The following is a 121,896-nucleotide window of genomic DNA, read 5'->3' on the forward strand; positions in this document are numbered from 1 at the left end:
TTAAGGTAGGCATGGGAAGCTATTAGCAGTGGCTAGTAATAAGGTAGAATGGCTATAATAATACTCTACAATACAATTTGCCAGTACCGCCATTCTTACAGGCCAGAATTAAAATAAAACAGGAGTTAGCTGCACACAAGCCCTGATACTGGAGACAGCCCTGTGGTGACTAAGAAGCTGAGAGACGATGGGAGGAAGATATTAAAATCTTTGAATGAGCTGACCAAAGGGCAGGTCACACACCAGGCATGCTCCGTGAAGCAAAGAGCTCATGTTTACAATATATGAATTTCTAAGTTAGAGGATTTTTATATTGAATATTTTTTCGACTGTGGTTGAACATGGATAACTGAAACCATGGAGAGTGAAGCTGGCGTAAGGGCAGCCCTCTGTGGACAAGTCACTGAGCTCATTGGAACCACAGGCAAGGTTTTGTGCCCTCACAACCTACTATACAGACAAAACCCAAACCAAACCAAAATAAAATGCTACAGATATGTATGAAATGAGATACCATTTGAAGTGCTGGGTGGTGAAGCATTGAGTTTCGGCTACACTGCTTTGTGTTCCACACAGGTTGTGTGCTTCTAGCCCAGGAACTCTTTGGAGTCGTGAATGAAAGGCTTATTTTTGAAATACCTTGGCTACTCAATGACTGGGCACTCCTAAACCTTTCCCTGTTACCCCAGGCCCAATCTGGGAAATGGCCAGTGGCCACCCATCCAAATTCTCGCATGGCTGGTTGGCTTTCTTTCCTGCAGTTCCTGCATCCATCCTTCTTCCCTGATACTGGCAATGTCTCTTTTCTCTCTGGCATCCTAGCCCATGCAACTCTAAGGGTCCCACCCAATTTCCCTTTACCCAGCCATTGGCTGCTATCATCTTTATTGATTGATCAAAAACCAACTGGGGGCAAAGACCTTTAGCGTTTAAACATGCAGATTCCCTATTGAATCAAAGCATCAGAACCAATCTCCAACAAGGTGGTGAAAGAAGAAAGAAATGGAGGCAAGAAGACAACATGACCCCCACAGCTGAGTGGTGGGTGAGCAGGTGACTGCTGCAACCCTTTGTGAAGATGGCTGCCAGGGATATTAGTTTCACAGGCAGCACAATGTTCTGCTCACTTCAGACAAGGCCATCTGGCCAACAAAAGCCACGCACCAGGGAGCAATGGCTTCCTGCACACTCTGTGTCACATTCGTTATCTAGGTATGGGAGAGAAAGTTAGAAGACGACATCAGCGAGTCTGAATCTCTCCCTTTGTAGAGTTTGCAGGCTGAAGAGATTGTGTTAAGTAACAAAGCAGCCATTTCTCATCCTGGCCAGCTTCTAGTAAGTTCCCATAAACCCCCCTCAGAGAAATGGCTTAGGCATCTAGTGGAGAGACAGGATTTTCGTGGACTTGAGGAAGGAGAGCTGCTTAAGTATAGTCCATTAGTTTCTCTTTCTCCCGCCAGGTCAGGAGGGCTGACGTTGCAGAAAATTAAGCATATTCCTCAATGCTAATCATGTCCTCAAAATCATGAAAGCCATAGTCTTTATAGCATTAACATCTATAAAGGTCAAAAATCTTGAATGTCAGGGCTGGAGAGATGGCTCAGCAGTTAAGAACACTGACTGCTCTTCTAGGGGTCCTGAGTTCAATTCCCAGCAACCACTTAGTGGCTCACAACCATCTATAGTGGGATCCGATGCCCCCTTCTGGTGTGTCTGAAGACAGCTACAGTATACTCACATACAATAAATAAATTAATTAATTAATTAAAAAAAAACCCCAAACCTTTCAATTATACTCCTCTCTTACTTCTCACCTTCTTCCCTTCCTTCCATTAAAAAAGAGTATATGAAAGATAGAGAAACAGATTCTGCGGAAGAGGTCGCTACATTTTAAGTTCTATTCATCAAATTCCTGTCACGTTGTTCTGCTTCTGCCTCCTCACAGAATCATTCATGCCTTCAAAAGACGCCTTCCATCCCAGAATCCAAAGCCCTTAAAAGCTTAGCACACGGAGCCAGGTACTTGCCATTTTAAAAGGTTCTCCAGTGCTAAAATATGTGAACGAAGAACCTTATTTGGTCAAGGGTTTCATGCTGAGGAACATAGACTTCGGTGTTTACCAGTAAGTCTAACAGAAAGAACCAAGTTTTGCTTCATTTTGGCCAATGGATGGCACTTCCAAACTGCGGTAGTAATCGTTACCATACAGATGATCACGCTGGCCGCCCTCAGGAACCTACCAATCGCTTACGTCATGACCTGCTGCTGCCTGGTGCGACAGGTGTGTGCTGTGGATAAAAAGGACCCACCTGCCACCCCAGTTTTCTCTGTTCCCAGCATTCCCTCTATCTATTCCTGTGGGTGCCCCTCCCCGCTTTTCTCTCTCTGCTCCCTCTCTCTGCCCTCATGGCTCTGCTGTCTACTTGTCCACTTGTATGCCTCTACCCCTTTCCCAGGCCCTCATTCCTCCCCTACTCCTCAATAAGTCTCTTTTACACAAGGTCCTTTGTACAGTGTACTCAGGGGTATACCTTGGCATGGACTCGCCAAAGGTACCCTCTTCATCGCATTATATTTCATAACAGTAGTTCTGTGAGATGGGGGTCTATTTTGTTTTGAGCATAGTTTCAGAGCTGCCCCAGCTGTAGCACTGGCTTCTTCATCTTAAGCCAAAAGCTTTCCAGGGATCCCGCTGGAAATCCTTCAGGTCTCTCCACCCCGCGGAGGCCAAGCTCTTTCAACACTGCCTGCAGCAAGAAACTTTTGCCAGGTCTAGGGGAGTCTTGTCCTGTGTGTGTGCTGCTCAGTTCCCAGCCACAGACCCACCCCCTGGCACCAAGCACACTGCAGGTTCTTGTCCTTCTACGCCACCTCAATTTCTATGAATCTCTGCCTCACAATTTCTAGCTCTCTACAGAGCCAAAGTGTTAGTCTCTGCTTAGCTCAGAGGAGAAAGGCTGTGCTGAGGTTCCAGTCCGCTTGTTGGAGCTGTGAGTCTTCTGGACAAGCAGGGTAACCATGGAACTTACCAGATACAGCTTTTTCTTGGAAATCAAATCTCCTGTTGCTTGCTCTTCAGTGTCCGAAGACATCTGGCTTCTCTGTGTCATCCATCCTGTAGCTGTTTGAAGTAGGTGGCTGCATCGTGACCTGCCATGTGTGCCAGACAGCATGACCTGTGATGAGAAAAAGAGAATGAATTAAAACTCATCCAGAAATGATAGAGTTCCTAATCAACGTTAAAGGAGACATAAACATGTTCTATGCTTTTAGAAACTGGAGGAGAAATGTAACGTGTCAAACAGAGAAAAGAAACATGTAAAAGTAAGACTCAAAAATGAAAAAAAAATGGTAAGTTTTTAAAGGGTAAACTCAATGGATAAGACTAATGACAGTTTAGGCAATATATAAGATAAACCTGGTGAGCATGATGTCACTGCAGTAAAAATTATACAAAGTGAAACATACGAAGAAAATTTCCTGGAGAGAATTGAGGAAAAAGCATAGACATACACAGATCAGACCTTGGGTGTTGGAGAGTGACTGAAAACGATCTGGTTCCTGAAGCATTTTGTGTGACCAACAATTCCTGATACCAAAAAGTGAGGACCAGCATTACAGGGGGAAAATTGTATATTCATTACCCCATGAAACTAAATATCAAATACCTAATAAAATAGTAGAAAATTAAGTCCGGCACTGAGATTTAAAGAATATATATGTGTGGTTATTAATCACAATTGCTAACTTGACAGATAGAGTTACCTGGGAGACGGACCTCTGGGCATGTTGGTGGGGAATTACATTGATTAGGGTAATTTGGGTGGAAGGACTCACTTATGGTTGGTGGAGCCAGTCTCTGGGGCAGGGTCCTGGACTTCTCAAAAGACAAAAAACAAGCAAACAAACATCAACAAACAAAAAACCCAAGTGGGCTGACCACAAGCACCATCGCTCTCTGTTTCCTGGCTGTGGATACAGGCAGGAAGCTGCCTCAGCTCCTGCAGCCATGTTTCCTCTGCCCTGATGGAATGGATTGTACGCCAATAAACCCCTTCGTAAGGGTAAGTTATCACAGCAATGGGAAAGGTAACCAAGACAGTCGTACAAGACAGTATTCCCAAATGTAAGTCAACTTAACATTGAAAATCAGTCAACATACGCTATCTGGTTAGCAAAAGAAATCACATTATCATCTTAATAAAGACACAGAGAAAGCCTCTAACAAGCTGAGCACCCACTTACGGCAGGAAGATAAGACTTTAAGTCATTAAGAGAACTCCCACCCCGATATTGAGTATCACACAAAACCTGCATGGTTTGATTTCTCCTAAGCAATGATTTTTAAAGAATGCTTTCCAAGGCTGGAGAGATGGCTCCGTTTTTAAGGGCATTTGTTATTGTCACAAAGGACTAGGGTTCAGTTCCCAGCACCCACATAGTGGTTCAGAACCATCTAAAACCCAATTCCAGAGGGCTTGATGCTTTCCACTGGCTCCTGTGGACACTGATGCAGATGATGCATGTACGAACATTTTTTGAAGTTTCGTAAAAAATACTACTGGTAGTTTACAGGGATTACTTTGAACCCAGAGATCACGTTGAGATGTGTGACTGTACAATGCTAATCCTCCCAAACCATTAACAGGGGAGAGCTTTTTACTGTTAGATGTCATCTTACCTTTAAATTATAAAATGTTTTTCATTCATGGCTTTAGTTAGGTTTATTGTTAGGCTGTGTATGGGTGTATATATGTGTGTTACATATTCAAGTGTGTTATGTGTACATGTTTGTGTGTAAATTGTGTGCTATGTGTACATGAGTGTATGTATACATATGTTTATGTGTATATATATGTGTTATATATGTATGAGTGCTGTGTACACATGTATGTGTGTTCTGTATGAATGTGTAATGTGTATACATGTGTGCATGTATGTGTTGTATATATATGGGTGCTATGTATTCATGTGTTATATATGTATGTGTGTTCAGTATGTATGTGTGTTGTGTATATATGTGTTATATATGTATGGGTGCTATGAATTCATGTGTGTTGTACATGTATACATGTTCTATATATGTTGTATATGCATTGTATGCATGCGTGTCATATAGCATTGTGTTGTGCATGTATATATGTTCTATATAAGTTGTATATGCATCGCATGCATGCTATATAGCATGTGTGTTGTGTATTATATATGTATGTTTATTGTGCACGCATGTATGTTGCATTTGCATGTGTGTTGTGAATAAGATTATTCATTTTTTTCTCAGAAAGATCACTAGGTTAGAAAAAGCTACTTATTTTTGTGCCTTGATTTTGTTATCTTGCTACCTTTTTGTATTTATCTGTTCTGTGAGCACTTTTCTCAGGACAACCAACTAGTGTCTATTCACTTCAACAGGGAAGATGACAGACCAAAGAAACAATTCCACCTTAGGTTTTGCTTGGAGGATCAGTGACTTTGATTAGCATTATTTATAGAAGAATGAGTGAAGGGTTATTTACAGTATCATAGGCAACTTTCAAGTGGCTGTACCACTGAAGAAAACGTCTCTTGTCATTAATCATTAACTGTCTATGTATTGTCATAGAGGGGCAGGGCCTCATGAACCCCCTCCTCCTTAACTACCATTAATTGGCCACAACTCCTTGGAGATGGGAGGAACTCTACAATGAGATGTTGTATGACCCAGTCTCATGCAATTCTCCGGTCAGGAATCACAGTGCTGGGAGTTCAAGAGGGCAACAGCTAGGCCATGCCTGTAGGACTGCATGCACTGTAATCAGTTCTCACAGCATCTTGGTAGCATCTTTAGGGTTTTCTATATGGAGAAACTTATCAGTAACCAGGGGTAATTCAGTTTCTTCCTTTGTTGTTTATATGTCTTTCATCCTTTTCTCTTGTCTAATTGCTCTCGTTAAAACTTCTACCATTATTTTGAACATTGTGGTAAGAACATATTGACCTCCTCCATGGTTTTACAGAAAATGCTTTCAGTTGCTCCTTACTCAGTGTGATGTTGGCTGTAAGTTCATCACATTGCCTTCTACCGTGCCGAGGTTACTTCTGAGCGTAGCTTAACCAGAGCTTTTATCATGAAGGGATGGTGGCTTTTTTCAAGTGCCTTTTCTGCTTTAAGGGGGAAAAAGCAGACTATTTTTGGCATCTTAGAATATGCAGAGATTTCTTAGAAAAATATATTAAACAAAGATTTTTTTCAATTAGTAGATTCATTATGATCTTTAAAAACATGAAACATGCTGGGTGGTGGTGGTGGCACATGCCTTTAATCCCAGCGCTTGGGAGGCAGAGGCAGGTGGATCACTGAGTTAGAGACCAGCTACAGAACAAGTTTCAGGCTAGCCAAGGCTACACAGAGAAGCCCTGTCTTGAAAAATCAAAAACAACAAACAAACAAAAGCCTCAACAACAAAACAAAATAAAAACATGACATATAAGCCAGAGTTGGAAATGAAGTGTGTTTAGTAGGGTGCCTGCTGAGACCTTCTGTGTAGAACATAACGAATGAAACCCCAGTCCTTTAAAAAACCCAATGCTTTAATCGCTAAAAGGTGCATCCAGCATGTCCAGCAACCTAACGCTCAGAGAAATGGTCCCATGGAAATCTCAGTGTGCACGACAGGCAAGAAGGGTCAACAGAGTGTCATTTAACAGGCAGCAGGGGGCTGGGGAGATGGCTCAGCAGTTAAGAGCACTGACTGCTCTTCCAGAGGTCCTGAGTTCAATTCCCAGCAACCACATGGTGGCTCACAACCATCTGAATGGGATCTGTTGCACTCTTCTGGTGTGTCTGAAGGCAGTGACAGTGTACTCACATACATAAAATCAATAACAGGCAGCAGGGACAGTGAGGGCTGAAGGAAAATGCTGGTGGGGTTAATTGCCTATAGCAGACTTTAAGATGAGCATAAAACCAGCGAGGGGCTGTCTGTGTTTTATGATTATCTTGACAGTGATTCTAAACAGTCTCGGCAATAAGATGTTTTTGCCACAGAACCTGCACCCCCATCTCACCACTGATAATAGCGATTTCTTCATGCCACCATATCTAACATGAGTCTCGCCGCCTACACCCTAAACACATCCATTCACAAGAAGCTTCTGGAAATGGGGATTTCCAGATTTTCCTTCATATTTTGTTGATGGATCCACTACCATTGGATCCACTAAGACAGCTCATATTTTTACAAACTTAGAGACAACATCTGGATCGTATCTCCGTGCATAATTCGCAGGGTTTCCCAGGCTATTTCTCCAAGAGAGCAATCAATGTTGCTTCTTGAGTTTTTGTTGTTGTTGTTGTTGTTGGTAGGGTGTTTGTTTTTGTTTTTTTTGTTTTTATCTCTGGGGAAGATCTCAGACAGTAAAGGAGCTGGAAATGTACGCTTGGGAGAGGAGCATGCTGAGACCCAACTCCAGACTGAGACGGATGAGTGGTGAGCTGGTAGCCGCTATGATGGAGCGGCCTTGTGGGGCTCTCCTACCTCGCACGGAGCGAGCACGCGGCACACATTTGGTGTGTGGTTACACAGTACAGTGTGACCCCATGGTGAGGTGAAATGCAGGGGTGCCTTGCAGTCCTGTGGGCCCCCTGGGCACAGATGGATTCTTCCCAGAGCCAACAGAGCCCTAGGCTTACTTCTGACCCGTAAGTGCCTGTTTTTAGACCCTCAATCATGGAAAGGGCAAGTTCTCTGGGTTTCTTCAGGACGTCTGTGCTCAAGAGCGAGCGTGCAAATCCACCATCTTGTTCCCCTCCATGTGGGCAGGTGACAGTGGTTCCTACTGACTGCCTTCGGACGGAGCATGCTCAAACCAGTGTCTTCCCTTCTGGCTGCCCCCCCCCCAAACCCCCTTCACCCCTCCAGTCCTCTAACCCCCCAACCCCCCACTCCCCAGTCTTGGAGATCAGCTGAGAGGGGAGAAACAATGAACCGGGAGACGGGAGGGCTTCTGCCTCTCTCTTCCACCATCTTTGGGAGCCCCAGCTGTCACTTATTAAGCAGTTTTATCGGGAAGCATCTCCCTGAGGACCAGTGGAGCCACAAGACAGTGTAGATAATGAAGATCTATTACATAAGCAGAAAAAGCTCATTGGAGAACGCCTCCCTCGCTCTCCCTAGCTGAGCCCCTCTATTGCCACCCCTGCTTCCTTTTGATTAGCAAGGTGAGAGAGAGGATTCATCGAGGACCTGATTTTTGTCGAGAACCTGATTTTTCTCACTTGTGGTGGGAAAAAGGCATCGATCTAGGTCGAGGACGCCCTTTCCACCTGTGTCTATAGGCTGAGGATTGGCGTCCACTGGGGCACTGTTCACTGTCCCCTGGGCACAACTGGATTGATCACAGAGCCAACTTCTGACCCTTAAGTGCCTGTTTTCAGACCCTCAACCCAAGGGACGAGTGTTCTCTGGGTTTCATCATTTCCAGAAGCAGTGCTTTAGAAACGAGCTCTGGGAGCTTTCCAAGCCAGACGTAAAGAGAAATGGAGGGCAACGACAGGCCGCATTGCACCTGGATACTGACCAAATTTGTGCTGGATGAGGCCACCAGGGAGACAGTCACTGGGTCCCAGGTCTGTAGCATCCTGGTCATGACAGCCGCAATGGAGGCTTACTGTATGTAGCACAGCCGCTGATACCCCTCGCTGTGTGACCTGTGACCAAGTCTGGGTTGGCAGCATGACGGAACCACAGTGTCATGCCTGAACTAAAGACTCCCAACAACCCCAGACCCCCACCCCCAGTAGTTAGAACATAACCCTCAAAACTTCTTTAATAAGTGGCTTGCATTTTTTTTCTTCTACATTCTCCTGCCTTGCCTGAATGGCTGAGCAGCTCATCCAGGCTAACTAACCTAGATTTCTGCTACTCTTAAGAAAGAACTTTGGAAAATCTCCCCTCAGCATCACCCCCCTGTCATGTGTCTCTGTGCTCCCAGACTCCAGGAGACTTGCAAGGTGGCTACCGGAATTTGCTTTTCAGGGAAGGTAAAGACCACTACTGTGGGCTCTGGGCTCTTTGGTTTGGAAGAACAATGGCACGATGTGAACAGCAGCCTAAGTAAATGTTGGGAAGTGCCTTTCTCCCAGGCCACTTTCTCCGCCCGCCAGCCACTGCCTCTAGTTCAGAGGCAGAGATTAAACCAGCCACGCTGCTGCCGCTGGAAAAGAATTTGCATGCCAAGCCCCTGTGGCGTGCTGACCCCAGGATGCTCACAAATGAACAAGAGGTGGATTACATGGTGACAGGCACAGGCTCATGCAGGAGAATCAGGAGGACCTCAGCGGGTCGGGGGTGGGAGTAAGGGGTTGGGGGGGTAGGGGGAGCCTCTGAAGGAAACTGAGATACTGAGGTTGCCCCCCCCCGGGGGGGGGGAATTCCTCTTAATCCAGCATTTCTCTGCCTGAGGCTTTGTGATGTTTGGAACTGAACAGTCTTTGTTGAGGGGCTGCCCTGTGCAGTACAGCACGTGTAGCCTGCCTTCTGACTGCTAGATGTCAGAAGTACTCCTCAAGTACTCTCTTACATGAGATGTCCAAACGTTATTTCCAGAGGGAGACAAATACCTGTTTCATAGAAGAAATGTGAGCTTTGCCAGTGAGAAGCAAGGATAAGGATTAGGACTTCTCTCTCTCTCTCTCTCTCTCTCTCTTTCTTTCTTTCCTCCTTCCTCCCTCTCTCTCTCTCTCTCTCTTTCTTTCTTTCTTTCTTTCCTCCTTCCTTCCTCCCTCTCTCTCTCTCTCTCTTTCTTTCTTTCCTCCTTCCTCCCTCCCTCTCTCTCTCTCTCTCCTCTCTCTCTTTCTTTCTTTCTTTCCTCCTTCCTTCCTCCCTCCCTCCCCCCCCCTCTCTCTTTCTTTAAATCAGATTATAAAGTGTATAATTTAAGTTTAGTTAACATGGTGGTGTAAGCCAAGGTAAGTCTGCATGGCAGCTATATCCCATGCAGTCACAGAGAGAGAGAGAGAGAGAGAGAGAGAGAGAGAGAGAGAGAGAGAGAGAGAACCCTTGCCTGTTCTCTCCCAAGTTGTGACAGAGAGTCACAGTTCCTGTGTCCAGAGAGGTGAATTTAGAATTGTTTTAAATGGCAGGTAATAAAGAGCACAGGGAGTCCATGAGTTATAGCATGCCAAATACTTTTAAATGTAATGTGTGCTTTTCTCTTAAAAAAAAAAAAAGAAAGAAAAAGAAAGAAAGAGAAGAAAAGCAAATAATTTGAATTTTTCTGTCCTTTTCTATATATAATAGGTAGATTCTAGTAGTAAGACTAATCTATCCTTCCTTCCATCCTTCCTTCCTTCCTTCCTTCCTTCCTTCCTTCCTTCCTTCCTTCCTTCCTTTTTGAGACAGGACTTCACCATGTAGCCCTGGCTGTCCTGGATCTCACTATGTAGACCAGGCTGTCCTCAAACTCACAGGGATCCTCCTGTGCCTGCTTCCTGTATACTCAATGTACACACAGTCTACCTTTTCAGAGTAATGGTGAGATTTAATACTGGGTAAAAAAAAATGACCACTTTCAGAAAGAACTTGGTACTATGGTATTATGACAATCAGTTAAAGCCTTGGAGTGGGGGTTGGAGGAAGCCAGGTGTGGTAGCGCCTGCCTTTGATCCCAACCCTTGGGTGGCAGAGGCAGGTGGATCTCTGTAAGTTAGAGGCTATCCTGATCTACATCATGAGTTCCAGAACAACCTACAGGGCTACATAGTGAGCCCTTGTCTCAAAAAAAATGCAGATAATAAAGATAAAATAAATGTTGCCTTAGTTCACCCCTCATTGCAGTGTGCACTTGAGTATGAGTAACAATTTATCGTAACAATTTATAAAAGGCGAAGGTTGGCTTTGGCTGGCCGCTTTGGAGATTTTAGTCATAACTTGTGGTCCTATTGATTTGGACCAGGGTAACAGACCATGAGAGAAGATCCTCTTCCCACTCAGGGCCATGCCCTCTGTGACTTCAGACTTCTCCCTAGTCCCACTCTACCCGATTAAAGGTTCCCAGTAGTGCCACTGTGGAAAACAAGTCTTTAACTTGTAGGCCTTTGAGGAAACGCAAGATCCAAATTCCAGCTTGTGCTTTTACACAAAACTGAGTGGAGGGTGATCATTGGGAGTCCCTGTCAAGAAAACCAGGAAAAAATCCACACATTGGAAGAAAATATTTACAAAGGATAACTCTAGAGGGGGATGGTTACACCACACGGCACGTCTTATACAACATTCTGGAAAGGGCAAAGCTACAACAACAATAGGAAACTAGGATTTTTAAAAAATATTTTAAAGATTTATTTATTACGCTGTTTTCATTCACATCAGAAGAGAGCATTGAATCCCATTTCAGATGGCCATGAGTCACCATGTGGTTGCTGGGAATTGAACTCAGGACCTCTGGAAGAGCAGCCAGTACTCCAGCCCCAGGATTTTGTTTAAAAAGGTTTTATATATATGAGTACGCTGTCACTGTCTTCAGACACACCAAAAGAGGGCATCGGATCCCCATTACAGATGGTTGCGAGCCACCATGTGGTTGCTGGGAATTGAACTCAGGACCTCTGGAAGAATAGTCAGTGCTCTTAACCGTTGAGCCATCTCTCTAGCCTGGGAAATTAGGATTTTGAGGGTAAGAAAACTACTCTATACTACTGTGGTAGATCAGAGAGTTGTGGGGTTTCCACAGAGTCAACAAAACACGCGCTTCTAAACTCTGAGCTTAGCTACTAGTGAGGCATCAGTACAGTCCGTCCAGTCCAGCAACGAGACTGTATCAAGATAAGATGCTAAGGGAGACAGTGCAAGCTGGGATGAAGGGATGTGAGACGCTTCTGTGCAGTTTTCTCTTGATAGTCATAGGTTGGTTGTAGGGCACATAGTGAGACTAACACGAAAAGCCTGTGGACTGCCAAGCCCTTCTATTACATGATGTAGTCTTTAAATAATCATGGAGTTGGGGTTGGGGATTTAGCTCAGTGGTGGAGCGCTTGCCTAGCAAGCACAAGGCCCTGGGTTCGGTCCCCAGCTCTGAAAAAAAAAATAATCATGGAGTTATATCCTCCAGGATGCTGTAAGTCATCTCTGGATTCCTCGCAGCACCCAAGCGATGTGAGCGCTGTGCACAGTGTTGCTCTGCTGTATCGTTTAAGGAAACGTGTGCACGTGTACAGTTTTCTTTCAGCAGTCTTACATCTTCTCCTGTTAGAATCTGAAGATGCAGAGACCACAGATTCACAGGGCTGAATCTGTGCTTTCTGAAAGCCCAAGTTTTCTACTGACCTGAAACTACTTCAGAAAACAGACCCTATTAACCGAAGGGAAAAAAATATTGCAACAGACAAGTTCGGCAAGTGTATAGGAAGCCGCACGAGAGAAGTGACTCCATTTCTGTGTAGCAGAAATGAACGATCTGGAAACGTAGTCACCGTGGTTGGAATTCAAACGAGGAAGCTGTGGCCGCCAACCATGTAGGACCCGCGATGGTACAGATACCTGACACTCAGCCCTGCAGGAAGTGAAATAGAACCAGCCTGCTCTAACGTCATCCGTGACAGTCAGACTGCTCTAACAGTGTCAAGTCACTTCGCCAGAAAACCAGGCAGAGTGACTGTGTAGAACGAAAGGTCTCGACACATAATGCTTCAGTAATAACTACTGTCATTGTAACCTGTAATCAGGAACCACTGCCCTCCCGATGCCTTGATCTGTTTGTGATGGCTGCTGGGAAGCCCTGGCCCGAGAAGCCTCAGAGTGACCACTGCAAGCTTCCTCTCCCTGGGGCCTCAGCATCCTGGTCTGAAAAACCCAGGAACTGGATCTGGTACTAATGAATGGTTCTGCTAAACAGAGTGGCCTGCTCCCCAAAGAATCTTCCTGTGATAAATGACAAGTGTATCCGATGATTCTGTCTCCACACTAGAAAAGCAAATCATGCTAAAAGGCAGTAGAAAGGGCACCAGAAAAAAACAACCACCACCAACCCCCCCCCCAACCAACCAAACAAACAAATAAAAACCCCCAAACCCAATCTCTCGTTTTCACCATACCACAGCCGTATCACCCTGAACAAGCCTCCCCTCATCTCGGCTTCACGAAAAGGTCTTAGGATTCTTCTTGAAATTTGACAGCTTAAGACAAAAAATGATTTACTCTTTCAGCGTTTTGAGGAAGAGAGGACAGGGGGACAGGAACAGTATATAAACTTACAGGTTGATTCAACCTGTTTCAGCAGGCAGCTGTGGGGGTTGGGGCTAGGGACACTTGACCCCCATATGTCTCCAGAACAAAGTGGGAGGGAAGGGCTTCCTGCTGTCCTTTGTCATCCAGCAGGCCAAGCCTAGCTAATAGGAACTGTCACCTGGGCCTTTCCAGGTCAGAGACGAAGAACAGCAATTAACTCCTCTCAGAGGCCCATGGCCCCGAGCAGGCCCTGCTAGGCCAGGTAGCTAAATCATTAAAGACACAGGTCTTTTCAGTGATAAATTGTACAGGCGCATGAAACCCGCGGCTGGCTATTAATCTGGGCTAATCAGGTTGAAAGCTGGGTTGTTTTATTTAGTAATTAACGGGTTATGTGGAAAACATGATCCACAGCCTGGGGTTTGTCTATAGAGGACTGCCCGCAAGGAGAGAATGGAGAGCTACAGGGATTCTCTAGAGAGCCTCTCAGGCCTGTGCAATTACAGCCATTGGCAAGTGCTGAAAAATGACCCTGGGCCTCTATTGACACTCAGGGAAAAAACATTACTGCCAACGGCGCAGGCGGAGTCCTGAAGGCCGTAATTGCTGTCTCCCTTCCCTCGCTACAGTCACCTAAGTCAAACCCAAAATCTCAGGGATGTGCTCCGATATTGCACATCCTGCTCCCCATCCCTACAACTGTGGGAGTGGATAGCAGGTATGTATCAGCAGGTTAGTGGGAGAGTGGTACTGTTGACAGAGAAAGGAGTCCCAGGGCAGGTGAGTGAGGTTGGTGGGCTGGGAGAGTCAAATGGCACCATGTCGAGCACACGAGGATGACTATATCATTCGGATGATCAGAGCAAGATGACAGCCTGGGGCACGGGTGTACACATGTAAAGCTCTGGGCTAAGCAAGAGCTAAGGGCCTGTGCTCTGAACACAGAAAAAATGCAATGATGGTATATATGATTATAGATCCAGGACCATCTATGTTTAGAGGCTTCGCCAGGGGCTCTGAGGTGGCCAAGCTAGAGGTCATAGCCATGGACCGTCTAGGAAGGGTGTGCTAGCCTCCTGCCTCAGACTGTTCTCCCTTGCAAGCTATGCTGTGTTTAGACTCTCCTCTGCCACATTCTCTTATTTAAATCCCTTGTAGAAGGGGCTGGGCCTTTTGACCAGTTGAAGTATTCCCACTAGCGGAACATCTTGTCTCTAGTGGTAGAAACCTCTGACATTTCATAATCACACCAATGACGGCAAACAACTCAGGGACTCCTGAATGGCAGTGTTAGGCCTGAAGGGTCCCTGGAGGTGGCTTGTTGCTGGGTTAGATGGCTGATTTGGAGGCTAGAGAAACCTGGGGATCAAACCTCCTACTGTAAACGCTTAGCTGAATCAGTGTTTTGGGGGATGTGTGTGGAATCTAGTGGATTTTCTTGTGTTTTGTCTTTTTTTCCATCTGTGAGACGGAGATGCTAAGAAAACTTGGGATCAGCCTATACTGGTGGTGCACACCTTTAATCTCAGCTCTCCAGAGGCAGAGGCAGGCAGATCTCTGAGTTCAAGGCTAGCCTGGTCTACAGAGTGAGTTCTAGGACAACAAGGGCTACACCTATTTTAATGCCAGCTACCATGGGTTATAAACTAACCTCATTTAATCTCGTGAAGCATCCTCTTCTCCTTATGTTACACATTAGAAACAAAGGAAGGTTCAGCGAGTGTAGCAGAGTGTTCAGGGACACAAAGAGAAGCTGGAGAACAGTGTAAGACAGGCACTCTGGGTCTCTGGTACCCCCTGCACTGCCAATATCCAATGCTTCCAGTGAGGCCTAGGGTTATAAAGGGGCCCCACTCTGCCACCTTCTGTGAGGCCACCTGTAGCCCTTGTTTGGGGAGTAGTCTCATGATTTCAAGGGTAGCGCCCAGTAAATGGTAGCCAGCAGCACCGTGCTACCCTGAAGAAAGAGGAATTTCATTTCAAAGCTTTTCAGTAGAGGGATCTTCTGGAAGTTTATTTAGGTTTTGATTCTCCTGAGTGACTGAAGGCATTTTTGGCTTTGGAGGACTACCTTTCTCCTGTGGAGATCAGATGTACCAGGCCGGCTCCAGCTGGCCTTTTCTTCCTGAACAGACAAAACTAGGAAAAATGCCAATGGGGTAGCCAGTGCTGGCCCCGGAGAAGTAGGAAAGACTCTGGAGAGGGAAGTCTCTGTTGTGCTCGAAGCCAGACCCTGGATGTCAGCTGGGACGATGCTCTGAGAGTTGCTTCCTGCCCCTCCTATGCTAGCCATGCCCAGAGAGGACATTAACTTGGTTTCCTTCCATCAAGAGAAAGCTGTTATCTCTCAAAATCATACATCTTTTGTTGTCTGAGGAAGTGAACTCATAATGTCTGACTTGACAATGTAATACAAAGTAGGGATCCCATTAATCTGGAAAGGTAAGGGTAGCTGTTTGGAGATGTTCTATTCAGGGATGTGTGTGTGTGTGTGCGTGTGTGTGTGTGTGCGTGTGTGTGTGTGTGTGTTTGTGCGTGCGTGTTGTGGGTGTTGTATGTGTATTGTGTGTGTATGAGAGTTTATGTATGTGTAGTGTGTATATGCATGTGTTGTGGGTGTTGTGTGTATGAGTGTCCATATGTGTGTGGTGTGTGTTTTTGTGTGTGTGTGTTGTGGGTATGGGTGGTGTGTATGTATTATGCATGTGTGAGTATGCATGTGTGTGTGATGTTTGAGGGGTGAATGTGTATGTGGTGTGCAGGAGTGTGTGTGTGTGTGTGTGTGTGTGTGTGTGTGTGTGTATAAGATTTATTTACTTTGATGCATATGAGTATTTGCCTGCATGTCTGTATCTGTTCTATATGTGTGCCTGGTCTCCATGAAGTCGGGAAGAGGATGTCAGACTCCCCTGATACTAGAGTTAAAGATGACTGTGAGCCACCATGTGCACTGGGAACAGAACATGGGCCTCTGCATGAATGTCACATAGTCTTAACCAATGAGCCCGTTGAGTGGTTGTTGATTGAAAGCATCCAGAGCCTTCTTCCTGAGGTTGGAACCAGGCCTTTTCTCTTTTTCTCTGTAATAATGGGAATGATGATATCTACTTAGAGTTCCTCAATGCCATAGAGACAAAATGGAGTACCTTACCTCAGAGATTCTAGGGAGCTACAAACATCGGTTCCACATCCTAGAGCCAAGCTCTGTTTTCTGAGCTGAGAGAGCTTTTTGTTTTAGAGGTGGATCTAAAAACACACGAGCACACACACATGCGCGCGCGCGCGCACACACACACACACACACACATACACACACACACACACACACACACACACACACATACCACAGAAGCAGGTGCATACATCTGTTCAAGTTTGTTCAGCAAATGTGTCCATCCTCCTCTTCTCACTCCCCTCTTCCTCCCTCCTGTGTTTGTATTGGGTGCCAGGGAGGTCTCTCGTGGGGATACAGAGAAGACAGACAGACACACAGAAAATGATACCTGGCTTTGGGAGCACCATCATGTCCCTGTCCTGAGCATTCAGCCTCAGAGCTGATCACAGGACACACCGCCTCAAAAACAGAAAGCCAGCCTCCCCCATTCACAGAGAGGAGAGGTCACAGAGACCCAGCCACTGACCTGCGGGCCTCTCACTCACTGGTCTGATCAGTGCAGCTCCCAGGGGACCCCATTGTCTGCAGGGACAAGCCGGGGTTCATTTGGGAAACTGTCTCTGGGAATGGAAAGGGAGAGTCCAACCGTGGAGTTAGACTTTTGTGTTAATACAACTGTGTTTTTGTTTGGGGGTTTTTGTCTTTTTTCAAATAATGCTACACAGAGAACCCTAAGAAAGTCCCCAAGCTGAAACAGACAGGCACATCGTTTCTTTTTATTCTATCAGTTGGGGGTGGGGGGAGAATTAAAAAAAGAGAGAGAAGAAAGGAAAGCAAGGAGAAAGAAGCCCCTTGAGCCTCCTCCCCAGTCCTTCCCATCAGCCACGTGGTTTGCACAATTAAATCTCAATAGCTCCTTCCTGGGCTTTGTGAGGGCTGTGACTGCCCCATAAGGAGGGTCCCAGTGGCATGCAGAGGAACTTGGCTCTCCACAGCGGACTGGTGGGTCACATGGGCCCGTCCCGCATCAACTTCCGGCAGGCAGCACCTAACCACAGAGACTCCTTCCAGGTCTGAGCTGTTCCCAGCAGCAGGGAGCCTGGCAGGAAACGACTTGGGCTCCAGCCATGGAAAACCTGTCTGGCCCTAAAGAACGCAGAGGAAACTGACTGCCAGCTTCGCTTGCTTCTTATTTGTGGTTACAATGAGTTCATCGCGATCTCTAGGGTGGTTTGTAGCAGGAGCGGGGACTTCCTCTTCACTTCAATAGAAATCGTGCATATTTTAAAAAACTAGCATTTTCCATTGAAGAAATCCTAAATTTTCAAATCACCTCTTAATAAAAATGCCTCAGTGTTCTCCTGTACCAGAGTCTAATATGGTAAGTTCCAGGGACAGGATGTGAGATTGTCATTAGCTGCCACCTCGCATTTACTAGGATGGTGGCTGGCTAGGATACCTGGGAAGTCCCTAAAAGGTTTCTTCAACAGCCTACATTAGCAACATGGCTTGACCCAACTTTGGCTTTCAGCTGTGCGTGTGTGTCCTGTGCTGGCCAGGGGACTTGGGATGTGAGCACCAGCCCCTGAACCTGTGCTTGTTGGTCCACTTTATCTCTGTGAACACTGTCTTCCCCAGGTGAGCGTGAGGATGGCCTGTCTGTGGAGAACACTGTCTAAAACCACACATAGAAGAGCTAGGCGTGGTGGCACACACAAGCAACCCCAGGCTTTGGGAGGCTGAGGCAGGAAGATGATGAATTTGATGCCAGAGTAGGCTGTACAGGAAGGCTTTGTCTCTAAAAATAGATACAGAGCAGGGTGTGATGACATAGATCTTTCACCCAGCACTCTGGGAGGGAGAAGGAGGTCCGTGAGTTCTAGGTCAGCATGGTGAGTTCTAGGCTGGTGCAAACTACATGGTAAGAGCCTATCCACAAAAAAAAGTACATATAAATATAATGCTAGCAACTGTCACTTCCTAAGGCATTCCTGCCAATTTGGCAATTTACAGAGTAAAACACACACACACACACACACACACACACACACACACACACACACGTATGACCCATATATGCATATATACAAAACGATGGTCTGTCTTTCTGGAGTCATGGTTGGGGCACAGTCTGTGAGAAGAACAGGCAAAGTATCTTCTTCTTCTTCTTCTTCTTCTTCTTCTTCTTCTTCTTCTTCTTCTTCTTCTTCTTCTTCTTCTTCTCCTCCTCCTCCTCCTCCTCCTCCTCCTCCTCCTCCTCCTCCTCTTCCTCCTCCTTCTCCTTCTTCTTTTTATAGGATACATGCAGAAAAGCCTTGAATTTTTTTTTTTAGATTGATTTATTTCATGTATGTGAGTACACTGTCGCTGTCTTCAGACACACCAGAAGAGGGCATCAGATCCCATTACAGATGGTTGTGAGCCTCCATGTGGTTGCTGGGAATTGAACTCAGGACCTCTGGAAGAGCAGTCAGTGATCTTAACCGCTGAGCCATCTCTCTAGTCCCCCACCTCCAGCCCCACCCCACCCTCCTGCAAAGTGTCTTCTAAAAGAGAACGGAGCACATTGGAGTGTGGAATGGACAGCTGTACTAGAGGAAGTGATGTGTTTATATAAAGATAGAGTGGGGATATGTTCTATGGAGGTGTGGCAGCAGCGGCTGCCTCTGTGAGCCCATGCTGAGGCATCCCTTCCCCCTGAGGGACCAGCCACACAGTATAGAATAGTTTATTCAGGGCATGGGGGAGGGAAGTTAAGGTAGTAGGGGCAGAGAGAGAGAGAGGAGAGAGAGAGAGAGAGAGAGAGAGAGAGAGAGAGAGAAAGAGAGAGAGAGAGAGAGAGAGAGAGAGAGGCTGGCCATGAGGGGTGGGGGAAGGGACAAAGGGGGAAGAGATTAAGAGCAAGAGAGAACAAGAGAGTGAGGAGGGGGCGAGCATCCCTTCTTATAGTATCAGGTGTACCTGTGCCAGGTAACTGTGGGGCAGAACATACCTGGCTGTTGCTAGGTAACTGTGGGGTGGAGCTTAGACAGAAGCCTAACAGGAAGTATGTGCAGTCGGTTTGGATAGGAAAGTCAAGGCAGACTTCAGTGGCCGTCTGTGTGAGTGAGTAGATGGAACCTTTGGAGTCTTGAAGAAAGAATAGGGGTGCTGAGGGTTCTGCTGCACTCTGTTGGGTATAGGAGAGAGGCTGGGAGGGATGTAAAACGCACATTTTTAAGGCTGAGGCAGCCTGGACCCCCATCTCTTTGATAACACCAGGTGTGTCCTGGGTACTCAGAATGAAGTTTGTGGCTCCTGGCTGTCCACATCCCTGGGAAATATGCAGCTCCGGGATCCTGTGACTCTGCTTTGACATCTCTCAGCTACTGTGGGTCCAGTAAGAACCCCAAGATATAGGCGAGACCCTTGGGGTGTGGCACGTGCTATATTTGTTTGGACTAAAGGGTTGCAATGGGCCAGTGGCAGGAATTGAGGCCCAGACAAGCTCAGTGACTTTCTGGATCCTTCTTTTGAAAAAAGAAAAAAAGACTTATTTATAACTTATAAATTTATAAGTACACTGTAGCTGTCTTCAGACACACCAGAAGAGGGCATCGGATCTCATTACAGATGGTTGGGAGCCACCATGTGGTTGCTAGGATTTGAACTCAGGACCTCTGGAAGGGCAGTCAGTGCTTTTAACCACTGAGCCATCTCTCCGGTCCCCCAGATTCTTCTTGATATTTCGAGCTCCACACAAGCCCAACTGCGCAGACTCTCCTCCTGTCCCACGCAGCCCAAAGGCAATTTGATGCTATTTATTGAAGGCGTAGAGCCTCCACTGCTGTCTCTAAATCATGAAAACAACCCAGACCTCACTAGGAGAAATCTAGAAGGAGAAATCCTTTTCCTTCTCGAAGTCCCGGATGCTAGCCTTCCGCTCTTACAGACGTTTGTAGAGCTCAACCCACAGCCCAGGAGGGCTCATTTGTGAGCCAGACCTACCCCTGGAAACAGCTCTGCCACCTGCCACCAGAAAATGCGTACCAGATGCTAGCAAGCGGCCTTTACATTGAACACACCCGTACCGTGCCTACAGCCTTCCCCGTCTCTTTCCCAGCCACCACACCTCTGCTTCTTCCTGACCATCTTTCTCTGAGGGACTGGGGAGACTGGTAGTCACTCTAACACACTACTAAAGTTTCAGCTGCCCCAGCCTCACAGAGCAAGCCTTGTTCTGTCATGAAAGTTCTAGTCTAGTTTTGTTTCAGGACTGCCAGGACATCAGCAGAGCCCTTGTGGCCAAAGAAGCCTCCAGGGCAATAGGGCTGCACCCTCAACCCCTCCTGTGTTTGCTCTGAGCTCCAATCCCCAGCTGTTCTGCATTTGTAGATGTGGAAAGTTCCTTACAAGCCTAGGAGGAAGAGAGGCTCTAGTCCAAGCTTAGGCTGACACTCAGAAGGGACTGACTGCCCCCGTCCTTCCCTGGTGGGGTCAGCATCGGTCACAATAGATGGGACAAGATGAAGCCTAGCGGCTACTGAGCTGCCTTCTACATGTGGAAGCTGGAGTCTTCTACTTGATACAGTCAATGTTTGTTTCCTTTGGGATGCAGTGGAGGAAGGGAAGGTGGAGGAAGCCTGCCTTTGTTTCTCTTTGGGAGACATTCTGGTGTGGAATGACTGGATCGTGGAGAAGTATACATTTAGTAGTTTAAGAAATTCACCATTGGTGAAGCAAGCATCGTGTCACAAGCATTGTGTTTGTTGTGCTGCATGCATTAGATGTTGTGGCTTGTAAGAAATAATGTTCTTTCAGGGAGCTTAATATTCGCTGAAACTCGAGACTCTAAATGGTCCCCAACCAGGCAGGAGGAGGCAGGTAAAATCAGCTGGCGGCAGATACATTGTAATTCCCTGGACCAAGATACAGTTCGTATGTGTCTAAGTAGTGACACTGACCCAGCACAGTGAAGGTGACGTGGGTTGACCAGGAAGGTGGGATTTTCCACAGGACTAAGAGGGGTGGGGACGAAGTATATGACACTTATGGATTAAACACCTAGCTAACTGCTTTCCTCAGAACAGCTGGCTTTTACCTCAGAAAACAAAAGATCCAGTTTTTAAAACTTGGTTTTAAATCTCTTACAAAGATTCAGTAACACATAGTGTTTCCAGTTCAGGACAAAAGCAACCTGTGATGATAACATACTTACCACTTAAAATGTTTAAGTGTCTATCAAAATATGGCTTCCTGGTGGGCAAGGTGATACATAGCTTTAATCTCAGTACTCTGGGTAAAGGCAGGCGGATCTTTGTAGGTTTAAAGCCAGCCTGGTTCCTGTTAGAAACTTCGAGAATAGCCATAATTGCAGAGAGATATTTTCTGGAAAATAAACAAGTAAATAAATGCATAAACAAACAAATTAAAAAATAAAATCAACTAATATCTGGCTTATCGTTCTGAGCCTCACCCATGTTGTTGCGGGTATCCCTGGTCCAGTGTTAAAGACTGGCGCTCCAGTGTGAGGATAGAGACCACCAAGTGTTTCTGGCTTCTTCTCTTGGTATACGTTTGCGTTCTGCATAATTTGTGGATGCTTCAAGTGAATTTGCTCTGAGTACCGAGTATTAATCTCTGTACAGATGCCTGCCTTTGCTTCTCTTTGGGGAGACACTTAGGAAGGGAATGGCTGGATCACAGACAGTTACCCATTTCGTATTTTAAGAAGGCGACCATTGTTGTCCAAAATAGTTGCATTGTTTTTTCCTGTTAATCAGCAGTGCATGAAAAATCCCATTTCTCCACATTCCCGTGGACATGGGTCTGGTCAGCTCAATCGAAGCTGCCCTGAAGGAGAGTAGCTTGCCTTTGCAGGTGCTTACGCCCTACTGTGTGTTTTCTTCTTGGTGAAATGTTTATTCAGTTCCATCACTCATGGTGTAATGGGGTCACTTGACTTTGCATAAACAGTTTTAGCAATAACTGTCCGATATCCCAGATAGTGTCTTGAGATTTCATCTTCCAAGCAACTTTGTCCAATTCTATGTTTTAAATTTACCTTTATGGAGCTGGAGAGATGGCTCAGCAGTTAAGAGCACTGACTCCTCTTCCAGAGGTCCTGAGTTCAATTCCCGGCAACCACATGGTGGCTCACAACCCTCTGTAATGGGATCCGATGCCCTCTTCTGGTGTGTCTGAAGACAGCAGCAGTGTACTCACATAAAATAAATAAAATCTTTTTTTAAAAAAATTACCTTTATTTTGTGTGTGTAGATGTTTTGCTTATACATGTGTCTGTGCACTATTGGTATATGGTCCTAGTGGAGGCCAGAAGATGACATCAGATCACTGAAGTGATCTGGTGGTTATGAACCACCATATGGGTGCTGGGACCTGAACCTGTGTTTTCTGAAAGAGCAGCCAGTGCTCTTAACCTCTGAGCCATCTCTCTTGTCCCATATCCTTTTCTTTTAAATTTAGCCTCACTTAAGTTTTCTGGAGGCAGAGGCAGGCAGATCTCTGTGAGTTCAGGACAGCTTGGTCTACAGAGTGAGTTCCAAGACAGCCAGGGCTATTACTCAAAGAAACCCTATTGCGATTCACGATCCATGATGAAGTCTAATGTTTGGGTTAAAGACCTGTACCATAGGCCTGGAGAGATGGCTCAGCCGTAAGAGCACTGGCTGCTTTTCTAGAGGTCCTGAGTTCAATTTCCAGCAACCACATGGTGGCTCACAGCCATCTGTAATGAGATCCAATGCCTTCTTCTGGTGTGTACAGCCCCTGCAGTAGACTTCTTAAAAACGATTTTAAGTTGATAATAATAAATAATAATAATCCTATAATAGTGGTTATATAATTGTTTTATTATATTTATTATCATAAGTAATTATACTTATAATGACTTATATTTAGTATATATTTACATGACACCTATTATTAATTACTTAATATTTATCAATAATGTAACATATTTATATGGCAATTTATATGATAATAGAATAATAAAACAATAGTATAATGATTATAATACAATATTGATATATTTTAATTACATTTTTCATTGTTATTGTTAATGGGGGCGTGCATGTATCATAGCATGTATGTGGAGGTCAGAGGTCAAAGGTCAAATTTTGGGAGTTGATTCTAGCCATACACCTTGCTGAGGCAGGGTTGTTCTGGTTTCTGTCAGAGTACAGTTTACTCCAGGCTCGCTAGTCCACAGTCTCCCAGGAGATTCTCCTGTCTCTGCTTCCCATGTCACTGTAGGATCTGGAACTACTGAGAGACGACACTGTCTTTGGCTTCTTATGTGTAGTCTAGGGGTTGAGCATAACTGTCAGGCTTGCCTAGCAAAGGCCTTTACCTGCCGAGCCACCCTGCTGGCTTAAAGTGTAGTAGACTTTTAGTAACTGGGAGCGTAGGTGGAAAGTACAGGGGATTCTGGTGGGTTGCCCTGGTGTTGTTTGTGCTCTGATGTTAATTCTGCTTCCTCAAGTACATGATCCCAACAAGGGGTGGATCGTGTACTCAGGCGCTCTCCATTTTGACTAGTCAAATAAAGGCTGGAGCTTGTGATTGGGCAGTGGACGGGAAAGGTGAGGCTGGAGGTTCTGGAGAGTGGAGGGAGGGAAGGGGAGGTTGGAGGGAGAAGAGATGGAGCAGAACCACGTGGCCTGGGGAAGCCGCAAGGAGCTGGGGCTTCTCATAGCCGGGGAATAGGGTAGTGTAGTGGTAGATCTGCCCAGTCTAAGCGTACGGCTTATACAAACAATAGCCGAGTCGTGTGTTTTTGCACGGGCTCCCTGGGGTTGGAGATTTACTTCAACAGATGTGCGTGGTGATCTTTGCATCACTTTGGAATTGTATATTTAATCTAGAGAATGATCTTTGTATTTGTGGTGGTTTGGATAGGTTTAGCCCCATGACCTATGTTTGAATGCTTGGCCCACGGGGAGCGGAACTATTAGAAGGCGTGGCCTTGTTGGAGGAAGTGTGTCATCGTGGGGTGGGCATTGAGGTCTTCTATGCCTAAGCTCCGCCCAGTGTGGAATCAGATCGTCCTCCTGGCTGCCTGTCGAAGGCAGTCTCCTTCTGGCTGTCTTCCGATCAAGATGTAGAACTCTCAGCTCCTCCCAACCCCATGCCTGCCTGCACGCTGCCATGCTTCCCACCAGGATAATAATGGTCTGAATCTTTGAAACTGTAAGCCAGCCCCAATTCAATGTTAGCCTTTGTAAGAGTTCCCTTGGTCGTGGTGTCTCCTCACAGCAGTAAAACTCTAACCAGGACAGCATCTTTTTAAATGTGACCTATACTGCATAAAAATTCTTATATTCTCTTTTTCTTTTTCTTTTTTTTCTTTCTTTCTTTTTTTTTTTTTTTTTTTTTTTTTTGTGTGTGTGTGTGGAGCTGAGGACCGAACCCAGGGCCTTGGGCTTGCTAGGCAAGATATTCTCTTTTCTTAAAATCTCACAAGCCTAAACTCTAGCGGAGGCAAGAAACTTGCATTCCCACCCACTTCCACCATATGTCTGACTTGACCTGTTTGAGGCTGTCTTGTGTTGGGGAGAAAGGAGAGGGAGCTATGTGTATGTGTGCGTACATGTTCATGCATGTGTATGTGTGCGTATATGTTCATGCATGTGCACTTTAGTGTATGTGCGGTGTGCCTGTAAGGCCAGAGGTCAGCTCTAGGTGCTGTTTCTTAGGCACCGTCGGCCATCTTTTGAAACTGGGTTTATCACTGGTCTGTAGATTACCAAGGAGTCTAGGCTGGCTTTTCAACGAGCCCTAGAGATTCTCCTGTCTTCAAGCTCCTCAGGGTTGGGATTACAGGTGTCCCTCACAATACTTGGGTTCTGGGTGCCAAATTTACATCCCCACCGCGTCCTGCTTTTTCTGTTGCTGTGACAAACTGTAACCAAAACCAACTTGGAGGAAGAGAGGATTTATTTGGTTTACACTTTCATATCACAGTCTGTCATTGAAGGAAGCCAGGGCAGAAACTCAAGCAGGAACTTGGAGGTAGGAACTGAAGCAGTGACCATGGAGGGGCGCTGCTTACCGCCTGGCTCAGTTTACTTCCCCATCCTTTCTGGTGGCAGTTGGACAGAGCACCTTGGAGGCTCATTCACACGCAGCTACAACTCTTGGCATCTCCTTGTTTTAACCTGAGAGTGTTACCAAGGGCCAAATAGTTTTGTAAAACTCCTCTCTTGGCTGAACCATCACAAGTCCAGTAACTACAACAATATAGTTTCTAAAAGTAGCGCACCGTGTTTCTCTAGATTCTAGACTGCCTGGCTCTGGGGATGCCCAGTGAAGGCCTCCAGGAGAGACGTTTACCCAACATTCTTCAACTGACTCTTAGTTACCCCTGGCAATGGCCAATTGTGGGTCACAAAAGGAAACATTTTAGCTTCTTTCCCTATTGTCTCCTCCGCTGGTAAGAAGACCGCAGGTTCCAGATCTTACAGAGACCCCCTTCAGCAAGTTGCCCCCAAAAGAAAGGCCTGTGCCAACAGCAAGTTGATCATCCCCTCGTCTGCTGTCCTCCTCCTGGATACCTCGGTGGATCTCTCAGAGCACATGGTGTTGAGCACCATTTTAAATGCCAATGTGCCGTCTTCCTGTTATCTTTGCTGCGGTCTTCTCAGGCCACTGTGGGATCCCAGCTGCATACTTTTAGAACCTCTGGTTCAATAGGTTTCCACTGTTCTAATATTGTGACCCTTTAATACAGTTCCTCATGTCGTGGTCACCCTCAACCATAAAATTGTTTCCGTTGCTACTCCACAATTATAATTTTACTACCGTTATGAATCGAGATTAAATATGTGTTTTCCAATGGTTCATTGCTATTTCATAACCGTAATTTTGCTACTGTTATGAATCATAATGTAAATATCTGATATGCAGGATATCTGATATGTGATCCCCGTGAAAGGGTCATTTTTTTTCCCCCAACAGAGTTGCAACCCACAGGCTTAGAACCGCTGCTCTGGGGAGTAGGCCTGTAGTGTTGCTGGCTCCATGTTTTGGGAGAAAGTGAAGCAAGGGCCCCAGGGCAGAATAATTTATGCATTTTTCATGATTGAGAGGCTGAGGGTCACATGTGGAGGCCTGCAGTTGGGGAAAGCTTGGCTTTCCATCTCTCGTCAGCGGCTGTCTTGGCGTGCTGGTATTTGAGGACCAGCAGCAGCATGTATGCTCACAAGAAAGGGGTGGCACTTGCTGGAACCCAGGTGCTGGGTCTAGCGTGCAGAAAGCCTGAGGCGACTGCCCAGGGCCTCCAAGCGCAGAGCAAATGTCTCTCCAGAGCCACTGCACCTCTGAGCCGGCGCTTTAGCTAAGCCATAGCATTGGCAGCGCAGTTCGAATGCAGACCTGAAGTATGTACCGTGAAGACCAACGATCATAGAGATGGGGTGGCCGTTACCCTGGGATGAGATGAATTCTCCAGTAACCTGGAATATTAAGGGTGTGCAGGGGAGAATTAGATGAGATAGAAGATTCTGATGAGAGATACAGACGGATGGATGGATGGACGGATGGATGGATGGATGGACGGACAGACAGATAGATAATAAAGTATTCTTGGCAGGGAACGGTTATTTTTGTTCATTGACAAGAACCACAAAGTCCTTGGTTTATTGCTATGGTGCTGAGGAAGGAACATGGGCCTCATATGTGCCTGAAAAGTCCTGTACCTGCCACGGAGCCAATAAGTCCTTCAAGTTGTCTCCTAGGTTGGGTGTGGTGATGAGGTAGGCTTGCGTTAGATACTCTGCACAATGTTGAGCAGCTCCCTTCCCTTGCAGGCCCCACTTCCGCTTCCATACGCTGTAGGGAGGCCGAACTCCTGGTGTGCCTGCTTGTTCTGCACCCCTGTCCCTACCCCAGCATAGAAAAGGCTGTGGTTTAAAGAAGCCAGGAGCAGGCAATGGTGTCCAGAGGGACTTTCTTCTCGAATTCTGCCCACACAGACCCAGGACTGAACCTATCAGATTTCCTCCCACGGTGGTGATGCCTCAGATTTTCTGGGGATGGAGAGTAGTGTGGAGGGAAGAGGCAGACAGCGCAGGGTGGAAAAGCTGGCAGGCAGTTACCTTTCCAGCATGGCTCCTGAGCGGTGTCAACAGGAACTCAGACACAACCCTGTGTGACCAGACCCCTCTGCGTCTCCCAAGTTGAAAACAGGACAGAGGAGTCAGCCACTGTACACTGGCCCTGGTGTGTGTGGGGGGCGTCCAGGAAGACACCTTCCACCCTTTATCAGAGTGGGCCCTGTTGTCAGAGTTCAGAGGGGCCCTGCTCCCATTAGAGGCTGAGTTCAGTCTGCATCCACCTGGCTGTGCTGTCACCATGTTCTGCTGGACACCACGAGGGAATATATCCAAATCTTGGGGCTCAAAACAGAAACAACTTCTCTGGTGTTGTTTTTGAAAGAAGCCATCCTTGCTGGAGATAAAACGGGTGGACGAGTGGGACTGTGGGGTGCTGGAAATGCTCATGCCCTGGGTCTGGGGGGCTCAAAAGTCATAGCGTAGGGTAGTTTGCTATGGCTAATGGCTTGTGTATACTACACTTAAAAAAGAAAAACTTTTAATAAATGAACCAGAGAGAGGAAAAGATACACACGTCTTAGCCACTATTTAGCAGCCCCATGGGACATATTCCAACAGCCCCAGCTGTAACCATGGAGGGGACAATGTTTGAGGGTCGGCTGCTGGCATGTATTGGCAGAGCAAATACACGGGCTTCCTCACACACCATCCCTTTTATGTACACAGGGTGTTAGGCCAGCCTCTGTGAGCCGCACTTCACGGAAACAAAGACAACAGGGCTGCCAGCTCGTAGTTGTCAACAGCATGGCGGCCCTCGAGTCTTTGGCCCAATATTTGCGCAGCCAGAGAAGCCATGTCTACTTTGCAGTATTGACTTAGATTCATTACTCTCCTGAAAAAGCCCGCGTCCTGGGCCCTTGGAAACTCCAACTGCAACTACTTGGTTTTATAACTATTGTTATCTTGCCTGTGGCTGCCTAGGGGTCAGGGAGTTCCCTGTTGGTGCTGAAGGGTCCCTAGAGTCCTCAGTAGTGCAACCTGCAAGAACTGGGGGTGGGAGAAGTGAGAGTGGGTCGGTGAGGTGAGGGTGGGTCGGTGAGGTGAGGGTGGGTGGGGCTTTGTCTACATTCTTGAAGTTCCCAGGAAATTACCATCAAAGTCTTTCTTCGCACAATGATTTTTTTTTTGTTTTGTTTTGTTTTGTTTTTGTTTTCCCCGGAGCTGGGGATCAAACCCAGGGCCTTGTGTTTGCTAGGCAAGCGCTCTACCACTGAGCTAAATCCCCAACCCCCTTTTTTTTTTAATAAGAGAAATATGTTTTTTTTTTTTCATAACTGGCAGGCACGTTAGCCTTCTTTTTTTTTAATGTTGTCCCCCTTGTTTCCAAGTGAGACACTTAACCATTGACAAGTACAAGAGATTGCGTTCCACACACTCTGTTGTCAAGGGAAGTGACTGTGCCCCTTTGTGAGCTCCAGGGTCCCCAGACTCAGCCATGACCTGTGACCTCAACATCAGCTGGAGAAAGTGAGGGGCCAGCCCGCATCAGCTGGACGAATGAGGGCCTGACACACTGCTTTGGGACGCTATGCTTTGGTGAGGGGCCCCAGCTGCAGGTGCTGTGTCCCCAGGGCATCTTGGACGCCCAGTCAGGTGGCAAGGAACTACCACATGCTTGCTCTGAGAGTGTTTCTCTTCCCCTCTTTCATCAAAAGACCTTTGAGGACACTCCGTGCCCTGCCCTCTCTCTGCCTCCGGGGGCCCACACAGTCAGTAAGCCCTCCATAACCATTAATTTAGCCAATTTCCTGGGCCACACCATCCCCCAGGGACCCCACTTTGGTGGGCAGCACTGGAACAAGACTCCCCGCTGTTTCCGTTCCCTTTTAATTACACAGGGACAAGCTTCCTTGGGCTGACTTTGGGAGGCAAGCCCCCAGCGAGCCTGGCTGCCCTCCACCAAACAATGCACACATGTTCCGGAGAATTCCCTCCTTGCCTAATCCGGGCCGGGAAGAAAAGGGCTTTTCTTCTTTTCGTCAAAGGGGATCTTCGATGCTAAGATACCATTTTGTGTCTCAAGTCATGTCACGGGACTTCTGCCTCGGCCTCACTGCCTGCTCTTTAGAAATGAAAGACACAGTCCTTGATTCACCTCGAGACAAGTGCCCTCCCCTCCACCCCTGAAAATAAAAGGAGGCTGGGGGCAAGAGAGGCAAGGAACTTGCCCCACCCCCACTGTTCCTTTCGCGGCTTGGCAATCTCCGCTTTCTGGACTGTTTGCCCAAAGGATGAGTAGGGAGGGCTGAGCCTCACCTGCTGATCTCAAGGGTCATGAATATTCTTATAATCCCCGACGAAGAAGGATCTTTTATTAAAGGAGTCTGTCCAGGAGGCCGCGAGCACTGACACCTCTTCCACCCCACCGCTGCTGCCTTCTGGCCCCGACGTGGCTGGCTGGAGAATCAGGTTTTCACTAGGCCTTGCTATGTTGTTCTTCCGGTCACTAGTTCATGTTTCTGTTTCGTAGGCAAAATAAAGGAAACGAAAAGAAAGTCACCGATTTGCAAACTGCTGTTTACAGGGTGGCTTTGAGCTGGAGAGCAGACTTGACTAGTCTCTGGCGGATAAAAGCTCTCCCCAGATATACTCACATGCTACCTCCAGTGGTGAGCAGATACGAGGGAGATTTTGGAGTAGCAATGTGAAATCAAGCCAGGGGACGATTTAATACTAATACCGTATTTGCAACATATAACTATAAAATTCTATATGAATGCTGAACTGGAAAGTGGACTTCCGGAAGAGAACAACAGTCACTTGAAGAGAGGGACAGGAGATCTGCCTTAGACTCGGGTCTGAGGCATCTTTTTTTATCCCGAGGACTTCCCAACGAAACAGATCTAAACCTACTATGTTCTGCATTTAAAGTGTTATCCCAAACATCTCTGCACTAAAAACTCGCCTCTTGAATTATTCTTAAAAAGCTTGAATCCAGGGCTGGGGAGATGGCTCAGTGGTTAAGAGCACTGACTGCTCTTCCAGAGGTCCTGAGTTCAAATCCCAGCAACCACATGGTGGCTCACAACCACCTGTAGTGAGATCTGATGCCCTCTTCTGGTGTGTCTGAAGACAGCTACAGCTACGGTGTACTTATATGTAATATATAATAAACAAATCTTTAAAAAAACAAAGCTTGAATCTAGATTCTCGGCATATCCTTAAGAAAATATGTGGCAGCCCAAGTTTTCAGAATCTGCAACTGAAACCTCTGGACTGCTACACAGGGCACGGCCATCTGGAACTCACAGGGGCTCCAGTTGTTCACTCTTGAGCGAAGCCCCAAGACGTGTACTAGCGCTGTGCAGGTGCAACTAGTGGGGAGCCACAGAGCACAGCAGGTGGGGGGTGGGGCACCGCATCCGTACAGCCTGATTGGGCTGGCTCCTGGAAGCTGGGTGCTCAAAGGTCAGGCAGGTCCTTGGCTTGACCCAGGAGAAGCCTGGTCTTTGGTAATTGCATTCGGTGTGACTGAATGAACGAAACAGGAGGTGGGCAAGACTCCATCGATGTGTCTGGTGCCATTCTCGTTTGGTTTGAAGAAAAACTATTGATTGAGATCTACATAGTATCTACATCCTAGCCAGTGCTTTTGAACACCAACACTAGACATTCGGAAAGTTATGTATAACCTTACTTTTATTAAACAAACAACAATGACATACGCACACTACTCCTACCACTCCTATCCCCCTACCCACAAGAATTCTATTTTTATTTTTTTAACGAGATGAGAAAAGTCAACCTTCAAGAAGAATTTGGCAATTCATAGAGATGATGTAGCTATCTTGCAGGACCACAGTTTCCTCATTATAATCTTCTGGGGAAAATGGCACTAGACACCAGAAAGCCAGGCGGGGTGCATCAGACACCACTGCTGCAACAAAACGGCATGGCCACACATTTCAGGAGTTCATTTGCTGGGTACATATGAATCTCTAAAATCTTCTATAGTGCCCGCAGTCTGGTACACACATTCATTCAGAATGAACGTTTGTTTACTTATTACAGCAGCTACTGTATTTAGGAAAATCAGGAGTCCCTGACTGTCATAAGATACCACATATAAGACAGATACAGGTGATGAAGGGGGGCCCCTGAGATAGACTGAGACACAGTACAGGCCCGAATCCTAGACAAAAACCACGGGCAAATAAGGATATAGATGTAAAATTAAGGAAAAAGAAGCTGTGAATTTGAGAACAGGAAGGGATTGGGTGGGGGAGGGATGGGAGAAATCATATAATTATATTTTAATTTCAAAAAATAAAATAATCATTCCAGGGGAAACTCTAGCCAGCACAGTACATTGTGGTGAGTCTCCTTCCCGCCTGTCTCTTCTATACACTGCTACCTTCAATCCCTGTACCAAGAAACTTATTATACTTATGGAACCCTGAGGGTTTGCGGAGTTTTCTGCTGATATTTATCATATTAGTGATCTAAACTGAGAAGAGTTTACTTGCTAGTTTATAAAGTTCTATGTTAAATGATGCTTTTTTATCGAAACAAAGATAGTAAGAAGTACGTTGTTTTTCCAGTTTTGCAATGTTCTTTAGTCCTGGTAATGGGGAAGCAGATGCTCTACTTTTGCACTCTGTGGAAATGTGATGCTTTGGTGAAGCATATGAAGAGAACCTGGGTAAGTATATGAAGAGGACCTGGGTAAGTATATGGAGAGGACCTGGGTAAGTATATGGAGAGAACCTGGGTAAGTATATGGAGAGGACCTGGGTAAGTATATGGAGAGAACCTGGGTAAGTATATGGAGAGGACCTGGGTAAGTATATGGAGAGGACCTGGGTAAGTATATGGAGAGGACCTGGGTAAGTATATGGAGAGGACCTGGGTAAGTATATGAGGAGAACCTGGGTAAGTATATGAGGAGAACCTGGGTAAGTATATGAAGAGGACCTGAGTAAGTATATGGAGAGGACCTGGGTAAGTATATGAGGAGAACCTGGGTAAGTATATGAAGAGGACCTGGCCCTGAACAGTGATGCAATGAGAAAAGAGAAGACTCTTAGTAGACTTTTCAGATAATGGTGACTCTTGTAGACTATTCTACAGCACTTGAAAGTTGCTGGGCAGGACCTGGCACGGCTGCTAAGCTCGTCCTCATCCTCACCTTAGATCCCAGGGTCTGCCTCCCTCTGTGGAGATCTTGACTCAGGACTGACTTGGTCCCACCACAGGAGCTGTTAGGAAAGTGGTTCATGCTGGCCTTCTGTGGACACACTTCCTTCTACAATGTCCAGAGATCACAGAGCTCTTGCCACCAACCACATCATCAGAAATACACCAAGAAGATGTTGGGCTCACAGGATTTCCATGGGCAACAAATCCAAAAGGTCCTCTCCTTAGGAATGGCATTTTTGGGGAATGGGACCGAGTTCCAGACAGGGTTTCTTTGTGTAGCTCTGGCTGTCCTAGAACTCGCTCTGTGGACCAGGCTGGTCTGGATCTCAGAGATCTGCCCGTCTCTGCCTCCCAGGTACTGGCATTAAAGGTGTGAGCCACCCTGTCTGTCTTCCCTCACCCCTTGTCTTATTTTTTGAGATAGAATTTTTCTACTAGCCCTGGCTGTCCTGGAACTCCCTCTGAAGACCAGGCTGGCCTCAAACTCAGAGAGATCTGCCTGCGTCTGTCTTCCTAGTGTTGAGATTAAAGGTGTACGCCAACGCTGTCCCACATTTTTAAAAAATTATACTTTTTATTCATGTGCCTGTGTAAATCTGCCTGTTTATATACTGCAGTGTGGGAGCATCCTCTGAGGTTGGGGGAGGGTTTAGATCCCCTGGAGCTGGCTTTGCAGATAGCTGGTTTTGAGCTGCCTGACATGGTGTTGGGAACTCAAGTCCTTTGAAAGAGCAGCAAGTGCTCTTAGCTGCTGAGTCATCTTCTTTGCCCTTGAAGTGTTTTTTTTTTTTTTGTTTGTTTGTTTTAATTAAAAATTACATTTGTTTATTTACTTAACATACGTGGGCACAAGTGTACCACAGTGTATGTGTGGAGGCCCAAGGACAATCTTCTCTGGAAGCCAGTTCTCTCGCTCTCTGCCACGTGCGGCCTGGGGATTGAACTCGATGTCAGGCTTAGCTGCAGGTGCCTTATACCACTGGGCCATCTTGCCAACCCCGGACTTTACTTATTTTGTGAGAAACCGTGTGACCGAGTGTGAATCACCAGAGTGTGTCAGTCATTCATTTAAGCAAAGTGGTGTTCCTCAGAGAAAATTTTAGGTCACCTACCAAACAATTGACTAGGGAAACGCCCTCAAGGTTTCCATTCTATTTTGTGTGCAAAATGTTTCACGTGGCTTTCCCAATTTGTCCCCACGGCGGTTCTTCTCCTTTATAAAAGTTGTTCTTGCTGTGGCGGCTGCTGTAGGTCTGTGCTGTTGACTCGCTCCATTCTGAGGTACCAGTGTCCACCACTGCTGACGCTTCGACAGGAAGAGTAAATCAAACCTTGACATCACAGATTCGTGTTGATCTTGGGGCACTAAAAGGATCTGCAAGACCCTGTATCCACTGCTAGGTCACGAGAGACTCGGTATCCAAGGGGGCAGTGATCCCTGCACAGACTCTCCTATGCGAAATGAACTAAACTAAGAAACGAAGGCACAATTTTCTTCTTGAAATGTTTCCTATGCAGTGGATAGCCCACGGTGCACAGGACTAGAAATTCATGCTAGGCTACAGTTACAGCCATTTTAGGAGCTTAGTGTCAGGAAAGAACTGTTTGATTAAGGTTTAGCCATTTCATTTGATGCTTTCTTAGTAAAAGAATCATATCTACTCATTTCACACAATGGCTACCTTATCCACCCGGCTGGCACATCTTGAAGATTACCTGAGATGATAAGCCTGAGGGCCACCTGCCAGTTAAAGATGATTTCATTTATAAAAGGCGGTTTCACAGGAGACGGATCAAGGCTTCCGTGAGACCAGTTAGGACTCTGATTTTTATCAACAGAGAGATCAAGCTATACAGAATCAGATTTTAATGGCGCACCAGGCTGGGGGGTGGGCGGTGATAAAAATGAAGGTTAATGGAAGGAACAGATATGGATTCAAAAGATAGTGAGGCAAAATGTAGAAACAGGTGACCGGGTTTATGGAAGTGGCCAATTCATTTTCAGGTGTGAGGATTCAGTGACGTTTCAATAGTTCCTTTGCCTTATTTCTAGGTAACTGCATTCAGAGTATCCAGGGCAGAGAAAGTTAATGTTTGGTAAAGAAAAGAGCCCATCCGCCTGGGAGGAGCGGGGAGTAGAAGTCGCTAGCAGAACTAACTACACTGAATATTCGAGCACTCCCGAAAGTGGAGACCTAGCCCAATGCCAAGGCTGTTTGTATGGAGGGCAACCTCCTGCTTCTTGGCCATGAACTAAGAATGCTCGCACGCACGGCACCCGGTGCCTGCTCCCAGGGCTGACGGCACCTTTGGGCTGCTAATCCATGCCTCCTTAGAAATCTCCCTCAGTTTTAGGCGCTTTCACTCTTTTCTGAAATAGTCAGCTGAGCCAGGGCTCTCGTGATTTCTCCTTAAGAGGAGGAGGATTCGAATTCTCCAAGCCAGCTTCTGGGGTAGTGGAGGGGAGAAGATCATGAGGGACTGGGAGCCTAGTTCTTACCACTGGGCTCAGAACAGGGGTGCCAGTGAGTAGAGGAAGCCTCTTTTGCTCCAGTGGTTCCAGGGGCCAACTAAACCATAGGTCCATTCTACTGCCTTCTCAATTCCCGACCTCTCCATCTTCTGGAGATTTATTGCCAATGGTGGCTTCTTCCTTTCGTCCTATACTGGGCAAAGAAGTCTTGTCCATTAACTGCCCCCAGGTTCCTCCTCTGCTTGAGTTCCTGTCTTGATTTCAGTGGATGACAATGAGCAATGTGAAAGCATAAGCAAATAAAGGCTTTCGCCCCCAAGCGTCCGGAAGCATCCGGAAGCCATCTTTGGTAGTGATGTTTCTTCACAGCATTCATTGCCCTCACAAAGCAAATGTAAGATGTTCTCTGTTGGCTCATGCGCTCGAACTGCTGTGGCTGGTGTGGTTTGGGAAGATCACTGAATCTGTCAGAGCTGGGGCCTCATGGGGGAAGGGAGTCATCAGCCCTGAGTGTTGAGAGCTCACAGCTGAGCAGCTTCTCTATTCCCTACTTCCTGACCAAAGATGTCCTGTGACCAGACGCTTCACGCTCCTGCTGCCAGCTCTTTGCCATGATGGACTGTATCTGCTCAGACTCGAGGCAGAAGAAGCCCTTCCTCTCTGAAGCAGATTCTTGTCAGGGGTTTGGTCACAGTCATCAGTTCCTGCTCTCTCATTTCCGGTATGGGGGAGTGTCGGCGCCTGGGCCGCCAGTGTGTGAATATTGGGCATAGGTCTGCGGGATTGGAAGAAAACACGTACACGGGTCACCCGTTTTCAGCGAGTGCCACTAAGGCTTTACTGGATCTCCTTATATATCTGAAGCAAAAGCCATGGAAAAACAACAAGGCAGGTGAAAATCCCCAACCAGGAAAACAGGAAAAGTCTGTGTGGTGGAAAGTTCTGGCCCAATCAGGGGCATAAACAACTTCTTAACAACAAGCAGGAAGGCTCGTGGGGAGGAAGGGAGCCATGGAAAGTCCCGGCCCCAAATCAGGGGCTAAGAGCAGCTCCCAAGGGTGTAAACAATTTCTTGCTACAGCAGGCTAAAAGGCTCAGCGAGGAGGGAGGGAAACACCAAGGTAGGGCCCAACAGGGGAGGAAGGCTCTCCCAAGTGACATCTCCCAAGAGTCCCAGAACAGGGGCCCTTCACTTCATCTGTGGTCTGCTCTTGTTCTCCTGACACACAAGTCAGAACTCCGAATGTGCACGTGGTGTCGCCTCTCCCTGCTCAGCAGCGGTGTGAGTCCTTTTAGAACAAGGACGAAGGCTATTGTGAGTCCTGGTTCCATAGCTACTGCCATCGGGTTTAAGGGGGACACTGAAGAGGGCTGCCCTTTTGGATAAAGAGATTTATTAGTGGAGCTCTTAACCCCAGGCAAATTGACAGACAGCATGGAGGGGGCTCTGAGGAAGTGTCAGGCGCACGTGGCAGACTGGGGGTCACCCCTTAGAAGGTTCTACCACACAGTTGACAGGTGTCTGTCTCTCACTCCAGGGAATGGGGTGGTGGGTATATGTGTGCATCTTGCATTTGCAGGAGTGTGGCCTTGAGGGTGTGTGTGTGTGTGTGTGTGTGTGTGTGTGTGTGTGTGTGTGTGTGTAGCCTATTTCATTAATGTGTATCCATCACACAGGTAGTTCCTGTTAATTGAGAGTTTGTTAGCCTGAGGTCTGTGTGCAGGGTCAGCTATGCCAGCTGCAGAAAGGCATGGCCCACACAGCACCTACCTCACACACCTGCACTGCACACACAGACAACTGGCTTTATTCATGAGATGGCTTTGTGTAAGCAGTGCATCGAATCTAAAACGATTACGAAGATTTCTGATTGTCCCTTCTCATTGTAACTTTTTAAAATGTACTATCCTGTTGACATTCAGAATTTGTTAAAAAAAAAAAAAATGAACAAATCGTCGCGGCATATACCGACTGTCCCTGCTGAAGCTCACCAGTTTGCCTTTTGGAACATGGACACACTTGTCACCGAGAGCAACCTGAGTCTCTCATCCAATTAGGGTTTTCCCTTAACACCCGCCGACGTACGTGCTGGAAGTCGCGCCTGCAGCTTATTCCTTCGAGCATAAGCAATTAAAAGGGATGTGTGTGTGCTCACCCGAATGTGCGTGTGGAGGCCAAAGGTTGCTGATGGATGGGCGCAGGCTCCCTTCTACTGCTCTTGGCAGCAAGCATTTGGTAACTGAGCTGTCCCTTCAGTCCCTACTGCCTTAGATCTTGACACTGCCTTTCGCTGAACCTGGAGCTCGATGCCAAGGATCCCCTAGGCCCTACCCGTTCCCGCCCCTCCCGAGGTGCCAGGATAAGAAATGAGAGTGGCTGTGTCTGGCTTTCCCCAGGGTGTGGAAAATCTAAACTCACTTTGCACACCGACCCTCAGAATATACGTATTTTTTTGCTTTAAAATCGAATAGTCTGTGTCAGGAAAAGGCACTGACGCCTCAGGATAGAGCAGATGAGGACGCTCCAAGCACGTGCCTCGCCGTTTCTATACTTGCTCTTTCAGGGTTTTGCAGCCACACTCACAGGGGCTCTCACAGAGACCTGGCCGGCTAGCGAGCTGTGCACTTGGTACAACCCCAGTTGGAGACTGCTAGTATGACACTAATAATGCTTACCCTAAGAAGCTGTAAAAGTTAGCAGGGCAGGATATTTGAAGTATCTGGAACACAGAGGTAACTGAATGAAAAATCTCCCTCCAGAGCAGCTCCTAATAGAGCTGCGTCTCCAAGAATGGCTAGAAGCCACACTGAGAGAGCGGTAGGAGCACCCAAGTCCACAGACAGACTGCGGGAGTTAGAGGCCGCAGAGAGTGACTCAGGGGTGGGCGGCATGCTGTGTGTAGTAGATACTTCTGACGCACGTGTGTCCTGATCTCAAAGCATAGCTTCAAGCACTTGAAAACAAGGAGCCTTCACGGGACTCTTCCAACCCCCAGCTTCTCTTACAAGTTGCCTGCTTGGGGAGGCAATGGCCCGTGCCCTTGGACCTCAGTCTCCAAGAACCAGCACAGAATTCACTGTAATCGGGAGCTAGTCCAGCTGAGCAAACGGCTTCTTTGGGCATCGTTGCTGCAAAATATGAGCTATTGGGGCTCTAATGCTGTAGTTCGTCTTTAAGGCATAAAAAGAAAACCTGATGGTTTTTTAAAAAAAGAGTTCTTCCACTATACCACACCCTATGTATCCGCTTAGTAAGGGACTAGGACACACACACACACACACACACACACACACACACACACACACGACCATAGGCATCTGTATAAAGGCTAAGATGACTCAGGGGTAAAAAACTCCCCTGTGCAGACACACGAGGCAAGTCTGAAGCTTCCCGGGAGCAGATGTTGAACATGCCGATGTGTGCCATATCCATCTGCTCTAGAAAGTTCCCCATTTCCATATTCTCATCTTGCTTTTTTTTTTTTTTTTGGGAGGTTGAACATGCCACACCTCATCTGCGCAGGCTTTCTGCTTGGCTGGCCTCAGACAAAGTTACCATTAACTCCCCAACCTTCAAGAAAATGATTTGACACAAAGGATTCCAAAATGTCCTCCTCTCCCCCTACAAGCCCACAAACAAATAGTACAGGAATGAGGTCAGAAAGGAATCCCCACGCCTACCAGGCACTGAATTCATTTACCTACCTCAGTGCCCATTCAGAGAAAGGGGTGGGACAGGGAACAAGAACTGCTTGGAGGCCAAGCAGAGTTTGGGGGTCGCACTACATTACAAGATTTGACAGGCCTTTGCCAGCCTTCAGCTTCTTTGTATCTTTTACATAATGGGGCAACACAAACTGAGCAGCCGTGATCTGTGCTGCCGCCCTAGCTCGGAGCACCCTCTTTGCAAATGCTAATAGTACTGTAGCATCCTGTCACCCGCTCGAACAAAAAAAGGATGTTGATTTTCACATGAACCAGAACAGCCTCATTGTACACAAGTTTGTGACCAACTTGTACTATCTGTGCATCAAAAGCCCAGCCAATCACAGAGTACACAGCTGGTGAGCTGCGTCAAAGGGGGCGCCTATGGGGAGAACATCCCAGTCCCAAAGCCTCAGGCCACATGAATAAAAGTACACTCCATGGTCTTGATTCAGCTATGACCGTAGTAATTAGTATAATTAGCAAGAATGCAAATGTGTCAGGATGTTTGGAAAGAGGAAACGGGAGGCATAAAAGTGGGAGTGGCTTTGTGTTTATGAGGACAGCCTCTGAAAGTGTCTGAAAGATACTCCTGAGAGTCTTGGCAGGAAAAATTGCCATTTCCATATTAAGGCTTGAGAAACTCGACGTTTCTCAAAGCAAGAGAACTAAGGGGTTTATATGATTTCTGGAAATAATTTAGTTGAAAGTGTTCAGGCTTCTGTTAACACCTTTTCTTTCAAAAAAGTTAAGATTTTTAAGTAAGAAAAAGACAACTAAAATGAGTAATTTAAGGGAAGCTAAATTTGATACCATGGAAGAGAGAGAAAAAAATCGAAGACTTAAAAAACTGGGATAAAAATAAGTCTGCATCTTAAGAGGTTAACTCAGAAAGATCTGTGGAAGACAGACATGGAAATTCATCGGGGAAGGGAGACCATAGCACAGGAGGTCCAGGGCTGACAGGACCTCAGAACCTGAGTCCTGTCCACTGCAGTCACAGCACACCTCTGCAGAGAACTGGTCCTGCAGCACGGCCAGCTTCTCGGTGACTTCTCTGAGACATCTGTTTAGATGGCGAGCTTACCTTGCGATTTCTGTGTATTATGTACCAAGGAGCTTCCAACAGTGCACACACCCATTTCCTCAAAGCATTTTGTAGAGGAAAAGGGGTTTGGAATCAGACTGGCTTTCTGAGCTTTAGTTTGTCAGAGTCACAAACTGCTGCCCATCTATTATGGAACGGTTCTGCTAGGGATAAAGTTACAAAGCCCCAGGGCTCTTGGACTCTCTGCTCTGGGTTTGAGTATTCTCAATCCAGGTTCACAAGCACCATCCTTTGACTGGATGCCGCCCATGAGATGCTGCAGAAGAGTTCTAGATCGCTCTTACACTGCTCACGGCTAGTTTGCATGACCCTTTGCAGTGCTGAGCCTAGTTCAACCTTTGACAGGCCTTTTCTCCTAACACACGCCAGGTACCTCCTACTCTTGCGTTGTTCAGTGAGGTGGTGGGTTCACCATTGTCCCTGAGTTGTGCGTGTTGCTGAAGCATTAATATGGTGACTTCTGGCTTTTGCTGTCTATAAATAACGGGGGAAAATTATATGTATTTGGCATTCCAGGAGTCTGGTGGTAGGTTCATTACTGTCTGTGTGGACACTGTCACTTTACAAACATGTTCTTAACCAAAAGAGACCAGTAAGCCCTGCACTTTGGGCTGAGTAGGGCTCAGTGGTAAGTGTTGTTCTCCAGCACCATGGAGAAGGAAGAGGAGGAAAGAGGGAGAAAAAAAAAAAGGGAGAAGGGGTTGGGGGAGGAAGGGGTGGATGTGGGTTAGGGTAGGGGTGGGCTCAGAAAAGAAGAGTTCAAAATGGTTAGCAGATATCTGCACATGAAAGCCAGGGCATGCCACTGGAGAGGAAGGTGAGCGGCCCAGAGGTACAGCAGGAAGATGGAGTTAACATCCCTATCAAATCCCTTCACAAAACCTTGGGGGTCTCATGAGCATCTGGTAAGTGGCACAAGACAGAAATCCTGACTTCCGGACTGCCGCTCTCTGACTCAGTGCACACAGGGGTGAGCACCAGACCCATCACCAGTAGTGGGCAGAGGACCTGTCCCTGGGAGGCTGCTGCAGCAAATACTGGGTCTTTGGTGGGGTCTCTGGTCTTTCCTTCCATGTTTTCAATCTCAAATACGTGCACAGGAATCAGTTTACATCTGTCTTAGCTTATACTACTAATAAAAACAACAGCAACACTTCTTTACCACAAGGAGGTCTGGAAGAGCTGATTCAAACATAGTAAAGAATAGTTATCTCCTTGTCAGTGACTTGATTCCAAGAGATCTCTAACCCCGGTTCCTGGTTTCCCAGAGCAGTGCTCACTCATTGACGTCTTCTCAGGAGTCATGTACACTCTCACCCCTCCTGTTTCTTTTCAGACAGGCTGCCATGCAGCTCTGATTGGCTTTGGACTTTTTTGAGACAGGGTCTGACTATATAGCTCTGGCTATGTTGGAACTCATGTAGCCCAGGCTGGCCTCAAACCTATGGAGGACTACTGATCTCTGCCTCCTGAGTGCTGGAATTATAGCGAGAACCAACACACCTGGTCACATTTCCAAAATTTTCAAGGTGGTAGCTCAATTCTTCCACAGGACAACAATTTAATATGACTCATGAGGAAGGTTTTTCTTACCAGTAAGTTTGGGAAGTGTGCTCCTCAGGCTAAAGATAATCTAATTAAACAGTCTTTACAATGTTACTTCTTAGCCTCTACCAGTTTGTAGTTCCTGCCTTACCCTTCCAGTGTTCTGAAATGTCTACTCAGTAGTCTAGATAGTGTAGAACCTGTGCTCAACATGTTTGTCACAAGCTGAGTATGCAACTGTTGTAAAACTCAATGAACACCCCCAACCCCCACCGAGGGTTACCCTTAGCACACTGTAACAATGCTGATTCCTTACCTGAATATGCTAAAAGAAAACTGAATCTTAGTAACCAAGCTCTTCACTTTGGAAGTGTGACTGGGAACTTGAATCACAGAAAGGAGGAAGGCTTGAGGTAAAACAAAGGCTCTTATGCTCATTTGATCATGGATCTTTGAGGTAAAACAAAGGCTCTTACGCTCTTTGATCATGGATCTTTCTGCAGGGACTCTAAGGACTTCTGACCCTTCTGGTGTTGACTTCAGCCAGGCAAGTGAAGGTTGTAGGAGCGCTCAACACGCCGTAGTTACTTTAGAAGCAAGCACATCGGCAATCAAAAGCGGGAATGGGAGCTTTTAATCGGGACGGATAGAGTCGATCTTTAGTTTCCACCCGGACTGCTAGTTAGCACCCCTTAGCAGGTGTTGTGTGGGACTGAACATCTCGGCATCATGAATGGAAACAATGGCTACAGCAGCATGGTGTAGCTAAAAAACTGTGTTCTTTTTTATATTTTACTGAAGGAAATACCAAAGTGTTTTGAGAAAAATCAACACAGGAAAAAAAAAAAGCATCACCTGAACATGGATTACAGCAGTGAAATCTAAGCCTTCTTTTTTTTTTTTTTTTTCAGAGCTGGGGACGGAACCCAGGGCGCAAGCGCTCTAACACTGAGCTAAATCCCCAACCCAAAATCTAAGCCTTCTGAGAGAAGCCACTTTGAAAGCTTATTAGATCAAGGATTTTGGCTATATTATGGGGCCAAATCATGACCGTAAGTACGAAGGATTCTTTCTCCCTTATTAAAACACATAAAATGTAAAAGATACTCTCCAAAATAGAATTCTGATGTCACTTCAGTATCCTTTAATTACCCATCTACACAAATGACCTTAGATCAAGCACAGGCAGATATAAGTTATAGTAACATTTACATCGAGTGTAAGGTTTAAAAATAATACAAAGTCCATTCACAGTGCACAGTGGAGACATGGTTACGTTTGAAGTATTTAGATACCAAGTGGCCATGATCGCTTAGAAGGAAAGCACATTTTCAAGCACATTTCCATTTGCTACAGTGTGAGACAATCTACCACACAGCAGCGGAGAGGATGGAGATAACACCAGTACCATCATCTCACTGATCGGAAAGAAAAGATACGTTTACCAGATAAATACATCTGAAATAAATAAATACAAAATTAACTAGATAAGAAGTTTGCCTTCTGAGCCTACACTCTTTCTTCATTATTTTTGATTTTGAGACAGGGTGTCCCTGCATAGCTCGGGTTTGCCTTTAACTCCTGATTGTCCTGCTTCTGCTGCCAGAATCCTGCCTGTGACATTCCACACTTTACAGTTAGGGAGCCTCGCTCACTTTCACACTGTCCCTTTCCATTTGGTCACTGAGTAATCTGGGGAGCCCACTGACTATAGCCTGGGAAACGGAGGAAACGGCCGCTGAGGAGGGGAGACTACGAGGAAGGCAGACTGCACGCTGCACTCGTAGCTAACTGCAGCTTGCCGCGTGTGAGGCTTGCTTCCAGTGGTTCATGCTGTCAACACTAGGGATTTATAATTGACATTCTGACCAAGTCATTTTGCTTATGATCTTCTTAAAAATCCCTTAGTTCTCCAAATAAAATTTTGTATCAAAAAAGAAAAATTCACCCACTCCATTCTTTGCAAACGGTTTCCTGTCCAGTCAGAATTTAACTTGCCTAGACTGAGCACCTGAATGCAGACATGATACACAGGGTCTGCTGCTGGGACTCAACTTTATCCTTCCATAACTTCTGCATTTCATAAACACCCAGCTTTCAGCAGGTGGGGGCACAGTTAGCATGAGACCAGGTTACAAATAACCCATGGGGTGAAGAATGACAGGGGTTTTTGGTAATGTAGTTTTGGGTTGAAGTTTTAAATTTTGATCCCCTCAAAGAAATAAATTCTCTTCCATTAAAAAAAAGTATAGAGATTTGATGCCTAACATAAGACTTTTGCTTGGGAGAAACCTGCAGATTTCTCCTGCTGGCCTTAGCCAGGACCTCCACCCCAGTCAGGCTAGCACGGCTTAGAGCGGTGGTTCTCAACCTTCCTAATGTGTGACCCTTTGAGCCAGTTCCTTGTGTGGTGGTGACCCTGGCCATAACATTATTTTGTTGCTACTTCATAATTGCAATTCTGCTACTGTTACAAATCATAGTATCTGACATGCGGCCCTCCAAGTGCTCTTGGCCCACAGGTTGAGAAGCACCGGCTTAGGAGCATGTCCTAATGGTGTGTGAACCAGCGCAGGGTTCTCAGAGCTTCTGTTCACCATTGTTCCACACCTAAACAACTTGAGCACTCATCCTAGGGAATGAGGGACGCTGCTTGTAGCTCCGAGAATTATACCTAAGCGTCTTACTGATAATTTAAATAAAGTACTCATTGAATTCATGGTTTCTGAAACACTGTCAGATTTTGAGGGAGTCATAAACAAAAACAATCCCAAGGAATCTGGTTATAAATTAAGTGTAAATAAGAGCTGCAGCACTGGACGCTTCTAGCAGAACCAGAAAGCCTTGATGAAAGAGGGAGCAACTGAGAAACACTTTGCTTGCTTTAAATATAATATAAATATAATTTTATATAAAGCACACAAAAATACTATGAAGTTATTACAATAACTGAACTGCAATGGATTAAACAGAATTTTCAGCCATAAGAGGGGATGGGTGAACATTCTCCCACTGGTTAGAACCATTTTTATCTAAAATAGTGCTTGAGGGCTGTGTGTGGCCTCTCCCTGATGCCTAGTGCAGACATTTGATAGCGCACTACAGAAAATCCAACAACTGGTGACCTTTAGTCTTCTGCACTGTGTGTCATAATCCAATGGCTGTGTCAACAGGAGACCTAGTGTTCCAGAAAGTCTGACCAAGAGCACACAATGTTCAAAACAAACTAATTGCAAATGGATACAGAGTGTAAAAGCAGCAGTTAACTGTACGCTGCTGCGGCTGGCTTCCAGGGCGAGTGTCTAAGCTGGCAATGGACGGGGGATTTTTTTCACTGAATGTACACTGGCCTGTCCAACCCAAGCTAACCCACCTGAAGCATTCTGTTATAAACCAGCTTTCTTCAGGTGGTCAACACAAACTGAATTACGACAGCCAAAGCGTTCCTGGATACAGAACACCATAGACACGACAGCTTAGCAGTACCGTGGTCTTGTCATATACAAGTGACGCCTTTTAAAATAGTACCATTTTATTCCAAAGCAACTACCACTAAATGTCTGATAACACCCATAACGAGTCGCATTAGTGCCACCACAGATAAGGCCCGAGAGAGCCACCTCCTTATCTTTGAGGACTAAGCCTCAAGGCCAACTATGTTTTCCCAGTGTTTCCTGTCAGCACAAGCACACAGAAGGTAGATGCCATTTCCAGTGTTCTTCTGCTCACACGGCAGCTGCGGGTTAAGTGCCTGTACCACACATACATTACTTTTACCCTATGACTTTATTTTGCACTGAAAAGGGTAGAACAGGAGAAAAGGAGGCAGGACAAGACTCTGAAGTTTTCGTTCTTCAAATGTATGCAGAGGTGTTAACATGAGCAGGATTCTGTAGGAACAAACCCATTTGATAAATTTAGATTTGGCAAGACATGGATAGACTTTAGCAACTTTCTGACAGCGTAATTGTAAAATTAACACTTAATTGTTCAAATCTACTACATTTATTAAAATTATCTATATCAGCCATAAAATAGGAGCACAATTTTATCAAACATACTATGTAAATAAACATAAACTATAATTTCTTTTTACTCCCCAAATTGTTCTTATCATTTATGTGTGTCCGTGGCTGTGTGTGTCCACCTGTGCCGCAGTGTGGGTGTGAAAGCCAGAGGACAGCTAGCAGGAGTCAGCGCTTTGCTTCCACTTTGTGTGTCTTGGGGATTGAACTTAGGCTAGCAGGTTTGGTAGGAAGTTCCTTTACCTGCAGACCCATCTTTCCAATCCCAGAATCCATTTCTTTCTTTTCTTCTCTTTTTTTTCTTTCTTTGAGACAGGGTTTCTCTATGTAGGCCTGGCTGTCCTAGAATTTGCTATGGAGACCAGGCTGGCCTAGAGAAGTGCCTGTTTCTACTCTGGAGTGTAACACACACACACACACACACACACACACACTCTATAGACTTCTTTCTTTTTTTTTTTCTTTTTTCTTTTTTTCTTTCTTTTTTTTTTTTTTTTTCGGAGCTGGGAACCGAACCCAGGGCCTTGTGCTTGCTAGGCAAGCGCTCTACCACTGAGCTAAATCCCCAACCCCCATAGACTTCTTTCTTAAAGCATTAGAACGATTGCATAGAAAAGTCACACAGTTAGTTGGAGGCACTCTACATGTGCTGAAATTACAAAGGAGGAGCTATTCTTTAAGATACTAGGTAACTTTTACAACATGGTCAAACTAAAGCAAGACTGCCCTCTCCAGATTCACTCCACTAATTGATATTTGAGGTAGGAAATAGATCAACTGTCCAATTTAGACATGGTGTGAAAGTCTCTAGAGGCATAGATGCAAAGGGGGAGAGAAAGGCCTTAGGGACTTCAGACAGGTAGATTAGGAAAATTAGGATGGCTTCCTTTCTCAGGGCTTTCCAATATAGAGACATCACCACAGCCTACACCTCAGGATTGCCTTTGGAAGAAAACAAACAGACAGACAAACAATGGTATGTCCAGGAAGGGAGAACAACTCTAGACACTATACTGACTAGGCTACATTAGCGTCTTCAAACTACTCTGTAAGATACCAGCTGGTTTCAGACTTCCTCATCTAGCGTAAATATATTTGTATCTCTCTCTCTGACTTATTTTTAAAAATGACGTGTATGCACATGAGTCCAGTGCCTGAGGAAGAGACTGTGGTATCCCTTGGAGCTGGAGTTCAGGAAGGCGGGTGCTGCCTGGCGGGTGCTCTGCAAGAATGACATGCAGTCCTAACCACTGAGCTATCCCTCTATAGCTTTTATTCTTAATGGGGTTTCATAGATTTCTTCATTTAATGTCCATTCCATAATCAAAGTGCCATGAGACCCAGTGCTCCCCGAGAGCACCTTAGGCTAGACTGGCTGGCCAGAGGGCCTTAGGGATCCTGCCTCCATCTCCCCTGCACTGAGATCACATCCAGGCCCTTCATGTGAGCACTGATGACTGCACTCAACTGCTCTGGCTTGCATGCCAGGCACTTCACCATTTAGTGAGCTTCCTGGCCTCTCTTCTAAGGCTTCCTAGCCCCTTCCTCCCCTACTCATTGCTGGGATACTGTACTGAACAATGTGTAATCAAATAGTGCCTCCCTGGCCAGCTAATTCTCCCAAGCACATTTCCTATGTGGTGGAGAAACACAATGCCCCTGGTTCTAAAGGCTTTCTATCCTGGGAGAAACTGGACATGAGGCAGGGAACTGTCCACTCACCAAAGCTCTTCAGTGATAAAAGATTTAAATAAGTAGTAATAGCTTAAAACAGAATTCTTATCTCAACTTCAAAATAAGCCAATGACTTAATGATAGAAATTCCTTTGTGATAATTAATAATTAGCTATATTCAGAGTAACAAATTCTAATGCTATTTAAATGACTTTAAATAGGAAGAAGGCCTATCTAAATTTTGAAAACAAAGCAGATTAGGAACAATTACTAATTGTTAATTATTAGTCAAGTTAATAAAGAAGCCTTGTACATTGAATATTTAACACACAAGTACCTACTGTGAGCATGAGGGCACGATGAAGACAAGCCCAGAGGCACGTTTCTATGAAGCAAACAAGTCACCTTGATGTAGGAAATCCTAACTATGAAGTATCTTTCCTCACCCTGGCTCTGTCTGACATGAGCTCTAGAGGATGGTTTTAGGTGAGGCAGAGGCAATCAAAGGGTTTGAACACACAGGAGGCTGGTGGGGAGAGTCGCAGGGATCACACGGCAGAGAAGCATAAACTACCAGGCAAGGTTTCAGAAGCTTAGCATGTGGTGTGCCCAGTCTCAGAATTACTCACTTGACACCGTCTACTTCTCCTGGTGAAGAGCTTCAATGAAAGCATCAAGTTTTTCTTGAATTTCTCTAACTTTCTCTGTGGAGATAAAAAGGGATAAATACAAACACATTTACCTTTCAAAGGCATGAGAAATTATTAGAGGCAATCCCTTATCATTAAATCATCTACAAAATATTAACTGCTGAGGAAGAGGGAGGAATCACTTCCACTCAGCCTCCCGTGGTCCATGCCCCAGTGGATCAGAAGAGCAGCATGCAGCCACTTTTTGGAAGGGAGCGGAGACATGCTTGACAGACCCCTTTGGGAAACTGTTAAAGTAAGCCATGGACACCATGGACACCTACACATAGGTGTATTCGTATATCCTTGAAGCTCTACCAAAGAAATATTGAGGCTATTTTTAGGAATTAAAAGAGTAACTGGAAACGGTGGCTCATGTCTATAACCCAGCACTTGGGAGGCTATGAGCTGACTGCTATCCTGGGTTGCCCTGTCAGACCTTCCGTCTCAACAACCACAGTGAAAGAACAACGTCATGAGAACGTTCAACCATCCCTAGCCAGGAAAACGATGCTTTAAGATATGAAGTAACAGGTGAATCATCCAGGAACATTAGGCGACACCACCCTATAAAGGGATGTGATTGGGTGTCAGGCCGACAAGGATAGACTTGTGGTGGTTTATCTTGGTTGTCAGCCTGACACAACCTACGGTCACTTGAGAAGAGGCAACCTCAACTGAAGAATTCCTTGTGGGAGATTTCTTGATGGATGACTGATGTGGGAGGGTCCTGCCTGCTGTGGGTGGCACCATCCTTAGGTAGGTGGGTAGGCCTGGGCTGTACAAAGAAAGGAAACTGAGTACGGGCCAGCGGGCCACACTCCATTCCTCTATGGTTTTAAGCTCCTGCTTCAGTCTCAGTGATGAATGTGACTTGGAAGTGTAAGCAAAATAAACTTTTCCTCTCCAAGTTGTTTTCTCTCAGTGTTTTAGCATTACAACACAGAAGCACACTACAATACCCATTGGGCCATCTTGCTGGCCCTTAGACTTCAATCTACAAAATGTACACTTTTTTTTTTTTTTCTGGTGGGCTTCCATTTCTTGTTTTCTTTCCTTCTCTGCTTCCTCTCATATTTTTGGTTGTTCTTGAGACAGGGTTTCTCTATGTAGCCCTGGCTGTTCTGGAACCTGCTCTGCAGACCAGGCTGGCCTTGAACTCCTGCCTGCCTCTGCCTGAGTGCTAGGATTAAAGGCGTGCACAACTGTCACCCAGCCTAGCTTTCATTTCTTAATTAGCAGTCAAACCAGCAAACAGTTTTGTATTTCCCAAATGAAGCCAGTCTTAGTTTCAAAAGAAATCCATTCAATGGTTTAAAAACAGGTGATTTTTTTTAAATGAGTATTTTTCAGAGTTCCATATACAAGCACTTCATTAGCTTTCATTAGCTTCATAACCATTCTTTAAAAGGGTAAAAGAAAGAACATTTCAAATTATCTCATGACAATTCAGGAGGAGATGACCATGGTCTTCATACAAACTTAAACAAACAATAAACACCCCAGCAACTCCTCAGCTGGCCTGAGTAGCACACAGGGGAGACCCAACCAAGGGGTCCAGCATGGCACCAATGTGTCCAGCCTCATCAAACCTAGCCACTCCCGGCTGCAGTCTACTTGGGAATGCCATACCACACACAGAAAGAAAATTTAATTTTATTTCACACATGATCTGACTGCAACTGGGCAGCCACAGGGTCAGTTTGCCAATTTTTGCCCTATCAGTAATGGCCTCAGAGGGGCAACTATCTGCAGGTATAGGGCAAAGGAGTGTCGCTCACAGGAGACAGGTCAGAAGAGCTATTTGTGTAAAAAGATACCAAAACCCCACCAGGGCAGATATCTAATTCTGTAAGTTCTAAAGGAAAATCCAATTTTTAGAAAATTATTTTTCCCTAAATAAACACTAAAGGACTATTTAACACAAAGATATAGAAAATTCTAAGTTTTTCTTAAAAACTTATGATTTTATAAAAAATGTTTAAAATTGTAATATCAGGACATGGTACTGCCTTGTCACAAAGTTCTTAAGTTACTAGTAATGATAGGGACTAGTGTGAAGGGACAGGAGAATGGGCTGTTACAGCTACACTTTGGTCTTCCTTCTTCTTGAGCTTCCTGTGGTCTGTGAATTGTATCTTGGGTATTCTGAGCTTTTGGGCTAATATCCACTTATCAGTGAGTGCATACCATGTGTGTTTTTCTGGATTGGGTTACCTCATTCAGGATGATATGTTCTAGTTCATTCCATTTGCCTATGCCTGTCATGAAGTCATTATTTTTGATAGCTGTGTAGTACTCCATTGTGTAGATGTACCACATTTTCCGTATCCATTCCTCTGTTGAAGGACATCTGGGTTCTTTCCAGCTTCTGGCTATTATAAATAAGGCTGCTGTGATCATAGTGGAGCATGTGTCTTTGTTGGAGCATCTTTTGTGTCTATGCCCAGGAGTGGTATAGCTGGGTCATCAAGTAGTGCAATATCCAATTTTCTGAGGAACCTTCAGACTTATTTCCAGAGTGGCTGTGCCAGCTTGCAGTCCCACCAACAACGGAGGTGTGTTCCTCTGCTCTTAACTGCTGAGCCTTTTTCTGCAGCCCCAAGGGATTCTACCTTTAAGAAGCATTCTTTAACCAGACATGATGGCGCGTACCTTTAACACCAGCACTGGGGAGGTATAGGCAGGTGGATTTCTGAGTTTGAGGTCAGCCTGGTCTACAAATCAAGTTCTAGGACAACCACACCTGTTACACAGAACAGGGGGAAAAAAAAAAAAAGAAAAAAGAAAAAGAAAAAGCAGTATTCCTTGCTAAGTCTCACTTCTGATTGAGGAGATGTCCACTTTTTTGCAGTGATTTCAAACTTGACCTTCAATCCTGTAGGCCTCAGTGCTAAGGATGAGTCCTGCTCACCCTCCTGACTTAGAGACACATACGAGGTTTGCTTGCCAAATGAAAAGAGCAAGAGGGTGTTATTACCCTTTCTGTGAAATAGGATACGTTCTGGTGAAAAGAAGAGAGGAGATAAATCAGCATGGCTAGTTGTAAAGCAAACTCCCATTTCTCTTAAATATCTGGAGTAAATGACGACGAGAGAATTCTTACAAGATCTGTGGCCTTTTTGATGAATTAAACCAAGTCAAGGGCTTGAACTACTGTTGCACAGTTCCACACACAGCGCATAAGGAGTCTCGTTTCCATTTACACGATGTTTACTTAAAGATGAGCCGTCTCAAACATCAGTTCATTGTGCTTCTTGATTGGATCATGAATATTCCTATAATCTTCAACTCATAAAGTGCCAGCCACGGCAAAAGATGGACGGACAGATCTCCTCTTCTCTTCCCTCCAGACGGCACATACAGGTCTCCTTACCCTCGTCCTCAGTGGGTTTGAGTCTTTGGATACCTCAGGTCCCAAGTTCAGACGAATCTGTAACTGGGTTGTGACTACACTGACTGATGGAAGGCCTGACCTGGGAGGGGTCACCTCAGTGGTTAAAATCAGCTCAGAGCGCGAACAAAGAAGCACACACAAAGCACTGCCACATTTCCTGAAATCAACCTTGGATAAGCTGTGGTGTTTTTTTTTTTTTTTTTTCCGGAGCTGGGGACCGAACCCAGGGCCTTGCGCTTCCTAGGTAAGCGCTCTACCACTGAGCTAAATCCCCAGCCCCAAGCTGTGGTGTTTTTAACAGCTACCTTACACCACGCTGCACCAGCACTCCACGCCACCTTTAGGACAGACACCTCGTGGGTGAAGTTCTTCAGGAAAGGGCTGTTCATTCAAGGGCTGGGAATTAGTGGAGCCTTTCTTCTTATGGAATGCACACACTGCTACTGAAAACATTTGCTGTTTATTGCACAACTGTACTATATAGATGCTCTTAGAAACTCAGCATCTAGAGAAATGTAGGATATGGAGAAACAAGGAAAAATGAAATTACAGAGGGAAATAGAAAACCAGAACCAAAATGATCAAAACTACAGTCAAAATTGATATCCATGATTATTTATTCACTGTTTTGCCTCCAGAAAAACTTAATTCAGACATTAAAGAATGCTATTAGAAGTGTGGTATTTTATATCCCCAAAGCTACCAGAAGAATGGTTGAAAGGAATAGAGCAACTCAAATTTGCATACACAAGTAGCTCAGTAGTGACTTATGCGTAAATTCAGCATTCTTTTCTTTTCTCCCCTAGAGAGGGTCTCTCTAGCCCTGTTTGCTCTGGACCTCACTGTGTAAATACGGCTGGCTTCTGACCACAGATCTACCTGCTTCTGTATGCACCACCATGCTTGGCTTCAAAACCAGTTTTCTTAAACTTTTTTAAGTCATTGTAGGGCAAGGACTACCTATCAGGAGCATACCTACCCCTATATCTATAATTTCTAAGTATTTTGAAGTCTATTCTCCAAAAGACTTCGGCATGAACACAGCAGTCTGATCTTTAGGTCTGTACCCTTGTTAGACTAAGCGTAGTTAGACAATAATGACTTCAGCTCAGCTTCTTAGTAACGATTATGGGTCTGTCTTACTTGACAATGAAGAGAAGTATCACTCTAGGTGCTGGACAACGTCTGCAGGTCTAAAATTTGGAACTTTTGGTTCTGTTGTACTCAGAGAAAGGCTGAGCTGCTCAGTGAAAGTAGTTGTATTGGGGATGGAAAACCCAGCTATTTCCTGAAATACATTTTCTCTTTAGACAAGCCAAATTAAATAATCATGTATATATTTGGACAGTATTGTGATTTCTCCTAGCAGTTCTTACATTACTGGTCCATACTGAGAATAGTCTGCTGAAGACCCATGGCTGGGAACATAGCTCAGCGGGTAGAGAGCAGCCTAACCTGCGTGAAGCCTGGGATCAGTTTCCAACACTACAGAAACCTATGGGTCTAAAGCTTAAGAAAGCTGGATTTGGAGCAGATCCTGGTGGCATGCGCCTTTAAACTAGCATTCAGGAGGCAGAAGCAGGTAGACCTTTGTGGTTAGAGGCCAGTGTGTCTATGCAGTTTATGTAGTCTATGGGAGGTGAGACTGGAGGATGAGAAGAGCAAGCCACCTTCGTGTTTGAGCCAGATAGCGAGTTCAAGGTTAACCTGGGCTACAAGAGACTTGAAACAACGATGACGATGGTAAAGACAGCCACAAGAAAGAGGAGGAAGGGCTGGAGAGATGGCTCAGTGGTTAAGAGCACTGACTGCTCTTCCAGAGGTCCTGAGTTCAATTCCCAGCAACCACATGGCGGCTCACAACCATCTGTAATGGGATCTGATGCCCTCTTCTGGTATGTCTGAAGACAGCTACAGTGTACTTAGATATAATAAATAAATCTTAAAAAAAAAAGAAAGAAAGAGGAGGAAGAGGAGGAGGAGGAGGAAGGAGATAAAGAGGAGAAGGGGAGGGAAAGAAGGAAGAAGAGAAAGAAGAGGAGAAGGGGGAGGAAAAGGAGGGGAGGAAGAAGGAGATGAAGATGAAGATGAAGAAGATGAAGAAGGAGAAGGAAAGAGGGGAAATAGGAGGAGGAGGAGGAAGAGGAGGAGGAGGAAGAGGAGGAAGAAGAGGAGGAAGAAGAGGAGGAAGAAGAAGAGGAGGAGGAAGAGGAGGAGGAAGAGGAGGAGGAGGAGGAGGAGGAGGAGGAGGAGGGGATGGTGATGCGGTGGTGACAACACAGCACCAGATGTAACTCGGTGCCCACTTCGAGAGGACTGACTGACACTTCTGTCAGGTGTGTGCACCAGGTGGCTCTATCCTACTCCTAAGGCGGAGTCTGGTGAGCATAAGAACCAGTTATCCGGCTTTACTGTCCAGCACCGTCCCTTTAGTCTAGGAGAGCATTCAGAGCTCTCTGGAGCATGCACTTGCAGGGTTACAGCCTGGCATAAGTTTGGTAGACGATGTTCACACACAGCTACCCTTACAGTCTAACGGAATATTCTACATGTGGTCTTTTTATATCGATTCTTTAAAAATCATAATTTAAAAGCATTCTGTAGGCTAATTGTGGAAATGACAATATTTGCCACATTTAACCTTTGGAAAAGTTTTTCCTAGGAAGGGAAAAATATTATTTATGCAATTTTTTTTTTTTTTTTTTAAGAAAAGGCTTTGCTATATCCCAGGATGGCCTAGAACTCACTATGCAGCCCAGCTGGGTTTTGAACTTGAACTCATGGCAATCCTCCTGACTCAGTCTTTTGAGTAGTGAGATTACAGTTATGCCTCAACATGCCTTGCTATGCTACCTTCAATTCTTAGAAAAGCCAACATTAGAAGTTTTACAGCATATACTTTCAGGACTAGATGTACAACAACCAAAAAGTCCAAAAGAACAACAACAACAACAACAACAACAACAACAACAACAGCTTCTACAGCGTTCATAACCATCTTTTTCTAGTAAAGACCACAGAATCTATCAGGAGATTACAACCGTCTACCGTGAATCATTTTATTATGTGTTTAGCACAGAAAATATTTCAAATTATATCAACTCACATTGTAGTAATAAAAATTTAGTTATTTGATATTCTAATTTATTAGTGATATATTGTTTTCTTTCTCCTCTGATAGCTAAAATGTATTTGTCAAAAGGAATCATTTCATTTGCCAGTGTACTATTAGTGTAGAAAATCTAAACATCACATTTCAAAGATATAATGACACAGGCAATTACTTGAGAAGAAGGAAAAAGTTGGTAAATTATTCTGTTCCATCAAATTAATTATGGTTTAAAAACTTCATAGCATTTTGTCTTTTCTACATTTCTGTTTTTGTGTTTTCTGTATTTCTCCTATTTTTAAGAGTATATTTTACTCTGAATTTTGCTAGGCGGAAAGCTGAAACACTGTAAGAAAAGAAAAACCACCCAGGCAGCCCTTAAAGAGATAGGGCATCATTTATCACTTGCAGAGACAGATTTATAAGAAGAGGCCCCTTCTGTTCCTTTAAGACTGCAAAACAGATGGGAAGTGAATGGCCAGTCAATGGGACGAGGAAACACATGGGAGGTGCTGCAGGACGCATGTTCCCAGCACAAGAAAAGAGCCCAGATTGTAAGTGCGTGACTGCGTCCCGGAGAGGGCCTTTCTTCAAGCTGTTACAAAGACAAACGCTGCTCCTCATCCGGCCGTCAAACTGCTATAAATATTGGTTTGTCAAAAGGCCTTCAGTGCTGAAGCTTTAAAAAGGAGTTATAGTAGATAAATAAATCACAGGAAAGAGGCTCAAACAGCTCATTAATGTAATTTTAAAAGAAGAAAAAAAATAATCTCAGAGAATGTAATTCCAATTTATGAATTGAAAGCTTTAGTCAAGCTCAGGTTGAGAGGACATAACATGAAATACAAGTTAGAGCCCTTGAACAGATGCTCTATTAGGCAAAGCGCTGCCTGGCCCATTGGAAGCTCGCCACATGCAAGGACGTCTAGCTACTAATACAAGTTCTCCAGTCATACACATTTGGGACCAGAATAGTAAACACTTCTGCTTTTCTAGTTGAACACCAAGAATATGAAAAATCTAAACTCTAAAATGCTCGAAAATCTGAGAATCAGAGTGTGTGTCATATCGAGTCTCAGATGTCACAGCCTTTTGGGTGAGAAGTGGCCGGCCTGTTCTTGTGCAGTAAGAGCAGGAGGTACCAAGAGAAGCACAGAGCTGATGCCACACACTATTTAAATCAGAAACCACCCTTGACATTTTACTTTCCCTTTCTCAGCTGTTTGAAATGAGTGCGGGAATCAAGTACAGGTCCTTCCTAAGAGAAGTACATGCTTTGAGCCACTAAGCTATCTCTCTGGCTCCAACATTTTGAAGACATTTTTTATTAAAAAAAATAACAGGTGTGTGTGTGTGTGTGTGTGTGTGTGTGTGTGTGTGTGTGTGTGTGTGTGTGTATGAATGAAGGGGGGCATCTGTGCATATAAAGTCTAGACTCTCCACACTTGGTTTCACTAGGAAAACAAGCTCTGAAACACTTATTAACAATACAAAATAAGAAGCCAAATCGAGGAGTTGTTGTGTCCATGGTCGCTCTCACACAGAAACCAAAGACTTGGGAGAACAGAACCACCAAGCAATTCTAAAAGGCACAGGTGCAAACAGAGCTAACTCCGCTCTGCAGAAACATTCATGGCCTGGCTAAGTGATCACCACAGCAAACATCAACCTCTAAACACGAGCGATGGGAGAACGCCTCTTCTCAGGCCTACACGAGCCTGAGGGACAGGCGAGTTTCAAGCAGGACATGGAATCCATACTAACCAACGGTGCAGTTACATGGAAACATTCTCTGTTTTTGAATAGAATATATTCTATTCCTCTCTTCAATTTCAGTAGTCCATGGGAAAAATTTCAGTAGCGATAATAAAATATTCAGAAGAAACAAGTGGATTCTGAGAAGCGGGGCTGCATGCAGACTTTTTTTTTTTCTGAGTATGAGAGAATCAAGATTAAAACAGTGGCCAGAACTATAAAGCAGGAACTGCCCAGTAAGTTTAGGATGAACGCGGTCTGCATCTTTGGAGAAGGAAGACATGATGAAGGCACACACAGGAGGGCCAGGTCCTCAACAGGTGGCTTGACTCTCAAGGACAGTGACTGTCAATACACAGGAAGCTACATGGCCTCGGGTCACACAGACGCTATAAAGTAACTTCTCCAGAAGTTTTAGTTTTATTAATGTTGCGTGTTCTGAATGTGTATTTTAAAGCCAAGACTGTACAAAGAAAAGGAAGTGACCTGCAGCCCACCCTAACAGTGAACCCAAAGCGTGAGGCAGAAGATAACCCAGAGCTCTTAAGACGCTTCCCCGATGCCGCACTCACACGCCATTGAGCTACACCGGGAGCTAAGATCTCTGCTCCGACAGGTTTATGATGTGCATGTACTGCCCCCTAAGCAGTTTATTATTTATAATAATAAAGAATTAAAAACCAAGAGCCTAACTCCTGGCAGTATATCTACTAGGATTTGTTTAAAGACAGAGCTGTGCACACAGCTCAGAGCAAGAAGTTGTGCAAAGGAGGACATAAAAGATTAAAGACCGTGCAAAACGATCTTAATTCCTGTCTCAGAAAGGGGATAAGAAGTCACTTTATTTAAATAAAATAAAAAGTAGCAGCCTCCTTATACAATTTTCAAGTACAAAAACTAGAACAGATCAGAGAGATGTATAAGGAATAATTAAAATGGACCATTTTGTACATGGATGGTAACAGAGGAAGAAAAAAAAAATCTCCCTTAAGTGACACTGCAAAGCTTGAAACCTCACCGCACAAGTGACACTTGACTTCGTTCCCACACACTCCTCAGGATGGAAACAGGAAATGAGAACACAGGGACTTCCAACAGCAGAGGCCGGTACCACAGTGAGCCATTATGTACGCCTATGCAATGTCTCCTAGTGCTACTACCATCAAGATGTCAGGAAAAACACCAATTAACTTTTAAGATTTAGTTTATCATGTATAGATTTCATCATTCTCATGAATAGAATTAAAGTGATGAATTTTTTCTTTTCTTTTTTCTTTTGAGACAGGGTTTCACTGTGTAGCCCAGGCTGTTCTGGAACTCGCTCTGTAGACCAGGCTGGCCTTGAACTCAGAGATCTGCCTGCCTCTGCCTTCTAAGTGCTAAGATTAAAGGTGTGTTTGCGCACCACCGATGGCTGGCTTAAATGACCAAACATTTAAGGGAACTTTGTACTGCACTCATTGGGAGGGAAAGTTTAGAAACATGTAATAGTAAAATAACAAAATTCCTTTGGCTTTAACCTACGTCTCCACGTACCCTTAAGAAAAGTACTTCACACTGAGCATGGCAGTACCTGCTTTTAATCCCAGCCCCTGGAGGCAGAGGCAGGCGGATCTCTATGAACTGGAGGCTAGCCTGGTCTTCACAGCCAGTTCCAGGCCAGCCAAAGTGATATAGTGAGATGCTGTCTCAAAAAACCAAAAGGAAAAACAGTGTATTTCCCACACACTTGGTGTAGGGAGTTGATAGTGGGTATAACCCAGAAAGTTCTCCTTTTCACAAAATCCGTTTATGTCTTGTTGATTTTATGTTTTATATACTTTCGTAAGCCAGTAGATTACATATTGTGATTAGATTTGTACTGGGTTCTATTTTACCATCTGGGAATTGGAGAAATGCACAGAAACATACAATTTGAAAACATAGTGGTGAGGAAGAGGTGGCTTTCAGGTTAAGAGCACATGCTGCCCTTGCAGAGGGACTGAGTTCAATTCCCAGCACCCTCCTGGCAGTTTACAGTGGTCTACAAGGCCAGGTGCAGGGACCCATGGTCCTCTTTGGTCTCCTCAGGCATGAGGCACGCATACATACATGCCGGCAAAACGCTTGTATATAAAAACTAAAATAATCTTTAAAGAAAACTGTACAAAGCATTCGCCCCACCTTTAATTTATTATTTCATCTACGAATGCTCACCAAGGGAATGATAAGCATTATCAGAAGAGGAAAATTCTAGTCTTAAATATGCACACCGGCTTCCAGACTAGAGCATGCCCAGAACTTACTTTAGAGCAGTGCTTCTTAGCCTGTGGGTTACGACCCCTTTGCCAAACCTCTCTCTCCAAAAATATTTACATTATGATTCATAACAGTGGCAAAATTACAGTTATGAAGTAGCAACAGAATTAATGTTATGGTTGGGGTTAGTGCGACAAGAAGAACTGTATTAAAGGGTCACGGCATTAGGAAGGGTGAGCAGCCTTACAGTGATAAAGCACAGTGGTTGGGGTCACGTGCACCTTTAGTCCTGTCTCTCAGGGTTGGAAGACAGAGGCAGGTAGATTTCCTCAACTTTGAGACCAGCCTGCTCTAACCAGTGAGTTCCAAGGCAGTCAAAGCCACACAGTAAGACCACGCCTCAAAATAAACAAAGATCCCCACAACAAATCCAATTCATGGGTTACTGGGAATAACAGTGTTACTATTGCCATTCACAACCATAATCTCATTTATAAGAATAAAGTATCAATTACAATCTAAGTGTTTAATCACCTAAAACTGCACTTAGAGCAATAAAAAGGTATTGCTAGTGAAGCGTTAACTATAGTTCCCTATATATAATGTAATATCCCTTTGAGCTTACACCAATTTATTCCTCGATAGTGAGTTTAAAAAGCAGACTTGTTCCATGCAGCTCTGATAGCTCAGTTGGAACCTGCATTTCCTCCTGAGTATCAGGAGAGCACACTGTGGAGGCCGCCTCACAGGCACTCTGTGAGTAAATAAGTCTAAGGCAGAGGCTTCTCGCTAAGGATTACTTTTATCTTTGTGTCAGCTTTGTCCTTTTCTGCCTATAACACAGAGCAGAGCCCCTCTCATGCCTGCATACTCAAGGTAAAGAGAATTCTTTGTTTTTCTCAGTTAAGGCCACTCTCCCCTTAGTAGGAAAGATAACTTCGCAATGGCAGAAGTTACAAAATAACTTTTATCTAGAAAAGATGTTACTAGTAACACAAAACAGAAATGTTTAATGTTTATTCTATAGTAAAAAGTATCAATCTTTACCTTTTACAAACACACACACACACACACCCCGAGAAATAACCATTTCATAACATTTGAATGCCAAAGAAAATATGTTCTGATAAACCTAAATTCTTAATGTTGGAAATTATTACAGTTTTTCTTTTCTTTTTTTGTCTGTTTCTGTGGTGAATTAGATGAACTAGCAATTAGGGAATCATTGGGGGCCCATAAATCAGTGGTGTGCATGCAGTAAAAGCCAGACCTAAGAAGTCAGGAAGGGTGTGGCTGGTACCATCGTGGAGACAGCGAGTGTGAGCTACTCTTAAAGGATGGGACAAGCGCTTCTGGTGAGACGAAGGAAGGTATGTGACACCTCTAGTCTCTCCCTTTGAAGTTCAGAGACGGGTTAATGAAAGTCAGTATTAAAATAGTGATTGAGCATTCACTGAGTATGTATGATATATAACACAAGGTATAATAGATTTATAAATGAACCAAGTCATCTTTAGGGTGGGTCAATCACAATAGACATGATTCTGTTTTCTCTCAATGTTTCTTTAGCTGATTTATGTAGTGGGAAGGCAGTATTCTTTCTGCTCACTTACCTAAACCACGGCAGTAGCTAAGTAAGCCTTTAATCACTGAGGGAGGGCAAGTAAGCAGGCAGGAGGAAAAATACAGGTGTAGGTGACACGATAATGACCTAGAAGGAGACGTTCCAGAAGCCAGGAAGGGTGCAATAGTATTGGAGTCAACAGTGAGAGGGCTGAGAAGGGAGTCCAGGCAGTCACAGTCCTGATTCCTCATGCCCTACTACTCCTTCCTTGCCTTTTCTTTCTCTTGATGTGTAACTGCCTGCGTGTCTGTGTGTGTGCACCATTTGAGTGTTGGGTCTCCGGAGCTCGAGCTACAGGCAGTTGTGAGCTGCTTGACGTGAGTGCTGGGGACTGAACCCGGGTCCTCTGCAAGAGCAATCATGAGCCGTCTCTCCAGTCCTCTTTTCTTTCCCCCTGTGGACCTAGGTACTAAAACTAAAGGCCAGCCTTTTCCATAAATGTTGTTAAAACATGCTTTTGTTAAATCTCCAGAAACAAAATTGCCTTGTTACCACATTTGGAGTTCAAAGGACTTAACAAACTTGCAGTGCTCACACGACTTCCAGAAGAAGTTATTTGGCTTCTCTGTCCCAATTCTGAAGAAGAATCTGCTTTGCTGGTAGAGAACGCTGCAGGATATGCTTGGGGCGGGGAGGTGGTGAGAGGTAAGAGTCAAAGGTAATTTAGCTTCTACATTGGGAATGAATAACTGCTGTGGGGTGGTCTGAGTCCCACGCCATCCGGGTTCACTGACTTCATCTGTGACAGCAGCAGGTGCCAGAGGAGAGGAGAAATACAAAGTAATCAACAGAAATGAAATCTCAGACTCACATGGCATCCTCCCTCTCTAAACACAGTAAGAGAAAAACACTCCACTGCGTTCTTGTTAGCTATGCCCTACCTGTGTTTAAATTCAGATTTAAAAGGCCATGAAGAAATTGTTACAACTATCCCATAGATTAGGCTGGCATTTGAGTCACTAAAAGCATCTTTGTAGACTTAGGTGGCCTTGCTAGGTTTCTAATCGTGGTGGCCTTGCAAATCAAATATTCTTCTGTTGCTTCCCTTGTGTCATCGTAATTTTAAAATGAACAAATGCATCTGTTTTCTGTCACTAAATAATATTAACCATGGTGAGCAGAGTTCTCATAGCAAACACGACTTCTGTTGCTGGGTATCGGGTAATTCAGGGAAAACCCTTCATATCTATAGTCAAGTTTTACCATCACAAGTGAGTGTCTCACAGCCAAAGATTCAAAGGTTGTATCTCTGCTCCTTTCTAATTATCAAGAGAAAGCACGGGATGGCGGATAAGAGGAGGCTGGGAACTTGAAGAAACACAAAGAGGAGCCCGAACAGCATTGTATGCGCTCAGGAGAAACAAACTCTAAGTTCCCAGTAACCATTGCTTGCTGTCCGGGAGATGCTCAGGCAGCAGACAATAAAGAACGGTCAACAGAGGCGAGAGGCCTTGCACGCTCGCTCTCCTGCTCTTTAATCCTTCTGAGCTCTGGTAAAAAGGCCAGCTGTTGCCACCTCGTGCAGGGTAGAGGCAGTCAGCAGAGCAGATTAACTGGGGGTGGGAAAGGGGATATTGCAAAATTCTAAATTAACAGTCACTTTGATTTTACTGCTTTTAACATGGATGCTATTCAACCATACCATTACAATAAGCCTGCACAATGACAGCCAGGGTTTATTATTGTTTTTATATTTCATATATTTTATTTTTATGTTTATATTGGTAAATATGAAGACATATACAGAAACTACATAGAGAACATTTCAACACTCTTAATTCTGCTCAACAAAAACCCTAAATTTAGAATTACAGCCAGTTAAAACGGAAAGGGTTGGTGTATCGCATAGCTGCACCTTAGGACTCAGGAATGAACACAGTGCACTGGAGAGCTCTTTAGTCTGGGGCCTGGGACTGTGGCTAAGTTGGGAGAATTTGCTGAGCACAAGCAAAGCCCTGGTGGATTGGGCCTGGGACCCTTGCCCCCAGCACTCAGTAGGTGGGAGCAAGGTGAACATGAAGTTCAAAGTCCTTCTAGATACACAGAGTTTGAGACCAGCAAAGGGGGAAACATCCAGGTTTTAGGCACCTCTGTTTATAGTGGGACCTGGCCGTCTGGAGACAGTTTACAGGTCAAATAAAGACAGGCTTCCTTCAATTCATCAACTGACTTCATATGCATGACTTCACCATGCATGTGGTGTTCCTTTAACTAGGTGTTTTCACAGAATAAATGTCTCAGTTCCAAAGCTCCTTCTGGGGCAGGAAGGACTGAGGATAAGAAAAGGGCACATCACTGCTGATAACAAGGAATTGTCTCTTCGACAAACCATTAAGTACATATCCCAATACAAAGGGCAACTGTATACAATTATACTTTCCAAAGCCTTGAGTTTTGCCATCTAATTTATTAAAACAACCATCAGATACATGTTTCTAAGTCTCCAGTTTTTATTCGGTAAAACAAGAAAAAAACAAAAAACAAAAAACAAAAACCTACTGTTATTCCACAGGGCTGTGGTAGAGACCCCAATGAGAACGTATGGAAGCAGTTTCCAGGCTCCAGACAAGTGCACAAACATCAGCTCACATCCATAAACAACTTCATGTTTTGCACAGAGCTAGAAACTTGTAATATAAGTGGGAAAAGTGCATACACAAGAAATAAAAAATCTAACTTGAAGCCAGGCGGTGGTGGCACACACCTTTAATCTTAGCACTCTGAAGGCAGAGGTAGGTGGATCTCTGAATTATAGGACAGCCAGGGTTGTTCCTACACAATGACAAACAAAGTATAGCGGGTTTCAGTGGACACGAGTTAAATAAAAGCATCTCACCATGTACTGAGTTAGTTTAACCAGTGTTACTAGTGGACAAGGATTAAATTTCCAAGGTGGGAAAACAGATCTCAGAATGTTCCCACTCTTTTTTAATAGAGTGACAATTGTAAATCAAACATTATAGAAAGGACCATCATTGCCACCTGGAAGAAAGTAATTTTAATAAAACTTTATTTTGATAGATAGCCACACTACTAAGGTAAGGGTTAGAGAGTTGGTTCAGTGGTTAAGAGCACTGGCTGCTCTTCCAGAGGTCCTGAGTTCAAATCCCAGCAACCACATGGTGGCTCACAACCATCTATCTGTAATGGGATCCAATGCCTTCGTCTAGCAGTTATATACACACACAGATAGAGTACTAATCCACATGAAATACATAAATCTTTAAAAACAATCCTCAGGCAACCCAAACAGCTATCTTCACAGCTGGTTCTCTAGTCAGACACTAGAATCTGTGAGCTCGCTCTTGCTACACAATCAAGATTCTCATAAAGGTCACATGGGCCTTATAGACTGTGGGGAGAAACAGTGACTAGAACTGAGGCAGGAGGATGAGCTGAGAATCTCACTCAAGTGTCCCATGAGGTACTCAGTCTTTGGACATTTTCACAGAGTGTGTCTGAGTCCTATTTTCTGTGTTTTCACACGACACTGATCTTGTATTAGCTAGAAACATAAACTTTTTTTCCTGATTCATCATAAAACAAGCTAAAGCACCTGGCTACAGAAAAGCTGTAACGACACTACAAAAACATCATCTCTCTAGAAGCATTTACTGCGATTAGGCTTCATCACATCTAATGTTGGTGTATAGAGCCGGAAGCAAGAGTATTTCCTTAACTAAATCACAACTGAACAATCATGTCCTTGAAACCCACACACATACAGCACTTCCAAGGAATACAGACTGCACTTCTGACTGGCTGCACTCAATCTGGACTAGGATTTCAGTCTTGCCTTGTCTTGATGCATCTGATGCTCTCAGGCCAGCAGTTCTATAGACAATATTTACCTATGGTTTTTCTAATGTACATCTAAAGCCATGTATCTTTAGTAAAAATGGTATTCTATAAGGTGGCACAGGATTTTGATTTGACCCTATGATTCAGGTAGTGACTGCTCAGATTTCTCCATGATACCGTCACCTTTTAAAATTAACAGGTATTTTCTTTTAAAACAATCTTTTAATGACAGGTCTTTTCTGTTGAGATATTTTGGGTGGTAAGATAAACATACTATTCTTCGCCACTAATTTCATGCCATCCCCCCAAATTTCCTTATTTACAGATTTGTGTTTTATTCAATAAGCTACAATGTTACTGTCTCCATTACCTGAGGTCTGCCCAGTTGCAGAGTCAAACAGTGCCTGTGATGCAGGCACATCACGTCACACACACTCTGACTTCTTACTCTAAAGAGTTCCAGGCTCATCCTGTCCTTCCCGCAGTCCAGCTATGACCACCACGGTGTGTCCAGGCTTGTCCTGGCATAGACTTTATTCCCATCCATTTGGTCTTCAGATGATGTACTACTCATAACTGCACTTTAGTGCACAAACAGTTGAGAGATATCCAAAGTGACGAACTGAAACCAGGCACACTTATGACTGGCAAACCACGAATGCTACCAACATTTCAGTAAACTCGAGTGATACCATTATTCACAATTCTGAACTTACACTAAAATCTCTCTACTGCATAGTTTAAATCCCTATACTATGTCCCCAGTGCATCTGCAACACTAGATACCTTGTTCCCTATAATACAGCCGTGACTAATAACCCTAGAGAGCGGTCTGGCTGGAAGTAGCCCTGACTCTTCCCAATCCTTAGACCAAGGACAAGCAGTACGGAGGGGGCGTTCAGGACTTTAAACCATGGGCAGTCATGGCTCATCTCCGTTAGTGTGACTGATGTCGCTGAGTCATGGGTGAAACCCCTGCTTTTAAGGACATTATTTGGAACATTAACACCATAACTCTATTTGCACAAAAGTCACAAATCACTTCAAGGGGGTCTTATGACTGCTTACTTAGGAAAATCTCCAGAATGTGGAACTTGGCTTGGCAGAACACATATCTGAGTTAGTAATATACTTTCTTTAAATAATCAAATTACCACAGGCGAATATTGAGTGTTCAGGCTCTATTATAAGACATGAAAAAGCACATCATTTTTCTGTCACGTAAAAATATAGAAGTTGGTAAAATTCACTGAAATATTTCAGTCTAATAGCTATATCCCAAGGGATACAGAAATTATACACACTAAGCATGGAATTCTAAGTCAGGAACTTCCAAATGCTTGCTCAGTGAACCTCCTAGGAATCACAACAGGCATCTTACCAGTCCAGCAGCTCTGTGGGGCTTTGAGGACCCCCTACGTAAGACACATCAGAAGAAGAGCGGACTAGGCTTGCATACAGGGCTTCTGCAGCAGCACAAATTTAACTATACTTCAAAAGAGGCAGGAAATAGCCAAATATGACAGAAAAGGAAATAAGTAAAATGAGATATATACATTAAAAAAAGAAAGAAAGAAGAGTAAAGCAAGAGTGCCGAGAGAAAGCAACGGGAGCTCAGATAACCTGAAAGAGGAAGCCAGGACAGGGCTGAGGCACAGGCACAAAACCAGGGAAACCCTGCCTGGCTCTTCTGGATATGTTTGTGACTGATTACAGGACTATAAACTCAACTGAAAAACTGTTTCCGACCTTGAAATTCTTCTTCCTACTCAGTGTTCGCTTTCTTTCATGCCAGAAAACATACAAATTTAAGCACACTCTAAAAGGAAAAACAGTTTCCTAAGCTCAAAGAAGGAACACTTACACCTTCTACACCCAGAAGTGCTGACTACCGAGAGTTATAGTAATGTTAATGTGTCTCTGATCACCTTGGGCTCTCCAAGATCAGCAAGTATCCATGTTAGTAAGTTACCAGCATTTAAGAACCAAATCTGCTTCCATCCAGCGAGCTTGCGTGTGGGATGCCAGAGGCCTAAAGCCCAAGCAGAGGTGGCAGGGTGATGGCAGCCTGGTCCCATGATGCACATCTGTGGGGTAACCTGATGTTGGAGTACAGCATGATGAAGGAATTTCCAGGAAAGCCTGGTCTAGCTTCAGAGGAGAGGACTCACAGGAGATGGGTAAGGGAGAGAACATGGGAAAGATGAGATGTGCAGACCCCTGACATATAAACTCAGGGAAAGGAGTTTGCAAAGAAGAGTAGCATCTCATAGGATGCCACAGCATGCAAGGTAAGAGGATATGGCACGGGGTAAGGCACTGTGGTGGTGGTCTGGTGCAAGACAGCTAAGATTCCAAGCTGGACGAGAAGAATATTTGTTTACACAAATGGGAGGGGGGGCAAAGTTTGGCTACACATTAAGAGGACTGATCACACTGATAAGTAACTATGTTAAGTATTCTAGAGCCAGTGCCACACTGTTATGTTAGAATTACAAGTATGGAAAAGAGCAAAGTCAAGAACAAACCAGACAGAATTGGATATAACTTGGAACAGTGAACATCTACTTAAGAATCCTCAATAGATATACAATTAGGAGTAAGCATGCGCGCGCGCGCGCGCGCACACACACACACACACACACACACACACACACACACACTTTCTACAAAGAAGATCTAGGAACTCATATTTCACTAACAAGCATACCTAGTTCTTAGACCTTGATTTCTAAATCATTCTAAAAGAAAAAAGGAAGGAAGGAAGTTAGTTGTGTTAGGGAATGAGTCTAAACATTGTGTTATGTATTAGGACAATACCGAGTAGGAGATGAATGAGGTCTAAGGATTAGCTGACACCCTGATTTTGTGAGTTGCTAGGAGAAAAATCTTTATTCCTAGGAAACCCACATTCAAGTATTTGGAAGTGATTTTAGGTCAATGTCTTATTTTAACAATTCAGAATAAAACATGTTCTTCATAGGTGGCTGTACTTTTCTTTAAGTTTGAGATTAAATGGGTCCGGAGACATGAGGATGTGGAAGGGATCCAGGGAGCTGGGGTAGGAGAAAATACTTACTGAGATCTTCTGCCAGCTGAACTCGTTTGCCAGTAAGCAATTTAACCTTCTTCTCGCCGTCTTCAGCAAAATCTTCTAATACCTCTTTAACGTTTTTCTCTAGCCGCCTAACTGTTCAAAGTAAACAAAAACCCAGAAAAGTAGTTTTGATGAATTTACAGAATGAAAATTTTCCTGATACAATGAAAATAAGCATCACCATGTTGGTTATTCCCTTGCACTCACATTTCTCATTCTCTAGTACGTTTATCAGCATAAACCTTATTCACAGTCTGAGGATGACATATTCTTAAGCCATAACAGACGGACATACAAACCCCAAACACAAAGGAATGATAGGGACGCCTCTCTTTTTATAATTTTTATCTGATGAAAGTAGATTGATAGCATCTTCTATCCCCATCACTTTCTAATTGTAACCTATTTTTTAATTAATATTTCAAAGCAAACTATGATGCTAAGGACCTTCTAGCGACCTGAGCTTTCGGAGTCACCTCACCTTCGGTGTTTGTCAGCTGCTGCCTCAGCGTGTTGGCAGTGATAGCGAGCATGCGCTGTATTCGCCAGAACAGGACCACGTCGTTGCACTCCAGCTGGAGCAGCCGTTAAGATCGGATGAAATTAGAAACACAGCTTTATTAATTACATAGAACTTACTTTTCTACGGCTTAGTCAGAATGTCAGTGCTTATCTAATAAGCACATACGCACGCACGCACGCACGCACGCACGCACGCACTTCTTTTGAGCTGAAATAAACCCAGAAAAGCACTGAGAAGCTTCAGTTTAGTAACAACACAAGATTAGCAGAGCTTTTCAAGGGCTATTTTAAAACATTTTTCTTACGAGAAAATGTCAAAAGGCATACGTCTGCTGCCCCCTAGTGGTTACTTTAAAAGGTATGAGGGCCATGTCCATTTTAAGAACGTCTAGTTCTTTTAGAGAAAGCAGGATTTCAGTGATATGAGAAAATAATTATGACACAAAAACTGCATGGTAAAGTAGGATTACTATACGATCCCCAGCACACATGCCAATGGCTATGTTCTACACATCCTCCTCTTATATAAACACAAAACTGTTCCCAGTCATTCTGGGGTTCAAGACTGTCTCTTTCCACATTCTTACAGCCCCTGCTGATGATACACACGGAAGCCAGTTACTGTTAAAGTGGCAAATCTCTGACAAGATAAAAGCTTATTCTTTATGAGTTACGCATTCTTTTCTTCCGGGGCTTAAAATTCATAGTAAAACTAAAGTTTACATTTTACTTATTGCTAAGAATTACTTCTTTTCTTTGTGAAAGCTCACCTCAGAGTCTATAAAATGCCTCTGGTAGTAATAAAAACCTCTCCGACAAAGGTTACAGTGATTTAGAGCTGTTTTTAGGAAATGTCTTCTATAGACTTGATGCCAAGTATCCTTAATCTAAAATGAGAAAAGAGAAATCAATGTTAGGATAGATGCTGTTGACCACTAAAAGTTAGGTGTAGACAAGATTGGCTTTTAAAAGTTAACCAAGGGGTGGATCTCCAAGTTCGAGGCCAACCTGGTCTACAGATGGAGTTGCAGGGCAGAGAGAATCCTGTCTCATAAACAAAACAAACAGGAAAGCTGTTGCCCAGCAGGGTGCTGCTCTCCCTTAATCCCAGCTTGAGTTTCACAGAAACTTTTTTCCTTTTTAAAGATTTATTTTTATTTTATGTGCACGGGTGTTTGCCTCTATGTCTGCCTGTGCACATGAGTGCTGGGCCTGCAGAGGCTGTTGGATACTCTGGAACTGCAGGTAGGGATATTAGTTAATGATGCCAGGGACCAGACCAGGTCTTCTGTCAGAACAAGTGTTCTTAACAGCTGAACTCTCTTCAGCCCTTAAGTTAGTTAACTTTTAAAGATTTTCAGTCCAGGCTGGAGAGATGGCTCAGTGGTTAAGAGCACTGACTGCTCTTCCAGAGGTCCTGAGTTCAATTCCCAACAACCACATGGTGGCTCACAACCATCTGTAATGGGATCCGATGCCTCTTCTGGTGTGTCTGAAGACAGCGACAGTGTATTCATATGCATAAAATAAATAAATCTAAAGGAAAAAAAAAGAGTTAAAACATTTGCTGCTGCTGGGTGGTGGTGTACACACTGAGGAGGCAGAGCAAATGGTTTTTATGATTTGGATGCCAGCTGGGTCTACAGAGTGGGTTCCAGGGCAGCCAGGGGTTCTAAAAAGAAGCTGCAAACAAGCACCATGAAGCAAGGAAAATGGTGGCCTAACATGTAGAGTTTGTCCTCATATTTATCATCAGAATGAGGAAAATGAAATAGGACCCAAAGGTCTTACCCAATTCAATAAAATAGCAAAATGCATATTCCCCCTCCACTACTTGTACCTAACTGAGTTACATTGGCTGTAATCACTGTGTTACCTATGTTGCTGGGAATGGTGGCATGCCCCTTTATGCTGGCGGAGAACTTAGGTAAATCTTTGTGAGTTTGTGGCCAGCCAGACATCCAAGGCTATAGAGTGAGAAATTATCTAAAACAAACGAACAAACCACCCCTCCCATTCTCTCAACACACACACACACACACACACACACACACACACACACACACACACACACACACACACAAATATCTGTCTCTATGAATGGGCCATATTTAGATAGAAGTGAACTGTACTCTAAAACTGAAGAATGGAGCTGAGGCAAGGTCTGGAAGTCTTTTATCCCTTCTGTAGGGACCCAAATTTCTAAATCTGAATTTATCAAGTTCCCCTGTAAAAAGCAAACGGAAATTAAACTTGCTATTCTTCATATTCATCAAGATGACTATCATTAAGGCAGTAAATGTGCACAGGAGAACAGTAGAACGCAGCACTCAAATCTTTCCGTAACTCATTAGAGGCAGGAGTACTGCACTGCAAGGAGCACTGACTCAGAGAGCTGACCTCCATCCCCTTTCTTTTTCTGAGACAGAGCTAGTGGAGTCCTACTCCAGCCTCCCTTTAGCACAGGATGACCTTCAGTTCCTGCCCCAGATTCCAAGTGTTGTGCCTGTCCCCACATCTGGATTTTTTTTTTTTTTTTTGTTTGAGCTGAGGCTTGAACCCAAGGCCTTGTGTTGCTAGACAAGCAATCTATCTCTAAGCCAAATCACCAACTCTTTGATAGTATTTCTTACCAGGCTTGGATCGACTTCGACTCCTCGAGATTCCAGGTTCTTCCGGACTGTGGTAATCTCATCACTTGCAAGATAAGCTGGGTGTTCATCATTAACCTTCAGCATCTTTTCCAATTCATTCTTGGTTTCATTGTGAACACACTTTAACAGGTCAAAAGAAGGCTGTTTAGACAGTTTAAACTTGGTCCGTGCGATAACAGCAGCCCCTTTTGATAAGCGTATTACTATTGCATTACTACTGTTAATTACAGTAAGAAAAGATACAAACCAGGAGGCCTATGAACGGAGAGCCACTTGTCTTAGGAATGATTAATCCTAGAATCTTACTTGTGGCACAGTGTTTCATTGGTGAAATTAAAGCACCAGGCTCCTTAGGACAGACTTTCATTCTTGACTGTAGAGTATAATTTTTGTGTAAGTAAATGTGTCTATGTGGACCCATGTGGGGAAAAAGCAATATTCTATAAATGCCTAGAAGGACTTAGACTTTGTGAAGTGTTTCTGTTCTAATCAATGAAATATCAAGTGAGGAGTTTGATGCTTTTCCATTAAAGAACTCATACTTCAAACCATTCCTACAGTACTCTTAATTCACTTCTGCCTCTTCTTTGCAACATATTAATCTCAGCAGAGGAAGAAAACATACATGCTAGTTTCAAAACAAGACTCTTACATTGGCCAACTCAGTTTGTCTTGTTATTTTTCAATTCTTTATTCTGATGTGGATTTGAAGCATGAGCTTCAAATCACTAGTAACATCACTAATCTGTAAGAGAACTCGCCTGAAACTATATTTTGCAATTCACCAGCTGTGGACAAAAGTGCAAATTTCCTGGGCCATTTCCACAGCTCTATTCTACGCAGTATGTGTGGGAAGCAGGACCTGTGCTTTCACACCTCCACTCTCATCATCACCAATGCACTGCTAAAACAACATCCCTTTCACAGAAAACTTCTTCCTCATTACCCTGGCTATCTGTTCCACTGACACAGTGAGATGTTTCAGAGTGGGATTTTCCTACAAGACTAAAGAAAGGTTACATAAAAGGCATAAAACAGCATGGGTTCTCATTAAAAAAAAAAAAAAAAACAAAAAAACACACACTTATTTTTACTATTCTGGGGTGTGTGTGTGTGTGTGTGTGTGTGTGTGTGTGTGTGTGTTTACCACCTGAGTGTGGGTGCACACAGGCCAGAAGGCAGCACAGAATCCCCGGAACATGATTTCTGGGAACTAAACTCCAGAAGAGTGGAAGGGGCTCCTAACTACTTAACTCGCCAGCCCCCCTGGGTCTCTCATCTTTAACAAAGGAAAATCTTTTCTTGCTACGTCTTGTCATTCACGAAGGCAGCAGGAACTGTACACAGCTATCTAAACTGACCTGGGGCTCCCTTCCGCCTCTTCTGAGCTATGCTTCCCACTGTATCTCCGAGGTAAGAGGGCCACAGGAGCACTGTCTAATTGGGAGTGGAAGGATAGATTAGGGAACGAGAACTGGATCTAGTCGCAGTTTAAAAGAAAAGGACGAATTGGTACACAAACTCCTCCCAGGTGATCCTGGTATCCTTTCTCTTCTATCTAAACCATCAGCCTCAATCTTTTACATGCTGTCCCAAACCTAGGGTAGAGGTAGGAGTGAAGGCTCATCTAGGAAGGGCTTCCAGATTCCTCTTCTAGTTGTACAGATCCTTTGCAATGGCCTTAAAATGAATTTACTGCTTCTTCTACAGGATTCTAGAGAAATCCAACTCTGATAAGAGTTGTCTCATCTCTCTGTTTGCTTAGTCTATATACCAATAGTTACTGGGGTAAGTACTATGGTCAAATCGATTGTTCTGGAGGCGTCCTGCCCAAGGTTGACGTAATCTGCCACACACCAGCTGTTTCTAATCAGTTTCTTCCTGTGTCCCAGGTCATACTCCTATGATTGAGAGCCCTGCACGTTCTTTTAGACAGACCTTTTCTCAGCCCACCTGGGTAACAGTGAGAACAGACAATTGCTGACTCAGGGTCAAGTCACTTAATTTAGGGAGCTTACGAAACAAGAAGAAGGGGACACTGGAAAAGAAACAGGGTTTCAGTCATATATTTCATTTAAAATGTAAATAAAAACAAAGAAAAAAGGGTATGCTCTTTACGAGTATTCTCTTTACCTCTGAATTTCCCCACATTTCAGCACAGGTTTTGCTAATTAAGCAGATTCCAGTGGACACAGGAAACCACAGCCAGTAGACTGGACACCACCTCTTTTCTTATTACTTTTATTTATTCATTTATATATGTGGACTCTATAGTCTGCTTATGCACTTCCCTTTAAGAAATGAACGCCTTTAATCCCAGCCCTCAGGAGGCAGAGGCAGGTCGATCTCTAGGACTTCGAGGCCAGCCTGGACTACAGAACTAGTTCTAGGACACACAGGGAGACTCTGTCTCAAACAAAAAAACAGACAGACACACAAAAAGACAGACAGACAAACAGACTATATGAGGGAATAAAAAAGGCTGTGGGGATGACCCACAGTTTCCCAATTTTTAAAGTTGTTTATAATTCGCTTTGCCACTTGTTTTTCTGAAGTGCTCACTCAACGTTTACTAGAGGAAGAGTTCTATCATACTTCCTGTCTGAATTTTCATATTTAGTTTGTATGCACATTAACAAAAATTACTACAAAAAGGTAAAATAGTTTAAATAAGCATCCAACAGAAACATCTACAGATAATTAGAAAAAAAATCTGTATTCTTCCTAATTACAATTGTCACATATCCTTTGTTTAATACTTTTGTTTACAACTGCTCTTTATTTTAAAAGATTTTATTTATTCTACCATGTATACATGTGTTTTGCTTGCATATACACATGTGCACCATGTGTGTGTCTGGTGCCCTCAGAGGCCAGATGAGGAAGTCAGTTCCCTTGAACTAGAGTTAGAGGCTGGGTGTGAGCTGTCCCTTGGGTGCTGGGAACTGATTTAACCCAGGCCATCTATAAGACAGCAAGTGTTTTAACTACTGAGCTATCTCTCTAGCCCAACTATTCTTTTTTGAACCTCAATGATGGAACTGAAATGAACAAAGCAGTCACCATAAAGGAAGCACATTTTCTTTTTTTTAATCTTTTAATAAAACAGATTAACTGCATTTTAGAAAGGCTAATAATGCAACTAAAATTCTAAAGAATCTTGTAGAGCCATGCTACAGAAGACTGTGTACACATGTAATGTGTGTGTGGTCCTGGTGTATGGTTGCTGGCCCCGTGGGCATAGGTCAGAGGAAGACATTAGATGCCCTATGCTGTTACTCTTCACCCTATTCCCTCAGACAGGCTTTCCCAGTGAACTTAGAGCCAGGCTGGCAGTCAGTGGCCCCAGAGAATCTCCTGTCTCCACCTCCCTAGAGCCTTGCAGTCATAGGCGCTCATGCAGTCTGTTGGAGTCTTTTGGGGTAGCCTGTCATCTCAGCAAATAAGAGGCTGAGGCAGAACTGTGTGTTCAAGGCCAGCCGGGGTTACAGAAAACCACACCAGCAAACCATATATACCATGAGCAAATTGCCAGCACAAGAACACAGGTATTTCTGTTCCTACCTGCTCTTGGGTCCGATTCTTCCAGTATATCCACCTCTTTTTCCAGTCTGGCCCGATCATGTTTTCAATAGCATTTTCAGCTACAACAAAGATAAAAATTAATTCAGTAGGAATTTTATCGCTTACCAAGGCTGTGAATTATAATTATCAATGTTCATAAATTATTAATCATAAATTTGTATTAATATGAAATTAACTAAAATAAAGAAACATTTTAATGATATATGTGTGAATTTGGAAGTACATACACCACAGTGCACGAGTGGCGGTCAGAGGACAACTTTTGGGAGTCTGTTCTGTTTCCACTTGGGCTCAGGGATCCACCCAGAGGATCAGGCTTTCACAGCAAGTGTTCTGCCCACTGATTATATTTTATAATGCTTACAACTCAAGAGCTCACGTCCCTACTTACTATCCTTGAGACGACCTTGAAGTGCCTCTTCCATGAAGTAGATGGCTGCGTCCCACTGTTGCTTATCTGATATGGACCGGTCCTCCAGAGCGTTGTGCTGGATGACCCTCTGAAACGGCCGGGTGGAAACTGATTTAACTTATGTCCCACGCATCAGCAATTTTATTTAAACTGACAACTTTGTAAATATCAAACAACAGCCACTTAACCGTAGGTTACTCCCACAGAAAGGCAGCAGCTCCTTTTATTTGGCTGTGGCTGAAATCAGAACACTGAGGGCTACGTAAGCAGCAGCCTGCACTACGCGAGTTCGACAGGTCTGCATACCAAGCTGTCTTCTGCGAAGTCGTTCCATTTGTGCCGCTTGATACTCTCCTCCTTCACAGCCTCCTTAAGTTTGTCAAATATGTCATCGTGTTCCTTTCCTTTGGGTTCTGTCATGAAGCGGGAAAATTCGTCTTGTAGGGTCTCCCAAGCAACCTAGATATAAAAGAAATAGCTTACTCTTATTAACTATGCAACATGAAAAGCACATGAACCACAATCAGGAAATGCTTGTCCACTGATAAGCTCAAGCACACTAATAATAAGGCAGCACGCTGGGCACAGCGGCGCACACCTTTAATCCTGGCACTCAGGCAGTGGTCGGTGATCTCTGTGAGTTCAAGGTTAGCCTAGAGCAAGTTTCAGGACAGGCAGGGTAACACACAGAGGCACCGTTTAAAAAAATGCTGCCAATTTAAAAAACTGAGATTTCTCAAACACATCTGTACCTCCAGTGCTTGAGAACAACCTGGAAATAACCAAGCCCCAGTTCTACAGGACACCGCTTGCTGGGTGGGCTCCTCTACATGAGCCCTACACCCCGAGATTGCCAACACATTGACTTCACTTATTTTAACCAATAACACATCTGCGTCTGCCTGCTGCTTCTACACAACTCCAAGCTGAAGTTGTTACTCACGGAGCCGGTCATCTTTTCATTTGTGCCCGCAAGCAAAGATTCATATTAAAGCTTCAAGTACCACAAAGTACTTAAGCTTCAGCTTTGTGGCTTGGCTGACTTTTATTCATCTCAACTGCAAAAAGAAGACCACAGGGCCAAAGTAATCACAACCTGAACGCACAGCTCAATGGCGGGGTTAGGCGGTTTGTGTTTTGTTGGTTGTGCACTCGAGGCAAGGCTCCCCAGAGTCAGGGCTACAGGCGAGTACCACCAAGCCCTGTGAGATGGGAATGAATCTAAGCTCTTATCCTCAGCAGCTCCGCTCCTCCCCGCAACATAAAGCCAGGGTAGAAGGCAGAAAGACGGGATTACTGGCGCAATGATGACGATGGCTAGTTTCACCACTGCAAGTTCTGGCCATTTGCAAATGTCCCATCTCAGGACACACCCAGAACACTGATGAGGTCAGGCGGGGCAGGACAGCCAATGCCATTTCCAAGGCATTGACCATAAGTCTTTGAGTAACTCTTCAGAGTGCAGGAGAAACTGGCTCAGCTGGAACGAGGCTGGACAAACCGTCCATACAGCAGATAATCCTGAGTGGCTCCTGTGAGTGGCGGGTGTTACCTGAGTATTTTACACACTAACTCACCCAGTCCTGATATCGACCCTGGCCTCTCAGACCAAGAGTAGTAACGGGCCTTAAGCAAGGAAGGTTAAGCAAGCAGGGCACCTGTCAGTTTTCAAGTGGTCAGGCAAAGACACCATGAGGCAGAAATGGATTCTTTAAGGTGCTATAGTTTTGCAAGTGATTCCTAGTGAAAACTAGTAAGACCCTAACTTAATATATAAGTAAGTGTTGTAGGTCTTGGAGAAAATGTAAAAGCAGTAATGTGTAGTCCATCTAAAGACATTCCTTTTTTTTTTTTTTGGTTCTTTTTTTCGGAGCTGGGGACCGAACCCAGGGCCTTGTGCTTCCTAGGTAAGCGCTCTACCACTGAGCTAAATCCCCAGCCCCATCTAAAGACATTCCTTACAGCAGCTCGATTCACAGAGGTTTAAGATAGTTCACCTTCAAGCCAGTTTTGCTGGTTTTATTAAACATTAGAAGCAAGGCCTTTAGGGATTCCGATTAGCCAACGTTCATGTAAACAGCAACTGAAAACGATGCCACGGTTAGCTCCAACGGAGAAGCAGGAGCTCACATTAAGTTATGGCCCCAGAGAAAGACAGTGACTGTGAGGCAGACAGACCCACAATCCACAGCACCTATGGCCTCCAGACAATGCTTCTTTCCCATTTATACTATATCCTAACCTCGACTGCTTTATTAGGAAGCTGCTTGTCAGTCCACTGTTTAAGCTTGATGTCCACTGTGGTGTTGAATGTTCCTGAGTTCATGGTCTGGGCAGCTGGGAGGTAGATGTTCTCGATCACATGCGTTGACACTCGTTCCCACAGGGACTGCTGAAGGATCTCCTCCCTGCAGTTAAGAAGTTTCAAGAAAGCCAGTAGAGCATTAAATTTTTAAAGAGCTTGACGGAAGTGTCACTAGCAACAGGAATTACTGCACACACTGAAAAACTTGGGATATATATACATCTGTGGATCAGAGGAAACAAAGACACACCTCTCATCAGGCCTGTAGCCACTCTACTTGCTGTTACTACATTACTTTGTATTTTCTAGACCTTCACATAAATGTAATCCCGCAGCATGTATTGGTCTACCTACCTTCTTTCCCCTACATCTTGAGATCTGTGGTGTATGTATTACTATTTCACTTCTCTTTTGTTTGTTTGTTTCTCGAGAGAGACGGTTTAGTATGTAATCCTGGCTGTCCTGTAACTCACCCTATAGACCAGGCTGGCCTCGAACCCAGAGATCTCCCTGTCTCTGCCTCCTGAGTGCTGGGATTAAAGGCTTGTGTCACCACACCCGGTTCTATTTTACATCTTTTTGTTGCTAAGCAACATCAATTGTGTCCACTGGCTTATGTGTCCACCCGTTCCTGGGTGGTCGTGAACCTCCGAGAGGAGGAGTGTTTTCCCTCCGTGGGTATTCATCTGGAGGTTGGAATCATGGTGCTTTAGTTTTTAAGACCCCCTCAAGCCCCCTTTACATTCCCCCCACCAGAGAAGGAGGAACCCAGACACTCTATACGCACAGCCCTGTCTCAACTCTCAGGCTGTCTAGCGGATTTACAGTGCCGTGTCTCTGTGGCTTGATGTGTCTAATAAAGAACCCTTCCGAGTGTGTTCTCGTGTGCTCATTTACATAGTCCTTATTACAGTCTATTCACTGTAAATGTTTATGCATCCGAGGCTGAAAGGTTTTGATAGAATTTTTACAATTTAACAAACGGTGTTAGAAAGCACAGAGGCATGGGATGTCACCATATAAAATGTTTTAGCACTTTGTGACTAAGGCAATAGAACAAAAGATGCACACTTAAGCTGAAAATTCTGCTCTTTAAAGTATGCTTTAAGAATAAGATATCTAAGTGAGAAAAGACAACCATTTCTAGTATGTGAATACTTAAAATCTCAAGAAAGTATTTATTTGGCTTCCACTGAAATAAGTCCTACTGTTAAAAGATACAAGAAACAAAACAAACCAAAACAAAAACTGACAAGAAAACCAATACTACAGTGTGATCTGAGCCGTCCCTGCTGCCTGCACTGAGCCCTGCTGCTGGCTTCACCTTGCTGTGCTCACCAGTGTTCAGGTGCTATCCAGTTCCCGAAAAGGGGCGGGCATGGGAGGACACGGCACTTGACGACACAGCACTTGACGACGGGAAGAGTACCTGTCTGTTCTGTTTTCCTTGTCACACGTTAAATGCTGCAACAATCTCTCGCTGCAACAATCTCTCCCACCTGACCACTACCACCGCCCATGTTCAAGTCACATGACCTCTTACGTGTTTCCTTGCTCACAGGCTCTCCACTTGAACGGCCTTAACTAACTTGCTCACAGCTCCTGCTGTCTCTGTGAGGAAGCCACTGGCATGGACGTTTTCTTTCTTCCTCTCACCGGCTGGCTCTGCAATACCCTTGCTGTCGTCTTTACTTAACACCAACCCATTCTTTTTTTTTTTTTTTTTTTTTCCGGAGCTGGGGACCGAACCCAGGGCCTTGTGCTTGCTAGGCAAGCGCTCTACCACTGAGCTAAATCCCCAAACCCTCACCAACCCATTCTTAAGTTTCACATTAAGATACGATAAATTTCAGACTCCTCACATTTGAATCAGGGGATTAACTATGCTTTGCCCATTTTTGTTTTCGTCTTTTAAATTAATCAAAGTAAACTTATTGGCATTATGTATATGCACACCACAATACTGATTTCATAAAAGTATATTTCTATAAAACCAGCCATTTATTATGCTAAAGATGGTTATATGTTAATGGTGCACCCACATCTTATTTAACATCAGTAGCTAAATTTAAAGATCATGTGCATTGCTGGACAAATGCACTGTGTGTATTTACACTGTAACACACTATATTTCAAAGTGAACCCCCGGGACTCCTTTCTTAAAATATGAGTAAAGTATACAGAATGTTTGTGAGTAAATAATGAATTATCCCATTAGGACACACAGTGCATCTAGGCCTTCAATAATTCACAGAGTTAAGGCATCCACCCATCTTAACGTGCCATGTAATGCCATTATGCCGTTAAGTAATACCAACAAAAACTTCGAAGGGAGCAGTTCTCAACCTGTGGGGTGTGACCTCTTGGGGTAGTGGACTGATACAGGGAAACACAGGGGCAGCCTATGCATATCAGACATTTATATTACGATTCATAATAGTAGCAAAATTAGTTGTGAAGTAGCAAAAATAATTTGAGGGTTGCAACATGAGGGACTGTATTAAATGGCTGCAGCATTAGGAGGTTGACAATAGTGGTCTAAGGTGATCTCAACTATACTCCTGAAGTACCTTTGGTATAATGTAGTTAAATCCACTACAGCATGAATGGTGAAGACTGGGACTGGCTAGGGTCACGTGATCAGGTAGCTAGGGATTCTTCGCCACCAAGTGTTGTAGTTCTCAGCTGGGTCTTCTCCACAGGAAATATCACTTGTCCTTTCACAACTCTGCTAAGTCCCTTGTGCATTAAACAATGCTAATTTTATTCATGGTAACCAATTAATTTGTAGAAGGATCACATTTTTTCCTGTCATAAATAATATTGTCAGTTGTAGGCTTTTTCCTTTCGGTAGTACTGACGAGAACCCAGGCCTTCGCTGGCTAAGCAGGCGCTCTACCACTGACTGTGCTCAGGCCACTCGTCATGATTTATAAATTGTGTTTTATGTACATTATCCTCACACAGCCCAGGAAGGCAACTAGTATTTTAATTTTACTCAGTTTTCTATTTTATTTTTATTGCACTTTTTACTTTATATATATTTTAAATTTACTCAAGTAGATATCTATATAACTGTATCTCTCTTGCAATTTCAAGAGCTAACTGAATTACACAGAGTCACTGAACTGGTTTAAAATATAAATAAGAAACACAACAGTTTGTGTCCTATATATTTGATTTCTCAGTCAATAGTAAAAATAAGATCAGATATCTTTTTCTTAACAAAGAGAGATTAAAAATGTGGCAAATATAGATGACTTTAAGAAAGAGGGGGCATCACTAAGGAAGGAAAGGGGGCTGAGATGAGAAAGTTGGTGAGAACAAATTAAGGGACGAGATGTTGATACTGTGACTCAGTGTGATAGTCTGTTATCCATCCATCCATCCATCCATCCATCCATCCATCCATCCATCCATCTATCCACTCACCCACCCACTTATCCATCTATCCATCTTGAATTGTGGTAAGGATATTTTGTATCAAGAGTGATACATTCTTAAATATCACACGTTTATTAGAAGATAACCAAGGCATAAGTAATTTGTTAATTAAAATACAATTATACATTTTTGGACTTTTTATATATAGTTCATTTGAACTACATGTAGTCTGTCTTGCTGTTGTTACAAGATTACCCATAGCTTAGAATTTGTGTTCCTCCTGCTTCTGGCTTCTATGTGCTAGGATTCTAGGTATCGGCTACCAAGTCTGGTTTAGTCTGGTTGCTTATAATGCCCTGTTCCAATAAGAATGCCTACATTTATATAAACATGAATTGAAGACCATAGCTTCCCATAGGATTCATATGACACATTTTCAAAGGGATCAGTTTACTACTTAAAAACAAAATCTAAGTGGGAAGCAATAATAATAAAATACCACACAGTGGGTCTGGAGAGCTGGCACTGTGATTAAGAGCACTGATGGCTGTATCAGAGGATATGAGTTCTAGTCCCAGCATTCATAGGGCAGCTCACAACTGTAAGCAACTCCAGTTCTAGAGGTTCAGGGTCCTCTTCTGGCCTCTGTAGGCCACAGACACATGCAGGCAAAGTGCTCATATACATAAAATTTAAAAAATGTTCCTGTGCACAGCTCAGCACATACCCATTACAGAAACGACCAGTTCTGCTCCGGAATGAGAGCTAAAAAGCACAAACCATTCTTCCTTAACAGAACAATATTCCCTAGGATGCGATTCTCCATTAGTAATATCTAGTCCTGACAAGTTATTTTGTGGCAATTTTATGAAATTATGTGTAAATGACTATAGAAATCACAAGTCTGTATTTAAGAACAAGGAGACGACAAGCTGGAGCCAAAGCCAGAGTCAACAGGAGCCCTGAGTAAGCTACCGCGCAGACACTCAGTAGACAGACCACAGCTGCAGCTGTTTTAAGGAGACGCACTCTATTCTCTGGCTACTTCATTTTGAAGGAGGAACAAAGGCAAGAAAACCCACTGCTTTCTTCTACGTTAGAGTGAAAGACATCGAGGAAAGATGGCCACTCACCAGTGCTTTGGAGTAACCTGGCTCAGACTGATGACTTCATCGAGGATCTCATTTTTAGCCTTTTCAAATAGTTCATTCTAGGCAACATAGACACAAATTAGCATCGTCACAGACACTATATCTGTCCTGTCACGACCTTCAGAGATACCCAAAAGCAGGGTACAGACAGGGTGGTCGACTAAGCTCTGGGTTGAAGACGCGAAACTAAGAAATGGCCTTCTAACCTCCTTCAGGAAAGTCATTACTCAGACAGGGACCGAGAAGCAGGTGCACTGTCTACTCTTTTCAGGTCATACTGCAGTTTTTTAAACATAACATTTCCACAAAACAATTGCTAAAGAAGCAACACACAATTCAGTGATTAGTAATAGTAAGTGAATGCTGGGTCTTATAACTAATGCTATTTTAAAATCAAAGAAAAAGAATATTTAGTTCCCATTAAATGGACTATATTTCTAAGGTAAATACCAAGAAAGTAAAAAGCTAATGAAAAATAAAACCAAAAATTAGATTACATAGGCATATATCAATAAGACTACTAAAAGTCATAACTTTCTCAGAAAACATTTTAACATGTTTTATATCTTATGATTCCTAATTATTTTAAAACGTTATAATAGTTACTACTGTAGAAAGACAACTATTCCTAAGTAATCATCATTAAAATCACAGCGATGTAGCTCAGCAGGTCAACAGGAACTCTAAAGAGCACAGTAGTTCAAGCATAGACAGGACCGCGTGCGTTTGGACTCTTACCCTGTCGAGCTCCCGCAGGCGGGGGTAGTTGTTCTTCCACTCTGTCTCCAGGTTGAAGCGAGTCGCTGTGGAGGAAGGAAGATGCTCAGGTCCAACCGCTCTGTGCTTCACACAGTAGTGAAGGCTCCCCTCTACCTTCCGTATGAGCCAGGCTTCTGAGGGTGTCTGTGCTGACATCTGGATTTACTATCACAGTTGTCTACACTATTTTCCTTACTTGGAGTTTTGCCCACTTAATTTTACACCCAAGTCCACGGCTGTGGCAGTTTAGTGCAGCTGCTAGGAGAATAAAGTCAGGCAATTTAGATCGTGGGTCTGTCTAGGAGAATAAAGTCAGGCAATTTAGATCGTGGGTCTGTCTAGGAGAATAAAGTCAGGTGCTGCAATTTAGATCGTGGGTCTGTCTAGGAGAATAAAGTCAGGCGCTGCAATTTAGATCGTGGGTCTGTCTAGGAGAATAAAGTCAGGCGCTGCAATTTAGATCGTGGGTCTCTAATGCTATGCATGCTGGTTGGATAAGTTACTCTGCATCTTTGTCCTCTCTTCTGTGAAACGGAAATAAAGAAAACACAAACTTGCTGTGGCTCTAAGTAGAATGATAGTAAACTTTCCCGATGGAAGCTATGGAAGCAGACTTGGTTGCAGAGAGGGTGGGCATAGGGAATCAGGACAATGTAGGCTTCCCAGGGTCTCCCCTGTCAGGAGGGTCAAGTTCTCTACAGGCTGCTGAGCGTCTCTAAACACTACTGCAGGCCTGCTGCTTCTGACAGGGAAAACCAGGTCTTGTACAACAGGTTTGCACCTCTCCATTTCCCACATATTGTCCAATAGTAACTCAGGTACTTGCTGACTGAGAAAGGAAGTAAAAATCTGCTGAATTTGGAAGACTGTCGACTCACATGGCTGGATTTGTAGGCTTACTTTAAGAAGCCAGCTTACCTTTAAAACTATCAGCCTGTTGTTCAACTGACTCTCGAACCATTTTCCAAAAGCAGTCTGACACGGCAAGGCTTAGATTTCTCGTGGTCACCTGGTGTGCCTTTAGCATGCTTGTCCTACAGGAGACCACAGCTAAAGTGCGTCAGAATGACAAAGGAGCACTTACTTCACACTAACATCGCCCAGTAAAGCTTTCTGCAAGGAAGAAAATGGGCCTATCTGAGCTGTCCAGCAAGGTGAGCACTCACTGAGCTCTGAGGTCCATGGCCAGTGTGGCGAGTGCACACGACCAGTGAGCTCGGCCGTGGACAGTGCAGATCTACAGGCTCGTCGCTTCCTTCCAATAGAGAGAGTTCCTGGGCTACGCCTACAGGGATGATTCTTACTTCCGGACCAATCTGAGGCAGGCATGCTTTTCCATTTCCAGAACTCCACGGAGACACTTTCCGTGTCACTCAATTCCTCTTTTAGTCCTTCCATTTTCCTTTGTGGTTCAGTATCTATTTAGCAATATCCTTTTGTCACCTCCCACTCCAACTTCTATTATTATAAGAGGAATGTGCATACATATTTAAAAAATAACATTAATTAAAAAATCACTTTCTAGGGAAAACAATGTAAGAGGAATGAGAATTGTCTCTTTGCCCACATCCACAGAGGCAGTCTACTGGACCACATGGTACAGTGCTTCCAGTTCTGTCCAAGAGTACTCCAGGACACCCCGTTAGATATACACCACCACGTAGATAGATAGCACAGTAAACTAACGGCTCAAGACATGGCTGACAAAGCTGAAGTAGTTCCGGGTCACAGCTCTTGCTGTAAAGTCGTTGAATATTATGACACCTACTTTAGCAGTTTTGAATTCTGAAAAAATTCCTCTTCATATTCTCTTATAGCTTCAATGCTTTCAGAGCTGTTTCCTAGGAAAGATGGTGACCAAATTTTCATCAAGAAAATGAAACAACACAAACTAAAAGTAAGTTAGAATAATCTATCTTTGCATACCTTTTCCTGTTACGACAGCAAAATAACCCAGAGCTTTCATTGGGAAGAGCTTGCCTTCAATTATCTGTTGTATCTATTTTAATAAATTGGAAAAACAAATGTGAAATATAGACTCACTTCCTTTTTAAAAGTACAACATGTGATTTAGGAAGCGAAATGTTAAAAACTCTAGACATGCATTATTTACCAGAACATTCATCTATGCTCAAAAGTACACAAATGTGTTCTCATTGTTATCTGAGGGGTACCTTACATATACTGAAAATATCTTATTAAAATATATACACGAAGATTAAAATGTGGGAGGATTCATTATCGTGCTTCTGGTCAGACTGTGTTTGGAGTTCTTCCTCTGCCATTTACTAGGTATGTGACCTTAAGTAAATGAGTTAATTTGAATAAAAAGTCATAGAGGGTTTGAGATAATGACACTTAACATAGTAGCTGGCACAGAGAAGCACTCAATAAACAGCTTTATTACTTTTTCCTTATAGTTTCTTTGAATATTTGAAAACTTAAATTATTCTATGAAATTAAAGAATTACATTTGTTATTTGTATATGTATGTGTGGGAATACTTATAGAGATAAGAAGACAACTGTGGAAGCTAGCTCTCTCTGTCAGAGACCCAACCTATGTCAGACTTGCTACAGTGCCTTTATCTGCTGAGATATGGAGTCAGGACCTTGGAAGGAGCATATTCACATAAATCCATCATTCACACATGATATGAGAATTTCTACTTCCGGAGGACTGTTTAGATTAACACTGGGTGAGACAAGTTAAACCTGGGCTAAAGACTCTGGTCTTTGCCACAGAAAGGCCTGAAGTAAGCATCCACTGCCTCTCAGAGGAAACTCAGAGACTACCCCAGAGGAGAAAGGAATGGAAGCAATGGGGGAGAAATGGAGGTCGCAGACATCGTTCTACTTTGCTTTGCCTTCTTTGCGTGAGGACCAACACTGCCACAGCAGCACTGCCTTGCTCTTAAAAATAAGGCAGAGGGGTAGAGGCTCAAAGACAAGTTGCCACAGCAGGCCCAAGGGGGCAACAGGAAAGGCCCGCTTTCCTCTGTCTGGCACTCCTGGGCAACATGGCTTGTGCTAACCAGTTTTCCTCTGAGGATCTGAGATTTGGGTCCATCTCTGACTGGTGACTGGGAACAGACTCCTGGGAACCTAAGGAAGATGCCTCCAGACTGTACCCTATGCGTCTTCTACTTCATGGCTCTGCAATGGTCTTTGAGGCAAGTATGACTATGTGGTAAGACCTGGGAGTCTACAAGAGAATCATTGCCCCTGGGGACCTTGACACAGAGGCAAAGTCCACAGGTATAAGGCAGAAAGAGACATCCTGTGCAGTAGCAGTGGGGATGTAGACCCAAAAGCATTGTTCTATAGGCGAATAGAGAATATAATTTATCATTTGTAAACAAGCCAGCTACCAGGTACATGACACTTGGTGCCAGAGAACCGTTCTGATCACTGTGCATAACTGACTATTTTTAACTCCTCACAAACTGAGAGACCGGATCATAAATGTCTTCATTCTGACCAGATAAGGAGCCTAAAGCACTGAAAGGCTCAACAACTTACCCCGAGATCACACAGCTAGTAAATGGTAGCCAGGATTAATCTTTAACTTTAACTACCACTGAATACCTAAGGAGCATGACCTAAGCCAGACCTGCACCCAGAGAAAGCCTACATTCTCTATCCAGGGGAATAGCTGAGTTGGTTAAGCGCTCACCTTGTAAAGGCAAACACCTAACTGAGATTCCTAGAATCCATATGGAAAAAAATAAAGTCTGTGTGGTATCTGTCTGTCTGTCTCTCTCTCCCTCTTCCCCTCCCTCTCCCCCCCCTCTCATTCTTATAATAAAGAATTTGCCCTCACTCTGCTTGGACTGGCTACATTTTTTTCTGCCAGGTCTACTTTGGTCAAAACAAATATGGTTCTTCTTCCATGCGGATCCATTTGACTGACCAAGTCTGTAACAATACTGCGCTCGGCATCTACAGATCCATCTGAAAAAAAGGAAACATGAGAGTGTAATCATTACTCATTGTAAACATTTAGTCTTAACATGTTTACGTTAGGAATGTAGCCAATAAAAATTCCAATGATGAAAAGTGGCAGAAGCTTCCCAGCTTAGGTCCCATTTGTCAACAGAATGAACAATGAACGGAACATGTCTGCCGCACGTGTTTAGACGCATGCGCTGCTGCAATGCTCACATGTAAGAGGAAAGCATGCGGCGGTGAAAAGCTGCTGGGGCTTACCTTGAATGCACAGGATGATGGCGTTAGGATTCTGCATGTAGGCTTTGCTGATACTGAAAATAGTTTCCTTTGTGTCGGGAGCCATGCCTGATGTCACAGTCTAGAAGAAAAGGTTTTAAGAGTCACTACAGACAGCCTCCACAGAGAAAATAAACGGAACGTACCTCCCGTGTACTTACGTTGATAACACCAGGCAAGTCCACCAGCACCATCCTCTGCAGCCCAGGGCCTTTGACATTTAAAGATATGGTCTGTTCAGGAAGAGAAAGATCAAGCTCTAGGGGCGAACTTCTTAAGGATATTTGTGGTGATAAACATTCTGAATATCCTCTATCTTGTTCATTTAGATACTTATTTCAGAAAAAGCTATTTTCTTTTGATCCCAAAGTAATTATTCTAGAAAATTCACTCCACAATGATATGCTACTTAGAACATTAAAAAAAAATCTGCTGAGTGTGGTGACATATGCCTTTTATCCCAGCATCTGTGAGGCAGACGGATCTCTGTGAGTTCAAGGACAGCCTGATCTACATAGTAAGTTCTAAGCCAGGCAGGGCTGAATAGTGAGACTGTCTCAAAAAAGAAAAATAAAATAAAAACTGAAAAAAAAGTATCTATACATATTGGAACAGCTACAATCTAAATACCATATTAATATCCACATTATTAATATCTACAAAAACTTCCTTTCCCTAAGTCATGGCTGAAGTGAATTGCTGGCCTTACCTCAGGGCTAACAGTACAACCTTCTTTCACATTTTTTCTCATCCGGAGTTCGATTTCATGTCTTAACGCTGCAAGCTATGAGAGGAAAAGAACAAGGATTCAGGACAAATGCCCCACCTCACTGTCCTAGACAACGCAGGGCTGTAAGGCGACAGGCGAGCCAGAGACGGAGTCTACTTACATCTTCCTCCTTGGTGAGGTCAAACTCCCGGGAGCTGTCTTTAAACAAGGCCACGTGGTGAGGGCCTTCACTGAGAGTCACCTGGAAGGACAGACATACGTAATGACACATTTACACTGACATTAGCTCACAGCACCTGGACAGTCGGACAGAGCCAACCACTGCACTTTCATGCCATGCTCAGGTGCAGGCACGCACGGCTGCTGACACTGCTGCCTCTCAATGAGACTGGTGGGCTCTCAGGCTATGAGCTAGGCTGCTGGCCTCTCTCCTTCTCTGCAGACAACCAAGAACAGAAGCCAGCCCTCGACAGTTTGAAGAATTCAGAGAGAAGGCAGCATTAACTTGAGATGAATTCAGGGAGAGCGGTTCATTTGCCACTGTTGCTCAGTAAGTTCACTACACATGGAGGCACAGATGGGGAGGCAGGGCTGGTCCCTCTGCTTCAGACCTCCCTCCACACAGACGGGAAGAGTGCAGTCGAAGCTGAGTACTACAGCACAGACTGACCTTAGCCACCAGGAGTCACAGCAAGCTTCTCAGTAGAGGCACTGTGCTGAAATATGTCACAATGGCAGTGACGGTGTTTTACAAGAGTGTCTAAATTTGATGTTCTTTAATTTTCAGTGCATACACTCCAAGATACCATAATCACTGTTTTATTTTTAAAATGTATTTCCTTACACTGAGATAAGCTAAGCAAGTTACACAAGAAACCAGAAACCAGAAAGAACCATCCTAGAGGCCTTGGGGGATTGTCAGCTATTTTCCTTTGAGTACTTACTGATTTATGGTTCTGGACAAAGGGCTATGAGAAAAGCTTAAACTCTACAGCAATCACACTGTCAAACAGACCAAAATAAGCAAGCAAACAAACAAAAAACCCAAGTATATAAAAAAATTGGAATTCAGGGTTTTAAAGCAACTGAGACCTCAGGTGCTAAGATCCTAGCTAAAAATGAACTGCAGAAACGAATCACCAAATTAACCCTTCATCTTATGAGCAAGGTCCCTTCAAGATACTGATATTTAGAAACTGAAAAGAAAGCTGGGTTAAAGAAGCCAAAATGCTAAGTCCAGATTTGCCAATTTCATTGCTCCGAGGAGACACAAACAGGAGTTTATCAAGCAGCAGGGGTCTTGATGAACAGAAGGCTAATGGCTTGTCTATCTGAAAGCAACCCGCCTCCCGGACAGCTAATTTCCTGAAGTATCACACACAGCCTCTCCAATTCCGGTGCCTGTAGCAAAGTAAAAGATGAAGCCCCAGGGTTTTCATACTGACCACTGTGCACAACAGGAGGCGCAGGCTGGCTCTGGGCTTAAACGCCTAAACTGAAATACATTAGACTCGCACCCAGGACGGTGAAATGGATGTACACAGTTCAGTACACCGAATACCATCCATCAGTGAAGGTGAAACCACTCTCACACAGTGGTGTCCAACTCAGAGTCAGATCCCAAAGAATACTCTTGAGTCACATAATACTCCACCTCCATGCAGTCACATTGCCATCACTTCCAGATTTTAATACCAGCCCCACTGTCTCAGTATGTACCACAGTTCTGAGTGTACTACTTGGTGATTTCAATTTCCCAGTAATTAACCTCTATCAGACGAATGTGAAAGAGAAACAATAACCAATCCCCAACCTCACAGATTCACTTTAAATTTATGCCCACAGCCTTACTGGTGACTTCAGTCTGACCCCTTCAATCTCTGAATTACTTGACTTCATCAGCAGAGTCACCATAATCTCTTAGAAAGCTTTTGCTTTTGTTTTTCTGCCTCGATACTCTGTGTCTGAACGGCTAATAACCTGGCTACATATTATTCCGGGGAAGCAGAATCAAGCCGAGAGCATCCACACCTCCCACCCACTTGACCCAAGGTAAACTGAGTGACTGGGGCTCGGCCTCCCCTTGCTCCTCACTCATGGTCCTTTCCTCTTTGAGATGCTCTTGCCGTGGCTCCTAGCTGATGTCACGGTTCCTGTTCATGGTCTTGATTCTAAAATGTATGTCTCCAGTCCAGACCACTCCTCATATCTGCACATCCAGATACTTATTTATAAGCTCCCTTTAGCAAGAAAATCAAACTCTTGAATATCTTCCCCCAAATGGACCTCCTTAGATGTTTCTTTGCAAATAACATTCTTTAACCTGTTCAGGTCAAAGCCCAAGTCCTTGATGATTGATCTCTTTTTATCAAGCTATCAAGAAACCCTGTTGCTTCTGTAAATAGTTTTGTAATCTCACCAGTTCTTTTCACTCTATTAAATACTTTCTGCATCTAAGTACCACCTACTCCAACTGCCTTTCATCTGATCTCCACAATTCAACCCACTTTGCCAAAAATCTCCATTCAACACAGTAGCCAGAGCCTTTCTGAAGGTGACAGAAGTCTGCTGAGGACATCACTGGCTTCCCATTTAACTTAAAATAAGCATCATAGCCTGTAAACTGGCCTAGCAGGCTATAGTTATCTGCTTATTCCTGCCATCCATTATCCCTCTGTCCTGTGTCTGAGGAGTCTCCCCTGTAGCCCAGCACACTGGCTTCTTTACTATTTCTCTAGCAGGACTGCCTTCCCACTTAAGGGCTGTACACCAGCCTCCTGCAGCATACTTGTACTACAACATGACTACTTCCCTCACTCTCTGTAAACCTTGGTTCAAACGCCATCTTAGCTATGTCACCTACAAGCGTCCTGTCATCCCCACTGGACTTTCCCAGCTCTATCTCTAACAAACTAAATAGTGTAAATAGTTAATATGTATTATGCTTATGGTAAGAATCTTTTTTTTTTTTTTTAAGATTTATTCATTTATTATATATAAGTACACTGTAGCTGTCTTCAGATACACCAGAAGAGGGCATCGGATCTCTTTACAGATGGTTGTGAGCCACCACGTGGTTGCTGGGAATTGAACTCAGGACCTCTGGAAGAGCAGTCAGGTGCTCTTAACTGCTGAGCCATCTCTCCAGCCCGGTAAGAATCTTTTTAAATTTACTGCACATTGTCTAAAGCCAGGTATACCTGACCTCTGGCCCATGGGCTATGTGTACCTTAGAATAACGAGGAATGTGACTCAACACCAAGTCATAAACTTAATTAAAATACAGAGATATTTGTTTATTTGGCAATTTGACAGCACAGTTCTCGAGTGTTCTATATACAATACCACAATGTTGAAAGGTTACCCATGCCTGGTAGGTCAATGCTGGCACACACTAGGAGCTGAATAAATATTTGCTTAATAAAAGAGGCTATAGAGCTGGAGAGATGGCCCAATGGTTAAGAGCACTGACTGCTCTTCCAGAGGTCCTGAGTTCAATTCCCAGCACCCACATGGTGGCTCACAACTATCCGTAATGGGATCCGATGCCCTCTTCTGGTGTGTCTGAAGACAGCCACAGTGTACATTATACATTAACTAAATAAATAAGTCTTAAAAAAAAGTCTATAGTCATTTATTTTTTTCCTGTCTCCACTGGTGAGTAGTTATCGGCTTTACATATTGCACGTGCTCAGAGCGTTCATGGGTGCACACACACACACACACGCACACATGCACGCACACACGCACACAGACACACACACCCTTTGCCCCAGTGACTTGCGGGTAAATACAATAGGACATTATCTACACTTGCTGACACTACTTGCAATATTCTCAGTCTCTGAGAGCAGCCCCTGTGTGTCTTATTCTAGATAACATCAAGAGACCTTACAGTGCCACCTAGACAGTCACTAGCCGAGATGTCCTTTCCCACCTCTACCTTCACTCAGCCTAAGCTCTGGGCATGTGGGCCCCTAGCTGTGCCCCCTTCTAATTCCTACAGTGGGAATGATCCCCGATGCTGTGGGAGAGCCCCCTCTCTAGCTAAGTCTGAACTCCACCACTGAAGCGTTGTTTCTCTGAGGTCGTCAGTGGGATGGCCTCCTTCCCTACCTTCACTGGAGAGCGCGTCATCATCTCGCCGGATCCTCGTGGGAATATTCGTGCTTGAGCAATCATTTCCAGAACACTTGTTTTTCCAGCACTCTGATCTCCAACCACAACAACCTATCACAAGACAAATAGCATGTATCAGCATGTATTAGCATGTCTTAGCATTTTTCTGATATCAAATAAAATGTAAGTAGGGTTTAAATGATAGCATTTAAGAAATATTTTAAGATATTTAGAGCCAAAAGAAGTTATATTGTTTTATAAAAAAATGAATTTGATGCATGTAGGCACTCTGGAGATACACATAACTAAAGAATTAATTGGCTCTATTATTCATATTCAAATTTGTAGTTTCTAAAAGTATGCTGAGTGAAAGAGTTATTTCTAAACCTGGATCATTAACTTTCTACAGATGTCTTCCATAGCTAGTTTATACTTTACAAACATACTTTTGGATTCTGTTAGACTAAATTTCATCCATACACTCACATTTTTTGCCTAGTTATTTTAACATTATAATGATTGTACAATGGCAGATATCTGACCATTTTCTTTCAAAACACATATATTTACTTTTTTGGTCCTCAATAAGGAACAAAGCAGTGCTTGGTAGCTGAGGTACCCCAGGAGAGGCAGAAACGATGATGATGTAAGGAGAGGACTTTCCTGCTAATGGCAGGTCCCTGTCTATTCCCCCTTACCCGTGGCAGATGATCTTGGGTATTGTAGCTGGCATCATAGTCAGAAAGGACATCAAGAACTTCAGAATACATATCGATCAGAGATTTCTGCAAAGCAAAAAAATTAAAATTAGCAAAAGTCAGTGAAAAAAAATCAAAGACCACAGATACAGCAAGAGAAAATATAAATTCAAGTTTGTATTGTTTTTTTATTATATAATTTCATAATAAAACTAGTTATAATAATTAATGCTACTTCTTCAGTTTATTTAGAAATACACTGACAGTAAAAAGCTATTAATTTAGGCTCTCATAATCTAGTTAGACAGTAAAAGAGAAAGCCTATTAACATTAATGAGCCAACCACTAACACTGTATGAGTCAAATACATGGTCAGGTGACCAACTAACAGACAGAAACCACACGGTCAAGTCTAGGCTGTGTGAGAACAGGGAAGGGGAAGGAATAGAAGGCAGAAAAGCACATGACAGTGTAGAGATGGCAGAGAGCACACATGTGAGAACGGGCAGGGAGCACATGCATGTGAGAGCAGGCAGGGAGCACATGCATGTGAGAACGGGCAGGGAGCACAAGCATGTGAGGGCAGGCAGGGAGCACATGCATGTGAGGGCAGGCAGGGAGAATGTGCGTGTGAGGGCAGGCAGGGAGCACATGCATGTGAGGGCAGGCAGGGAGCACATGCATGTGAGGGCAGGCAGGGAGCACATGCATGTGAGTGCAGGCAGGGAGAATGTGCGTGTGAAAGCCTGGAACGCAGAAGTGGTCAGGGGTCAGTTCAAGCAGGAGAGCTTCCCTAAGAACTGGGAAGGCTGCAATGCAAGCAAAGGACAAATGTCCTCTGTTGCTTTTCTCTGGACATCAGGAATGAGCATGGAATCAGGCCTACAACAGCTTCAAGTAAACTAAGGAACAAACACGCATACATATAGGTCTGAGAAGAAAGGGTAGCCATCAAGCATTCACTAAGTAAGATTAGTGGGAACATTATGAGAGTTTAAGCATTCTTTTGCCCCTCAATAATAGAGACTCCTAAATGGCACATAGCTGCTCTCACATCTGCCTAAACATAAACACATTTCATCACCACTGCATCTTATGAGGGAAAACACCATTTCTAAGACAATTCTATTTCCCAATCCTTGAGCACGCCAGGCACTTGTAAAAACAGTCAGGAGTTCACTAAAGCTTGCTTGTTAAATGAGAAAGACAACCTTGGACCTTGGTTCTAGAACATGTGGCACGATTCACTATGACTCTGGAATGCTGTAGCAACTCATTTTTACTTATTCTGAGACAATGATTACAGCATTAAACTTTCGAGTTAAAAGAACCGGGTCAACTGAACACATCTGGCTTCAGTCTTTGGTGATAGTATGACTTATTTACCGATACTGGTAATTAACAATATGTTGATGACAACAATATCAATATACATTTATTTTTAAAAATTTAATTGTTGTAATAAAAAACTTCCCTTGGAAATAAGAGTTAGAATTAAAAACTGAAGACAAATACTAGTAAGGCAACAGTGGCATGAGTCATGTACTCATGAGGCATGAGTATTCGCAAACTCTAAGTCCTAATTGGGGGCAGGCAAGATGGCTCAACAAGTAAAGGCATATACCATGCGAGCCTGGTGGCCTGAATTCTACTCCTGGAACCCAGTAAAGGGGGAAAGGGAGAACCAACCCCCAACAGACACAGTTGGACAGACACCCCCCCCCATGGTATACACATATAATATGCATACATAATAACTTTTAAAAAGTATTTAAGGGCTGGAGAGATGGCTCAGTGGTTAAGAGCACTAATTGCTCTTCCAGAGGTCCTGAGTTCAATTTCCAGCAACCACATGGTGGGTCACAACCATTTGTAATGGGATCTAATGCCCTTTTCTGGTGTGTCTGAAGACAGAGACAGTGAGTGTACTCACATAAATAAAATAAATAAATAAAAAGTATTTAAGAGAATCCCAATTTTATAAATATGAAAATTAAGCCTGAAGATAACCTATGTATATTATTAAAATAGACTGATTCATAAGAAAGTCCTCTTAAGGGCTAATATCCAGCATATACAAAGAACTCCAGAAGTTAGACTCCAGAGAACCAAATAACTCTATTAAAAAATGGGGCACAGAACTAAACAAAGAATTCTCAACTGAGGAATATTGAATGGCTTCGAAGCACCTAAAGAAATGTTCAACATCCTTAATCGTCAGGGAAATGCAAATAAAAAACCAAAAAAACCCAAAACCCTGAGATTCCACCTCACACCAGTTAGAATGGCTAAGATCAAAAACACAGGTGACAGCAGATGCTGGCAAGGATGTGGAGAAAGAGGAACACTCCTCCATTGTTGGTGGGATTGCAAGCTGGTACAACCACTCCAGAAATCAGTCTGGCAGTTCCTCAGAAAATTGGCCTGAAGACCCAGCTATACCTCTCCTGGGCATATACCAAAAAGATGCTCTAACATATAACAAGGACACATGCTCCATTATATTCAAAGCAGCCTTATTTATAATAGCCAGAAGCTGGAAAGAACCCAGATGTCCTTCGATAGAGGAATGGATACAGAAAATGTGGTACATCTACACAATGGAATATTACTCAGCTATCAAAAACAATGACTTTATGAAATTCATAGGCAAATGGATGGAACTGGAAAATATCATCCTGAGTGAGGTAACCCAATCACAGAAAAACACACAAGGTATGCACTCACTGATAAGTGGATATTAGTCCAAGATACAGACCACATGAAGCTCAAGAAGAAAGAAGACCAAAGTGTAGATGTTTCAGTCCTTCTTAGAAGGAGGAACAAAATACTCAGAGGAAGAAATACAGAGAAAATATGGAGCAGAGACTGAAGGAAAGGCCATTCAGAGCCTGCCCCACCTGGGGATCCAGCCCATATACAGTCACCAAACCCAGACACTATTGCGGATGCCAAGAAGTGCTTGCTGACAGGAGTCTGATATAGCTGTCCCCTGAGAGGCTCTGCCAGAGCCCGACAAATACAGAGGTGGATGCTCATAGCCAACCATTGGGCTGAGCACAGGGTCCCCAATGGAGGAGTTAGAGAAAGGACTGAAGGAGCTGAAAGGGTTTGCAACCCCACAGGAAGAACAACAATATAACCCACCAGACACCCCAGAGTTCCCAGAGACCAATCAAAAAGTACACATGGTGGGGGCTGGGGATTTAGCTCAGTGGTAGAGCGCTTACCTAGGAAGCGCAAGGCCCTGGGTTCGGTCCCCAGCTCTGAAAAAAAGAACCAAAAAAAAAAAAAAGTACACATGGAGCGACTGATGACTCCATCCACATACGCAGCAGAAGGTGGCCTTGTTGGGCATCAATGGGAAGAGAGGCCCTTGGTCCTGTGAAGGCTCGATGCCCCAGTGTAGGGGAATGATAAGGTGGGAGGCAGGAGGAAATGGGTGGGTGGGGGAGCATCCTTATAGAAGTGGGGGAGGAGGGATGGGATAGGGGGTTTCTGGAGGGGTAACTGAGAAAGGGGATGACATTTGAAATGTAAATAAAGAAAATGTCCAATAAAAGAAAAGAAAAAAGAAAAAAGAAAAAGGTCCTCTTAAAATATGAAGATTTTTATGGGCCTAATATATGATGGATTTGGAAAGGCCAATTTATGAACTATTTACACTGTCTAGAAGTGAAAGGATGACAACGTGCTTTATAATTTATTAAAGTGTTTCATCATTTAGGGGATGGAGAGGTGGCTCAGTGGTTTAGAGCTTGGGCTGCTCTTCCAGAGGACGCAGGTTCACTTCCCAGCACCCACACATCAGCTTACACAACCATCTGTTCCTGGGGATCTGAGGCCCTCTGCAGGCTTCCTCAGGCACCAGGCAGGCAACTGAAAAGATTCGTTATGTACACGCAATGACGAATGTCAACGCCCTGATTAGACACAGCACCTTGAGCTTCCTGTGGTGGATGCCTTTGTCATCCTTCTGCAGCACCAACTTCCTCAACTCTTTGTTCTCCTTCTCCAAACGCTCCAGGATCCTCTGATACTTTAACTGCAAGGAGACAATACACATGGCTGTGTAAGAAAGAGATGGGTAAGCGAATAGTAAGTCTGATTAAAATCTTCCAGAATTCTGAGTCATATGACCTCACTAGTTACACTTATTATTTTTACACTTAAAATGCTCTATGACAATATGGAGAAAATAAAACTATCATTATTTCAAACAAGCAGTGGAATTCACACTTTTCCAATATAATTGAGCATTTAACATAAAATTCTTTGCTTCCTATGATGAAGAAATAATTTAAAAATACTAAAAAAAAGTTTAAAAAGTCTAGACTAACCTTAAGAAACAATATTTCCTATGATTTCAAAAATAAAGTCTTTGATACAAGGCTATGGCTAAAACTTATTCTCATCTGGACATTATTTTAACCAAGATGGTATGATACACGTGAACAAGTAACGCCTAAGCATACATCACGTGAGGACCCCTTTACCAGAAACCCACAGACAGACAGAAGCAGGAGCTTTACAGGCAGGAAACATAGGGTTAGGGACCCCGGGCAGCCTCCCTCCGGTCATCTTGTATGGGGAGGAAAAAGCATTTAAACAAGTCTGTCTGAGTAAGAGGCCTGCATTCTTCCAGGTTCAGTCAAATGTCCATGTCTGGAGAAGTTTGTTGGTACTTAAAATACTGACATAAAAACATAATTAAGAAAATCCCTTTATCGCAGGTTGTTATTTCCAAGTAGCAATATGGCAACATATTTTGCTTTTCAAGGTGAGCTGTTCAAACTGGTCATCTCACTTACAAAAAATTAAGATCCCTATAATCAGCAGAATGGTTAGATGTACATCACGCATCATATATCACAACATGAGAAATATTTCTTTTTAAACTCCTAAGAACATGGTAAATAACAGGAAACCAAAGTGTTAGCCTTACGGAATGTACAAGCTGGGCCTCATTAGGAAAAACATCTATAGTTAAAACCACATGGCATGGCACAAGAACAACTACTTGCCTGTATGATAAACATATTTTGTGAAGCCTTCTTTCATAGCCCAGAAGGATAGTAAACCTCTAGTATCTCTTCACTGTTTAGAAAACAATCACTAGCTAGACAGAGTTATTGAGATCTTGAAAGTGTTTTGGAAACATAAAAGTGTCTTTCAGAGGTTGGAGAGATGGCTCAGTGGTTAACACACTGTTGGCTCTCCCAAAAGTACTGAGTTCAGTTCCCAGAAACCACATGGTGGCTCACAAGCATCTGTAATGGGATCTGATGCCCTCTTCTGGCATGCAGGTGTACATGCAAATAGAGCACTCACATACATTAAAAAAGAAAACCTTATAAAATGCCTTTCAATATGTGCTATATGCACTACAGGTTGAAATGATACTAATTTGGGACATAATGCTTTAAATAAAACATACTATTAAAAGTAATCCCCATTTTACCCCTTTTAACTGATAACGAACACTTTGCATGCAGCCTGTGCACTCTTTTCCCTGAGCATCGCTGACAGGGACGGAGAGGACTGCACGACCCATCACACCATGCGCTCCACACTGTGTATCCACAAAAGGCTTACAACTGGAACCGCATGCATGCAGGGTTTACTTCTGGGGCACATTTCTTTGTAAATATGGAATCAATTTGGGGGAAATCTACATTTCTTTCCTTGGTACAAGTGTCAACCTGCAGCCACCCTCTAGAAGTATAAATGGGCTGGCATGTGTCCAACCTGAGGACAGTTATGCACACAGGTCCACACATGACTGTAATCTTCTTAAAATCACATATATATGATATATATATGTGTGTGTATGTATGTATATAATTATATATCACATATATAATCTTATATATATCTTATATGTCTCAAGACAAGGGCCAGCCAAAACACAGGTGCTCTAGTGCGGTTACACATGAGACTCCATGAGCAGATCAAGGAAAGCCATGCACCAGAAATACACTAGTTGTTTGATTTCACTCAGATTGCCCCTTCTTCTATGTTTTTCCTAAGAAGACCCAAGATGATAAGTATGTCTTTTGGCTTACAAAAATAATCTTTAATTCTGTTATTTATATACAATAACTGCTGTTGGAAAATTTTATACCAGAAAGGTAGCTACTCATTACATTGTATAGAACTGTTTTTTAAATAATGATTTTTTTCGGGGGCTGGGGAGATGGCCCAGTGGTTAAGAGCACTGACTGCTCTTCCAGAGGTCCTGAGTTCAATTCCCAGCAACTACATGGTAGCTCATAACCATCTGTCATGGGATCCGATGCCCTCTTCTGGTGTGTCTGAAGACAGCTACAGTGTACTCATATATGTGAAATAAATCTTTAAAAAAAGGGTTGGGGATTTAGCTCAGTGGTAGAGCGCTTGCCTAGCAAGCGCAAGGCCCTGGGTTTGGTCCCCAGCTCCGAAAAAAAGAAAAAAATAATGGTTTTTTTCATTAACCCTAAAAGATTGATTAGCTTATACCACCAGAAATAGCTTTAAGAAAAATTTTTTATATTGATTTCAGGATTCAAGAAAACAAAGAAAGGGGTTTGGGGATTCATGAGAAATATGTGAAGTCTCAAATTTCTTTACTTTGTATCTAGCCTAGCAAGTGACAATAAAAGCATTAATTCTTTCAGCCACCCCCCTGCCCCAGCAGTTTATCTTTAAAATCAGAATGAGATTCACTCCAAATAGGAATCTCTCCAAGAGTGAGTTAACCTGGTATTCACGTGGTTCCCTATTTCTCAATTAGCTTTTGTAGATACAAAAATTACTGCTAGAGATAAGGGCCTGCCACTAAGCACTGCGACGTTCACTTCACTGGAAAGGGAGCACTGTCACCTCTCTACAGAAGCCCCTGGGGCTGAGGCACTGCTCACTGTCTCAGTGCTTCCCCCACTTGTGATACCCTGGGCTCAGATCACGAGGAAAAACAGAAGGGCTGGCTCCTCTTACTGACTACAGTTACCTGAGTATGCAGAAGTTCTTCCTGAAGTTGGTCAATCTTTTCTTTGTCTGACACCTAAATATTTAAAATAGCTTAATTAGGGTTACATACAATATATAACAAGATGAAGTTTTAAAGCAACACTAAGAGTATAAGTGTATTTAAAATAAAACAAATCAAGTGAATATTTAAGATAATAAAAACTTATACTCGTTAATAAAAAGTTCATCAAAATCTTATGACATAGAAGCATCAGGAGTCACTGTCCTGTTACCATGCTAGTCATCTGTTAAGAAAGACTTGTTAGACACAGAGGAGATGAACATCTGGGCTTCCTCTATCCTGAGCTGCTTTGTACTAAAGCACAGAGAGGAACCTAACGTCTTGAGCACTACCATTTTTCCAGAAACAAGTATGGGGAAACCATGCACGTTGCTGCCTTCAGCTACTGAAACAGCTCACTGGTCCCACTGATCTTCTAAAGAACAACTTTCAGCTTCCTCACTAGCAGCACTAGCATCTCCAGAGGGGAGTGGAGCCAGAGGCTTGTTCTAATTTAAATTAGATTCCAGTGAAAGGTCAGCTAACTTTCAACAGAGCAGCGGTGTCTGTAGAAAGAAAACCAAGATAAGCAACTACAGCTTATCTGAACATAAATAAAATTCACAGGTATTGTGCAAAATACTTCAAATTGTTACTAACAGTTCTAAGACAAACTTTTTAAAAGCTTCCAGGTTTCATGGTATAATAAGAGTTTAAAGTAGTCACAATACAAAAACAGAAAACACAATGAAAACGATGTCACTTATGACAAGGTCACACAAGTGTGCACTGACTTCATGATAGGGCAGAGCTGTCTTCCTTGGATCTTAAATGATTTCTTTACTGAGGTAGACATTAATAAGTCTCGTCCATGCTACAAAATGTTATTTTTAGATTTTTAAGTCCAAATTCTAAATAACCTTTCTAAATCTCTCCATATTTTCATGGATGATAATATATTTTTTCTCCTTAAATGTATATGTTTGAAACCTAAAATTATTTTGAAAAGAGATTTTTTTTAACAGAAATTTTGTTTTTAGCCTTGAGTGGGAAGAGACTTGCTGATACAGTTTACATCTTCACTCTGATTATCTGTGCTCGGGTAGACTGGACAAGAATTATTAAGTCTTAAAATGTGAGGAGGAGCCAGGCAAGTCAAAGAACCCACAGCCCAAAGACCAAGCCCTAAAGGGCCCATCCGAGTCAGAGCACTCCACACTAAGACCACAGACATGCTGCCATTCTGTTAAAGTATGATCATGAACATTGTGATGTAGACTAAGTTCCTGGTTCACTTTAAAAGTACTGAGACTAACTTTCTTCTACTAAACATTCACCCAACTGTAGTGACTCTACTGTAAGATACGTAAACACTGCGCCTTTCCACTGCTTTGCTTAACTTTTTCGTTTTGAGGCAGAGTCTTACTATGTAGACCAGGCTGGCCTCAGACTCAGACTGTTCTGCTTCTGCTTCCCAAGGGGGCTGGGCTGTAAGGTGTTTGCCACCGTCATCAGCTTTGGGTTTTAAATGCAAATTGAGAGATTTTCTGAAATATACCTTGAATTACTATAAAAAATTCAATGGTATGCAGCATGTGGAATAAGAATTAAGAAGCTAAAAGGGGCTGGAGAGATGGCCCAGTGGTTAAGAGCACTGACTGCTCTTCCAGATGTCCTGAGTTCAAATCCCAGCAACCACATGGTGGCTCACAACCATCTGTAATGAGATTTGATGCCCTCTTCTGGTGTGTCTGAAGACAGCTACAGTGTACTCATAAATTTAAAATAAATAAATCTTTAAAAATAAAACAAAACAACCTAAAATAATTAAATTAAAAAGTTAAAATGTTAATGGAAGCCAAGGGCTATTAAAGGTTAACTTAGTAATTTGGTTAAAATAAAGGAAACTATATAAGAAGGTAAAACAATTAATTAGAATATTACAAAAAGGCATACTTCCTAGCTGCTTCATTTAAAAAGGATCAAAATCGACGTTTTAAAGTAGGAGGTATAGATAGAACTTAGATCTCATTTTTTCCCCTAAGATCTAGGATGAAAATTCTTAGGTTTATAAAACAAGTATTAAAGATTGGTATGAAGATAGCTTACATGTTTTCTTAGAGACTAGCATGAGCTCTCTCTAATCTGTCGTTTGTTGTAGTTATTTTTTAATGTGCATGGGCCTGTGTGTGTCTGTATGTATGTATGCATGCCCATGTGTATGCCTGTGTCCATGTGTGTGGAAGCCAGAAGACTAGTTTGGTCCCAGAGACACTACACACCCCTTAGAGAAAGGGTCTCCAGTGCTCTAGAGCTCTCCAATTAGACCCAGCCGGCCAGGGAGCCCCAGCACTGGGACTCTGCTACTTGGGTTCTGGGGTCAAACTCAGATCCTCATGCTTGTGAGGCCTGCACGCCCTGCTGCCTCTTTAGACAGCTTAGACATGCTTTCCTCCAGTGGCTTTACTAGTAAAGCTCAGCTATTTACAACACGAGGCACGCTCTGTTGTGTAATGTATTTAGTTTCCACTATGAAATTAATTTTAAAGTCACCCTGACAGGAAGCAGAGCTTTTCTACAATTCCAAGGCTGTGAACCTGATGGAGAAAGGGTGGGACCTTCCCCACAAGTGAGCTCATGTCAGAGAAAAACCCTCAGCTCGGTGTGAGAACAAAACTGACTTTAGAACTTATTTTCTACAGTAAGTCACTGTGGCTATTCTGAAATACTCAAGTATGTACCTGAGAATCTCCGGAAAAGTATGAATATATACTCACAGGAGGAAAATTACCAACACCTCCTGCCCCTGGTTACCTCTTTTGCTCAGAAAATACAGGCAAACATTTGACTTCTAACAAAATATTAAAAAACAGAGACCTAGATTTTCAAGAACGAAGAAATAATTAGAGGACTTCAAAGTACCTATGGTTTATTTTAGGTCTTATGTAAACCTTAAATGCCTAGAATGATAAAAATCTCAGGAATACAGATTTTGGTTGAGATGGTGAAGAGCTGATGTCATCTGTGCACTAACTTTAGGGAGCAGAGGAAGACAAGGTAAGGAACTAGTGTTTAGGACGGTAAGCAGAATGGGCTCATTGTGGAATAGTATAAATTCTTTTTAAAGGCCCATTAACTTTCACACAAGGCAACTACACAGTCTGCAGGAACCAGTCCTGTTGTGTTCCACTAGGTGTTCCATTACAAACAAACCAGACACAGTTCAGTTCTGTCACTATCCTTCACAAACTGCCACAGAGAGGAACCACAGGGTCATGTAAGTAACTACGCAAACAGACCAGGAGTGACAGGTGTCCTTAAGTCTGAAGACAGACTTGTAAAGCAGGCCTAAACTGAACATTCATGTTCGGACTCTCAGAAAATCAGCCAGAACTTATTACTTATATTCCGGGAATGGTCAGAACTAGAAGCATTATTATAGTCTTACATTGCATTTTATATCTTAAGATAGCAGACAGATGGGCCTCATTTCAGTCTTATCATTATGAAAAAAAGACCAAATTGTAATGGTACCAATTCATAATTCTAGGTAACATTCCAGAACACACAAACTTCTCCCACTTCTTTCTGTAACAAAGCTATGGTATGGATGGCTCGGTGAAGGCACCTACCTTCTTAGAATATTTCAATGATAGACTCACAACATATGCAAACACAGAATGTTCAAATAAGTCTTTCCTCAAATCAAGACCCCCCCCTCCCCGTCTGTCTTATTTCCCCCTGAGAAAAGGTTTCACTTTTATAGCCCTGGCTGTCCTAGAACCTGCTCTGTAGACCAGGCTGGCCTTGAACTCACAGGGGATACACCGGCCTCTGCCTCCCCAGTGCTAGGATTAAAGGTGGTCATCACCACTGCCAGCTACATCTCCTTTAAACCAAAAGATGAAATAATTTTTCTTTTTCTACTTATTTACTCATCCACTGAAAACTGAACAATATATTGTTGTTGGTTGCACAGCCACGGAATTGAGAAAAGGCAGGAAATGACATTAAGCAGACATGGAATTATGGTGACAACTCTCCCGCACTGACCACCAGTTAGCCAGTAGAAGCACTGTACTAAACCTGTATCTAGGTAGCCAGTAGAAGCACTGTACTAAACCTGTATCTAGTCTCTCCCTTGACTTAGATGCAAATGAGAAGCTAGCTATATGATGGATCCCTTTTCCTGAATATATTTTGTACATAGCTTTAATATTTTTCTGGTCTTACTTAAAAATTTCTCTAAGAGACGAGATAATTTCTGCCTATAAATGCACAATCATCACACTCACTTCATTGTGAGAAAAGTCTGTGTAGGACACAGGGACTGACCCTATGGGACTCTGGTGTTAAAAGCACACTTTTAAGGATTTCGTACAGCTTCAACTCCCAATTATTCGAGTGACTCAACTGTACCACACAAACAGCTGTTCATAATTTCATTCTAAACGCAAATGTACAGACTTACAGATGACCTAAACTGCTAGACTTGAGCTTCTATTCTGGGCTTTGGCTACCCTACCCACTTTGGGGTAAGATGTATCCTTTCAATTGACTTTGTTAAGCACACTTTCCAGTGACTGGAGTCCAGCAATGGTTAGGGTGATCTGGTCTGGCAGAAATGACCAATTAGTGTGATGCATCAGTAGCCCCTTAAGCCATCCGTCACCTTGCGCTTCTGTTGAGCATAGCTCGTGCTATACTGGCCAGCGGCTCTGCGGGCTTCCTCTTCGTGCTCTTGGATTTGCTGTTGTAAGAGAATGAGCTCACCAAGCAGACCCTGCCATGAGTTTACAATGAGGAGAAGAGGAAAAGTGGGGAGGGAGAACAATGTTAAACCAAAGGGCACAACAGAAGAACAGATGCAAGACAGGGAGGGGTGGATAGCTTAAAACAAAAATGGAGACTCAGACACCTAAAGCACTGTCCCACAAGTGCGCTCTGCACTGCACTTCCATTTCCCCTTAGTAAAACTGGGTTCTTATAAAAGCAAAACAGCATGGCTTAAAAAGTGAGAGTGCAATAACCCCTAAGCAGCCAGCCAGCCGGCCGGCCGGCACCAACACAGTGAAGCTAGACTGATGGACATGCTCAAGGGAGCCGGCGTGGCAGGTCCCTGGATGTCTTGGTAAAACCCTTTATAAAATTGCCAATGTGCGCTAATGTATGCTGTTGACTTGAAACACTACATACGAAATTCAACTGCATTTTCACTTTTTATGAGCTGTTTTGACATAGAAATAGGCTCTGAGAAAGTAACTGAGTACATATCAATTACTAAAAAAACATAATTAAGATACCGAGACAATACAGTTATTATAAAAACTGAAAAGTTAGAGCCAGTTTTGGCCACGTTACCTTTTTTCTCTCTAACACTGAGTCTACTCAACCACTAAAGGTTAAGCTGGTAGGCTGTGATTACACTGTGTTCACATGTGCCACAATGCTAAGCCCATGTGGTCTTCTGGGCAGTGCTTCCCGGGGTGGCAGGTGCTGTCCACTGAGGAGAGGGGTGGGTGCCTCTGTTATAAATTGCTGGCCTATGAGATGGCCAACCTTGGGATAAAAGCAGCTAAGGCTCAACACTGATACTAGATTGATGGGTTCTCAATCAGAAAAAACGAAAACAGTGACGTTTCAGCAAACAACCAATTTGAATAGTGTAGTGTGTTAGAAACAATAGGCTCACAATTGCCCAGTCATAAAACTAAAGGCCAGAAAGCTAGTAATTATTAAAACAACCTAAACCAGGACTTCAGAGCTTCAGATTTAAAAAAAAAAAAAAAAGTAAAAAATGCCATGTTTTGTATCGTCAGAAAATCTCTTAATATAAACAAGCTGGTTAATGGTTTGTTCAAATGTTAGTTTGTGGGCTCACCCAAGGGCTTACTTAATTTACCTTATATAACCCAAGAACCTAGGTAACCATAAATGAGCTCCCAAAATAATATGGGGAGGTGTAGCATCACAGTAATATAAAGATTGATATAAAAGTGGGGATTCTGTTTTATTCTTAGTTTTGATACTAATGATTACTGTCAGTATCAGACAATGAATGAAACTGGTTTACAGCAAATCAAAGGATGAAAGTAGCTTGAAATTTCAACATGTTTCCAGATTCAATAGTATAAGAGGAACTCATAAAACTTGATGCTATCTTTTAAGATATAGATATTATCTTTAAGATATATATTTTAACATATACGTATATACACATACACACACACACACGGTCATTGACAAATTTACCAAAGTCACCTACCATCTTCATTATCCCATAATTTTTGTCATCCCATACATCAAATAACAAACAGTAATTTAACAGTGCTACCCACTTGCTCATTGACCTTCATTATCATGTCCTCCAACCACCCAACTGCTCGGCTCACACAAAACAACGGTCTTTAAAGAAGGCTTCCTATGTGAGCCTGAGGGTGTGTCCAACCTTCACGGCATAAAACCACAATCTTACGCCAAACATTGTATTTGTATGAGGTTTTTTGCTGCTGTTGGGTTTTGTTTTGTTTGTTTTTTAAATATTTTTTGGTAAGTCAATTATGCAGCTTTTAAGTGTAAACTTTGTAGGCCACAACTAGTGTCACAGTGTCAAAAGGCGGGACACACCTGGTAGCATCTGTTAATATTTACTTACCACTAAAACGCTATCTTAGAAACTATCAAGTAATTTTGACTCAGCTTGACTGCCCCACCCTGAGTCACTGCTTCTGCCTAAGCACAGTTGCGTAGTTACATGGTGGCATCTATGAGACTATCAGGAAATACTCTTTCTAGTGACACCTCACTTTCCTTCCAAGCTGCTACTGAAGCACTGCTATGTGAAGATAGGTGAAATTAACTGTTACCTCCTAAAAAAAAGTAGGAGAAAACAAGAATTAGACACAGAAAAAACTATCGACACTATGTTATGCATCTTAAGATCAGCTCTCCCCAACTTTAAGTACCAGTTCACAAGCTGTACCTTTGCTAGTCTCTGAGCACACAGAATAGCAGAGACAGATGGACAGAGAGCCTTAGACAGACAAAACAGATCTGTGCCAGTGAACACTCTCCAGAGCTTAAACCTTCGCTCAAGAGACAGTCATTTAGAAACTAAGATTCAGTCATTGTTATAAATCATGACTATAATTAACACTATAGAAGGTAATTTCTATAATTTACCTTCTATAATTTATAAAATAAAGCCCCACTTTGAGACAGGTTTCACCCCATAATTCTAGCTGGCCTGGAACTGGCTCTGTAGACCAGGCTGGTCTTGAACTCACAGAGATCTGCCCGGTGCTGTCATTAGAGGCATGAGCCACTATGCCTGGCTCAGAAGGAAATGCTCTTTAATGATCTGGTCATTGTTTGACACTGTAATTCTGTCTCATGTTTCAGGTATAACATTCACAGTTGTAAAAAATATGACAGCATCAAAATCAAGAAAATTAGTTTTAACAAGAGTTATACAAAACAACTAAAAGTACTAGTTTAAGATTTAATGAGTTTGGTGGAAAAGATTTTAATAAATTTGAGGTATTATATGCCATGGTCTAAATATCAGCTCCCCCAAATTCATAGTGAAGCCTAACCTAACACCAGCCTATGCCTGGTGATGAGGTCACAGGCCTCCAGGTTAAGTGTTCTTGTAAAAGAGACTCCAGGAACTGCTTAGCCTCTTCTGCCATATATATATGGAGAGAGAGAGAGAGGGAGGGAGGGAGAGAGAGAGAGAGAGAGAGAGAGAGAGAGAGAGAGAGAGAGACAGAGAGAGAGACAGAGAGAGAGAGAGAGAGACACAATGCTCACCAGACATCACTCCCACCAGCACCTTAATCTGCTATCCCAGCTCCAGCACTGCGAGGAATATACTGTTGTTTATAATGCAGCCATTTGTGGCATTTCTGTAATAAAGCTGGAACAGGCTAATTACATCACTTGCTATGTTAACCCACACAGGTCTTAAAAACCTTGGCTTCCAGCAAGCCTCCTTTCCCAGCCTCCTGAGCGGCTGGCACTGAGACAATGTGCCACTGTTTATGTGAGTACCTAGCACCTTAAGTAAGGCCTGGCACATCTGAGATGTGGTACAGGGTTTGGCACGTATTGTTGATTGAGTGAGTTGGGCACAGCTGATTTTATCTATCTCTCACCTGTTTCTAGTGTAAGATTAATTTAAATTGGGCAGCCACTGGTTGGCCGTTCCCTTACTTTCTACTCCTTCCTTATTCCTGCACCTCTTAAGGCAGCAACGCTTGTGGGTGGAAGGTTTTGTGGCTGGGTTGGTGTCTCTTCCTCCACTGGAAGTCTTGCCTGGTTATAGCAGGTGACCATTTCATAGGCCCTATTGCTAAGAGTCTTAGCTAGGAAACTTCGATAGGGATGCAAAGTAAATACAGTAATTAGTGAAAAAAAGATAATTTAAAACCCTTTAGAAGGTATATAGTCAGTCCTACAAACCATTTCCAATTTTTCACAATGTCCAAAAAGACTTCATAACAAAACAAGAAGAATTAATAAAATGTTAAATGCCATTAACATACAATGAGTCACAGAAAGTGATGACCGTTGTTGTCACTGGCCCTTAACTCTTAACAGCTTTACATTTACTTAGGAGTTACTCCTCATAACCTTTCAAGGGGGCTTCCTTTTTTCAACAGAGGAAATCAGGAACTCAGAGAAGCTAAACCATTTGTTGAGGGTTACAGTTTAGAAAACAGAAAAAACAGGACCTGTGATTGCAAAATCTGCATCAGTACCACCCCATAATCCTGCAGAGCTCTCTGTTCAGAGTGCCTTTGGCCCATCGGTATCAACCTACACATCAAAGAGCACAGTGGCAGGATCACTGCAGAGAAAAGAGTTGACAACCTGTGGTGGGCAGGCTGAGTAGCTTACAGAGACATTATGGTCTGCAAACCCAAACAAAGTATCTAATATCTAATATCAGGCCCTGTATATATGCCAAACTACGTTTTGGTTTAGTAAAAAGAACTGTATTCCTAAGCAGTACTTCCTAAACTTTGAATAACTTGTTTAGCTAAAAAACAAAACAAAACAAACAAACCCAAACTTGGTTTCCTTGCATATTATTGCTCAAGATACTTATGAATGCAAAATTTGTTATTGGTTGTCAAAAATGAAGTGTCTTCCTGAATGTAAAACTTGTTATAGGCTGCCAAAATGAATGTCTTCCTCCTTTGAAATATTTTTTTCTCCAATCAGAAATAGCACACTATATAATTTACTATTTGGACATTTTCTACAAATAGTTTTAAGAGATAAAATGGCTATCAGTAATTATCAATATTACAATTTCCATTAAATCTTTGTTTGGAAGGGTCTACCTATAACAGTATGATTTATTGATACATTTTCATACTAGTTTTGAATGACATAAACACACAACAAACTTCTTCTTGGCAATGCCGCAAGGCTGTCTGCTCCTCCTACTTTTCCTCTGATCTACTAAGTACACTGTGCTGTGTAGTCTTGGTAAGAATTTATCTAATCTATGCTAGTAGCTGTGCAGAAAACAAGAATTCCTCAAACCGGAAGTACTTGATGGTGCTGGGTTACAATTATTGGGTCCACTCACTCACTAAAACAGGCTTTCCTCTCCAGGTCCCAATTTGGCTTCTGAAGGTTTTAAGTTCTCCAGATTCCAAGGACTTTACAAAGTTCACACAAATATTTCCTCCAGCGAATAAAAATGTTAAAATTTTCCTCCCAATTTTAAACCTTTGATTAATATAACCGTTCATTATAAAGTAGTATTATTATATGCCAGCATGATTTACATGTCTAAACTTGGGATTACCACCACACGAATGGTGTCCACAATCTAGCAGATGTGTGCTCAGGCAGAAGCAAAGGAATGATGATTACTTGGACTACTGCAGTGTCTTACGCCTTCTGTGCTTTCTCCCCTGTAATCCCCAGACGCACAAGGCTAGTGAGTCAGGATGGGAAGCACAAGCCAGCAGCCCACTCTGCTCAGTCTGACTCGCTCCTACGATGTGACAGTGTGCTCCCTCAGCTCCCTTTACTTCAGTTGGCTTTGAGGGGTCCAAACTATTCCTCTACTGCCAGACTTTTTGGATGTGCTCCCCTATGAGAGAGGGCAGACCTTTATTTCAGTTCTAGCTATAGAAATGTATTCCCATTACTATTATTTAAAAATCTTGCATGTCCTTTTTTTTCTAGTAGAGAAGGACCACAACCATGAACCTGACTGCTTCACACCCTGAACACAATGTAGGTGAAACCAGGCATATTCAGGCTGGTATAGCTGTTGATCACAATATGATTTTAATGAGTACATCTTAAGATCTAAGACTAAACAATAAAAAGGTAATGAGAAACTCTGGATGTCATCCACGAACTTCTGATGACCACGCAAATCTTTGGAACTGACACCTGGGGGGGCTGGAGAGATGGTTCACTGGTTAGGGCTGCTATTCTAGAGGATGAAGGCTCCCTTCCCAGTACCCACAGAGCAGCTCACAACTGACTGTAATTCTAGTCTTGGGATCAAACACCCCTTTTGCTTCTGTGGGCACACATGTAGTGTACAGGCAAAACACCCCCACAAACAAACAAACAAAAACATACCTGGATGATGTAAAAAAGGCTACCTACCACCAGGCTCATGTCAGTCCTTGCACAATGATATCCAAACATCACTTAGTAGGCAAGGTTCATCCGGTCACACCAACGTATCTATCTGGACCTTGTCTACAAGGCTCATTATTACCCTCAAGTATCCTAGAAACAACACTGCATCGAGGGAACCTAAAACTATCTGCTGCACATCAACATCTTCTACCATATTAGCATCTTCTATAATTTGACTTAATTAAAACCTGTAATAAAAGCAGCACAGGCATAATTCTAGACTTGATTCTTTACAATAAATCACTGGAGAAATACTTGGTAAGCTTGGACAATTTAATAAATGTATGTGAGAATACAAGTGGCCGAGGATTCTGGAAGAGGATGTCAGGTCCTCCAGCACTAATTACAGGTTGTGGCAAGCCACTTCTTGTGGGTCCTCTGCAAGACCAAGAAGTACTCTGATTGGCTGAGTCATATCTCTAGCCCCAAAGGATAAGTTCCATCAGGGGAAAGTAATTACCATAAATTCAGATAAAGGAGGAGCCTACAAGGGGCATTTATTGTCAAACAAGCAAAGGAATATTAAAAAAAACAACATTTATTTTCATGTCAATTGAATAAAATCAAATCTACATCAATAAGTGATTCCCCAAGATGCATTCTCTTGCTTCCTCTCTAGTGCAGAGTCAATCACAGAACACTCATGTATCATTTTGGCAGAGTTTTAGGGGACTTACCTGAGTTGAGTCTGAACAAAGTGGCCACAGAACATGTGAGTGAGTGAGAAAGCAGACCCCGGCGTATCCACTGATTTAGGCAAAAGCACTGCAGCTTAAGGATCTACACTTCCAACCTGTCTGTCGCATGGGCCCTTCTCCTCGGATCAACTCATTAGGTTTACTGGCTTTCGTGGTCAAGGCTTTCTCTGGCTTAAAATCAGCGACATTTGTCAAGCCATATTCTAGCACTATCCCTCAATGCAAAACCAAGAGGCTCCTTAACTAAAATTATCTCTACTAAAAACAGGTCAAAACGAAAGCAAATACAAAACTCTGAAGTATGTTTTACCTAAAAAGTGAACAAAAAGAAATCTTAGAAATATATTTAAAAATTGGGATAGAATAAAAAAAGGTTCAAGTTGAAAGAAAGGGAAAGAAATAGAAATACAGAAATTATTTCTTTCTGCTCCTTAATAATCATAAAATTATTTCTTTCCCATGATGCTTTAAAGTTCAGTATAAATTAAATGGTCCACATTTAAATGTTTACAGAATATTTTACTCACAAATTTATTTATCTAGACATTATTTTTACAAAACTTTATATATAATTATTTATTTTCTAGTTAAAGATGACCATTATGGTAGAGCACATGGGCAGACATGTAGAGGAAGTCACATGACATAGCTCAGCAGTTCTCTACGTTTCATATGCAATGGCCCCACAGGGTCCACATGCATTAGTCTGAGGAGGGGCCATACTGACAAACCTCTCAACTCTCCATACACAACCCTGTAGCGTCTCAGTACGTAAGAACTGACTTACTCACTAGTAACTCACTTTCTACTCTCTCATGTCTTTCCTTGGAAGCAATCGTAAGTCTCCAGAAGAGCAAGAAGGTTCTATGCATAAACCCGGTATGCTGTACGCTGTGTCCTCCTGGAGAGCTGTGAACATGCTGACTGTGTGCAAAGTCCCAAGAAAGAGAAGACCTCTTAAACCGTCTACGCTGGCTTTTCCCTTTCATGTACAGTTTATAACACACCCTTGAAGCTATTTCACAGAGCATAACTGAAGGGGAGGCTGTCTCTGCTCTATTCCAGAACAGCTGCACTAACACCTGAAGTTTTCTAGAAATATATTAGCATTTTTAAATATTTCAAAAATTGGGGAAAAGCTAAGTTTTCCGGGACTCCCTGTGAGATGATCTCTGTTTTATACTTACCTTCCTATAGTGCTTGTCACTTTCGGATCCATGATCTGTTGCTCTAAATGCTGTTTCTCCAGGTGAACCTTAAAGATAAACACACTTGTTTACATTCTCCAATGACGTCAACAGCCTAAGCTAAATTCCAATCACAGCTAAGCAATTAACAGTAAGTGGGGTGCGAGGAGACCGAGGACACATCCCAGCGGCAGAGTGAGTTCTTGCCTCGTCTACACTGGGTCCCCAGCACTGCAACAGGAAAACCAAAACAAACAAGTCCCAGCCAGGCAGATGCATGCCTGGGATCCCAGCGCCTACCCTCAGGAGGCCGAGGCTGGGCTGAACGTGAGATCAAAGCTCAAAAGAAACCAAACGAGCTTCAAAGAATAGATTTTTATTTTTAAGAAAATGACTGGCAATCAATGTCAGAAAATCTCGAACCATCAATTTTTAAACTATAAGTGAGAATTGCGAGCTCTTTGGTAAGGATGGCTTTACAAAGCAGCGCTCACAGCTGAGTCAAGCACCACTGCCAGCAGACACCGTGTGTAGCACAAAGCACATTTAAGTGTCACCATGACAGGGCAGATGAGACAAGCTAAAATTACTTTTCATTTCAATTTTTTCCAAGAAAACACTTTGGCTAAGCAAATTTTCTTTTAATAAGTTTAAATCATGTATTTAGCAATTTGTTTTGTTATGAATATACTGTCTTTTATTATTTCCATCAAAAAGGATATAAGTTTGCGTAATCAGTTCTGGGTTTAAAGATCAGCATATACAAGCAGGATTATAAATTTGGTCTCCAATTTTATTTGCGACTAGTTTATTAGAAGCGTTTAAAAGGCATGTTAAGATCAGCAAAAATGTCTCGTTACACACCTAACAAGAGAAGTGGCTCAGAAGCTTCTATGACTTCACTAACCAATTTGGGACCTGTAAAAAGTCAGCAAAAGGGGAAATAAAAATTTAATAATAAGCAGAGATGTCTGAGATTTCAGACTTATATCATATTAGGAAACAATTGGGCAAATATGCCAGGATAAACCCTTTAAATTATACTTCTTATGATCTGTAATGATTAAATGTAAGGTAGCAATATCGGTTTGAGGCAGTGATGAAAAGCAAATGCATAGGTGGTCTCATCTCCTTGTCAAGAAGGGATGTCTCTTCTCACCAACAAAGAGCTAAGCACACAGTTTCTTACCAACTTCATGCTAAAAATGAAAAGCATTGTGCAAACTCTGTGTTTACCTTGTGTTAAAATTGAATGCTTTTGCATTTGTTTTCATTAACAAAGAAGACCCATCTGTGCACCCTGCCTCTGAGGCTCCTCAGCCCTGGGAAAAGCCCCTCCTTACCCGCAGTGAAGAAATCCTTCAACAAGCTGAGGCTTTCGGCGATCTTGTCCAGGTCAGGAGCGAAATTGGCGAGGTCTTCTGAACTGGGAAGGGCTTTTCTGATTTTCTCTAGAGGGGACCAAAACACGAGTAACAGACAGTCTTGAGGGAGGAGACAGCCAAGATACTAGGGTTACAGATATGTCAACTTGCTTACACCTCAAGTCAGTCCTACAAATACTGTCAACTCCACTCATAGATGAAACACCAGGGCGCACAGTATGGGAGAATGGGAGCCAGGGGTTAAGACCAGGCAGCCCAGCCTCAGAATCCAGCCTCTCAGTCATCACACAAAGATATTGGTAAGGACATCATGTTACATGGTACTAACATGTATTCTTCTTAAAAAATGAAGCTGTCCCTTTCCTAAAAATACCTTTGTCCATGGCTACATTTAAGAGGTACTATGAGGAGGCACTTTTGTAGATGAACTCCACCTCCATAGCTCTTAAAAGGGACTCCAAGTCTTTAAGCTCATGAGTTACTTGCCATCAGCGACTGACTGTCCTCACTCACTTGTTACAGCAGGGGCAGTGTTTTAAGGGGTGAAGTCACTCTGCACACCAACAGACTTTTAAGGAACTTGGCTGCAGAAAGTAGAAACAACCAAGCTAGTCTACCAAAAAAGCGATAGCTTAGGGTCCTAGTGTGTATGACGCAGGCGATGTTGCTATGTGGAAAGGCTGCTAACAGCAAGGAAACGCAGAGACAAAGTGCTAGGTAGCAAACACAAGGCACACCTACTTATGACTAGGTAACTCTTAAATAAGAAACAGGTTAACCCATTCAATAAATAAGCGAAGCTAGAGGAAAGTAGTTCAAAAGGGGGGTGGCAGTCATGTTAAAATGAGAATATTGGATACTTATTCTTATATTCTTTTTCCTCTGGGTTGGCAAATTGGCTCAATGGGTAAGAGTGTCTGTCAACCCACAGGTAACCACGGATCCCTTTTAATTACAAAAGACTCCCACAAAATGTCTTCTGATCTCTATACACATCCCTTGGAATGCACATGTGTATCTGCATGTGTGTGCCTACTAGTGTGAGACACACATATAAATAAATGTAATGAAAATTAATTTTTATTTTATAGATTATTACTTTCATTACTAAAATAAAACTATCACATATTTGACTCAAGCTTTAAAACTACAATGCAACTATTTCTACTGCCATCCCCTCAGAACCCAAAAGCTATTTATAATGTTGATGATACAAACCCAAATCAATATACTCATCAATTTCCCATATAAAGTCAGGCACAATCCACTTATAGTCACTAAGGTCTGGTATCATATCTTTCCATTCATCGAAGGTCTAAAAGACAAGAATGCATGTCAATCAGGTACTCCAAATGCCATAAACCAATATAAAGAGAAAGCATGTTGATTAAAACAGTCTTCAAGGAGAATGTATCACGTATAGAACTTTTAAGGAACAACGTTTTTAAGGAACAAATTAAAATAGCAATGTTTAGAAACAAATTTAAGTGTTCTTACTCCCAGACCAGGGTTCCATCTTCCAGGTCATCTATAATTTTGGTTAATATTTAATAGCACCATAAGATATAGGACATAGTACACATATACAGTGACTGCTTCAATAGCTAGTTACATTTTACTCACTAAAGAAAAATGACAATTTCTTTCTACTATGCTATACAAATTTACAATATTTTGGAACAATTAGAATTTAAAGTAAGAAAGTAAACTCACTTTTTTGGCTGTATAGCCACCTCCAACAGCAGATCCCAGTATAATATATCGAAGTTTTAAGAGCCTTGCAGCTAACCTTGCTGGCCAAAAGTTCCTGCGGGGTTGGTAGCCATATTTAGTTGGAGAAAGTTTCAATTTATGTAAAGAAAGGTTAGTTAGAGAAGAGAATTGCTGAAAAGATGTCCTTAATTGGGGTCTTTGAAGCTTGAGGGCAGGATGATGTGAACGATAAATACTTCGGGAAACCAGATGCAGTTTTTGGAGCGGTACGTTTCTTTGTACTCCAGAGCTGTGCTTCACTAAGGATTGGCAGACTTCACTGAAAAAACAAACAAGAATGGGAGAAACATAAGAGAAGGTAACAATGCCTAAGAATAGCAGAAAAGGTCACGCATGCATACTGACAAGCCATGCCCCATCACACGCTAGTTTGCTTTGTGCCAGCTCAATCTTGTTGAAAATCCTGCCACAAAAATAACCCGCACTACCCCATTCTACAGCTGAAGGAAAATGTGGCACAAAGTATAAACACAACCGGCCCCAGACGACACTAATGCAAGGAATAAAGGTGGAATATTAGTTCAGGTCCAGGGACTCCAGACTCTCTATGCTAATCTACTATATGTGGGCTGTGATACTTTCTGGTTCAAGGAACTGAAACCAAAGAGGGAAGAGGTGGGCATTTGTTTTACCAACAGCTGTGCACTATAATAGCTGGTAACAAAAATGCATGCATTTTTTAAGTTTAAAATTTCTATTATAACTCATTTTATGTGTATTGGTGCTTTGCCTGCATGCATAGCTGGGCACTTGTTTGAATGGTACCAGCAGAAGCCAGAGAGGCATTGGATCTCCTGGAACTGGAGTTACAGATGGTTGTGAGCTTCAAATGGGTCATGGAAACCAAACCCAGGTCCTATGCAAGAGCAGCTTTCTGTTCAGCCCCACAATAAGGTATTCCTGACATAGAGGTAATACAGTAAAAGGAGGACCAGACCAGCAATTGCCTTCAGAACCCGAGGAATCTGCCAGGGAGGACATAAGGATGCCAAGTGCATGTGTGTGAGGAGGCTTCCTAGGCTGAGCTGTCATCAACACTGGCATCTGTAGCAGGCTCACATCCCCTGCACACCCTGTAAGAGCCCTGGGCTCACATCCCCTGCACACTCTGTAAGAGCCCTGGGCTCACATCCCCTGCACACTCTGTAAGAGCCCTGAAAAGAAAGCTGCTAGGAGAAGTAATTAAAACCAGAAAACACAACTTGGTCAGCCATCCATCCGTCTCACTGCATGAACAAATCGTCTGCATCAGTCATTGGCTTTCAAGCTTAAATGTGATCACATATCCAGACCCGGCAGCAAATGAGGGGCTCTTAACATGATATCATGTGTATTGACAGGATTCCTGAAAATACTGTAAACTTAAATAAGAGCATGTTCAAAAATATTAGAGAATACAAAATGTAGATTTAAACATTAAAAAGAGCTTAGTAAATACTAAAAAAGCAGTTTATTAAAAGTAAAGCTGTGCTTGCATATATATTAACAGCAGAAAATAAATTTAGAATATATTCTAATATAAATATAGAATATATCCTATATTCTATAATACAGAATAAAGAAAAAAATGCAGAAAACATAAGCTATGATACAAAGCAATGGTATCAAAGTGGGAGGACAGGAGGTATAGTGTTGCACAGGGGTACATGACAATGGTCCATTGGCATCAGGGAATAAAGATGCATATAGTGTGCACTGTGGGTGCATGGAGGTGTATACAGTGTGCACTGGGAGGGGGAAGGAGATGTATACAGTGTGCACTGTGGGTGCATGGAGATGTATACAGTGTGCACTGTGGGTGTGTGGAGTTGCATACAGTGTGCACTGTGGCTGCATGGGTAAGTTTGGGGGCTTTCTGTTTGTTTACAGTAGATCTGCCTTTTATTGTGCATACTCATAAACAGATCATAATATAGCAAGGACTTACAACATGTAGTTTTATGACTTGGCTTACAACTTAGTACATTACAAACATTTCCTCTTTTACAACAGTTAACTGTGTAGCTTGAAGAAAACATCAACTAATCTTCTAGGAGAGATGTCCTTCCAAGGTGACCTCATATCTTTCACAATGCATGGAGAAAAATAGGGAGCCCATATCTTAATTACCTTCCTATAGATATAGAAACTTGCCCTTCAGTGATTTAACTCTTTCGTTTTCTGTGACTGGGTCTTGCTCTTTAACTCTTTTGGACCTGGTATTGCTAAGTAGCTCAGCCTGGCCTTGAACTTCTAGCTTTGTCTCAGTTTTCTGAGTATTGAGACTACAGGTGTAAAATGGCTTGATGATGTTGGCTTTTTAATGTGCATCTACTTAAGCATCAATCAAGAAATCCATTTTATCTTCCCCAACCTTTATCTGTCATTAATGAAAGCAGTATATTACTTAATCTTATTTTTTTTTTTTTTGGTTCTTTTTTTCGGAGCTGGGGACCGAACCCAGGGCCTTGCGCTTCCTAGGTAAGCGCTCTACCACTGAGCTAAATCCCCAGCCCCACTTAATCTTATTTTTAAAGTAGGCATATAATGCAAATAGTTAATCATAATACAAGTAAATAAATAACATTTTAAGATAGATATGCGTATGAACATTTTGGGGCAGATGCATATTTTTCTTTTTAAAGCAGATGAAGGGCAGGGGTTGTATTCAGAAATGAAGAACATACTGGACCTATCTAAGAAATTACATTTTCTTTTAGAAGTATTCAGAAAGAAAAAGAACAGATGCACTGGAAGGAAGAAAATAAAGTTGAAGAAAAATTTTGCAGAACTGAAGAGAATTGTAAAATCAAAGGTCAAGCCAGACCAGTGCTGAAAAAGAAAACCCACAGCCGAACAAAGCCTTAGTAATCTGGGACAGATGGCAGAGTTGAGAAAGACCCGAAAAGTGGCTAAGGAGAGGGAAAGACTTCCTTATCCAAAGGAGCTTAAAAACTAAAGTCAAGCCAGGCAGTGGTGGTGCATGCCTTTAATCCCAGCACTTGGGAGGCAGAGGGAAGTAGGTCTCTGTGAGTTCGAGGCCAGCCAGAGGTACACAAAGCAACCCTGTCTGGAACAACAACAACAACAACAATAACAACAACAACAACAACAACAACAACAACAAAAACCCCAAACAAACAAAAAACAGTGAGAAAAAAAATCCAAAAGTCAAATGTAATAAAGTACATCTCCCACGTAACCTACCTCACCTACCACGTCATTTACCTACACGGAGCTGTGCAGTACAAAATCATGTTTTCATTAGTTTTACACAAATATTTACTGCACCCCCCAAAGTGTTGGTCATCGGTCTTCCATTTGACTTGTGCAAGAGAAGTATATTTATCTGTATATGGAAAGTCTGTTTTAACCTCATAGAGTAGCACTTAGCTGCATAATTTCATAACTTAGCAGGAACTATGCTGTGCAAGGCAAATTCCAGAGCCTGGGGGTTTCTGGTTTTCCATTTCTTCCATTAGCTAAACCGTGCTTGGGCATAAGACATTCTAAAGCATGACTGTAGAAACATGTTCAAAACTTCAGAAACAATGTAGCCCAATGAAACGTAACTATATTAAACAAACAATACAAACTACAAACCTGTTTATTTGTAAACTCAATTTTAAGTGTTTCCTAGATACCTCTTTAGCAAGAGTAAGCTATCTTCTGCACTTTTTTCATGCTTTATAGAAAATTAGATGTCTCTACTTAATTATCAAACAGCAGCAATATAAAGGCTGTAAATAGCTCATTTCAATAGCAAAGGTTGTGAACTTACTGCTAAATTAGAACCCCACAAGATTAAAAATGACCACATTGTAGCAGAGGCAATTTGGACTCAATTAATTATGATGGAACAAATGGGTTCCAGTCCTTATAAGCATAATACCTCATTTACACCATTAAAAAAGCTTTGGGGGGCAGGGCTGGTGAAATGACTTATTGGTTAAGAAGAAGGGCTACTCTTCCTGAAGACATATTGGATTCCCAGCACCCACATGGTGACTCACAACTGTCTGCTACTCTAGTCTAAGTGACTGTCATCTGTCCTCTGTGGTTAGCAGACACACAGACATACTTGCTGGTGAAACAGATACAAACACATTTTGAAACGTTCTAGGGGCTGTAGAGATGACTGATGCTTCTTGCAGAGGACCTGAGTTCAGTTTCCAGTATCTACCTGGGGCAGCTCAACTGCCTGCAACTCCTTCTCCAGGGAGATCCTACCCCTCCACCCAGAGAGGGCACCTGTACTCATGTTCCCATACAAATCTCTCCTCCCCACCACAATTAAAACAAAATCCTTTCAAAGTTCTAAATAAAATTTAAGACCAATGTTTAAAGGTGAAATTAATTCAGAAGAACTAAACATTCTCCATCTTCCTTGGTGTAAACTACTTCCTATAGTCAAAAGTCTGAAACAACGTGCTAAACTTGGGGGCTATTGGAAAAAATTCATATATAATATCAAATTTAGGATCAGTAAGTGCATATAGGAATTCATATAGGTACAACTATTTTATGATTTTCTACTTTAGAACAAGACTAGGGCAACAACATCTGCGAGATTAGAAAAGTGCATCACATTCTATCAAAGTGTACCTCAACACTGAACAAAATCTCCTCTGAGGGGGCATTTCTTAAACAGCCCGATATCATGTGCATCACTCTCTAGGTTTGACAGAGAGTCAGCCAGAGAGTCAGGCAAACGGGCAGAGAGCCCTTTCACACATAAGTATGAAAGTGCACAGTTTCAAGTATGCTGCTGCAATTGCTTCCAAGGAGCTGCAAGTGCAAAGTATATATGGCGTATGTCTGGAAGAAGACAGTTAAATGACACACACAGCGATACAAGGACAGTGCCTGGCCAGGTCGGAATGGCAACAATAAAAGCAGCAACTAGAGACAGATAACAGCGAGATCCCAAGGGCAGGGACAGCAACGATGGGCCAAGGCATCAAAAATCCTGTTGAACGGGGAGTGGTCACCGGCCAACTCCCGTCACTCCTCCGGGTACTTAAACATTCGCGAGAATTCTCAAAGAGCTCCGGCCTGGCCTGAGGGTCGGTCACCTGCACATTCAGGAAGTAGTGATGGGTCAACCCCACCGTCCAGATGGCCCAGAACGTGACATAACGGGGCCAGGTCGCAGGCCGCACTTACCAGGCCAGGGCAGCCCGACCTGCTCGCCACATCCCGCCAGCGCAGACCACACACAGGCGCCGAGACGGCCACGGGGGAGCCCCGTGTCGGCCCCACTCCGACTCCTGCTCCAGCAATGACCCAGGAAGCGGCCCTCAGCAACAAGGGCATAGAGCAGCCGCCGAGTCCCTCCCAATGGCGCATGGACTTCCGCAAGATCCGGCTGGGCTCCCGTAGTCAGTCCGTCCCCGAAATAACCACCTACAGGAACGCTAGGCAGGCTGCACAAATGTGCCGCGGATAACGTGCGCGTGCGCTAGAGCCTGTGGGCGGGACTTGTATAGTGCTCCTCCTCTTGGCTCCGCCCCCAAAGTGTCCGGGTTGGAATTCTGAAAATAAACTTACCCCATTAAGGATTCCGGGAGGTCTGGGCGGGCTGGGCGCGGGAAATCCCCACGATTAATATTTACTGGAGCAGCCAATATAAGGAGACCTGTTTCAAAGCATTTTCGTAACCTAACAACCTTATAGCCAGGAGATCTAGTCTAGGTATGCCAGGCACCTAGGTCTGAGATCTGATCCAGAAAGGGACTTCTGACATTTAAGCTTTAGGTTAGGAATAAACACATATCGTTTTATGAAGGCACAGATGATTTTTTTAAATTCTCTCTTTTGTTGGCTTTCATCTGAATTTAATGGCGCCGATTTATTGAAATGATCCTTGTCAAGGTCTCTTAACAGCGCCACATCTCTAGCAATGCCCCCTCCGTAGTATTTAGCAAAGTTGTCTTCTTAGTTTCCTTTTGACTTTCAAGACGTCAGATTCATTTTTCCCTTTCCTTATAATCCACCCCCCCCCAACTCCTCCCTAACAAACCCTTTTCGGACATGGTTGATTCCTAGTCTCCTAGCTACCTGCTTCTCCCAGTTGTTTTCTTTTCTTTTCTTTTCTTTTCTTTTCTTTTCTTTTCTTTTCTTTTCTTTTCTTTTTTTTTTTTCCCGGAGCTGGGGACCGAACCCAGGGCCTTGCGCTTGCTAGGCAAGCGCTCTACCACTGAGCTAAATCCCCAACCTCCAGTTGTTTTTTTAATGTTCAAAAGTTCCAGTTAGGTTTTGGGCCTTTTGGGTTTCTTCCTTTCTTTAGCTACATTTCCTTCTTAATAATTAAATTATTTGCATTACTCTAAATAACGCTCTTTCATCATCAACCATTTTTTGTATTTTTAAAAGGAAATTGGGGCTCATAAAAGGAATATTGTCTGTGAAAGATTATGAAGCCAACTAATGCCATTATTGGGAACTAAAATTGGAGAGTCTTGTACTTTACCTCACATCAAAGACATATTCATTTCATCCATCTTCCCCCTTCTCTGTCTCTGTCAGTCTGTCTCTCTCTCTCCCTCTCTGACTCTCTCCATCTCTTTCTCTTTTCCTCTATCCCCCTTCCTCCCCCACTCTATCCCCCTTTCTTGCTCGAGTGCACACACACACACACACACACACACACACACACACACACACACACACACAAAATCCACCATCACCAGCAGCCAAAATAAATCCCCTTTCACTTAGTTATCATGATCATAAATCAGGACCTATCTACTCACAATACTGTCAAGTATATAAAGGCAACAGTCTGACAGTAAACATTCCTATTGCAGGACTGGAGGGGCATATTTACTATGGTGACTGTCTCAAAGATAGCTGTAGATAGAAACTTGCTATGAACCCTAACCAGTATAAACTAGTATAGAAACCAGTTTAAACTGCAACCCTTTCTAGTATTGAATAAAAATGCATTTGTTGTTGTTGCTTCCTGATTCTTGTTTAGAAAACACAAAAGGAAGAAATCACATGATGGCTGCTTCCATGTGTAACTTGTCTATGCATTTTACAAAGCCCCTGTTTTGTAATTCTACTTCTAGGCTGCACTGAACGGATCTTATGTGCAGCTAATGTCTACTTTATATTAAATGGCAAAATATTAGAGTTAGCCTAAAAGTCTCTAGATAGTAGTTAATTAAGTGAATTACATTCATACTAGCCACCAAAACCTATGAGCGCTCAGTATCCAAATGGAGAGGATCTGAAATAGATTTGCTCTAATTTGAAATGGCTTTAATCTAGGTTTTATTTTGTTTTAACGTCACAAAGCTGCCAAAGAAATGAGAAGAAGAAAATTTAATAGAAGCCATGCTTCAAATACTCGTTTCAACCAGCCTGTTTTCTATATCCAGTATATTATCTAATAAGGATGAGTTATTCAATCCCATCTAAAATAGGCCACCCGTCTGCTAGTGTATCTGTTGTGAATGTGTTTAAGGTAAGAGGGCTAGACTGAGGTAGGAAGTTTGGGAGGTGGCCATGCCTTAAGTGATACTTTCAAGTTATAATGGGTTTATATGATACCCACTTCACTCTATGTACACTGGGTACACTGTACATCTACTTATAGTGCTGAGTAGAAAAATTAGTCAAACTGTTATGAACTCAAACCACCACCACTAGTTCAAATTCAGGCCACGGAGTTGTTTTGCTTGGCTACACAGTGTGAAATGACATTGGACTTCTTGCTGTCACTTAAAAACAGAGAAAATTTACATTTAGATAAACCAGTATTCTTAAAATATCAAACAACATCAAGCCCTAATCTTTAAAAAATAAAACCTGGGGGGGGG

At 43.2% G+C, this 121,896-nt stretch overlaps 1 protein-coding gene across 7 annotated transcripts; it reads right to left on the reverse strand.

The window, feature by feature from the left end:
- Positions 1–42,526: 42,526 nt before the first annotated feature.
- On the reverse strand, positions 42,527–119,501 carry Opa1 (OPA1, mitochondrial dynamin like GTPase). Of its 7 annotated transcripts, NM_001433907.1 has the most exon segments (31): positions 42,527–45,295; positions 47,734–47,808; positions 66,797–66,907; positions 67,296–67,389; positions 68,107–68,223; positions 69,970–70,110; positions 73,555–73,634; positions 73,967–74,075; positions 74,294–74,446; positions 76,230–76,395; positions 80,810–80,886; positions 81,566–81,630; positions 82,505–82,620; positions 83,355–83,427; positions 83,513–83,585; positions 85,409–85,539; positions 85,795–85,894; positions 85,974–86,045; positions 86,522–86,596; positions 86,703–86,783; positions 90,659–90,772; positions 91,360–91,446; positions 95,300–95,404; positions 98,348–98,401; positions 103,041–103,151; positions 110,934–111,001; positions 111,798–111,851; positions 112,277–112,384; positions 113,537–113,633; positions 114,032–114,350; positions 119,237–119,415. In NM_001433907.1, coding segments are annotated over 30 exon segments (3,048 nt in total). In that variant the 5' UTR covers positions 119,269–119,415; the 3' UTR covers positions 42,527–45,295; positions 47,734–47,743.
- Positions 119,502–121,896: the final 2,395 nt, after the last annotated feature.

The sequence above is a fragment of the Rattus norvegicus genome, chromosome 11, assembly GCF_021556685.1.
Source record: "Rattus norvegicus strain SHRSP/BbbUtx chromosome 11, alternate assembly SHRSP_T2T, whole genome shotgun sequence".
NCBI lineage: Eukaryota > Metazoa > Chordata > Mammalia > Rodentia > Muridae > Rattus > Rattus norvegicus.

What these genes read in the sequence shown, in the direction of transcription:
- Opa1 (XM_087575368.1), bottom strand. Translation starts at nt 119,268, where the DNA reads ATGTGGCGAGCAGGTCGGGCTGCCCTGGCCTG. An exon ending in ACTTGCCTGGTGTTATCAAC is followed by an intron (nt 85,895 to 85,973) that starts GTAAGTACACGG and finishes CTTTTCTTCTAG; the next exon opens with ACTGTGACATCAGGCATGGC. An exon ending in TGCTGTCGTAACAGGAAAAG is followed by an intron (nt 83,428 to 83,512) that starts GTATGCAAAGAT and finishes CATCTTTCCTAG; the next exon opens with GAAACAGCTCTGAAAGCATT.